Source organism: Anas acuta, chromosome 3 (genome assembly GCF_963932015.1).
Source record: "Anas acuta chromosome 3, bAnaAcu1.1, whole genome shotgun sequence".
NCBI lineage: Eukaryota > Metazoa > Chordata > Aves > Anseriformes > Anatidae > Anas > Anas acuta.
The window spans coordinates 34,356,777-34,467,002 of record NC_088981.1 but is presented as its reverse complement, the minus strand read 5'-3'; the positions used below and the strand labels follow the sequence as shown (position 1 = coordinate 34,467,002).

At 40.1% G+C, this 110,226-nt stretch overlaps 1 protein-coding gene and 1 long non-coding RNA gene across 2 annotated transcripts; both read left to right on the top strand.

Annotated features, from left to right (window-relative positions):
• The first annotated feature begins 8,208 nt into the window (after positions 1-8,208).
• Positions 8,209-46,599, top strand: KCNK5 (potassium two pore domain channel subfamily K member 5). The gene is made up of 5 exons (XM_068676581.1): positions 8,209-8,740; positions 38,079-38,190; positions 39,562-39,728; positions 40,631-40,799; positions 41,534-46,599. Exons 1-5 carry the CDS (start codon positions 8,555-8,557, stop codon positions 42,352-42,354), a joined length of 1,455 nt encoding a protein of 484 aa, XP_068532682.1. The 5' UTR covers positions 8,209-8,554; the 3' UTR covers positions 42,355-46,599.
• A 32,440-nt stretch (positions 46,600-79,039) lies between these two features.
• Positions 79,040-109,846, top strand: LOC137852987 (uncharacterized). Its single transcript, XR_011094131.1, has 3 exons — positions 79,040-79,260; positions 103,239-103,442; positions 106,174-109,846. It is a non-coding gene; the product is annotated as an uncharacterized lncRNA (long non-coding RNA).
• Positions 109,847-110,226: the final 380 nt, after the last annotated feature.

The window sequence follows — 110,226 nt, the reverse complement described above, 5'->3', positions numbered from 1 at the left end:
TCCCACTCTCATATCATGTTGATGGTTTTAAGAAATATAAATGTGCTGGGAACAGGGAAAGTTCTATTATTTTTTTTTCCTTTCCCTCTGAGACTGCATAATGTCTGCCTTTCTGTGGAGTTCAGCTTAAAAACTGGATCAGGTGTGCTGGAATCTCTTATCGTATCCAGTCTGTTTAAAACCAGGCATAAATGGTGTAAAGAGACTGACCAAAAAAGGCAGAGAATTGGACATGCAGCTTTCAAGCTAGTTCAACAGAATATCAGAGTCATTTTTTCCATTGTTATTTGAATGCTCTCATTACTGCATGGTACGGAGTATTCTTTGGAAAAGGAGTGCATATGGGGGAACAGATTGGACAGTGTTATAGTCTAAAGTTATTTGCTATTCACTCCACAAGGTACAACTGAAAACATAATTCAGTGCAGTGACTAACTGAAGGGTGCATATTGCTTCCGCACGCATGGGCAAACTATCAAGCTGCTAGTGTGACCTCTCACCCATGCACAACCCTTCCTGTAGGCTCCATCTTCCTTCACAATGCCCATCCATTCCCTGCTAAAGCATGCTTTCTACTGTGCCTTGCCAATGAAGGACCATACAGGCTTTTCCCACCCTTCCATATTAGTGATGTTAGGTATCAAAATCTGTTCTCTGCCTTACTTGTAAGCCCCAGTAATGTACTTCCCACACTGCTCTGTTAAGGGATGCCAGATTTCCACACATTATCATGATAATGGGTATTCCAATTTTAATCTTTCCACATTGCTCCCCAAGCAGATTTGGATGCCAACATTGCAGCATGCCCTGCAAGCTGTCCAACTATAAAGAAGGGCTAAGGAATTTAATCTCTGTAGATTTCATATAAGGTATCTGAACACTCCACCAGAGAGCTGCAAAATACCTCACTTCCCACTGCTGAGAATAATTGTTTGTTAGTTAATATATTATTGTGTAACTAGGGCCTTTCCCAGCATTAGAAGGAAATTTGAGAGGCAGGTCTTCAGCTGATATATGCAGGTTTAATGATCTTGTCCCAAGTGCTTGTAAAACTAGTGTTGAGACAAGCCCAAAACTAAATGAGGCCTTTTAATAAGCAAGGCTGCTGTATTTGTGCTAGGCAGCCCAGCAGAAGAAAGACATTTCTGACAGTTCTTTTATTCAACTGGCTGAGACATTGCATGTTTGTTATGCTTTAATAGCACTGTGTCAATTATCAGTTCCTTTAGTTAAAATGAGAGTTGCATTGTCATCTGTTTATAATAGACACAAACTGAAATAACATACAACACAGTTAACGTCAGCCATCAGGTTCTGGTGGCTTGTGTTTAGTGAAAGCAATGCAGTTTCTTCAACCCAGCTAAGAAAAATGGTGTTTGTGGTAAGGCAAAGGTGGCAGTCGTGTGGTAACTTCAGCAAGGCAACCCTAGCATGTCCCTGTGCTTGTGACACAATGCCTGTAATGCAAGGCTCTAAGCTCCAGACTGCATTTAGACTTACCTTGGAAGCAGCACATGGGCTGCAGATTCTGCAGGACAAACTTCTGTACTCAAATACGGGCTGCTGTAATCAGATCTCTCATGAAAATTAAGTGCTTCGGGCTGCTTGGTATATTGCCAGTGTAACCTTAACTTGGGCAAAATGTTGCTGCTCCTCCTTCCCTGTGAAAATTTCATCACAAAAGATGATGATGCAAATTGCTTTATAGGATCACAGACACACCTTCTATTAACTGTGATTGTCACTGAATTGCAAAAGATTGGGGGTGAGAGTAGGGAGTGAAGCAAGGGGAAAAGCTGAGGCAGACCAAGAGACAGGCTCCCAGCCTGGGGAATCTATCATTGCAAGTATTCCCTGTCAGTGAGAGTTTTTGAACAAAGGCTGCTAAACTGTGCAAATGTTTACAGATTACATTATTTGCGTAGATTCATTGTTCCAAAGAAATTTTAAATACATGCAAGGAAGGCACTGACTTTTCTCTCATGACTGAAGCACTCACTTCTACAGCGTTCACCCATCTCCTTACTGACTCAGCCTTTTCAAATAACTGAACCACGCTATGTAGTTTTTATTTCCTCCTCCTCCCCTTTTCCCCTTCTCTCTTTGGCAAAATAAATAACTAATATTCAATGGGAGTGAGTTGTGAAACCTCTAACAGCCTGCTAACCATTGGTTTCTATAACCCTTGTTGGCAATGCAATATACACTGGGGACTTCTGGCCAGCTCAGACACTCCTCTTGAGAGAAAGAAGCAGGTACAGATATTCACCTCCATTTGGGTGCCTTACAGAGCACCGCGTCAGTTCATCTTAAAGTTTCCTTGACCTTTTGTCTTCTCTCCCCCTTCCCCACCAATTGCTCCAAAGATTTTCACAATTTTAGCAGATCCTTAGGTGTTGTTAAAGGTTGTCTATTCACATACTCTCTGCTTTTCCTCAACTCTGACTCCTGTCAGGCCTCTCCCACACCTCATTGTTCCCACAGGTTGTTCCGATCTGAGTTACCAGGAATTCCCCAAGAGCTCCTGAAGGGCACACCGCTGTCACATGCAGCAGCGTGGCCAGTTTTAATTTGCTTCCTTTCACACACTGCTTCCCAGTTTCCTCAGATTTTGCTCTGCTCTGAGACCAACAGGGCCACTGGACAGAAAGAACAGAGCAGTACTAAATTGCTACACAAAATGAGGAAAACCTTCAGCAGCTGACTTGCCTCCAGTCATGGATTATCTTGTAATTGACTGTGACCCCACAATGCATCCTGGCAAAGCCACTGAGAGCCAACAGCATGGTGCTCATCTTGAGACAAGGCCCAGTGTAAGTTAGAGCTTGTTGACTGAGGCACTAGAACCAGGTGGAGGTTTTCCTACTGTTCTAATTTTAGGTTGCTTCCCTGAAGTCATATCTACTGGTGACCTGGCTCTTGCTACTTCTACACTGGGTCTTGGCATGTGAAAGGCACCATTGGAGGGCAACAGGCACTGAAATCCAAGTTCCCTCCACAACTTCCTCAGTACTTCCTTCCTAGTAATGGTCCAGAAGTATACTAACTGTAAGTTATGAACCACAAGCAGCCTGCATAGTGACTCTCATGCAGGACAGCTGTGGGTGTTATGGTTCAGCCTTTGCTGTCATTTTTTTGATACCACACACATGGAGGAGGGATCAGAAAGGACAATGTAATGTGACAAGCGAAGAGGTTCACAGGTTGCAGAGGTAGACTATGCCAGGAACTCAGCTTCAAAGGAAGAAGCATGTACTTGGAGACAGCATGGGTCGTGACCATTACAAGATACCACACACAAAAGCAACATATGTCCATATAGAAAAATTCTTAAATATATATTTCTGTAACAGCACATAACCAACTCTCTCACTAGCTCATTCAAACTTTTTTTTTTTTTTCCCAGCTATGACCCAGGCTAACCTAAAAAGCTGTTGATTTGGACAAATAGAATATATGACAGAAATGTGCTCTTTTTCAATGTTTTTGAGGTGTGTAACTGTCCTCACTTGTTGTCTACAAGACTGTATTCGCTCAAGATGGATAAGAAAAGCCATCAACCTCCCTGCCTTTCCTCTGCTAAAATTAATGTGGCAACTTCTGTTTCTATAAAGGGAAGATGTAGGTGGGAACAGCTCCTTGTAGCAGGTGGTAACGTTGACTAACGAAACATGAGGGTTACATGCCGGCCACGGAATGGAGCCCGGTGTGGACGTGGGAACTGCCCAGTCCTGCACAAGGGCCTCCGTTGCACAAACTAGCATACAGACATACCACTGAGCAACCCCACTGGGGGACAGGGGAGGTCACAGCTCCTTGAATTCTGCCCTGTGGTCTGCCCAGCACATTCACCATAACACAGGAGAAGCCTTTTCGTGCTGTGACACAAGATTGATGCAAGCAAATTTAAACTGGTTTGGGAAGCAAGTCTCAGAGGAATGTTACATCTATATTACTGTACACAAATAGAATTTAACTCCTTCCTAATCACTCCAAAATAAGACATGGCAGTGATGTTTTACATAACAAAATCACAGAACATTGCATTATTCTGTTGCCATGGTGCTCAGCCAGCCTCGAGCACACCATCTAGAATACTAACATGCTCCAGGTATCGTATTGGTGAAACCCTGTCCAGGACTGAAACTATCCAAACTATTTTTTTTTTTAATATATATAAGGCTGTACTCTGAACTTTCCAGATCACTGGCATACATGTCCGAGTCAAGGACTATCAGAATCATTTGGTACTACCAGCATTCAGCTACAAGATTCAGGCCACGGGAAAGTCAAAATACAAGGCCAGAGTCTTTGTAACATATTTTGAAGGAAATGAGGTTTCATCATCCAGTTGTGAAGATCCCAAGACAGCTGTGGATGGCTGAGGAGCAAGGCAGTCAAGGAAGTACACACCAAAAAAATGTTGAAATATCTGGACTTCCTGATGAAGACATTTCTCTCAAACACTGTGGGTATCCCAGTGCAAAAGACATGGTCCAAATGTGTATTTTTCCTTGAACACATTACAGCCATTCCACACAGGTATTGTACTCATCACCAGTTATTCATTAAGCACTATGACTAACATCTGTCATGTGGTGTTTGTTCACTCATTATCTGCCCATGGGTGAAGAAGTCTGTTGCACTGGTATGTGCATTGTTTTGGTAAGGTTTTCATTCTTTTTCATACTTAGAATATGTTACTGTGCGTTCATGGCACACATGGGCACAAAATGTGCTATGTATAAATATTTAGTTCAAAAGGTGTGAATGAACGCATGGAAAAATTTTTGAACTTTCTGCAAATGTCTCATATAAAATTCTGCATCATCTGCAGACCAGCCTTACCCTTTCTGTACACACCCAACTGTACTAAAGAAGTAGAACTGCTAGTCACGATAGTACACCCCTCAGCTTACTTAAAACTACAGCTAGATGTGTAACACTTGAAAGCGATGTTGGAGGTGCCCAAATTGCGATGGATAAAGAAAACCAAAAGACGCAGAGTTGACAGGTATCATCTAGAACAGGGGCATCAACGAGCCAAAAATAGACTTCCAAGTGAAAAATAGCACAGGCTTGAAGAGACCTAATCGTTTTTCCTTGTTCGTACTCAGTTCAACACAGTCTTTGACACTACATGACAGGTTCCCTTTGCCCAAACAATGTCTTCTATTTGCTCCATCTAAAACATTTTTTGACATTTATTCATTCATTTCAGGCTGTTCTAGGAAACATCTGTACAGCAAATGTGTCTTAGACATACAGCTTGGATGAAAGAGATTTCCTTTTGGACTGGACAGCCTGAATAATGACCTATGCAAATACTACAAATGATTGATACTTGTGGTATTGCTCACCAGAGTGCTATCTGCTGTTTCTCCCCCGATTTTTAATGAGATTTAAAAGCCTTTGAGTGAATAACCCTAGACTTTTCATTAATTTAGCTAGCATGAAAAGCTGTGGGGCCTATGTGGCAGGTGCTGTGGGTTAACAATAGGGGTACTGTTTAATCCAAGGGAAACAGAGAGTATAAAAGGGCCATGAATAAAAGGATATGGGATCTTTTATGAGGTCAGGAGAGGCATTTTAAATCAGGAGGTGCAAAGAGAGGCCAGCTACAGAAACATTCTTTCTTACCACACTCACTTGGACAGCAGCATGAAAAAATGCCTTGTAATTTGCTCTGCAGAAAAGAAGTAAAACACCTTAATGCAAGAAGTTTGTTGATACTGAGAGGATCGCTACTAACTGCAGTAGTTGGCTACTGTTTATTGGGGAATAAACTATTCTTCTAGACGGTATTATCCTTACCGGGATCATCTCTTTGGAACTTAGAGAAACACAAGGAGACAGTCTAACAAGTGCAATAGCATTTCAACACGCGGAAAAATGGTGTGTGATCTACAGGTTTGTTTGTTTTTAAACACTGACTGACTCAGTTACTGAGAGCACTAATTAAGCAATCAGTGATTGAGAGTTTAGAGTGGAAAGCAGAAATGTTGAATCAAAATTGCAAACAAACTTTCTATAATATGCCTGAAAGTGTTCTCATCCGTGCTTATATAATTGCAGTAGGTTCAGGGTCATTTGTGTCATTCCTCATCCCTTTAAGATAGAGTTTCAATGGTATAAATGGGCCTTTAGAGACTCGGAGACAGATGGAGAAGAGTACAGTTTCAAAATTTAATCAAATACCTTCCAGTTATGAAGCACAGATGTTCAGGGTCAGGAACACACAAGTGAAACACTGCTATAACGTGTCAGACTACTGTTCCTGCTGTTGGAATATCCTAACCACTTGCAGGTGATTCAGAAGAAGGTGCGAGAACACCAGAAGTAGAATTATATCATAGTTCACCCTATGGGAAACTTCTTGCTTAATGCTTTCAGTCACTTGCTTTGAGTTTTTTCATACCTTACCCTTTTTAACTTTAATTTTAAATCCTTAAGTAAGGCAATGATAGATGTTCACATTATTCATTTATATGGCCAATGGCTTTTCAAGTTTTGCAAAGCTCTTGAGCCAAATGATAGCACCTGGGAATAATTTTCCTGCAATAATCATGCATCATGAAACCCTTCTTTTCCTATTAATTAAGAGTTCTGCTTTACAACTTCATGAAACACCCCCCATTTTTGCTTTAAAATAAGTTATTGTAGTTTCCCTATACCATTCATTATTTTTAAAATGTGTATTATGCCACCTTCTACTTGATCTCTCTTCTAGCACGATTACTATTTTTTTTTTTTTTTTTTTTTTTTACTACTACAGTTTGGCAATCCTTTTGTCTTCTTAATGTTGCCTTTACATAACTGGGGAATCCCATGAAAAAAAAAAAATGTGATGCTGATCACGTAACATGCTTGTGGATTTTGTGGTTTCTCCAGTCCTGCTTTTTAAGCTGCCAGGAACCTCTGGCAGATGTATTTTCATCGAGCATTGTACAAGCTAGTAGGAAGGACTGCTTAAGGGCCATGTAAATTTCTGTGGGCAGTCTCACAAGAGCATCCATTTGGCATGAGTCAAAGTTTTACAGATAGGTGTCTCTGGATACCTCCTAACCGAGGCAGTTCTTTTGCCTTCCACATGTTCTCCTTTTTCCTTTCTCATACTCTGTTGCGTATTTTCTCCTTGTTTCCTTCTTCTTTCCAGTTTTCTCCATTCTCCTTCCTCCTGTTTCAATTAGGGTCGCATGAGAATTTCAGTGGACTAACTTCAGCCCTTTGGTGTGTGGACTCCAGCTGACATACCTAAGCACCTTAAAATCTTTTAGACATCTCTGCATTTTTGACCATTTTCTTGCTGTCCAGGGAGAAGAGGGTTAGGGGAATCGGGGAATTAAGTTATGCCACAATAACAGCATTCCTAACACGAACTGCATGCACACCAGGAGCCCTTTGCCACGTCGTGTAACACACAGCTTTATCTTGTCACTGACTTGATCTTTCTCTGACCATTCAACTCCACTTCCAGCAGCCCTGATGTACAACTGTGGAGGAGTGTGGCTTTGAGAGACTCTTGGGAAGGGCTCCATGAGTACGGCAAGCTGGCGAACTTCACCCCAGTGTGTTTGAACATCTCATGAAACTCACAGGCCCACACACATGGGTGCATACAGAAATGTGTGATTTATTGAGTGTACAAAATGCATGATCCAAAGGGAGATGCTGTTCTTGTGATGAAAGGTCCATAACACACAGGGACAACATCCCAGGGCAAGGGCAAAGCCTGCCCGTCACCGCTCTTCTGTCCTCAAGAGCAGCTGCCGCCTCTCCTCCAGCGCTTTGCCGAACGCCTCATTTCACAACCTTCCAGCGTCGACAACGAAAACCTCCGGGGAACGTGGCCGGATGAGTCAAGTTAACAGCGACGATAACAAAAAGTCACCGAGGGAAGCGGGGCCGAGCTCACCTCGGCGGCCCCCACACCCGCTCCCAACGGCGGCGGGGAGGTCGCACACCCTCCTCTCCCCGGTGCGGCCCCTCATGGGCGGGTGAGGGCCGGGATCGGGACCGGGATTGGGATCAGGATAGGGGCCAGGACCGAGACCAGAGCTGGGGCCAGCCGGGGGCAGCACCTCGGGGCGCCCCGCCGGCCTCTCTCCCGGCCGCATGCGCACGCTGGGGCTGGGCGAAGGGGGGAGGAAGCGGGAGGGCACCAAATTCAAAACGCTGCTGAGGAGGGAGGGGAGGGAAAAAAGAAAGAAAAAAAAAAAAAAAAAAAAAAACGAAAAGAAAAAAAAAACAAAAACAAAAACGGGGGAAGGAGGCAAGCCGGGGGGAGAGGAGCGGAGCGGAGGAGGAGAAGCGAGGGAGGAGGAGAGTGGGAGGGGAGTGTGGAAGGCTCTAAGGGAAAGCGGCAGCGGCCGGGAGAGGCGGCGCGGCGCACGGCGGGGCAAGGCAGAGGTGTCAGGGGCGGCCGCGGGCACCCACGGCCGCCACGCGGGGCAACCTCCCCGGTCCGCCCGCCGCGCTCCGCCCGCCCGCCCTCCCTCCCCGGCCCTTTTCTTCCTCTCCTCTTTCTTCTCCTCGCCTCCCCGCCGGCGGCACCATGGTGGACAGGGGCCCCTTGCTGACCTCGGCCATCATCTTCTACCTGTCCATCGGGGCGGCGATCTTCGAGGTGCTGGAGGAGCCGCACTGGCGCTCGGCCACCGACGACTACAAGCGGCAGAAGACGGAGCTGCTCAAGCAGTTTCCTTGCCTGGGCCAGGAGGGGCTAGACAAGATTCTGCAGGTATCGGGCTGGCGGCCGGGCGGCAGCAGGTGCCGCCGGGCGCCCCGGGGCGGGAGCGGGAGCGGGACCGGGAGCGGGTACGGGAGCAGGGCAGGGGCAGTGCCGGGCTCGCCGGGGAGAGCCAGCGGCGGTTCCGTCCCCGCCGGGCTCGGAGCCGCCCCGAGGAAAGCTCCGAGCCCCGGGGGCCCGCGATCGGGGCGAGGAGGGAGCCCCCGGTTCGCTGCCAGCCCAGCACCGAGGTGATCGCTGCGGCTTTTGCCCCACCCGGGGGGGCTCCATCGTGTCTTAGGAGGGAAAGGTGAAGCAGAGCTCCTCGAGCCTCTTCTGTTTGGGCTGGACTCGTATTTATTTCTCTTTTTTTTTTCCCCCCCCCCCTACTGAATGCTCTCATTGTGAGTTGTCCGAGCGCTGAGTGCAGGTCCGAGGGGTCAGTCGGGGCAGCTGAAGGAGAGTTCAGGCCCCCCAGGGGTGAGCGCCTCGCACCCAGGGATGCTTGCAGCCCTCTTCGACTTCAGCCTAAAGACCTCTTTCTAAGCATGCGGGGCGGATTAATCGTCCTCTCCCTCTTATCTGGCAGAACGCCTCTTCAAATCTAATTATTAATCAATAGCATGTATTAAATTGCAGAGTAGTATGAACTTGGCTAGCGTCTTTTTATGGACGTGGTGTCCATTAAAAGATGGTGGCCAGCAACGGTGAACTGTGGAAAATAGGCTGCCCAGATACGCGGGGCCCCAGCAGTGAAAATGAGCCCTTTGGGACTTTATTTCGGAGATGTTTATATTGACTAGACCTCATGTTCTTTGTGTTTCTGATTTTTTAAAAACTTTATTTTTAAATTCATTAAAAAGTCTACTAAAATGCTAAAATACAGAAGATGGGGAAAATGACTCATGACTGTTGGCGTAATCGATACTGTGCAAGCTTAGGAGAGGGTATGGTTCTCCGTTCTAAAAGTTTGTGGTTTAAGTCTTCATCCTTCGGTTGGTGGCTGCTTTCTGTCTGCTTCAGATAGCAGAGCTTTCTGTTGGCAGTGTCCTTGTTGTTACCATCTCAGTACCCCCATTAAATACAATTTTGTGGTATAGAGTGGAATGGTGGATGGAGGCTTGAAATTGTGGAAGGATGTCAGGAGAATGAAAGACGTGCTGTGCTTTCGAGGATGCCTTTGCTGTACTGGAATCTCACTGAAATCTTAGTCTAGGTTGTCCTAAAACTGTCCAAGATCCCTGAGAGAAAAACCTTATTTGGATTGGGGTGTAGCTTAAGCCTAGTGTGCTTGACTTGCTGTAGATATCATTCAGAATCCAGACCCTGGCTCAGTTTGGGATGAAATTGACGTTGGTATGAGGGAATCATTTAGCTAGTGTTTTTCCATGACCTTTATCACAAATGATCCTGAAGTTGCAGAAAGATTTTTTTCTTAAAATATAAAATGATCAGGGAAAAAGTTATAGGTTAGTTCATTAGGATGGACTATAGTGCGTTGTAGAGTGGTGATGGGTGCAGAGTTAGTGAGGAGAAGTAGTATAAGGCAAACTGTGGGCAGATCAAAGTATTTGTTTTGAGTACCTCTGCACACCTCAGTGAGGAGGGCCTTCCCTCTTCAGTGTGTTATGTTAGCTTCTGGTGTATTTCTGTTTTGTCTGTGTACTGCTTCCAATTATACCTTACTTTCCATGTCTGACCTTGCTGGTCTGATGATCACTTTTAGATATTGTTGTCTTCTTAAGCCCAGTTTAGCTAAAATATAAAACATAGCTTGGTCTTCTTTTACTCTTGTTGGTAACTGGAAACTTCACTGGTTGCTTTCATCTAGACTTGTACTTTTGTTGCTGTTCTTGTTTTGTGTGAGAAGTAGTGAGGAGGGAAGTAGCATTTCCTGCAGAGGAGAACAGCAGGGTGAAATCTAGCCCAGCTGATACAAAGAAGGGAGGAAAAAAAAAATCATGTAAGGGCATCAGGTTTTCATCCTGAATAAGCTGTGAAGTATACTGTAAATAGTATTTGTAACAGTCCTTTGTCAAGTACTATATGCTTTTTCTCTTGGGTTCTGCTAATTCTTTTAAACATTATAAATCTCTGTTCTCTTTCGGCAAATCCCGATCACCCTCCTCTCATATTAACCCCCCAAATGTATTCTCTTACAATTCATCCAGAATGTTGTTGATTTTAAAACATGTAGTTTTTTCCTAATCCACACTTCTGTTTTGTTCTTCTTAGCTTCTTCCATGGAATCCCCAAACTAGTTCCCAAGATTTTGCACGACTTAGCCCATTTTCAGCTTTTGCCTCCTGTTTCATGGCCTTCAGCTCATTTCAAAGCCTTTTATCTCTCTTTTTGTAGTGCTCACTAATGTTCTGTGGAGTCACATTCAGCTCTTCTAATTACTTCTTTGATAATCTCTTTAATATCCCAATTTAAAACACAGTAGATTTTTTTTTTTTTTTAGCAAATATCACCAGATATAAGACTTTTAATGGTTGTTGGTAAAATGCAAGGATGCCAAGAAATGTTCAAGTTGAACTAACAATTCAATTTTGTTTACAGAAGCAAGCTGAAAGGTGACAAGGACTGACTTATTCAGAGACAGATCTCTGCTGCCCTTGTTCCCCACCCAGGTTAGCTCATGTGTTCATCTCAGCCTTATGTTAGCTGTAAGTGTAATGGAAAGTGTGTGGAATGGCTGCAAAGTTAGATGTGTAGGGTGATCTTAACCACTTAACCTACTCGTTTTTGGTTTTTGTTTTTATCAGCACAGACTCAATTCATGTACAGACTGGTATGTTTATACCAACAATTCAAGTGATTATTAAGGGGGCTGTATTATGTCAAATACTGTCTAAAGCTTGCATTCTGTAATAGAAGATTTCACAACACCTGATTACACTACAAATACACTGCAATAAACTTTTATTGAAATGTTTAACAAACACTTTCACAAAGCTCACAAGCTGAGTGTTTTAGGGTATACTAGAAAGAAAGTCTTTTTTTCTCCCAATCCTAAAAGTCTGAAAGTAAGCTTAAAAAGATCACCTAGAAGTCATGTGAAGAATCAGTTTGCTTTCAATTATTTTAAGTGCCATATTACTTACCCTAACTATAATGTGTAATGGAAGTCCTCCTTAAACTCTTATTGGAGTAATGCTACTTAAACTTTTATGTTAAAAGTGACTGACTCTGGATTGTGTAGAGGCTGGTTGATATAAGTCTACGGTTTTTCCTTGCCTTGCTGCTGTGGCCCAGAGTCTGTCCTGGGACTCTGGGAGGAGGAAGAGGAAGAAGGCTGTGAGACCCACAGTGATGACACCTTTGCCTACCCTGCTGTAGGAATGAGTTTTGACGACTGAGCAAATGTAAGGCAATGCAGTCGTTTCCCTCTTCTCTAGTTCCTTACTTTTACTCTTTATTGCTCCATCCTGATTGTGAAACATCAGCTTAATGATAAAGGAGCTATTCATCCAAGGAGGAGCCCTCTTGACCTTCACGTCACTATTCATACGAGCAAAGGTTTGCAACACTGAGCTACATCTTGTTTACTGGGAAGTCTCTTTTACTGGCCCACCAGAGTCATCAATAAATTAAATGCTTCCCACTGATAAACCTCAAGGCTGGTGAAAAGAAAGGGAAGAACTTAAACAGAAATGAAAATGATTACTTAAAAAAAAAAAAGTAATAAAAAAAGAGAAACTGTCTTAATTTAGGAGAAGCACACAAACTTACTGAGAATAAGAACAAATTGAGGTCTTTATTTGAAAAATAGACATGACTGTAAACAGGCCTGACAAAGAGCTCTAGGAAACTAAATGTTTAGACTTAGAGCCCAGTGCTGTGAACAAACATTTAGAAGACTTTCAAGGAGAGCTTCTGCTAGGATATACTTGGCACACAGGAGGATTATGCTAAAGGAAATAACCTCAAGTGGCTTAATAGTAGTTTCTCTTCTGATTTTTTTTTTTTAAGCCATGATATCTTCGCCACTTGCAAATACTGACAGGTGCACTTCCAAACTCAAATTAAAAAAAAAAAAAAAAGCTAAGTTTGAAATATTTTTCAGTAGTTCAACATTCAATAAAGGGACTATAGGTTTTCCTCATTGTTTGTAGAGTGATTTGGTCACATGAGTAAAGTTAATGCAGGCATATTTTTAATAATTTTTCCCTTCCCCTCTGTTTTTCAGGAGGTGCACAAATACAATTAGAATGGTTTCAGGCTTCTAGGGTTTGTTTGTTTGGGCTTTTACTTCCTGATTCCTTCTATCTAAGGTATTGAAGGTGAGGGAGACTAATTGTATACTGCATTTCTTGGTTGAAATGCCAGACAATCTGTCCTCCAAAGACTTTTGTATGGGCTGAACAAAGTAAAAATGAGCAGCTACCCAACAAGGGCAAGTGATTGCCAGTTAAAATGTTTAATGGCAAAGCTGTTAACAGCAGTACCTAATACCTCTCACTTGAAAACTCGACAGTATAAGCAAAGGCTTATGCCTGAGAAATAGCTATTGCCAGATGCTTCCAAATGTGTAACTTCAGTTCTGCATCCTTTAAGTTCAGCAGGGATGAATGGAGATTAAAATGCAGGACTGCTGCCCACAGTGTATCTGTGGCATCTCAGCCTGTGAGTTATTGCTACTGCAGCATTAGAAGAGGAAAACTGAGGACAGGCCAGTAATCCTTCATGCCATAGCTTTTCTCTGTGTACCCCCATGCAAAGTTGTATGTAACCAAGCATGCTTGTCTGTTGTGTTTTGTTTGTCCCTCCAGCCTTTTCCCTGTTTAACCATTACATTGTTTAAACTTTCTTGGAACATAGTTAAACAAACCTGATAGTGCATATGCTGCAACTCTCTCTGCTGATGGAGCAATAGCCATCGATCAGAAGTTCTGGTTTTCCTGCTATGGACTTAATCCTTGAGTGCTTCTAGTATGTTGTCCTTCTGTTCTTTTGGGGATGGAATGTTTGTATTACCTGACATGTTTCCTTCTGCTGCTAGGTGTGTTTTCTGGCAAACTCTGCTCTAGAGAGCATGGTGTACAAGTAGATTTGTCAATTATCAACAGCCTGTTGTCCTAAAAGATCATGAAACCCCTGCTTTGCTTCATGCTGTATGTGTTTTTATTGCAAGATGTCTTACGTACCCAGTGAAAATAGTGTAATGATGACTTCATGTAGATTTCCATTTTAAAACAACTTATTGCTTTTGCTATTAATGTTAATTAAACAAAATGAATTGCTGTGCTTTTCTTTGGGTGGTGTTGACCTTCAAAGCAATCACATTTCATGCTGGCACTACACATAGATGTTAATGTAGTGGCGTAAAACCAGAGCCAAGCTGGATTGCAAGTGCCAGTCGATAGTTTGGTTAGCTGGGAAGCCAGAAAGAATGCTATTGCTTGAAATAATATATAAAATTATATACATATATATATATATATATGTATATATATATATATATATATATATATATATATATAATTAAAATGAAACAACTATATCCGGAAAGGGCTTTTGGAAGGTTATAAAATCTATTTAGTTTTTATGCCACTGGGATAATGTTTTTCCTTCTCATTTTGTTCTGTGTTTGATCTTTTGTTAAAAACTATAAACCAAGTACTCTAATGTTTTGTCTATATCAGCAGGTAGTGCAGTTCAATAAGAGCAGACCCAGAGAACAAAATCTCTGGTGCTATGGACGTGATGCTGAGTGTATTTGCAGAGATTTTTACTTTGTGCTGACTCTTGTATGATTCTATGGATTGAATGCTTATGAGCAAGTAGGTCACGTGTATTAGATCTGTTCATGGAGTACATCTTCAGGTCTAGTTTGGTCCAAAATGAGTTCAGCTTATATACTCTGATCCTTTTTCTTAGTGAGAAGCGTGACATTGATAGAAGACAAGTGGGAGCCTTGTGCTCTTTTGTATTCTTCATCTAAATTAAAATACTGAAGTTCTGTATGCTGCCACAGACATCTTTAGGAGAGCTGTACTTGAAGTCAGATTAAACCCCTAAAAGCATGGCATGTGATATGCACTCCTTGTTTCTACTAGATCTGTTTGTTGAGGGGATGGCATAAGTTTGTAGGCATAACTTTGTCTTGCTTTGTTTCCTGTCTTCTGATTCAGGTTCCTCAACAGCAGGACCTAGTACTATTAGATCCTCTCTGTAAAACACTAAGTGCTTTAGCAAGGAACTTCGGACATGCAGTTTGTTTTCTGTTCCCATCTATCTTACTTTATCATGCTTTTATATTAGAGGTCTTAGATATTACAGTATTAATTATGTACTTACCAACGTCTTAATTGTAGGCAGGAGAAATCCCTCCCAGGCATGCCTTATCCTAGCTCCTAGCAGCTACGTTCACAGTCAAATGAGTAAGGAAATGATTATATATATATATATTTTTTTTTTTTTTTATTATTTTTTTATTTTTTTTTGTATGTGTTGTGTGAGTTCCAGTGGATCAAAGGAACTGCTGGGTGCGAAGTAACTTATGAAATGTTTTAAACTCAAGCCTTGTACACTGTTTTCTTAAGAAGAAATATGAGTAATGAAAAGGGAGTAAGAAACTAGTAACAAGTGGTATATCATAGCTTCTGCTGAATCTGAAATCACACTCCATGCTCCTTTTCTGCCAACATGAGCAATGGTACTGTTTCTCATGATTGACCTGCCTTTAATCCTTGCTGTGGAACTAGTTGTTGCTGTACCCATCTGTAGGACTATATTTCTGCCTTAGCAAAAAGGTTGAAGCAGATAGTATTGAGCAAATTGGCAAGTACTAAATTGACTTTGTTCTGTGCCAGCATCTTGCAAATGTTGTGTAAGCAAGTTACAGCTGCTCAGAAACAAAACCCAGCAACAACCTCTTTGAGGTTACAACAGGTGCAAATAAAGAAGTCTCAGCTGGACCTATCGCAGGTCTCTGAACTCTGACCCTTCTTAATAGCAAAGGTATATGTTCTTTAACATTAGTTTGGATTCCAGAAGGCATGAAGTTGTTGGATGATGGTGGCTTACAAGTGGCATAGATAATGAAACCTGAAAGTAATTCTGCAAAGGTCTGTGAAGATCCTAAGGTGGAAATAATAGTCATTTATGACACAGTATTTTTGGTGGTCTGGCTAAAATGTCAAAGTCATCAGTGATCATAGAATTACAGAATAGTTCGTGTTGGAAGGGACCTTACAGACTACTCAGTTCCAACCTCGTGCCATGGGCAAGGACACCTCCCACCCAACAAGGTGGCCCAAAGCCCCATTCAGCCTGGCCTTGAACACTTCCAGGGATGGGGCATTCACAGCTTTGCTGGGCAACCTGTGCCAGTGCCTCACCACCCTCTTGAGTGAAGAACTTCTTCTTAATGTCTAATCTAAACCTCCCTTCTTTTGCAATTAAAGCCAGCCCCCCTTGTCCTATCACTACACTCGCTGACAAAGAGTCTCTCCCCAGCTTTCCTGTAGGCTCCTTTTAGGCAGTGGAAGGCTGCTCTAAGGTCTCCCTGGAGCCTTCTTTTCTCCAGGCTGAACAACCCTAACTCCCTTAGCCTGTCTTCATAGGAGAGGTGCTCCAGCCCTCTGATCTTCCTGGTGGCCCTCTTCTGGACATGTTCAATAAATCCATCTCCTTCTTGTGCTGGAGGCCCCAGAGCTGCACACAGGGCTCCAGGTGGGCTCTCATGAGAGCAGAGTAGAGGGGGAGAATCCCCTCCCTTGCCCTGCTGACTACCCTGCTTCTGATGCAGCCCAGGATATGGTTGGTGTTCTGGTCTGCAAGCACACATTCCCAGCTCATGTTGAGCTCCTCATCAACCAACAACCCCAGGCCCTTCTCCTTAGGGCTACTGTCAATCCAGTCTCCGCCCAGCCTGTATTTATGCTTAGGATTGCCCCACCCCAGCTGCAGGACCTTGTACTTGGTCTTGCTGAACTTTCTGAGGTTCGCACAGGCCCACCTCAAGCATGCTCAGGTACCTCAGGATGGCATCTCTTCCCTCCAGAGACAAGAACGTCATGAGGGACAGCATCAAATGCTTTGCACAAGCCCAAGTGGATGATGTCAGTTGCTCTTCCCCTATTCACTAATGCTGTAATGTGATGAATAATGTGCATAACTTCCAAGTGCTCCTATTCCCAACCTACTCTACGGGAGTAAAAAAAAAATAATAAATCTTTGAAGGAAAGTTGCTCAAGAATCATGTATGGTCCCTTGCCAGAGACACAGTTTTCTCTGGCCTTCAAGGGATGTGAGGCTGATGAGCCTCCTCCAGGAACCCGAGGAACAGGGAGGTCTTAGTGCTGGTACTGACTTCTTCCACAGCTTCTCTTTCATCTGTCTGGCTGCAATACTCTACTACAGATGCAGCTGTTACAGTTACTGCTGAGGAGCTCTGCAGACTGGGATGCTAATGTGCTAAAACCAACTTAAATAGTTGGACTATGATAACTTGCTGGTTAAGTTAGAATTTCAGCCTTCAGGCCTGTGTAAGTGGTGCCTACGTGACTGCAGAGTCATCGAGGGCAATTCTGTAATCAACATTCACCTTGGCACAAGGGTTTTTGAAGGGCATTGGAGTTCATGTTTAGAAAATCATGCTTTCTCCTTGGTAGCAGTGCAGTCTGAAAGCTTTTCACCTCTTTCAAATGATCACTGCCAATTGCCCTTTTAGAATAATACTTCCATGTTTACAACTTATTTTTTGGTGGGTTTTGAGGTGGAAGGAAGGAGAAGGAAAGGAAGAATACGGAACTTTGAATTTGATTCTATCAGAGCAGCACGGCAGTAGGTTAACTATGGTGTCCCTATGTAATTTACTATGGTGGCACCAGATTTTCAAAGTAGTAGCTGGCTGTATCTGCAGCACAAAGGCGGTTTCTCATGGAGTTTCTACATAGTCTTCGCAAGGTCCTAAAGCTGTCAACTTGATGAGTGAAATGAACCTGGATGTCTTTGTTTTACCTCTTAAATCTAAGATAACAGTTCACACTTCGAGCGTGCCTTGGCTTTGTTTGCTCAGCTCTGCTACAGTGTAGACAGTTGGTAATTTGGGCAGATGTCCCCACAGCTGTGTTTTTGTTTCGTACTGAGGATCAAGTAGTTTCACACTGTGTTGACTAGGTGCTTACAGCTGAATTTTGTGCATCTTAAACTGTCTCACTTATTTAAGGTAACTGAAGTTTTCCTGTGGTTTTGATGGCTTTGTGAGCGTTTTGGATGCCAAGCAGCTTTTAAGCTGGAGGTTTTTCTGCTCTGCCTACAGCTTCTGAGGAACTGGTAACAGCTTTCAGTTCTTGGGAAGCTGATTCTCTTCCAGTAATAGAGTATCAAGAAGATAGCAGGGTGGTTTGGCTTTTGTACATCCCCAGGGTGGGGCAGCTGAGAAATAGCAGGGCATAGACTATTTATTACCTCCCTCCCACAGGGCCAAGGCCTTTCCTGCTCCTTAAGCTGCAATGTCTGCTGGCAGCCTGGCAGTGCACCAGGGGCTGGGAGGGGACACAGCCAGGACAGCTGACCCCAACAGACCAAAGGGATGTCCCATACCATGTGGCTCAGCAATAAAACCAGGGGGAAAGGAGAATGAAGAGGGGGAGATGTTCAGAGTGATGGCATTTGTCTTTCCAAGAAACCATGATGCATGCTGAGCCCTGCTGTTCTAGACGTGGCTAAAAATCTGCCTGCTGATGGGAAGTGGCAAATGGATTGCCTGTTTTGTGTTGCTTGTCCATGGAGCTTTTGCTTTACCAAGTAAGCTGTCTTTATCTCAGCCCCTGAGTTCTCTCACCTTTACCTTTCCAGTTCTCTCCCCCATCCCCGCAAGAGTTAGTGAGTGGCAGGGTGGTGCTGAGCAGCCTGCTGGGGCTAAACCACAGAAGATTGACCTGCAATTATATGGAAAATTTTGAATCTGGATGTGTGCAGTTTGGTAGTTTGATAATGGGGGCATGCTGAGTATGAGGTAGGGTTAAAGTTGTACCAAATGAGCAGAATTTTTCTGTGCAGTAATTCTGCTGAAACTGAGTGAATACTGAATACAACTTGTTATATGTAAAACGCAGTAGGTGAAGTAGCCATGTCCTCATTCATTCCAAAGTCACCTATGCCTTGTGTAGATGATGGCTGAAGCTGGGCTTTGTGGGCTCCCCTACCTTCTCAGTTCTGCATCATATAAACTCATTTTCTTCTCTGGTTTTAGTGGGGAAGTTCTCATATTGAGAATTGTTAGAGCATTTCCCATCTTCCTTTTGATTTCAGTAGTAAGATGCAAAACAGCATTCCAATGACGTGGCAAATGTCCTTATCACAGTTAATGAGCTAGCTTGTATGATGCTGCCACTGCAACGTCTAAGCAAAGCTGGTTTGATATTGAGGTGGCTGGAAGTGAAAAATGTAAAAATGGCATGAAAAAAATTTGTACTGCTAAAGTGCAATTTGAAGTCTAATTAATCACCAAGAGCTGCTAGCTTAAAATTACATCAAAAACAATTATAAACTTTCAAGCTAAATTCAAACTGTGAAACAAGTTTGCTTATTTCAGTTGAAAAACTTTGTTTATTCAATACACATTATACAGGATATATGTAGTGGCTTTTTTGCCATCAGTTTTTGCTCAGGAACTAAATGTGATATTACCTCGAAAAAAATTTGATAATCTTTTAGTTCTGTATGTACCCTTTTTTGTTGTTTATTTTGGTTTTGGTCCAAATTACAGATTAGAAGCTCACATGGGAAGATCCTCTTCTGTGTACATAACACTGTAGCATTGAACATAATAAAATAGCAAAAGACTGCTCCAGTGTACATGTGCAAGTGGTTTTAATGTTCTGCTATTCCTGAAAAAACATGTTTTATGTATGCCGATATAGCCGTGTTTAAGAAATATTCTGATGCCTAGGCAGCTCTTACCAACAAAGTGATGTTATTACCAGTCAAATTCACACCCCCATCTCATGGAACAAGATACACTCAGGAATTTACTCTGTTACAGGTCTGAGAGTGTCTAGATCAGGCCCTTCCCCAGCACAGTTATCTTAGTTACTGATCACACTTCTTCATATCCTGCCGTAACTGTGCTGGCAGATCTCTGTATTTATATTTGAAAACATTTGTCCAGAGTAGCCACTTCTCCTTTCCTTCAATGCTAGAATAGCTCAAGACTGATCTTTGAGATGGATGGGGGTGTTTGTAGTACATAACCAAATTCTGTTTTAAGTTATGCCATAGATAAAGCTAAATACATAATGACAGAAGTCTCGAAGCAAATATTGTTTCTGTGGCAGTTTCTTTCCCTTGCTACTCCTCTAACATAAACCCATCACCTTGCTATTCTTACAAAGCATCCTGTCCAAGTTGATGTTGGAAGCCTGCCTTGCCTTGCCTCCTCCTGCTGTCTGATGGAATGATACAGGGAGAGAGATCAGTGTGGTTGAGGTTATGTAAAGTTTTTGGTTGACTTAAAACTACCCTGGAAACCTTTTTGTTTGTTTGGCTTAATGAGGTGAGTTAGAAAAGGTTATGCCCCCAAAGAGTTAATGGCCTACAGCGTTACAGCGTGGCTCTTGCTCCTGTTGTGTAGTTCAAAAGTCTGCTTGATTAAAAAATGACATTTTACTAAGTGCTCTGCTCCACCTAAGTCTGTTCACTTTTAGTTTCGTTTCATTGAGTTGATTCTGTCAGAAGAAAAATAAGATTTTTATTCAAGCATGTGTATGCTCACTGAAGTGTCAGACCAGCATAAGTTGTTTTACTAGAACCTGCATTTTTTCTTTTCCTTCTTTTTCCTTAAGCTAGGCTGTAAAATATAAAATGAGATGTGTGAAGCTACCAGCATTCTCCAGCAGCACCTTTTAGTTTATCTTCAGAGAAGTAAAACTTTTAATGCTGTATTGAAATTCGGGGAATGAAATCTAAAAGCCTGTAACATTTTGATCCTAGAAGCTGTTGGGATTTCCTTAATCTGATGCATGTTCTTATACATGGCTATAAATGGGGGTTGTGGGGGTGGTATAATAAGCTTCTTAATGCAATATTACTTTATGCTGCAATTCATTCAATGAGTTGAAAAACATTTTTAGGCTTCTATAAGCAAGATTATCAAGCTTGGATAACCTGTGTTTGTCTTGTACTAATGAACTATTCTTACACTGAAGGCACTGTGGGAATGAAGCTTCACTCGAACTAAACTCGACTTCCCCTTTTACGTCTTTTGTGAAATATCAAAGTTTTTCTGTAGAAATAGTCCAGTTTATGCCATTTTATAGGTGGGTAGAATCTGCAGAGATTAATCTGTTTGCTGCTCTAGGTCTTGAGGCCTTGCCTGTAGAAAGAAAATAATAAAAATAAAAAGCAGTACTACGAAAATATGGTCCAACCTCTCTCCAGCTAGTAAATTAATATCCATAAACTGTTTTCATTGACACTAAAATTATTGTTTTGATTTAACTTAAATGTACTTAAATTAATTTTAGCTAAACAGAAAAGCATTATTCTGGAAATTCAGACTGTTGTGCGGGTTAGCATCTATTTATGCAAGTGGTAACAGCTCTGTTGCAATAGCCTCATGTAAATGTGGTCTGGTTCTAACACAGGTCACCAACTGGTGTGAGGGCTAGATTAAACTCTTGACTCTTCTGCTTCCACTTTCTTATCTGTAAAATGGGGACAACAGCATTTTCCAAAGCCCTTCTAAAGGGGAGTTGGCTCCATCAGTCACCATGTATGTATTCAGATAGGAAGGAAGCCTAATCTGCTATTAGTGCTTTCCAGCTTCTTGAAGCAGTAAGAGTTGTTAAATACCTTTTTTTTTCCAACCAAGGAAAGGCGTGGTATAACCCTATCTGCACAGGAGCCCTCAAAGTTAAACTGTATTAATGAAAGCTATGAAATCCTCTGATACATTTTATTTCTGAGTGACAGTAATCTTCTGAGGCCAAAGAAAAGTTGTGGCACTCGGCATCTGCAGAACAGCTGCAGCTCTCATGCAGCAGTAACCTTTAGTTAATTTGTCTTCAAAACATGTCTATGTGGAACTTGGGAAAGTGAAGAGGAAACAGTTCTATAATTGTATTAATCACAAAAGCAAGGGAATGCTGGTAAAGCAATGAATGTGCTTTTCATCAAAATAGTTTATTAACTAGTTCATTTAACTGGAATCTAGTCCTGAATTTAATAGCGGGGAAAAATCCATACGAAATGTCAAACTTTGTAGTCATGATCTTTCAAAGAAGCCAGTTGCCTTTTCAAAACTGTCGGTGTTTAAGTCCATTGCACATAAGTGAAAGGGGGAAATAAAGTTAAGGAGCACTTAGTTCATTCAAGCATAGGATCTGCAAGTATCACAATTAGGTAAGCTTTAGCATTCAATTCTGCTATGACAAAATCGTTCCAGTTAACTAATTTGCTGAATTATGAGTTTCACTTATTATTTAACTCTGCAGAAAGCCACAAAAGGAAATAACCTTGTTGATCTCTTTCCATTAATATCCCTCACATTGTTTGTCCTATGAATTATGACTTATAGGAAAATTAACTGTCCATGCTATACATGATACACAACCAGGTCTTAAACAGTGCATGCTGTAAAAATATTGACATGCCTCCAAGAGGTTAATATCCCTACAAATTAGAACTTTTTTTCCAGAGGAAACAGTAACACCTAGTTTTACTGCAGAATGGAAGTACGGCTCTTTTTTTTTTTTTTTTTTTTTAACAGGGTCTTACCACTTAAGTATCAATATGATTTTATTTGTGCTAAAATAGAAAATATTACAGAACTTGGGTTTATTGCAGGGGAATTCATTCTCCTTCTCATTACAGGACTTTGCCCTTAGTCTCATTTTTTCTTGCATCTGGGCTGGGAGGTCACTAATAGAGAGTGCTGCTAGCTAGATCTTAATGCAAAAAGAAGGCTAGCAGCGGGATCTGCTGGCTGACTTCTGCACGTGAAAGTTGTCTTTTGTAGTTCCTTGGGACTGGCAAATGAAGTCATTTGGACCATTTAAAACCTGCAAAAGACACATGAATCTAAGTTTCTACAGTGCTGTATTTGAGAGGCATTGGTAGTGAGGGGAAACTTTAGCTATTCAACAATAACTGCTCAATTTGCCAAAAAAAAAAAAAAATCACCCTGTAACAGCTTAAGACTACCTGATTTCTGACCAAACAGTGGCTTTAAGTTTTTCTATGCTTTTCTTAGAGACGTGATTATATGATGTAATCTACAAATGAAAATTGCCGATGTAGCCATGAGAGGCTTCACTATTACACACTTAAGACACAGAAACAGCACGAGATATTTCAACAGACCTGACTACTCAGTTTTTCTGTAAAATCACATGAGCAGTGCTTGCTTGGCCTCATTCCCCTTGGTAAGGAAGAAAGGGCTTGCGCTTAGGTCCAGCCTTGTTTGGGCTGAACCTCCTTTTGTGGCCTCATTCTTGAATTTGTTGTGTGAAAACTGAAGCCTCAGACGTTGACATTCCTTTCAGTAGAGGTAGTTTGAGAGTACAACTGGGAGTTTCTATGAGGTTGGAGAAAACGGCAAAACACAGAACTTGTTGCAGACCGTGAAATCAATAAGCAGTATCCAAATCTGTGTTGGACCAAGTACAGTAGGTTTCCACAAACACATGTACACAATGTGATATTTATTTTTTTTAAATGTTTATGTGCCTTTTGACTGAAAATTTCTCAAGCTGTCTATTTTTAAATTACTATTTTGTAAAATAGTTGTTTATAAATGAAAGCTGCAAGGGCAAACAAAACTCTTGCTTTTAATGAAACAAAAAGATGCAGACCTACTCTTTTCCACTTTTCTTTGAGTTGTGTAGTGCTTCCACTGCAGTCCTTGATTAGGCTTCTGTTTACATTATCAGCTGGAATATTTTCATGCAAAATTTGCTTAATCTGAAGAGGACAGCTCTTGTGTTCTGTCCGATAGCAGTAGACATAACAGCCAGCTGTAAACCTTCAGTAAAACAGCACTTTGTACAAGTAATGAGTGCGAATTATCACTACAAAATCAGTAATCTTGACTTGTGCTACTCAGAAATGTGAGATCTTGTGATGAGGCTTTACAAAATCAGGAAGTTGTTGTTTCCACCTTGTAGAACATTAGTGTACCCAGTAAAGGAAACAAGTATTTTATGTTGGTTGGGCCTTATTGAGAGACTTGAAGCTTGTTAGAAGTTTTCCACAAAAAAAAAAAATATATCTAAGTCATGCTGGTGCTGCTGATGTTTTATTGTTCTATTTATTGGTATGGTTGTTTCTTCCCATGAAACTTATTTTATTCTTCAGCCTTTATCTCAGTCTACGCCAGTCCTTGAGAATAAACTCCTGTATGCCTTTGAATGGTGCAACAGAAAAGGGTGATGGTTGTTTGCTTTCTTAGAGCCTTTGAAGAATTCCTTTTCTTTGCTACTAAGAGGATGTTACTGTAGGACAATAACACTCTTCCCAATGCATTGTAATTGTAATACAGATTTAAAATCTGAAATATTACCTGCAACACCACATCACAGAAATATTTTCATTAAACTTAACCAACCACTGTTAAGCTGGAGTTTGGTTTAGATGGGGAAGTTCATCTACACTACCACGCTTAATGAGTTGATTAAAAACTATTACTTAGGTTGAGAACTTGTTTTAATTTACAGTTTAATTTTGCTCACGCTCAATTTATTTTCTTCTTTTACTGACACTGTTTTTCATTTAAATGGCTTTTGTTATTTACTGTCTTACATTCCTGTTTCTGATTTAGTACAAAGACAGCACTGCCATCCTTTCTCGGCTCTCAATTCTGCTGTCCAAATTGCTTTGACTGGACGGAGTTAAGCTGAGGCAGGGGAAGTTTAGGCTTGACATCAGGAGGGGGTTCTTCACGGCGAGGGTGGTTGCACACTGGAACAGGCTCCCCAGGGAAGTGGTCACTGCACCGAGCCTGTCTGAATTTAAGAAGAGATTGGACTGTGCACTTAGTCACATGTCTGAACTTGGGTAGACCTGTGCGGTGTCAAGAGTTGGACTTGATGATCCTTAAGGGTCCCTTCCAACTCAGGATATTCTATGATTCTATGATTCTATGATATTAGAGTCCCCTCATTCTTCTATCCCGTCATCTTCTGCTCCTATTTCTTGAAGGTGGATGACTAGAAGTGTGCTAATCATGACAGCTGAGTTTCACCAATGTTTTTCTGAATGACAGTAATACATTAAGGAAAAGGGATTTCAACCATTTAGCATTTTGTTGTTTTGTCTTTATTGATGTGCTTCTGGTTTTGAAATACCTAAAATTTATGATTGGGTGCGGGAGACATAATGAAAAACAGGTATTTCACCTGCGCTTACTGCTGCTGGTGTATGTCAGGGAATGGGAAAGGAAAGGCACAATAAATTGTGGTAGGTGTCTAGAACGCCTTAACTCAGACTTTTAAATTGCCAAGTTTTTTGTTTGTTTGTTTTGAAAAAAGTTCTTCATTAAGATATATTTTCCTTGAAGCCAACAAATTAATATGATTTACTTGTGTACAGTTGGTCAGGACTGTTTGCAGGCCTGTCAAATCAGCCATGCAATAAACATCTGAAAAAGATGTTTGTATATTTAAGACGTGTCAAAGTCTATAATGTCACCAGATTTACAGGGTGCCCAAGTCCACAGGTAACGGCAAGGATGGCATCGTACCTTTCATTTATAAGTACTGAGATGCTGCCAGTAAACTGGAACTGTGGAAGATATGGCCAGTCTGCCTGCTGACTGCTTTGTCACTACTTCTATGTCATTACTTCTGTGCTTACAGCACTGCTGGAGCTTATCGCAGCCCATGTTCTACCTGCATAAGACCTTATCTTCTCTAAATAAAATCAATTACAAAACCTATATTGCTTTCAAGGGCAATAAGGTCCAATTTCAAGATACAGAAGTTGTGGAACACTCTTTAGGTTAATTGAAGGAGAACCTCTGTCCATAGCATAGACTGGAAAAGGAATTTCTACCAACTTGACAGATGTTAAGCTGCATTTTGCCAGCCTGCTGTCTCTTGCGGGAGGATGTAATTCAGCCAAATTAGATGACTTTCCAGTGGTTCTCTTGTATGGGCAAGCGATCATATTGTGTATGTTTCTGTTAAATCAATGCCCTTTCCTGGAACTACTTTCTCTCTTGCTTTGCAGGTTTAGAAGTTGGGAAGTCAGGGGTGTTAAGTGGTACATTTACTCCCTTCTCACTTGTTTGTCCCACAAAGGACAATTCTTTTGTCACGTTAGTGGTGATATTTTCCATTTCTTTTAACTATTAGTCCTTGTTCCACATGCCAAAGGACAAAAGTTAAGAGTGCGCTTGCATCTTGGGAAGCAACCTGTCCTCAGGCGAGCTCTCTCAATTAGATTTATTACTGAGCTGTAACTTTCCATGCAGAGCATAAACTTTGCAAAGCTGATGCCCACCCTGGTGGGAGTGAAGAGGCGGTGGTTCTAGTTACAGGGTGGCAGTGAAAGTTACTGTTTGACCAGGTAAATAAGGCTGGTTGGGAAGGTAGTGTTGCAGTGCATTACAGGAATACTAAGACTCACTTTTTCCACATAGAAGCAACATAAGGGCTAGCTGTAGGTAGGGCAGAATTCAGTGCAGAGATCAGCATTTACATCTATATTAACTACTGGAATGGTCAGCTCACGAACATCTGGCTTTAATTTGGGGATGGGCAGACAGAGGGAGGAGAGTGGAATATTCACAAGACCTAATGCTGGCACTATAGAAATGCCCAAGACATTACTTCTTATTTTTTTTTTCTGTATCCTATGAATTTAATCCCTGCTCATACTCTGTCTAATTTTGATTATCTTTCCAAGCAGGGAGTTGCTGGCACAATTGCTTACTTACTTCTCTATACCCAAGAAATAATGTGGAATTAATTTGACCGTAGACTCACAAATTGTTTCCACTGGACTGTGTCTTGAGGCCTCTGGACTCATAAATACTAGCTACAATTGAATTTTTTATGAGTCTTTCAGGTTCAACCAAGTACAAAGATGGTTCTTTATGTCTCCTCTAAAATCTTGATTTATTGCCTGGCCTTCTGATAACAAGCTGAAGCCAGACTAAATCATATATTTTTTAATTTTACATGTATAAACCTCTTTCCTCTCTCCTCCCTCCTGGTCTCTGACCAATTAGAGCTATTTTTGGTTAATAAATTGAGATTGTTCTTGAAGAGCATGACTTGTTCTGCACAATATGGGTTAATCAACAGATTGCCTTTTCAAAGGATCACTTAATCTGGTTAAATTGTAAGCTAACAAGAAGAAAACAAATGAGCACTTAGAAGAATGAAGTAACAAGTGTCCCTATCTGTGACAAATGTGCATTCTTTACCCTGGTTCTTTTTTCCAGCTAGGTAGGGTGTGGAGTAAGAGAACAGTGGTTTAATATGCTTGTGCCTGCAATGCTGTCTTCACTGAGAATGCCCTTTGCAAGCCGAGAAAATTATTTCCCCTCTTCTCCACACTGTCAGTGCTAGTAGTTTTGGATTAAAAAGCTTGATGATTGGTCTCTGTTACAAATGTTAACTTTTTGATACTGTTCTCACACATACATTGCACTTGCAAGAAAGGAAAACAAAATCCAGTGCCCAGATGTAAGTCTGTGCCCTGTTCCCTTTGAGACTCAATCTACCTGAGAACTTCCTGCCTGGTTTTATATGCATAATTGGTGGTGAGTTAAAACAGCAATGCCACAGGGGGAGGAAAAAGCTGCCATCAGTGCTTGGGAGGAGATGGGGGACAACTCCTTTCATTCTAGCAGAATAGTTAGAGAGAAGGTCCCATCTGCAAGGGCAGGATGGATTTTTAGTCCATTACCCTAATAAAGGTAGAGACCTGTAACAGTATTATCTCCTGTGATTTCTTTATGATTGTGTTGCATAGAAAAACAAGTGCTTTTGAGAAACTCCACTCCCCAAATTCTTGAAAAGTCCTGGAGCCTGTATGCAGGAGTGTACTAGGCTGTAGGAAGGATGCTCTTGTTTAATTTCTCTCTGCACATACAGGTTATTCTGGGGGTGGGCAGTGTAAAATTTGAAAAGAACAGCTAACATGATATAACTTAGGTGCAAGTAGGAATTAATTGGCTTATCTGACAAACTGTCTCTCAGAATCTTAGAATCACAGAATGGTTTGGATTGGAAGGGACCTTAATGATCATCTAGTTACAAACCCCTGCCATGGGCAGAGATATCTCCCACCAGACCAGGTTGCCCAAAGCCTCATCCAACCTGACCTTAAACACCTCCAGGGATGGGGCATCCACAGCTTCTCTGGGCAGCCTGTGCCAGGGCCTCACCACCCTCTCAGTAAAGAATTTCTTTCTAATGTTTAATCTAAGTCTACCCTCTTTCAGTTTAAAACCATTACTACTTCTCCTATCGCTACGTGCCCTGATAAAGAGTCTCTCCCCAGCTTTCCTGTAGGCCCCTTTTAGGCAGTGAAAGGCTGCTCAAAGGTCTTCCTGGAGCCTTCTCTTCTCCAGGCTGAATAACCCCAACTCCCTTAGCCTGTCTTCATAGCAGAGGTGCTCCAGCCCCTTGATCATCCTGGTGGCCCTCCTCTGGACTTGTTCTAATAGGTCCCTATCCTTGTGCTGGAGTTAAGAGCTGAATGCAGGGATCCAGGGTGGGCCTTACAAGAGCAGAACAGAGGGGGACAATCCCCTCCTTCACTCTGCTGTCCGTGCTGCTTCTGGTGCAGCTTAATGTTTGCTGTTCAGCAATTCCTGTTTGCTTTGGGGTATTTCTGTGTTCTTCCTCAGTTCTGAGCACCTAAATAGATGTCACATGTAGCTTCCTGAGAACTACACCAAATAGCAATATTTTCTAGTGTGAAAGTATGTAGGGTTTAGATCAGAGTGCTTTCTAGTCTTCAATCTCAGTGCTTCATGTCCTTTGGAGGACGTACATAGAGTTTCTTTATGGCACAGTAAAGCAGTCCCTTAGATGAGAGTATTTTCCCCCGCTAAAGGCCAATTCTGCTTTGTTTTATTTTGTATGCCTGTGTCCAGCACCATGATCTTCAGGTGTTCTAACTGCATAGCCTGTTCTGCTTTGGGCTGATCAGTAGATGTAAAGGAATCGGCAGCTGTAATCCACGGCTCTCCTCGTAGTGCAGGCTTTTGTTGGAATCTGTCTGGTTTCAAAGTCCAGTGCATGACAACATAACCCACTCTGCTTTCTCCAGCAAATAAAACCAGTACGTCTGCTAAAACAAATAAATTAGTGCTAGGCACACTGAAGTCTAGGAACAGGAATTTCCCCAGTATTTTCAATAAAGGGTTGTGACAAAACAAACTAATTAGTAAATCAAGAGAGCCCTCTGGGTGCGCTGTATTTTATATTAACAGATCCAAACAATGTTTGGTTTGCTGTCCTGTTATGTAACTGAATTATGCAAAGTGAAAACCAGGCATGTATTTACGTGCATTCTTTATATATCGGGCTTAGATGTAGGGACAGCTCTGTATGAAGTGGCATGTGCTGGAGGCTCTATTGGGTAAGAAGAGGTATGCTTAGATGGAAGTCCAAGTTGCTGACAGATCAAAGTTAAGCCTAATGAAGGGAAAGTAATAACAACTGTAAAGTGTCTTGGATCTGCAACTTGTATGTGCGTAAGGAATCACCATTGCATAAATAGCATGAAACACTGAGAAGCTGCTTGGGTGAATAAAGAATCAACAAGATGAGTTAAACTTTTTCTGCAAGTTCAATCTTATTTATTTATTTATTTGTTTTAATAATCCTTTTGATTAAAATGTGGTATCTACAGTGCATTTGACCTATATGTGTACCTTTCTATTTTCTATGCTAAGATACTGGTAGATCATTTAAAGTCACCTTTAGCCAATTTAAATAACTTTTATGATTGTCTTGTTAAAAAAAAACAACTGATATATTGAAGCAAGAAGAAGAGTTAAGGAGAACTTAGTTTTGCTTTCTCTGAAGACATTCTATCTACTGTGTCAGTAGGAGTGTGAAAATACCATCTTGTTCAGGCTTAAATTTTGGCATTGCTGGAAAGAAAACCCCTCCCCTCAAGTATGTAAACGCATATTTTGCCAGGATTTTTTTTTTCTAAGCTGTAACTTTCAAAAGTGTGCCCTTTGATGGGAACAGTATTTTAAGATTAAACTGTTGATTAAAAAATGCAAAATATGTTTTTACTTGCAATAACACTTAATAAACCATTTTTTAAAGCAGCGCATGACAGAAAGGAGAAAAATTGTGTCCCCTGCTGTTTGTAGTTGTTCTATGCAGGAATGTAAACAGTGGGACTAACACTTGCTTTGGAGGGTTTGATTTTATTTTTGTTCTAGCTCAATTCATAGATAAGGGGGAAGGAATCTTGTATGCTAATATCGGTCTCTGGCTTTTCAGGTGCTGTTAATGTATGTTTTTGCTTAGGTTTATTATTTGCAAATATATGAGTTTTTTATTCTTTTAGAAGTAAGCTGACATTATTCCCTCAATGACTACTTCCCATTGGTTGACCAAATTTCAACTTTTGACTTGTGGTAGGTGGCTACTGCCCATAATCACATTATTCTATTAAAAGCTTCCTGTTTCAATGTTGGATCTTACACTCATTAAAACAGACTGTACAAGTGCTAGGATCTGCATGAGTCTGGAGAACCTGGCAACTTTTAGTGGAGGACAGGTTGGAAGAAATGCCAAACACAGCAGCAGAATTAACTGAGGATTCACTTACACGTGCTCAGTTCATCTGGAACCAGACTTGTGCAGTTAAGCAATGTCCTCTTTAACAAATGTGGAATTTTTCTTGTTTTATTCACCCTCATCATCCTTCTCTCATGCAGGTGCTGCTGACTCATATCCTGTACCTTTTGCCCCAACCGCCTTCTAACTCTACTCTCTGCATAGGTCAGTAAAGGACAGTAAAACTTTGACAGGTTAGCAAGACACAAGGGTGTTGCCTGTTAGATCGAGACAATATGGTTCACTTGTCTTATTTTTCTTTCTACAAAAAAGGTCGCAAACCATTCCCCACAGTAGTGAAGTAGGAAATCCAGGACTCAGCTAAAAGTCTTCTTTTCACATCTGGCATCGTTCTTGTCCTGACAAACATCAAATTCATATTGCAAACACAGATAATGCTGAGAGGGAAATGAAAGGTCAACCATCCAAAGTCCTGCTAGTTAGCATAGTCCTGCGTGGACTGTAAAGTGGCTAAGGCAGTCTGAAAGGCTTGTTCTCTTGGCCCTTTGTGTTGGCCCTGGTTGTATGTCAGCGTATTTCAGTCAGCTGGGAACTAGGAGTCCAAGTGAGCTTCAGAACAAGCCTGTCCCTAACTAGAGATGGGAGTGGGGAAAAAAGGATTTCAGAAACCACAGGTCTGTGCTTTTCCTGGTGACTCTTCTGGAGTCATCGACAGTTACAGACACGGTTTCCTGCGAATTCCTGAGCTGAGTGGATTACGTACAGAATTTGCCAGATGCTAAATTGTTGTCAGAAATGCACCAGTCCAACCGGGGTGCTGCTGTTTTGTATTTTGGGCCATGGATTTTTGTTGAAGACTTTCTCATGTCTCCCAGCAGTGATGAGCTTTGATTTCTCTGTACACAGCAGCCCTCCTAAAGGTGACACCGGAAGAGCTGCCATTTGAGCTACCTAGATCATTTAGTCTTATTTACATGTATTCTCCTGTCTTTCTGCAGCTCTGCCACGTTGCGTCTCTGGCTACCAAAGCGAGCATCGTGGCATAGCAAGGTTTTTGTAGCAGTAGTGCAGCTATCTTTGGAAGTGAAGGCTGGCTTGAAATATGTAGTTTCAAGAATATATAGGTTAATGTGAAGGTTTTGGAGAACTCAAACAGAAAAAAATCATAAATCATTACATGTATATACCTCGTATATACAGACATGAAAAGTGGGGAAAAAGTTTCTCTGAGTTGTACTCATTGGTAAAACCATTAGTTGCATAGTTGGCTTCTCTTTCCCTTTCCTTACCCAAACCCCATGCTGCCAAGAGGCTTTAGTGAGGAAAATATTTTCTCTGATGTGCACTAACCTCCATTCAATGAGGACACTTCAGGGAAGGGGAGGAGGAAGGCAGTTGCCTTGAATCTTTTTCCTTTTATTTCCCCCCCCTTCTTTAACAACTACAACTCAAAACAACAGATTATGGCTCTTTTTTTTTTTTTTTTTTTTTAAATTTATGGCATATATTCCTAGTTTGATTGTGAATCCACTACTATTGATCTAGCTCTACAGTACTTAGAAATTCAGGCTGTGCCTGTGAAATTGCTTCTGGTGCTTTTAATATGCAAACAGATGTCCAAGTGCAATATGCCCACAGAGCAGGACATTTCTGGCCATGGAGACTGTGTTGCCTGCCTGCACAAGGAGTCTGATGAAGTTCTTCTGTCAGTGTAGGTCTGACCACACATGGGCATTTTTTTTTCCCCTTGAAAAAGAATACTGATGTAGTGGCCTTCTTTTCTCTATTTGCACATAATCCTAAGACAATAATATCTAGGTCAGCCAAACTGTAATGTAGATCTGGCATGGGAGCATAGAGAAAAAAAAAAGAGACTTAAAAAAAAATATTGCTAAGATAAACATTAACGACTAAATATGTTTTGATTGCGTTTAAAATCTGATTATTGTAAACAGCTGACTGCTACTGTAACTTTATAGCTCTAGCCAGATAAGCCAGGTAAGTACAAAAAACATAGCCAATTTGTTGCCTAAGAAAGGTGTGAAGGTTGCATTATATGGATTTATTTATTTATTCATTTTTAAAGTCATTAAGAAGTCCAAAGCTCACTCTTGATTCTGTAAGCCATGAAAAATATCCATACAGCTTCTTGCACCACTTTATCTATTTGTTTTCAGGTAGCTTTCACTCTTAATCACTCAAATCCCTTGTGTAAATCAAAGACAACAAAGCAGTGCTGTGATTGCCAGTGGATTTGAATCCTGCTATGTTACTCTTTTACTGCTGGATTTGGTTAAAACTAAAAACTGCTTAAAAAGGAACGGCAATATAGAGTTTCATTTGATTATTGTAAATCTAAACCCTACAACCCTGGACAATTTTATTATGCTTGGGTAAATTGTCTGTATTATACATACCTGTGATTAAATGACTACTCCACAGTTTCCAGACTTCTTCAAATTTTGTAAAAGATTTGGATGTCAACGTGAAAAATGAGATTGCCGCTGAAGCTTTATGCCTTGTAGGAAGATCATCTTGGTAGATTTGTAGTTCTCAGTGTTTATCTGTGCTTTAAATGCTCACACCTAGATGAAGGAAGGTGATTTCACAGTCTTTCGGAAGTGGGGATAAAGCCCAGGGGACCTGAAAGGATGCACCAGTTGTTGCTTTAATGCTCTGCTTTGGATGCACCAGACACCTGTGATTGCCCATGTTGTAGGAAATACACGATAATACTCCTGAGTAGAATGAAAGCCAGCGGTTCTCACTTCGGGTTTAATGGTTCAATCACATCTCCTTTCTTATGGAGAAAAGGGGAATTGTTCATACCACCGAGAGAACTTTAAAGCTACCCTTAGGCTTATGTGTCGGATCTCTAGGGAATGCTTTGAATAACACAGGCTTCAGCCTCTTCAAAGGAGACCTGGCACTAAGCAGTATCTGGCTGTTCTTTTTGTATGTAATAGGGTGCCTGTGGGCAGGATCTATTGCTCTAGTATACATAGCCCCTTTATTTTTCTGTGTCTTTAGCTCATTTTGCTGTAAGCACCCCTGGAATTTCTTTTTTTTCTTTTTTCCTATTGCTTATTTTTATCAGATTCAGGCAATCCATACTAAAGTGTCTAGGATATATAAAATATAAAATTATGCCTACCTGATATGCAAAACCTGTATCACAGCTTTACTGTACTCCTTAACTTAGTATAACATCACTAACCACATGTGGGTCCTCTCACACCTCAACCATTCTGTGATTCTTTCACTTGTACGCAATTGCTTGTGTGCCAAAGACTGCAGGAATAACCGTCAGTACTTGCGGAAGTCATTTTTTGCTGTAGCAAAGGTAGCCTTATGGTCCATTTGGCCTTTTAAAGGAAATTTTCTGTAGTTTAATATGGTCCATGACAGAGAAGCCAAATGCATTCAAACTTATATTCAGATAATATTGTTTGAACTACAGCTATAACAACCTGACTATAGCCATTATGAAATATGACTGGGTTTGGATAATGATGAATTAGCTCAAAAATCAGTACTGGTGTTTGACAAGGGTGTATATACACAGACTTCTTTGCAACCTCTTTCTTATTAGAAGTGAACAAAGATACCACTGTAAAGAGATTTCAGATCAGAATTTACTTGCAAGTCATATTTTTCTAATGGAGTTGTAAAACTGACTTTTAACAGCTTGCACATTTTACTTGGGACTTAATACTGGATGGAAGCCACCTTCTAAACGTTTCCTAGAAAGAAGAAAATTTGTGTATTTGTGTATTTCTTCACACGTCAAATGGTGGAAGGTGATAGTCCTGTCCCATTTTCCTTTCTTCTGAAGTTCAAGAAGCTGAAGTAAAATGGCACATTCCACATAGTTACTCCCTCCTAAGCATGCAGACAGACTCCAATTTGCCAATTCCTTTAGTTTTATACCCTTGCATTACTTCTAGAGGGACTGAATGTCATTCTGCTGTGACTGATTTTACCTTGAAGTGCTACTGATCAAATTTCAAACTTGCCATGCCTCCTGCGTATAGAAACAGAGCTAGGAACATATCTATATTTCTGTGGGTCAAGGCTTCTCCTTTCTGTTTTCTCTCTGTTCAAGTTGGTTTTGAGAACTTTCAGTCATATTGTTACTTGTACAGAGGGATGTAAGTGGTATGTTCCCAAAGCATCTGAGATGCTCCTTTCCTTTGCCTGAGATACAGGAGATGTAACATGTAGTTCTTGTGTGCTCTGGTAAATCTTGAGCAAAGTTGATCATCAGAGAGCCTGTAAAAATGTCACCAAACCCAGGAGACACACAAACCTGTAGTGGAGCAGTCCTGGGGTTTATCTGTTGGGGATGTACCTGCAAATGGAGCAAATTGTCTGCTTGATTATATTCAGATGACCTCCTTGTTTCTACTTGTGTTAATGTAATCAGAAGATGCATTACTTTTATTCGCATCTTAAGAATCGCTCTGCAGTTGCAATGTCTGTTTACTCTCAGCAATAGCTCTAGGGACTGGCGCTTACTTATTTTCCTTTTTCACTTGCCAAAGTACAGATTTGGGGTGGTGGGGAATGAGGGAGGAGAGAAGGAGGTTTGACTGATGTGAGGCAACAGTCATTTGACAGTAAATAAGTTTTCTTCACTTTTTCCATACCAAACCATCATGAGGTGGGGTCTAAAGAGACGCGTAAATTCCGAGTTAGCAAACCATTTTCAACTTTTGAAATTGGGTGTACTTGAAAATGTATTTTCTAAATGACATCTCTCAGGGCATTGAGAGTACCTAAACAATCTGCTTTCTTCTTCCTTTCCCTCCCTACCCTCTGTTTTTGTATGTGAAGGCCTTCTAAATAATTTTTCCATAGTTTAAGAACTCCAATGCAGGCAACCCGGGACATCGTGTATCCTAGATTATGATAATCTATGACAGTGCCTAACATTTACCAAAGAGGGGGAAAAAACATATTTGCTGTTCAGTTGTACAGTGTCCACTTGTACATGTATTATTTGTTGAAGCCAAAATATTTAATCATTTCAGTATGGGCAAAAGTTTTCCTGCTTGGAAAGCAGCTACATTTTCCCTCCTGCACCAAAGCTATCAAAGCTTGTTTTGTGACTGTCTCTGTTTCTGCAGCTGGGATAAAAGTAACTTGAAAAGGCTAGACTGAAAATTGCAGACAATCATATGCTAATAGCAGATAGCTGTGCTAACAGGGACAAGAAGGAGGTGGCAGCTTTGGCTGGAGAGTAGCTGTGATTCCCAGTGTTAACACAGCTCAGAGAGCTGCTATCTTGTCCGAAATGCCAGCTGACTGGGTGTGAAGGGCAGCCATGTGCTACCCATCCCAGCAGCTTCTTCCCCTTGGATCTGGGCCCTCTTGCCACCTCCAGACCTTGGCAGACCTTGAAGTAACTGTACATACTTAATGGGAAACTGAGCTCGTGAACTGAAGGTGGAGTAATGCAATGAGATAATGGCCCAGTGACAATGGAAACATGCTTCAGTGCGCTTCATATGAGATCAGTTGCTTTGTGAGAAAAAATAGAAATCCAAGTGAGTTTATAGCACAGAAAAGAACTGGAGAACTTGATATTACCATTTTGTGCAGTTTTGGTGGGCAGTGGAAGAAGTCAAGGCATCTTTTCAGGGATGATAGATCATGGATTGTGTCTATAGGGTGCTTTGGATATCTTTTGGGACTTTCAGGAAATTTATCTACAGAGAGTGACAGAAATGTATGAAGTTACTTTGGTCAGATCACAGAACATAGTGATCTGTTATAGCTGCCTCATATTTTTTGGAAGGGGGTGGCTTACTTGCCTGCTGTCAAACTGCCCGTTTTAGGGCTATTTCTTAAGTGCTATTTTCTTTTGACAAATAACTGCCTTGGTGAGAACTCCCTCTGCATCCTTTTCTGTTGAGAGCCTGGAGGCTATGGAAAGACCGCATGCAGCTCTGCATACACATTCAGATTCCCAGCAGAAAGGTCTAGTTCTGTACCTTCATTCATTTCCAGTGCTCCTCCTTTTATCTTCCATAATAGCTTGTGTGTTGAAAGTGCTTTTTTAATTAAATTGTTTGCATCTCGTATATGCTCAATATATTCACTTTGAGGGCATTTTTATTACAGTAGAAGGGTGGTGATACGTAAGTCTCAAGAATAATTAAAACTTGTGTTAACTTGTGTATGTTTTTAACAGTGATTGAACTTTGTGTTGAGTCTTTGCTAGGTCCAAGATCAGATCTTAAATCAAATAGGAAGGGGCAAATGAAGGAAGGAAGGATTGGTTGTAGGCACCTATATAAGTTTTTACCAGTTTAAGGTAAACCTCACCTGTCATGTTAAAAGAATGCATATATATCTATATATCTATCTATCTATCTATCTATATATATATATATATATATATATATATATATATATATATATATATATAAAAATGCATTATATATATGCATAATATGCATATATATAATAATATATATTATATATATTATAATGCATATATTATATATATATAGATAGATAGATAATGAATATATGAACCCCCATATATATATGAACCCTCTAATTTTAGATATTTATCTCAAGCTAGTTTTTGTATTCAAACTTATCAAGGGAGAGGTATGGAAAGTGAGATATTCTGAATCATTTTTTGGTGGCACCTTCAGCTCTCTGTGTGTGGATGTAGCCTTACAAGGTTAGACCACCTTGGTTTACAGTTGGGAAAAAAGCAGAGCAAGTTGATAAGGCTTTAATAGCAGCATTATATGACGGAGAAAAGATTTATATAACTAGGGACTTTCAGGAGAGAATGTGGTAAACCATACTTCTCTTTTACTTCAGGGAGCTGGAAATACACATCCAAATTAGCAAGATGTACAATGTTGATCTGAAGTTTTGACTTTGTGTGTTAAATCATCAGGTTCTTGTATTGTTGTATTTTATATAGTCTAGTCTTGAAAAGGCAGGGGAGGCTGTGTTCAGAGTCGCTTCCTACAGGGAAGACGGGGAATGAAAAAGGGACCAAATTCAAAATCAATTAGTCTTGTTACATTAAATTTTCGGAAAAGTGTTAATTTGTCTTCACTGAAAATACAATGTTACATTGGCTTGTAGATGATCTGACTTTGCCAGGGATAGCAGGTGAATTAACATGAATCACACACTTTTTGCCAAGGATTCTGTGACGTCTTGTTCATACCTAAGTCAAGCTGGGACGTGTAACAGTGTTTTGAAATGGATAGTAGTTCTGATGATGTCCCAAACGTTAAACCAAGTTCAGGAACTACACTGAAGGTTAAATGCTAGCTCAGCCTGGAGGAGTGTGTTGAGCATCTGGAAGAGATCCATTTGGGTTAAACTGGTAAATCAAGTAAGAGCTTATCTGATTAAAGCCCCTATTTAAATGTCAGAGCATCTGCACTACTTCTTACTAGCTGAAGCAAATTTTTCATATTTCATAAAATTGTTAAATTATTAGGCCGGCCTTTGGAAAAAAAAAATCCTTACGTAGTCATTTTTCAAGTGTGAACAAAGGGAGAAAATCCCAGAGGGACAGACACATTTTTGTTTCAGGCTTTCAGGATTTCCCAAGAATGACTGTAAACTGTTTCCTACAGGTTGTGTCAAATGCTGCTGGTCAGGGGGTTGCCATCACTGGGAACAACACTTTCAACAACTGGAACTGGCCTAATGCTGTGATCTTTGCTGCTACTGTAATCACTACAATCGGTAAGCATTTGCTACATCAACTGTCCTAACTGTAGTTTTCCTTATGATCCACTCTGCTTGTACTCTTCCATTTCTGTGTCAGGCTAGTCACTGAATTAGCTTGCTATGGCTGGAGTTGTGTAGAATACACAGGTTTGTAGAGGAAAAATATTTTAGGACACTTTGCTCATGGGTGTATATAAGAACGTGTCGTTCAAATAAGTAACTGAGTCAAGGTGCTGATGGGGATAATTGGGGTCACTCTAGTTCTCTTCATTCATTCATGCACTTAAATTAACAAATCATAAAGTTCCCTAACTGAAAGCATTACCAGACATTTCATTAAACTAATATTTAAAGCACGTGCATATAAGGTTTTTGTATAACTGTCCTGTTGCTCACATTCATCCTCTTCAGCTACTGAATTAGCAGTGTTCTTGGCTTACAGAACGATCTAGGCTATTTTTAATCTCTTAAAGAATATAAGGAACAAGAAGTGTGGTCTTATAAATCTCGTTACTGATTTGTGCTTATAAAACCCTTTGCATTGACATACAGAAGGTACAGTGGCATCTTTTAGGGAGTAATCTTTGCTACAAGGTATTGGTACACCCTGGCTACAAACACACAGAATATATATGGCAAAATAACCAGAGAAGACTGGAGGTACATGTAAATGGAAGCCTTACTGTTAGGTCATACAGCACTGCATTTTTTATTATTTGAAACTCACAGTACCCATCTTATAATCTAGGTTGTGACACAAAGAAGTCAGGAACCTAAATAAGAAAAATCTGGCACAAGTTCAGAGAGGGTTCTGATTTTGAGTTTGTAATGTCATTTTGGGTTCTGTGACCAGCAAGGAATGAAATTCAATTGAAATATCTTGCAGTGTCACAACTCACCTTCCACTTAACTCTCAAACCCTTACCCTGGGAAGGTAACAGGTCAGAAAGTAAATATGCATTAATGGATCTTTCATGTGAAAGCTAACTTCAGGGTAAATTTTGAGATTTCATTTCATAAAACTGATTCAAACTCGAGCTTTTAACATTACTGCTTAAGGCTGGGGAATCTTATTAGAGGTTTTGAAATGAGTTTTAGTTCATATTTATCTCATCTTGTCAAGGAAAAAGATGCATGCTATCCAGGGAACACTTAAAATGTAGTCCTCCTCTCAGCCTGCAGTAATGGAATACACATTTTCTGAAGTAGCACTGGAAGGCATCCAGATTCAGAAGATCAGCTGGAGTAGGCTAATGTTCTCATAGACAGTGAAATAAGGAGCATCTGATACAGCAGAAGGCCATGCAATGTTGTTCTATGTATAGGTAGAATTGCCTTGAATTCTGTACAACAAAGACAGACTGTGCATATGCTTATCTCTTTTAGGTTACGGAAATGTTTCACCAAAGACGCCCTCTGGGCGTCTCTTTTGCATATTTTATGGGCTCTTTGGAGTTCCTCTCTGTTTGACATGGATCAGTGCTCTGGGGAAGTTCTTTGGAGGACGTGCAAAGAGGCTAGGCCAGTTTCTGACAAAAAGAGGAGTAAGCCTGGTAAGGTCCTCTGCTTGTTTATCGTCCTGCTGTGTATTTTTGATGCATAAAGTATAAGCTTAATTCATTTGCTAATTGTAGTAATAAACAAACACTTGTATAAATATGAATTTCCCAAATGGTTGTTGCATAGAAATAACCGGGAGGTATTTTGGGTATGTTAATTCTTCCAGAAGTTTTAAGAAAATGAGGTCTTGCAGAAGCATTTGGTAATACATACTGTAATTTCTTTGAAGACATATATCTCCATACATGAGAAACCTATAAGATCAATATAGGTGAGGCTCTAATTTCAGAAACATTCCCTACAAGCTCCTCTGGCATGGAAATAAGCTGTCCTGCTTTGTTCCTACCTGCTTGTGTGCTAGCATAAGCACTTTCAGCTGATTCGCTGCATAACAGTAAAATACTGTTTTATTCTCAGTTACTGTTTTTTTGTTTGTTTGTTTGGTGTTGGACAAGTTTTGTCTCAGTTCTAACTGCACAGAGGTGGGATCAAATGCAGGACTGAGTGTATGGAGGAGGGTGGGACTAGTTTGGGCCCTAGTTTCAGAAACAGCACCGACTTCCTTGGTTCAACACCCAAGAAGGTACAGAAAATGATGGTGAAATGTGTGTGTTTGCAGCTTTGTGAAGCAGGGTTTGTGCAGAGGTTAGATGAGTGCCAAAAGAGGTAGGAAGCATAAATAAGAGAAAAGCAACAAACAGTCCTGACCCTCTATGCACAAATGAACCGTTGTAGGAAATAGTTGTGTTCACTTCAGTCAGTGACTATCAGTTACAGCTGATAAACTGTTAGTACAAAACTCCGAAATGACTGATACTCTCAAATGATATTCTATGCCACGGAAGGAAAAGAAAATTAAATTATCTTTTTTTCCCTGTCTTTTTTTTTTTTACAGAGGAAAGCACAAATTACATGTACAGCTATTTTCATCGTTTGGGGTGTCTTAGTCCATCTAGTTATTCCTCCTTTTGTCTTTATGGTGACTGAAGGATGGGATTACATTGAAGGCCTCTATTTCTCATTCATCACTATCACCACCATAGGGTTTGGAGATTTTGTTGCTGGTAAGTAATTATATTTTATGTATTATTTTGCTACATGCACAGTGTGTGGCAATTCTGTTTCTAAATTCTAATTCTAAAAACTATTTTCTAAGCTTTTTAAAAACATTTTTCTGAATATAAGGTTCAATAAAATCTGAGTACTGCTCCAATGGACTGCATCTGGCTCTTCCATCTTAGTTTAGATACCTAAGACCTTTACTGGACTTAGTCTGGAGCTGAATTCTGGAGTTGGTCATCCTTCCAGCTGCCCCAGGTCCCTGTTTCAGGCATGGAGCTTTCCTATCCGCCATGACAGTTTAGCATCTTTAAAGGAGATCACATAACCTAAGCAGAGTGCATCGGCGCTGTGTGATACTCTCTGTGCAGCTGTCTAGAACTTGTCAACAGGAAATGCTGAACATACTAGTGTCTACCTCATAAATCCTGTCTTTCTCTAAAATCTGCTATGTTATTTGGGGCTTGGGAGATGGTCCTTGGTAAGTGGAATTCTGAGGCTGATCCTTTTCTCAAAGAAAGTACCTATATCTATACTTTAAGGGCTGGGAGAATGCTTATATTTTTTTTTTCAAAAAGAAGAAACTACTTTTATAGCTTACAAGGAGCACATGCTGCCATTTTATGTTGTAGCCCAGTGGTCAGACTATACAGAATGGAGTACCTCCCAGGGTAATAACTTAAAATTTCTCATCTGAGAGTCCTCTTTCAGTAATGTTCTTGTTTTTAATTCTTTCTAGGCGTAAATCCAGATGCAAACTATCATGCCCTTTACAGATACTTTGTGGAGTTATGGATCTATCTGGGACTAGCTTGGCTTTCACTCTTTGTCAACTGGAAGGTCAGTATGTTTGTGGAAGTTCACAAAGCAATCAAGAAACGGAGGAAAAAAAGAAAAGAGTCATTTGACAACCATCCTAGGTCTAAAAAACCCCTTCAAATGGGTACCTCAAAGGATGTGAACATTTTCAGCTTCCTTTCAAAGAAGGAGGAGACCTACAATGATCTTATTAAACAAATTGGGAAGAAGGCCCTGAAGACAAACAATGACAAGATAATCAAAGTAGAAAATACCAAACAAAATATGCAGAATGCCAGTAAAGATGCTCAGGTGACTTACACAAAGACAGAGTCATTTGAGTATGATGAGTCTTCCCTGGACATTCAAAATGGTCATGTACTCAGGCACCTCCATGATAAACGTATTGGAGACAGCCCTCTAGAAGGAACCATGTTTGTAAACCAGCTAGACAGGATAAGTGAAGAAGAAGGTGAAGTATGGGATTCCAGAGACTATCGACCCTTAATATTTGAGAATGCCAATATAACGTTTGTAAATGAGGATGAGGATGAAGAGGAAGATATCTCAGATGATGAAGAAACTTCAAAATCCTCCATGGATGATAATCTTGTAGAGGAACCTGAAACTGAAAAAAAACTGGTAAAATTCCCATCCTCTGATGAATCTACCTTTACCAACAACGAGCTAGAACTTTCTGTGCCTTATGAACAACTGATGAATGAATATAATACAGTAAGCAATGTGAAGGCTGCAACGTGAAGCATGCTTGACAGTGGTTTTCTGAAAATGGTCAGTGCATATTGAACAAATTAATAGAGCAAGGAGAAAAGCATGTTTTTGCAACTTCTCCTATCTCTTTGAAAACAAAAGCAAGACCCAAACTAATGACCTCCAGTGTCTTTTTCCTATCCTAAGTTGGTTTCTGAGCCCATCAGCTTTGCTTATCTGAAGAGACTTGTAAAATAACAGTTGAATCAGGAGTCCTGCTCCGTCTTGGGATTTTATGGTTCTTGAACAAAGTAGACAAGAAAAAGACTAGTTAATACACTGGACCTGCTCTGCATTTATGCATTTCATTGAGGAATTAGTTTGGGAGTGTAACTATACTGTTGCAAAGAGACTGGTTTGGGCATCAAATGTGTTCGGTTACTCCACTAGCCCTTCTGAAAACGTGGATTTGAATCCTGCTTTGATCAAAAATGAAAGCAAGGGTTGCTTTTTTGTTTTGTTTTTGTTTTACTACCCATTGTTAAGTTTGTACCACAAAAAATTGTGCAACCACTAGTGGTTCTTAATGAGAAACTTTAGATGGAATACCAGGGACACAGATCTGAGCTGAGGTGCACTGGCAGACTGAGGAGAGGAGGAAGCTTTTAAAACATCTGTCTGGAATATGTCAGTGCTTGTCAAATTATAATTGTAGCTTTGTGAACAAAATATTCAAATTAAAAATTCCAAGGAATGGATTGAGAAGGCAAAAATCCTCTGGGATGAAGCTCACCAATTGGGCTGCTAAACTGCATGTTATCCCCAGAACTGTTGAAGATTAAGGTGACTGAAAAACCTATTGATCAAAGCATGCACGAGCACAAGCAGGATGCAACAAACTTTTTCAATGCTGAAAGTGTCCTTCCACTGTCCATTTCCTAGAGGAAATACTTGAATGAATCTTATACAGTATCTATGTACAGGTGAAGTTTTAGTGACACTGCTCTTCTGAGGGGAAAAAAAATTGCATTTTGAGACACAGATATTCTCTAAATGCCCTAATGCCTGTCAGAAGGGACGTGCAGCACTGCTGCTGACCTGTGCAGTGTGTTAGTCAGTATTGTTGTTTGATGTTCCTCCCTGCCTTGGTACTTCAGACTAGACTTGAATGAGAGATGATTTTTGAAACAGTTGATTATACTTTGCTTGTCTGTTTTGTTTTAAAGCCTGATCTATGTGCATATACAATGGTTATTATATCCCACTTTCAAGAAGGCTGAACAATGTCAAATCTTGTGCAAAGCTGAGATGTGATCAAGTGACTTAAGGCCATAAAGCACTTTCTAAAAGGGACTTTGGCTGTAAGCTCCTGAAAGTATTATATGTGGCTTGGAAATGGGCTTCTCACTGAGAAGGAAATATGTCTTTTTCATAACGTTTAATCCCAAGACATTTTGGCTAGAAAGAAAATTATACCATGATTTTTCTTTTTCCGTATCCTTACATTAACCTGGACAATTCTTTCAAATGAGGCTGTTGATTATGCATCGGCAAAAGGTACTGACTTTGGTTGTATCTAATCTACTTGGAACAGAAAATAGCCAAGACCTTTGAACCTTAACATCTCAAGTTCTGTTATTTTGTATAGTTTCGCTGTATTTAAGTAATTCCAGTATGTCCTCAAGTTTCCAAAGTTCAGTGAACAGTTAAGTTGTTTCATTCTCATTTTCAGTGTAAATCTGGCCGACTCACTAGTTCTGTAAAATGAGCTTATGGAATTTTACAGTGCTAATCTTGAATTACTGCATTTTTGTAATAACTGCAAATATGGGCTGCAGCTTCAATTGCCGGTCTCTTCTTTGGAAACTGGCAGTCTGGTTGGTTGGATGTCCTCTTGACAAGAAGTTTTGAAGTTGCCTACTGTGAAATGCAAGATTGTCTGTATTGATTTCTTTTCAGCATCTTCCACGTATGAGATTTTTCAAATAGAAAGTGAACTACAGCCAAGTCTGTTATACTGACAAAAATGTGGAACCAACATCATTAGAATCAGTAGTTAATATGTATTTGATAATATTGCTATGGGGAGATTCTAATTTCAAATTCAATTGCTTTATGTTATTGCATCTGAAGTAAAAGAGGGAGACGGACTATCAAGAAGATTCTGACTTACTTTTAAATGACTCCCCCACCATGCACACACACACACCTGCATTGTTTTAAAATGACTCCGAGCCCTTCTTCAACTACTTCTTTGTATCTGAAGGGTTGTGGTTGACAGCTGTACCTTGTAGCCCTAAGAAATTTTAGGTAAGTTGGCATACCTGATACACAGGGTGTTTGTATAACAAGTCTAACCTGCATTTTTTTTTAATTTAAAAATGTTTATATTAGCTTGAAAGAAAATGAAAAAGCACTCCATATAGCTTTTGTTGTCCTCCAACTTGTCTTCCATTATTGATGCAAAGATCAAAAGTTTTACCAACAGTTAAGCTACAGGACAGTAAGGAGACAAAATGCTTGCTGAAATAGTATGAAATGGAAAAGCATAGTCAAAGTCTGATCTAAATTGCAAAATAATAAGTAAATAAATTTCTCTTTAAGACAGAAATAATATGACCCAGATACTTGGCTGGGCTCCTTTGATTGGGAGGGTTGTTGCACACTGGAACCCAGATTCTCCATTCTCCGTTGTGAAGTGCACTTGTATGCCAGAGCTGAGAATGGACGGGATCTGTTTCATATTATCATGTTAGATGCAGCTCTTTGGCCTTTCCCAGTGTAGTCAGCATAGACTATGAGTACGTATAATCATCATCAATGGATTTAAAGTAATAGTTTAAACTTATTAAAACAAAGTAAAAAAAAAATCTCACTTTTGGGGGGAAACATGATCACACCTCACAAAACTGTTCTCAAGACATCCCCACCATGTGCCTTAATGCAGTTCTAATACTGGGTGGAAAAATAATCTTTATACAGGGGCCAACATAATTGGTCTAATTAAGCCCTACTTGTTCTCAGTGTTCTGGAGGGATTTGGTTGGCACATGATTTTCATGCTGGCTCTCCAAAAAATTGAACCATTTCCTAAGGGTTTTAATATTATGGTGCCATCTCAGAAGTACCGAAGTGCTAAGCAAGACAGCTTTTTGTCTGCCTGTCTTCCATGTCTTGAGAAAAGTGAGTTAGAGGGGTGTCCAGGCTGAATTTTGAGCTTTTCAGCCTCAAAAGTGCCTCCAATTAATTTGAATGAATTCCCTAGTGCTATTAGGTAAGGTTTTGTAGTCATTTCAATTATCTGGTCAACCTGGAAACATTTTCTTTGAATGCCATGTAAGATCTCTTTTGGCTAACTAGTGATGTTAGGAGCAAAGGGTAGTCTTTTTTATTGTTTTAATCTTTAAAAGCACATGTAAGGAAAAGATGGAGTAGAAGTGAAAACTCTTCTTTCTATCTATTGCCTATAAGTAGCTTGTATTTCCAGTCACATGATGTGAATGCAGACCTATGCTTCACAATAGTAACTTAGTAATTTTGCCAAGATGAGCCAATACTTTAAAAAAATAGAAAAATAAACCTTGAAATGTGACAAAAATCTGTTCCTATAAAGGCCCTTTTAAATGTTATAGACTAGGTGACCCCATCCTTTATGACATGGTTGTGACACTTGCTTTTTTCTTGTGCTATCGAAACCTGTTTTTACCAGAAGGGCATCATTTTCAAATACATATCTCATGGCAGGCAATCTAACACATCTGATACACTGGTACGAAATCACTGAGGAAATACAAGAAGCGATGTGTTAAATTTTTCTGAACCTAATGATTTGTGAATCTGTTGCTGGCGATAGATGTCACAAAACATGCAGAAATAAAACCATAGAGACTGATAACAGATCCGTGGTGACACAGCTGTATATATTGAGATATTTTTCTCCAGTTGAGCTTGGAGAGTACAAGTAGAGACAGACAAGCGTTGCTGATGAGGAGAGCAAAAAGCAATATACAAGTCTGTTGACCTAAACAGAAAACCAAGAGTTCTGTTCTAGACTTGTGATTTTTGTGCCTCGTTGGATTCATTCCACTTGTGACGGATTTACCTTTTAGAAAATTAGCTTGTCTTTCATAATTGCTTTTGAAGTTTGTACAGTTCTGACTCTATCACTCCATAATATGCCTGTCTGTCTATTCTTTGTTGCTGATTGTCACTGGAATCACACTGTATGTAAATATTTGCTAAGTCTTTGTAAAATGTAATTTATTTTAATATTTTGCAATAAAAATTTTACAATTTACCCTCTCAGTCGAGAAATGAAAGTTTTTTACAGCTCCCTATAGTTGTAAGGCATCTCACAGATAAGACTGGTCCTGTTCCAAAGAACTTGAAGGTGTAAGGAGACAATAAAGCAGTTTTATGCAAGCAGATGCCAACACTTGTATGGAGCATTGGTGACCAGTAGCATCTAGTCTGCAGTTAAATACAGCATAGCAAAATATTATGCAGCAAGGATTTGGAACAGCTGTTGAAGGGGGTAGAAAAGTTTATTCTACAACAGCGTCTTTTCAAGGGGCTGTTTATTTTTAAATAAGATGCAGTGAGACAGGAAGTGTTAGAATTGATCAGTACTATGATAAAATAAGAGATGTTTATAGCTGATGTCTGCATCTCATGCCAGAGCTATTGAAATATCTGAGTGGCTGCTAATGAATTTTCACAAGACTTTTAGCAGCAGTGCTCATAGTCTGGAGGTCTAGAAGTATTTACAGTCTTTCAACTACAGAAGTTGCTTTAAAATGTCTTAGAAAATAGATAACCGCCTGCCTTAATGGATAGCAAAATGTGAGTCAGCGATGCCCACGATAGAGGTGGAGACATCTGGAACGGCCTCAACCTGGGGGAGTGGAGACTGAACCTTGGCTTCTGGGCACCTGAGTGAAATCCCTGAGGTGTGAGCTAGAAAAACTGGGTGATGCATGAGGCACAGGAGGGAAAGGTGGAGGCTGACATGCTTTGAGTAAGGCTAGCCAGTCTCCTTCTATCCCCAGAAGAGTTCACAGAAGTGGTGGAGGAGGAAGAGGTGCCTGGCTGGTGGCTGCTGCCTGCAACAGCCAAAGCGAGGGAGGTGGTGTCCCCTCATGGTGGTAGGGCATAACTGAGTCTGGTAAGCACCCGATAACATTTCTATCAGCTCCTAGCAGGCTGGAGTCCCCAGACTATTGTATTGTTCACTGACCGCCCTCGGTATTTTAGTAGAGAGTAATTTCAAGGGGGTAGGGTAGCAAGAAGTAGGAAAACAGGATAAACCTGTATCTGTTATGAGCCTGTTCTTATGGTCCATGCCTGGCTGTGGGTTCCTCTGAACACAATAGCTTAATAGATGTAATTGCAGACCAGCTGACACTTAGAAAAACTGAAATCTGAACACTTATTTATAATTTAGTTTTTAGCATATGTGGTGCAACGTGATACCAGCAATCTGTAGCTGAAGGAAATGCAGATCTTGAACCTTTAGTTCTGGGAGATTAAGACAGTGGCACAGTAGGTAGAGAGCTTCTGTTTGGGGCCATTTTATACAGGAAAGTGCTACTTCAATCTCTTCAGGGCAGCTTCCCGTAGCTAGACTTAAATCCTGAAGACTCTGTAAAATCTCTTTTTCAACACTTATGCAAGGATCTAGTGGGCGGCGGGGGAGGACTGTTGCTCTGCAGCTTGAGCAGGAAGAATTGTCTTTTAAATTCATGACTTATACCTTGTGCCTTTCAGAAAGGGTCTTTTGTGCTTTTGTTTTTAACCTTTTTTAGCTTCAACCTATCCTTGGTAATATAACTAATACTCTATTCCTATATAGCTAGGAATAACAGGTTGGGCTGAGTAAAGTTTTCATTAGATGTTGGCTTCTTTTTGTTCAAAAAATAAAAAATATGGAGCTATGTGCTTCCTTCACATAGCCTGCAGAGCTTTGCAGCCCTATAGCAGGCTGTGGCTTTATTTGTACTCCATGCCTGAGGAACAAGGGGGAGCAGGGAGCAGGTGGGTGGAAGCAATCTCAGCCCTGCTGCAGCACCCAACATTGCATCTATGTGGCCCCGTGCTCCCCACAGCAAACTTTCAGGCAGTCCCATTACCAGTCCTATTACATGTCTCCTTGCAGGGTGAGGGGTAAAAAAGAGCAGGAGTAACAGTGGGAAGGGAGCGGAGATAACTGGAAGAAAAGGGGCACCTACAAGGAGTGGGGCTTAGTGAGCCTGTGGGTGTTGAAGAGTAGGATTTGTTGCTCTTTCCAGCACACCTCCACCTCACCCATGTCCTCATAGTGAGCACTCAGCCTTGCCTTTTCCTGGCAGGCCAATGCCTTGTTTACCTCTCAGCTCAGACGTGTTTGTCACCTATAGTTCTTGCACAGCGTGAAATACAGAGCTTGCTAAAGGATTGCTTTTCACTTTAATGTTGGTAGATACCTTCTGCTGAGATGCAGCTAATGCAATGTCTGCTAGCTCTCACCATGCAGGCAAGGGCTCAGAGGTGTATTGTCAACCTTTATTGCCCTGATTTGTGCCTTGGTTCCCAAAAAAACTAGACTGATAGGGGTGATGCGGGGGGATGATGTTCTGTCGGAACACAGTGATGTGTGCAGGTGCTTTGTGTCCTGGAATGAAACCAAATTCACATAGTGATTTTTTAGGATTATACAGCCATCCTACCATAGAGAACAGTACCAGGACTGAGTGGAGAGCAGAGGTCCAAAACAAAATGCACACAAAGTTTCAGCTCACTGGCCAAGGAAATTTGCCATTTCAAATCACAAGGGTTCTGAAAATCAGGTAACACATCCTAGCAAGAAGGGCTTCCTCTCATCTGCTTGTTTCCAAGCACAGCCTGTAGCCAGAATTCCTTCTTTTTAAGTATATATACGTGTATATATATACATATGAAAAATATTTTTCATATATGATAAATATTCTGATGGAAATACTTAAAAAAAAAAACAAACAACACAAAACAAACAAACAAACAAGCAAACAAACAAACAAAAAAACCCACCACACTTAGAATTTACAAACTGAACTGAAGCAACCATGAACAGAATATTTTCAGATTTTATTTTTAGAATTATTTTTATGGGGTGCCAGGATTTGCCTCCCTATTGTTTCTCCTAGCTGCTTATAAGAGGAGATGCATTGACAACTCACATCTTTTGCAAGTTACCTTTATTTATTTATTTTTTTAATATAAGGATAAAGTTGTGGAAAATATGCTTTGTCCCCTTTTTTTTCCAAGTTAGGGTAAGACTCTGAATGACAGCGACAGAAGATCAAAAAATCTGAGTACACTAATTTTGAAATTGGAGTGAGGGGTTTAAAACACAAGGAATCTGATGTCGGACTTAACTTCTTCTTTTCCCCATAGACATTTTTTGAAATTTCCCATACTAAACTGTAGGAAAAATCTTTTTGATGTTTCCCTAAATATGCTGAACAGAAGCACTTGTGTTTTCCAATTAGATCTATGCAGCAGTTATTCAGGAAAAAGCAAGTCCTTTCACACACTTTTAATCTTTCTGGAATGTAGAAGTGGCACGTGGCACCATGCTACGCCTTTTCAGGTGAATGACCACACAGTATGAATGAACATTGTCCTGCACTGAAAACAAAAATCCTATTGAAGGCTTTGCACTGGTTTATGGATTTACGGCTTTGGGTTCTTGCTGATCACATTCTTGTTTATCATCTAGTTAAGTTTCTGGGTGTATAAGGAAGTATCATAATTAATTCCTAATGTTGTTAAGATCAGAGACGAAAATCCCTTTGTGTGCTTGTTTGTGGGTTGGGCCCTACTTAACACTGATCGAAATAAACTGGGTGCAGGGGAGCACTTGTTCCTAAGTACTCCTGGTTGCTGAGCACAAGTGAAAAATATGTGCATCTCTTAATGTGAAATTCATCCATGTTCAGGTTGAAATAGAAACCACAAACGTCTGAAGCTGGCGGATAAGTGTTTATTCATAAAGCTGGGCTGTCCTTCCCTGGTAGCCTTCATATTTGCTTCTTACCTGTGGTACATTGGCAGTTAGTTAAAAGTAAAGGAACAAATCAAGACTTGAGGCACAGACAACCTCTTTTGATACTTTGTATTCCTCTCAGCCTGGGACTCTTGCCAACCCCATCTCTGGCACAATGGGAAAGGAAGGAAAAATAGCAAGCTAATTGGTCTGCTTTTTAATTGCTGATTAGAATGGGAAATGAACACAAGAGCAGGAGTATGCAGCTTGCTGTGGACATTTGAGGGGGGACAGTGCCCTCTTTGGCTGTTTTTCTTGGCTGTCAGTTTTTAGATAAGCAGTAGAAATCTAGTGGCTTAACTCAAAGCGAGAAAGGCTTACAAGGAGGGCATTTACAAAAGGAAAGCGGGACAGGCTTTAAGATTTTTCTTTCCATGTTGCGTTTTTTTAGAATCTGAAGCTCCCAAGTCTTTAAATTAATGTAAAATATCAGGCTAGTCTCTAAGATAGGTATCAGATGAAGGCAAAATAAAGTGAATACCTGTTTTTAAACTTCAAGCTTAGTTCTCTGTAGTTCTGCAGTGCAAGTTCTTCACCATTTACAGCAGCTTACGTGGAAGAGAGAGCCCGGTATTCAGCATCCACTCTGATAACTCCAGCACATGTTGTTCAAGCAAAATTAAAGAGAGGGTTTTGAATTGGGAACAATTTTTTAGGGCAAAAGACACAATTCATATCAAGTGCAGGATGAATTCAGAGACCCGTAGATCTGCTCTAAAACACTAGGAAGTAAGTTTTCAGGCAGATCGTTTTAAACACTTTTCTGAAGATGTTGTCTAGCTAAGTGATGCTGAATTTTCTGAGGCAGTTTAGTTCTATGATGTTTATCAGTAACTAAGAAATGTAATGTTATGGGGGCATGAATACTTGAAAGCTGAAAAAGCTGCAGGAAAGAACTGGCAGCCTGTTAAAATGTGTAGGCTTGAGACAGACTTTTTCTTTCAGAGAATGCAATAAAAATAAAAAATAAGGTAGAAAGGCATTGAAGCTCTAACTGACTTTCATTTAAAAGTTTCTGACACGATATATTTCTGTGCCTTCGAATGCTATGTGGTTTTGGAAACACTCGGGATAAACTTAGCTTCCTCTGGCACAGACAGGGAGGAAAAGGCTTTGGGGTTATTGCAGTTTATTTACTGCAAAGCGACCATTCTTTAAAACAACAAGATTCAGCGTGAATCTTCTACTCCGACCTACGCAATAATGACCAAATTCATTTTTCATGGAAGGATACAATAACTTCCACCCCTTTTGTCTGCCTCCTCTGGCTCCCACCACTTTCCTCCTTGCTTATATGTCTTAATTTTCCCTTTCCTCTGTTCAGTTGCATCCACCCCATACGATTCCTGTGGCCCCTAGGAACGTCACGGCTGCCTGCAGGCAGGACACGGCAGCCACTTGGCATTCCAGGCTGACAGCCGGGAGATAGATCTTGCTTCCCTGGCTCAAAGAGTGCCAGCCCGAGCTGCTCAAGCTAGAGACAGCTAGCGATTGAACAACCAAGGCACCCAGCTGAGTGATCATGGCTTGCTTCAGTGAAGAAGCTCATGCTTTTGCGCTTTTTCAGCTGTGCTATTTATATCATCTGATGTGGATTTAGCCTTGCAGTGATGTGGTTTGGGAAGAGCAAGGGTAGAGCTCCACCACAGGGCACCAAGTGGGCCACAGAGTGGGCTAGGCAAGCCTATCTAAACACTTGCAGAGACTTGTTAATAAGGCTGCAATTTGAAACAGTTTTCAGGGAGAGGTTGTGCCTCATGTGAGCTGTTGTACTTGCACCCTTTTCAGCTCTGTGTTGCCCCTCTCCTTCTTCCCACCCCGTTTCCCTTCTACCACTACACCTAAACTCCCCCATCCCACTTCATGACCACGAACTGTGAACCTCTCTGCACAGTGAAATCTTGGCCCTCTTTCACTGGAACTCTCCAGGAGGCTCTCAAAACCTTAGAAACACTTCACTTTGTTGCTGTGTGTTCAGATTACTTGACATGACTGCATTTGTCATGCAGATGTGACCTAAAACTATGTTCCAGTAATACCAAGTAAGCAGCAAAGTTATCACCTGTTTAAATAAACCTTTGGCTCCTAACCAACAATTCAACTGAAGAAAAGATATTGAATAGAACAAAATATGTTTGATTATTTACTAAAGGCATAATGGCCTGGAGACTGAAAACAAAGAGTGGGATTCAGCCAGATGGCAACCAATATAACCTAGACAGCCTACGTTTTGAGTCTTTAGGGTACAGAAAACTCCCACGGTGGAATTTTTTTGAACACTAGAGAAATCCATATGTGCTACTTTTCCAATTACAGTTATTCCCAATAAATGCCAAAACTTCAACTTTAGAAATATCATAGATCAATGTCAGGAACAGTTTGTGTATTTCATAACACCTGAATGTAAATGGCCCACAAATGCTAGTGAGAGGGCAAGAGCAAGAATGGGCCCTCATGTCACATCTGCACAGAAGCCCCCATCAATAGATTTACCATCTGTCTTATTAAGGACTTTATGGAAAAGTAGTCATGCATGAAAGCACAAGCACATAGCATGGGTGTGGCTGAAACCTTGTACCATAGCTTAATTCAAGTGCATTTAGAGCCATGAAGTGAAAATGGAACATTTTTAGATAGGGCCAGTCAACTCACTACAGACGTGGAAGAAGAAGTCATGAATATCTGGGACCTTTGGCACCCAGAAGAGTAACCCATGGCATTGACACAGTTTGCATACCTCTTGGCTGGCTAGTCACAAACAGAAGGAGAGGAGTCATATTTAAGTACTAGGGATAGGTAGCACTAGCAAAGACAATTGTATTTGTATACAAAACTGTAACCCTGGGAATGAGAAGAAGGGCTAGATGGTAAAAGTCATTTAGGGCTCTGAGAAGGAGGAGAACAGGGGAATGACCCTCCCTTCTGAGCATCTACACACTCGAGGTTCTCTGCACAAAGGATGTGTCATGCTATGTAAAGACAAATAGGCAAGGGAAGAGGACAGAGCACATCCTGCCATATGCCACCTGGTGGGAAAGGAGTTCGGGGAGCAAAAATTAGTATCTACTCACTAAGAGCAAGCAGTAGGGAGAAATGTTCCCTCTCTTTCACTCAATCAGCACAGTGATCTTCAAGGGTTGAAAGGAGCTAAACCTACACCTTCTGAATGAAGGTCTATGTGAAACTTACTTAAATCAAAACTGACGTGCATATTCTTCATAAGAAGCGTACAATCTTTTTTTTTTTTTTTGAAGATTGTCTTCAGGAGGGCAGCTGAGATTTACTTGAGGAGATGGCCTGTTCCTTGTTATCCAGATGATGAGGTGTCTCATCTCTTGTTGCTTCTCTACTTACCCACCTTCTCACAGGAGAGACAGTGGTATTGGTTCCCTCAGGATGAGACCAGAACCTAGGCAGGGCTCCTTCACAGGAGGATCTTAACAAAACATAGTTTTCCTCACTTATTCGGTGCTATTTATAGCCTTGGAAGGCCAAAGAGCATGGGCAGATCTCTTTCCTCTGTAACTTAGAACTTTTTGCAAACCCATACAACTGTGTGCTGACAACAAGTAGCCAGTTAGCCTTAGCCTTGGAGAGATCTACTGGTGATGCTTCCACTACCTCCACTGACAGGTTTATTTTCCAGTTAGTTTAATTATTATTATATGCAATATGCAACACTCTGAAGTCTAATTTCATGATCTTTTTCTTTTCTCATTAACAAGTAGAAATAATTAGTTCCTGTTCTCATCTTATTTTTAATTTTTTACTGCCCTGGGTGCAGAGGCCTCTGGACAGCAAAATATGAAGAAACTAAAAACAGAATTAATTAGAAAAAAGCAGTATGAGTCAGGATAGAACCCAGATAAGGAGATTTTTAAAATCTAACCCTCCTACCTCAAGAAAGTCATCCCAAACTCTATAAAGATAATTCAATCAAATGAAAGATCTGGCTTGGAATTACTAATACAGGGAATGACCTGGGAGGTATAAGAGATCCAATACCAAACAGGACTTCAAAAAGGATGAGAGTTATCCTGGAATATATAAGCAGAATTGGCATATTTAAAAAATGGGAGGTATTATTCACTCTGTAGGACAGGGAGAATATAATATGGGCTCAGTTATCAGATTCTAAGGGAAATTTAGATAAAATGAGATAAGTCCATATCACAGCAACAAAGAGAATGTTTTTAAAAAATGTGATCTTTGAGAAAACTGTTAGAAAAGGCTGGAAATGTTCATTTGGACTAGGAAACAACAAAAAAAAAAAAAGAGAGAGAAAGAAAAAAACAAAGGACAACTGCTAGGACATATATAAATTTTCTGACAGGTAAAAGGCTGTTGAAGAGTGCTAAGGGGGGACCACATTGTTTCCTGAAGACTCTGGAGAAAGACAAAATAAGAAATCACTCTACACCGCAATAAACAAGACTGAGCTTGGAACTACAATATGTTTTCTAACTGCAAGAGCAATAAAATTTTCTAGATGTAGACTTCAAACTATTGGAGAATTTGAGAGCAGTTTAGGCACCCAGTGGTCAAGGATGGTCTTGCTACATTTGCTGAGCCTGGTATAGAAGGATCGACTCAGTAATCTCGTTCAGTTTTACATTTCTGGGTTTTAGTTCCATTCTAAAAGGTTTGTTATACTTCTATCTTTCTGTAACATTATTCCTATATTCTATAATTAGTGTTAGCCAGTACACTGGATGTCTGCAATATTTCATATGTGTCTTAGAAATAAAGTGTTCTTGTCCACTTACCAAGATTAACTGGCTGCTCTAACATGGTTCAAGTGTACTAAAATAAAAAAGAATAAAACTTGGTAAATAATGAGAAAATGGGGGTAATTCACATCATTACAGTTCTACTTCCCAAGCTTCATTTGTAGTGAAGGCCCCTGGAAAATGATGTTGTATGGGATTTTCTAGTTCATTGCCTGGCTCCCCTTTCCATTGCTGAGTGTTTGGTTATCATAGTGTTAAGGCTAAGTTTGCTGTGCCTAGGCCAGTGTATTCCAGATGTTTCTCTTCTTGAAAAGAAACAAGGATTTTTCTCTTCATGCAGCTTCTCCTTGAACAATTTGTTCTCCTTGCCTAGCTTTTCTTCTCAGTCCTTATTCAGCTTCCATTGCTTTTCAACCACATATATCTATTTTTGTGAGTTGGATGAAATGTTTGTACTGTATGTCAGTTATCATGCCTGTATAAATGTTGTGTCTTGATTACAGTCCTCTGGATTCTGAATTCGGTATCCTTCCACTGCTGTGTGGCAGGTCTCTATTCATTTACCCCACTGTTTAACAGAAGGGAAGGATAAAGAGGTAACAAATCCTGTGAAAGGCTTTGCACTCTGGCATAGCACAGATGCTTTGCACAGCCACAGCTAAAAAGTAGCAACTGGTATCTGAAAAGAACGTCACTCTCTTCGTGGGTGAGAGAACTGGCAAAACTTCTGACTGTTGGGAAGTTTTATAAAAGCAGTTCTCTCAGGAAAAAGAACAAGGAGCTTATTTACAATTCAATTCCAATTTTATCCCTGTTTTATTTTTTTATTTTTGTGTGTGAAAGGTTTTACATCAGTTCCTGAGAGAGACTTCTACAATTTTACAAAACGTTAAGCTATTTCTGTTTCTGAAGCAGAAGAACAAACAGTCCTCTCAGAAACCTAGGATTTGATTGTATATAAGAGTAACATATTATAATGAAGTAACAAATCAATGGACATGAATTTTCAGGGAAAAGAGAAAAAAATTTGTTTTACTTAGGTATGTTAGAGACTATCTGAAACACTTTGTGACTTAAACTATGTTCTATTCAGCTTGAGGAAAGGATTTAAATAAGATCTACATTTCTGAGTCTTAATTTCTTGAGTTCTTTGGATTATGAGACCTTTAAAGTTTGCTGATATTACAGCAAATTGCATTTCCCTGGACTAGAGCCCAAAATAAATAAATAAATAAATAAATAATTTTACTCTTGTATGTAAGCTTTCCTGTTAAAGAAAAGGGAGGGGGGGTAACTGTTCAGCTGCCACAAGCCACCACGTGCTACTGCTGGGAGACCCTTCCTTGTATTCCATTTTAAGCAGGCTGCTCAGGAAAGGCAAAGAGAAAGTTGATGGAGAAGCGAGGGCTGGAGCAGCGTAACAGAGCTGCTCTGTTCTCAGTAGGGCCTGTTCCATCCATGTGTGTGGCATGTTGAGAGATGACAGGGTGCTTGGGGCCTGGGGATGATGGCCCTTGGGGCCTCTGGTGTCCTGTCAGCTTGGGGCTCATTGGCTACCCACCGCCACTCCTGGCCAAGGCTGAAGCCCAGGTTGTGGAGTGCCTCCCTCTGTCACATGGAAACTTGTGGGTGTAAGGCAAATTAAAGGGCTAAGAAAGCAGTCCTGGGACACTTCTTTTTTCTCAAACTCCCACTTATTTTTGCATTTTCTCCTAACTCATGCAGTTTTTCAGCTCTACAGGGCAACTCGTGTTATTTCTCACATCAAGACATCAAGCCTAAAGTCACCTTTGCCCTCTACTGGCATCCTGTAGAAATACAGGAGCACGTCAGACTAAAGCTCCATCACTTCAGCTATTCAAATTCGCCAGGCAGAGAAACAGGGTACCCAGAGACGACATGCAGTCAGTGGTGGGACCATACACTTGGGGTGGGAGCAGCAAACCTTGTGTGAAAGCTGAGCACACAGCTGCCTACAGCTCCTCATGCAATAACCTCTTGGAGAGATGGGGCATGGCAAGCCCTTCCTACCACTCTCCAGATATTTACTGAGTCAAAATCTGTCATGTTTTCAAGTGGTTTTTGATCTTAGGATCTTTATGAACAAGCCAGTCTAGGAATTGGCTCCACCAATTGTTCTTCATCATGTTTCTTTCTCTCATTTCTAGGTATAATTCATTCCAACTGGTTTGCAAGTTGGGGAATGGAAGCGAGTGGTCTAAGAAAATGAGTTGAATGGTTATCATGAAAGCAAGAGTAGGATGATGATAACCTCAAATTGTAAATTCAGTCCTGAAGGATCAAGCAGTGCTTGAGCAGAGCAGAGGCTTGAAGCATTGCAGTTAAACCTACTGAAGAGCTAACTTCAGGGTGGGATGCAGTGACTGCTCATCAGTATGTAAACTTTTCAGACAAAGCAAAGAGTCCTTCATTCACTTGAAAATATGTGGACATTACAGTTTGGCAGCAGATTACTGAATAAATGGAGCCAGCACACCCACACTTCTGAAAATCTATATCACAGTTTTATAATTTAGTCTGACTTATCCCTGTCTTGCAAGGTTTTGAGGTATCTTCCATATTATCCCTAGCTATAAAATCCAATAACCTCATGTTTCTATTAAGATACACTATGAAAACACAGGAGAGCTTGTTAACATAAAATAGCTTGCAATAACCAGGTAGCCAATTCTAAACAAGCAAAAGTCAGTCATTGTAATATTTTTAAATGTTTTAATATTCCACATATCAGATTAAAATATGAAACTGTATATGAGTAATAATTTTCAGAAAATGTATATAGTTGTTCCTTTCCCTTAATTAGCATGTCAGTGATAACTAGTGAGGGACAACACAAGAAATGACACAAATAGTTTGAACAAAGAACATCAATTGTTTTATCTGAGAAGAAATGTTCAAATGTCATCTGTAATTCACAACCTGTGATGCTGTTTGTGCTTCAGCTGTCTATGTTAAAAACAAAGCAATCAGAATAACTAATCATAGCTTAAAGCAGCAAATGGAAAACCTGTCAATGTCAATCCACACAGTACTGTGGATATATGTGCACACCATGTGCCAAGCTCAGACTTTTCGCCTTAAGGAACATGTATAGCAGCTCCTTAAGCCCTGAAGACAGGAAGGGTAGTCCAGACTCTCCATTCTTCAGTTTCTCTCGGGCACCTTCAAGTTTGCTTTTCTGCAACCCATTTTGATCAGCCTTCAGCCTCCACACTCAGGATGGACATCGTCTCCATCTTTTCCTTCTACTTCTGCTTTTTGCAGCCACAAGTTGACCTAAAAAGCTTAAAAACATTTCTCAACCTCAGAGGCAACAAAATCTTGCCTTCAGCTTCAGCTTTTTACAGCCAATTGGGGTGCTATACAATCCTGAGCCAGAGAGAGATCAAAGGTGCCGTTGGATTCTTCTCCAGCACTAAAGCAAAAAGTTTCTCTGCTCAGCCTGGGAGAATGTAATTTTTTTTTCCTGCTTACAACCACAGTGACTTAACTGCAGCACAAGCATTTACCTTGAAACTACCTTGATTTATCTGACTCTGCAGTTACATTGGATTCTCTAACCTTTATCATCTTGTCACCCAAATTTGGGTTTGAGACAGTTGTGATCAGAACTTTGTTGGGTCCTACTAGAAACTATTGGAAACCTGTATTCCCCACTCTCCATGGAAACTCTCTTCAGTCTACAGTGACAGATACTAGTCTTTGGAACACATTTTGGCAGAGCCACACTGTTTAATTTTGCATCCCAGACATCATTCCCAAATGGCTTTGCCCTTGGGCTCTCTAATGCTCTGGTGATTCACAGGAACACCATATACATCAAGAGCTCAGACCTTGGCATAAGCTTCAAAAGCTGCTTATTTTCTGTCATTAATTTTCCATTTGCAGATCATAAAGAGTTTTTGAAACTGAATTACTACCAAAATCACTCCACTACAGTCCTTGTACCCTTTAGATATGATGGTATCTCTCAACTACAAACACAAGTATCTGAGATACTCAAACCAGCTACCCAAAAGGCCATGTCTTACTTACACAGACTTTCAGAAATACCAAGAAAGAGACAAATACATACAGCTGAGAGCCGTGGGTGTAGGTACTCAGCTACTTACATCACTTATTTCACCTTGATACTTATCTTCAGTTTATAATCTTCCACTCTTTTCAATTTTGAGACCTTTTACTCAAGATCCTACTGCACTGAAATGTTTCTTTTATCCTGGCTTCTTTGCAGCATTGAAGTAGTGGAGAAGTTCCCCATTCAGGGATATGAATGTTCACATTAAAATCAAGATTCATCACAGGAAATACCTAAGTCTTTTGGTAGATTTGCATTAATTACCTGAACTTCCATGGGAGAGGCAGTCCACTGGCCAACGAATTAGAGAGTAAGGTAGTCCAATAGGCATAAAAATGAATCACAATCATCTTATTTATCAAGAAACATCTCCTGGATTGCTTCTTTGTTTGCCTATAATATGCTCCAAATGTTCCCTGTTTCCATAGGATCTAAGAAATTATGTCTTAGGTGGCTTAATTTAATTTTAATGGCAGCTGGGAAGCTGGAAGTTTTTATTTCTGTTTTTGTGCAGAGTAACAATTTCTTTCAAACTGACCCTTGAGTCACCAATTTCTTCAATTACAAAGGAAGAGAACTACTTTTTCCTCTGTAATTCACAGACAAGTCTTTTATTCACCAGTAGTGAGAGGTCCTGAGATGAAAGTAAAAGAAGCATCTGGTCGGTCTATTGAAGTCATCAGCAGAACTCCCATTGCCTGCAGCATGGTCAGAATTTCACATTAAGGATTAGGCATATCCTAATCTATCCTGATCTTTTATGCAAAAGACTGGTAAAATGGCATTTAAAGTTTTATCAGATTAGACTGACATGTATTTAACAAATCTAAGGCCTTTTAAAGGTAAGTCTTGTGTCATTAAGAGTGCTGACTCATTATTTCTGAATGTCTGGGGGATTGTTACTTAATTCTGCTGAGACGGATACCTTGTTCAGGCTACTAATCTCACAAGAGTTGATGCCTGGGGAATCATATTGGCAGCAGAAAAATGGAAAAGACGGTTTACCTCAACAGTCTGGTGTAGCAAATGTTTGGCAGGCCTGATTTCTGACTGACTCTTCTGCCATTCAGATTCACCGGCTTCAGTTAAAATTAAGTTGTTTTTCCTCTATCTCCTTGCTGCCCAGGCATACTAGGGAGGATTGTTTATGCTTCTATAAATGTGTATTAATAATTTAACCTTTCCAATGGATAAAAGAATAAAATAAAGTAAAACAATACTATCTTAGAGGAACTCATCGAGGTCATTTTCAAAGCAATAAAGTTTTTCCTTTTTATCCTTCCTCCTGTGGGAGTGCATTCCTGATTTCTCTCCTTTGAAAACAAAATACAACATGGAGAGAAACAAGTGACTTTTTTTTTCACTTGCTGAATTTTTTTTTTTTTTCTCAGTTTGGCTGATAACATCCAGAATGGAAAGGCTGCTGATTCTACATCTGAACTAAAGCTCAAAGCATTGAAAATGCAGAAAAATGGCTTCAGTGCTCTGAGCTTGAGTAAGGCCACATTGAAACTGCCACTGTTGGATATGGAAGACATGCTTACATGCTGCCCTACAACCATGTAGCAAAGACATCCCAGGGCATACATTGAACTGTGCTCTTTCTGAAATATTTTCATGTTGTGTCCAAAAAGAAGGGATGAAAATAAAATGTGAGAGCAGAGGGTATCACCTATGTGATCAGGCATATTCCATGTGCATCACAGGTATCCTTTTTGCAAATATATCTCACTTCTTTTATAACTAGTTAGGAGTTTGCCCCTAGGAGAAAGCTGCTCTAAATTCTCATTCCTCTAGGGTTGGGAAACCTGATGTCCAGCACAACTTTATTCTTGGCTAGTTCTTACCTATTTTTATTGTGATAACATTGTCTGATAGCTGAAGTGTTCTCTTCCTTTCCTCGTGCTATGTTCCAACATATTTACTCATAGTTATTGTATTTCTGCTGCACTAATTTGTCTTTATTTTGCTAGACTAAACAAGCTGATTTCCTTTATTTTCTTCTTAGCTAGCATATTTGCCTTTTTTGTGTTCCTCTCCTGTGTGCATAGGAGTATCTAGATTAAGAGATACTTTTAGAGATTAAACCTTGACTAAGCCTCATCATCTTGAAAATACCCTTTTCACTCCAGGAAATTGAACAAGGGAAACTATACTATGGCAACAAACCCTTGATACTATTGCTATTAATGCTATTGCTATTATATGAACAGTAATAAACTATACAGTATCTCCTGTTCATACTGTAATCAATTAATGCGTTTAGTTCTTTCTTTGCAATGTGTCCTGAAAATGCATCAAGTTTGTAGTATTGTTGTGAGGCCTTAGTTTACTGGCTCTCATTTTTCCATATCCCGGAACTGGAGTCACTTGTTTCTTAATGCTTAACAGTGTATTTAACACACTTCAATGTACGAGAGATGGCATCGTGTTTTAGGTCAACTTTAACCCAAAATCTAGCTGAACTTGCTTGAGCTTCTCTTGGGGGACAAAACCAAACTCAAGGCATGCCAGGGGACAGTCCCGCAAAGAAGAGAGGTTGAAAGCAAGACTTGATCTACTTTGCCAAAATTTTGTTTCATGTCTCAATTGGAAATGCAGGAGGGAAAGCTGGGGTAACTATGGCTGCAAAAATGTTGATGCAGACAGAGTTGTACTAGCAATGAAGTGTCTCTGGTATAGCTTACATTGCATGGGGAATTAACAGAAGCTGTATCAGCAACGAACTGCAGTGTTGTGCCTTCTCTCATGGATGGAAGTCACTAATAAAATCCTATGTCTGGAGAAAAGACCTAAAACAGAGTAACAATACTTGGGATTACAGTGGGAGCTGGGGACAAAAGGCAGGCCCAAAAAAGCTTGGTGCATCTGAAATACCTTTCCTAAGGAGCTCTGAAAATACCTTATAAACAGGAATGCTGTCAGCAGAGAGAGAAACTGCTTTCCCTGTGGTGCTTTGTGCCACTGATAGCAGGACTCCCTGCCAAGATTTGCAGCTCTGGTGACTGGTCCCTCATCCCACACACTGAGTGTGTTTTTCTTGATCTCAAAAAAAGCTCAGAAACAAATCAGCCAGGCTTCTCATGCGAGACCTGTGCATGCTGCTCAATGTCTCTGACCCCAAAATATGGCATTCGTGTTTGGTGCAAAATCTGTTCTAGAAATTAGCCTTCATTTATTTAAAAATTAGTTTCTAATCCCTGTGTTTGCAAGGAAACCTGAACGAAAGCTGACACATTGGTATTTATTATCTAAAAAATGGCACTCTGAGCTACTCTGCTCACCTTAGCAGTATACGGGTGTTAGTGCCTTGTGATGACAACGAAATACTGGTAGATCTCAGGAAGAGGAACCAAGTAGCTTGTTTATCACCCCCATTCAGTGCTGCCTCCCATGCCTTCATAGCAGCTGTCCTTATTCCTGTTCTTTCCCCTCCTGATAATTCTGCAATATAGCTACAAGTTTGCAACCCAGTTTTGCAGTGCACTGAAATTTTGAAAGTGTGGAGGACATGTAAAACAAATGTTATTTATGCAACATTTTACTAGTTTTCTCCATTATATGCTTATGTCAGTATATAAGTACACTTTTAATCAATCAGCAGTTGAATATTCTCTTTCAATTTGATATGTTCCTGCAGCTAGACACCATGCTCTCAAAAATGAGTCTAATTTGCTAAAGAATTGTTGATCTAAGTAAGTATCCAGCATGAGTGCACTGTCAGGATCTCTGTAGCAAAAGCTTTTTGCCTCACTGAGACAAAGACAGGGTTTTGGTGGCAAATAGATTAAATAGTTTTTTAGGATTATTATTATTATTATTTTTAATTTGATCTCAGCCAGTGCATAGACTGTACAGAAATTCATAGGGCTCTAGAGTGAAAAGCCTAAAAAACATCAGAAATTCTCTCCACCAAAATGTTCACTACAACTAATCTTTGTAAACACATAAAAAACATATAAAGATGTGTCTGGCTATGTTATTATTCAACTTTCTCTTAGTTACTCTGCTGTGTAGGCCAGCTGCAAACTCCTTGTATATGTTGCTAATTTCTGATTGCTTCTTATCCCTTTCTTCCCAGGGTGGCAACCACAGAAAAGGCAATGCAGGTACCACAAATCTTGTCAGTGGTTTCAGGTGAAGGTAGAAAGAAATAGAAGGGAGACAGACAGACACAGGGGGCAAAAACATTTCACTACTTTGCATCTGTACTTCAGATGAGATTAGCCTGCAGTGGTTCCTGGCATGTGTTTAATCTGGATGTTACCTGGAGGTTAGTTTTACACTGATGAGAATACTAGAGCCCATTTCACCATAGCTTAGGCTTCCTCACAGCTGCCAGTGTAACTGACAGAGACAGTAAATTTAAAGTCCCTTATTTAGCCTGAACTTGCTGGTTCTTGCTATCTGTAGGAATGTGTCCTGAGTACTATGTGATTTAGGGCAATGCTCAGAATAATCAAAGGAATAGTGAGCACACCAAGGGTTCTATTTTACTGATGAGCACGATAAATTAATTGACCTGTAATTTCCCACAGCATTAGCTAGAGCAAATATTTCCCTTCTTAGATTTTATTTATGTAAATGTAGCAGGTCAGAGTGACTTAATACGCAGCTGAGAAAAGCAAAGACCTTTTTATAGTTAGACCAGCTGGGAAGAAGCTTTCCTCCCATCAGGCTTAAACACAATTCTGTCATTTGTCTCCTGCAACCACAAGAAATCCAGGTAACTGGTGGCTCTCAGTCACACCACACTCATGCAACGATTGTCACAAGTAAATTATCTGCAGTCCCCAAGAGGTGTCTATTCAGAAATGGCTCTGAGAGGATCACTTTGGGTCAGCAATGGTAAAACACTGGCACTGGTACTCAGTTTAGCACAGACAGACATTTGGACCAGCTGTAAAATTCAATGATTTTTTTAAAGGAAGTTGGATATGGGACATCAGAAGAATTTACTGCTATTGATCTAAGCAATGATTTTCTTTTTTTTTTTTTTTGATATAGATAGTACAGAAGTGTGTGTATAAGGAGATTAATGTTTTTATGTGGTTCAGAAACAAAACTGAAAATTCATCTAAGAAAAAAATATATGCTAAAGGCAACTATCAGCTACCAGCTCCTGTCCCCGGGTAGCTAAAATCAATTAACTGTCTGCAGTCTTTCTGACTGCAGCCAACTGCAAGGCATTTTTTGGTACTAAGTGCCACTTTTCCTGATTCATATAAACAAACAAACAAATAAAATAAAATAAAATAAAATAAAATAAAATCACCATTGTCCTTACAAAATTCAGTCTCAAGCATTCAGGCACATTACTCTGTGCCTATGCTCCACTAGCACCCAGACGTGCTGTCAGGTACCTGTCCAGGATAGGTTCTAGGATGCACACAGTAAGAATGATCCTTACCTGAGTAAACTTTAGTACTATTATCTTTACTTAAACAGTTTACTCCAGTGGCAGTATTTTTTTCCATCAGTTTCCTATTTGTCCTGCAAGCAAGGGGTGGGAAAAACATTCCCCACCCTCAGACACAAGCCATTTTTTTGAGTATGAGTTGTACATATTTCGAAACTTCGTATCATGACTAACTCTCCAGAGCCCAGGCACGTTCCTGTCCAACTGACCTATTCCAGCAAATTTCTAATATGCCACACTACATTCCCCTGTGCTCTCCTTCAGATTCTCTTCTCTTCCCTTTCCTGCCTGTCCAGTGTGCTGAGAGAGTTATGGTAGTTATGGGACAGAAATGGGGAGTTAGCAGTTTTTTTCTCTGTCAAAACCTTGGCTCCGAACCTTTCCTTTCCACCCCTTCCTCCCTCCCTCCTCCTTTTGATCTTGGGGCATAAGAAAGTTGTGTCTAGCTGCAAAGTCTTGCTTGACCTTCTCTACCAGAGGATAACCCATGCTCAAACCCTGCCCCCTAGTCCAGCACAGGCAGCATGGTCCGTTGTCCCCCACCCCCCCCACACACACTTTCCCTCAGCTACCAGGTCCACAGTGGGCACACAGCCACTATCAGGGAAGTTACCCTGATATCACCGTATCTTCTTAACATTAAAAAGTAAGAAGACAGCACAGAAGAATGTCCCCATTAGAAAGTGAGGTAATGTACAGGCAACACGTCTGCAAAAGACTGAGAAATGTTTCTATCCCTTTACTAAAGCCAGGGTCTGCCAGATGTTTCTGCAAAGTTCACTACACCACTTATATTGAAATTCCTTCCCTCTCCCTCCATTAAAATAAATAAATAAATAAATAAAAATAAGACACACTAACTGCTGCTGTCATCGTAGTAGTGAAATGACAAAAGCTTACCAGCATGTATGCAATAAGCCTCCTTTTCTCTGTCTCCTCAATATAAATTAGCCTGCTTCAGCTTACTAAATATTATCAAGAAATTTGGGATTGAGAGCACCACTCCCTAAGAAATATATTATCTCCACCCAAACGGAAAGAAAGGGCGATTGTTCCTTGGGGAGGGTGACTCAGAGTTTGGTGGCAATACAATGTGCCTTTTGATCACTAAATTAAACAAACAGAGACTACAACTGAGAATGCCAATAGCTCTTACTGCATGAGGGGATGGTTAACACAGTGTTGCCAAACACTTGCACAATATTTTCAACTGACAGATGCCCAAATGCTGTGTAAGAATGAGGATGAAAGAAATACTCATAATCATTAGCAAATCTCTGCAACATGCCTGTATTATTAGTCCTGTTTCACTCCATGTTAGATAGAGGTATGGAAAATCAAGGAATTGCCGCTGCTGTGGACAGCAACTCAGTTATAGCACCACAAATAAACATCACATAAACACCCAGTCCGCTGATGTACAACTTAGACACCTTAAATAGTGGAAACATTAATCTGTGATATCTCTCTGCTGACTTGTGCTGTGTTGAGCAAACAAAATTGATATGAAATTTGGTGTAGTTAAGATCTTGCTGGGCATATCAGCCTTTCTGCACAGACAGCTATGTATTCTGTTAAGAAGAAAAGTAATTTCAACCTGAAGTAACAAAAATAACTATATTATTAGAGACTCTAATGTGAGATGGGCTTATAAAGAAACTCAAATCTGCAGTTAGATGAGAAATAATATTCCTCATCAATAAACAGAGTCTCCCCAGATTGCGGTCTCAAATTTTAACAAAATGAAGACATTGTAAAAATGTATCCACAGAGTCATATGCTTCCAAACATCTCCTGACAAAGGCACCACACTTAGTGAAGATAGATAAATTGGAATGATCAAGACAGATTATAAGATTTACATAGAAAATGAAGAAAGTTTGAAGAAACAAATTTAGCCTATGTGAAAGAAATTAAGTTGTCTGGTAACAGATTTTGAACACATGAAAAAGATCTTGCAAAGATAAGACTGATAAATTGTCCTCTATGTCCTTATGGGCAGGACATATATGTGTAGAGATCAAGATACATCTGCAGATTTGGCAAGAACTTCATAAGTTCTGGAATAAACTATGTAGCAGGTTTTGGAGACTTCTCTCTCTCTGTATCTCTCTTAAACCAGCTGAGATATGTACCAGGGTACAGTTGTTCTCATCCAGATCAAACAAGATGTTGGCAGTATCTTGTAGTCCTTGTTGGTTGACAAGAAGCTCAACACGAGCCAGCAATGCGAGCTTGCAGCCCAGAAAGCCATCCATGTCCTGGGCTTCATCAAAAGCAGCGTGGCCAGCAGGGCGAGGGAGGGGATTTTCTCCCTCTGCTCTGCTCTTGTGAGGCCCCTGCTGGAGCCCTGTGATTAGCTCTGGGGCCCCCAGCACAAGAAGGACAAGAACCTGTTAGAGTGAGTCCAGAGGAGGGCCATGAGGTAGATCAAGGGGCTGGAGAACCTCTCTTACAAAGATAGGCTAGGGAGTTGCAGTTGTTCAGCCTGGAGAAGAGAAGGCTTCAGAGATACCTTCAGAGATGCCTTCCTGTACCTAAAGGGGGCCTACAAGAAAGCTGGGGAGGGATTCTTTTCAGGGGGTATAGTGACAGGAGAAGGGGGAAGGTCTTTAATATAAAAGAAGGGAGGTTTAGATTAGATATTAGGAAGAAGTTCTTTATTCTGAGGGTGGTGAAGTGCTGGAACAGGTTGCCCAGAAAAGCTGTGGATGCCCCATCCCTGGAGGTGTTCAAGGCCAGGCTGGATGGGGCTTTGGGCAACCTGTTCTGGTGGGAGGTGTACCTGCCCATGGCAGGAGAGTTGTAATTAAGTGATCTTTACAGTTGCTTCAACCCCAAACCATTCTATGATTCTATGACTTAAACCTCTGTGATTCCCAGATGCTCTTCTCAAGTTTCAGTTTCAATATTTGCAATTTTCTGACTTTTTTTCACTAACAATCAAATATATATTTTTAAAAGCCATATAAAATGGCCTCCTATTGTCTTCATGTTTTTTTGGCATGAGGGAAGCATAGAAAATATTGCTGTGAGGTTTCTCCGTAAGCAGGAAGTGAGTCTAGTTTGATTGTGGTTGCTGCTCCCCAGGCGGAAGGCTACAGAAGCCTCCAGCAAGTGCAGCTGGATGGCTGCTCAGCAGCAGTAGTCACTCCAGCTGCTCTTTTTTCCTGCGCTCCACTCATAGCTCCTGTTAGTGTACAACCTAATATTTAGTCTAGCCATCACAGATGGAGGAAATATGTCCAAAATGTGCTCCAAGTAAATGACTTGAAACCAAGCAGGTTGTAAAACCCTTGAAGAGCATTGTTGCAATAAATTCTTTCTTAGTCTTCATACCTGAGGCAGTTGTCTGAATGACTTTAAAACCTCAAGGATTAGAGTATGTGTGATACTATTAAATTTACTGAAAATGATGTAGCTGTCTGGCAATATGTGAAAGCTGAAGCAATCCGAAAGGAGGGAACTATCTTTAATTGCCTTGCTTGTTAAATTAGTTCCAATCATACCAAAAAGAAGAGGCTTCTCTTCTCAAAATGCCCGGAAAGCTGTTGTCCATTTCTCCCTGTCGTCAGTGACACCTAGGACTGTACAGCTTGATAGCTATCTCAAGCACACACAGATCTTCTCAAAAATGCTTGTTTGTAGAGGAGTCTCAGTGACCCAGCTGACAGCTCTGAAGAAATGGGATTAAATGGTGCATTGGCCTGATTCAAGAAGCTCACCGCTGGGGAAATCTTGTAATGAAAAATGCACAAAGGCATGATTCAATCTTTCAATAAAAATCAGAGATCTAGGAATGATTTATATCTACTGTTCTCAACCTCTGTGGCATCCAAGTCACCACCTTTTGCTCAGTGCCCATGGTGAGCTGCATGCACTCTGCACCATTTACTCCCAGCATGTGAGAATGCACCATGAAGCTGGTGGGTATGGAGGAAGGAGTAAAACTCACCAGTCAGCATGGTGGTCCAGGAAGGGGTTAATCATCAGGGACTTGACTCAGGAGAAGTAATACTTGATCAGGGGTTGGTTGGGTAAGGATGTCCAAGTCAAAGTCTGTGTGAGGAAGGGTGCATCATATCCTGAGGTCTCTCTCATGGAGACACTACAGCTGGTGTCCATACAAACCCTGGGATAGACGTGTCACTTCATTCGTGATAGCTCACAGAGCTGTTGACACAGCTCAAATGTGCCACTAGATTTTGACATTAGGAGAACATGTAGAGATTTGTCCAGGATACTCTGAGTACTCTTCTAGCATCTGTGCCTGATAATGCCTCTAGTTTTCCACTTCTGGCAGACCTTAAAGAGAGACCAGGGCCAAACTCTTAGCACCACAGTTCCCATCAGTGAGTGACGTTTGGTACAAAAATGACCAAAGATTTGGCTTTCAGATCTGTGTATGGTGGCAGGGTCTGAGCTCTTTCATTGCTGTCTTTTCCCTGTGTTGCTGTACATGCATCAATGAGTGAGACCACAAAGAAGTTGGAAAAGAAGCTAAGAATTATTTACTGCTGAGTCATGGTATTGAAACAGCAAGGACGTAAGCAAAAACCAAAGCATGCAATAATGTGGTCATATAATATGTTCATGATGAATGTAATAGTTAAATAATATTCATTAATTACATTAATATAGTTATGATTGGCCACCATAATGTGGTAGTCTTTAAGCTATTTTACTTCAAGTTCAGGCAGTTTTACTGTGCACAAAAGATGCAGCCCAAGGAAAGAGCAATGATGTTGTTTCTGGGCTACCTACAGCCGTGGCTCCCCATGGACCCACTCACCCACTCACTCCTGTGTACATTATGGGAACTCTGGGTGGATTGTTTTAATTTCCATATGGCTTTAAGCTCAAATTGATGGTCATAAAAAATGCAGTGCGTGCTTTGGGCCCGCCTCCATCACTGGGTTAAGGGAGCAAATACTGAGTGGGAAGCACGGCAGCTGTTCTGCGCCTGGGAGGAGGTAATTCTCTGTATCCACTGTAGCCTTTGTAGTCTGAATCACCAGAGGTGGACTTAGTTGGACAGAAAGGACCCTGAACTGGTGCCTTAACTGACCGCGCACATGATTGCAAATGTGGTAATATAATGAAAAACCAGGTCACTTCAATTATGCTCATTCATGTTTCGCAAGTGCAGAATTAGATGAACTGCCCAAAGGAGAAACCCTTACTGCAGTTTGAAAAAAGTAAAGAAAATGGCATAGCACAGATATTTTTCATAATTTCAGATGTCTTCTCCTGACTTCCATGTCAGAACTGTCTGAAATGTATTTTCATGCTTCCCAAGGAAGTTTAGATGAGATTCATCTTCTTTCTATGATGCTTCACTGTTTTCAATGTACACTGCATACAATCTGCAAGCTTTTTATTTTTTATTTTTCCCCACAGAGACATTAATGTTCTTGGTCTCAGTGTTGTGTTTTCTTTTTCATTTATTTTTGTCCATTATATTATATTTGTTTCCATAATTTTTCCATGTTTCCATAATTTTCTAGTTCCTCTCTTAGTAGGAATATAAAGCGATTCTTCCAATCCACCAAGGAGCTGTGACTTTCTGCATAGTAATAAAAAAGGATAATTGTGATGTCCTTGCAGAAGAGAGAGTATGTGTCATTCATTGGCTTATAGCAGCAGGTTATTTATTCAAAGCCCATGGTTGGTGATTTCTCCTCAAATCGTAAGTAGTTAATATTTAAGAAAACTGCATGAAATCTTTCTTTGTTGCACGTAATAACAACATTATACAGGAAAGAGGAAAACAAAAACAAAAACAAACAAGCCATTGAGACAGACTGAGGGGTTTTATGACTAAAACGAGGTCCTTGTGTTGACTTTTGCCTCAGCTCTTGACTAGACCAGACAAAAGGAACATTTCTTCCATTTGGTGTTTACCTGTTCTTGTCATGCATGGTTCAGTGCAATTTGCAGGACCTGAGCATTTAAAGCCCCCAGTCCAGTGACTTTCGTGCCTTATTCTCTTCTTATTGTAGACAGTGTTTGCAGCAGCTGCTTTTGCTTGCAGAGAGGTTTATCTGATCTCATTAACCTCCCAAAACAAGTTACATGACAGTCATACAAGTCTTTTCTTAATGTACAAGATTTCGGTAAGAGCAGCACCCCTCAGGATGAGATGGCCTAGAATCCAGCAGCAGGTCCACACCAGGCAATTCAACAACCTGAATATTATTTCCTGATACTGTGCACATCCCCATATTTCTGCAAGTGCTTCATCCTCTGTTGAAACACCAACTGCTTCATTTCAGAAACCAACCAACAAAAGGAAAAAAAAAAAAAAGCAACAACAACAAAAAATCTCTGTTCCTTTCTTTTGCTTTGTAGAAAAACAAGATGTGAAATACAGCGTGTTTTGGAAACCAGGCACTAACTGCAAGTCCCACACACAGCAAGCATGAAACTGCTGGTATGCCCAGTCCCCCTTGTTCATGGAACAACTCTAGCTTTAATGAGGATTATGTTAAAACTTTTATCATAATGTCTTTGAACAGAGGAAGCTAGCATTGGTTTACATTTCCTAAGTAGTCTGATGCTATAAACCACTTAATATTAGTTCTTCTATCATCCAAGTTCTCTATAAATGGATCCAAGCTTCAGGGGTAAGAGAGCTTTATGGTTTTCATAGCTGACTCTTAAGTGAGTCATGGGGTGACAAGAAATGGCATTTGGTGGCAGCCTTGTGGCAGGGAAACTGCATGTCTCAGATTGCTCAAATAGTTGTCATCCACTATTAAGTTAACACGGATCTTGCTTTTTCCTTTAGAGGTTGCTTTCTGGGTCATTTGTCAGTGCTGAGTCAAGAAGAAGAAGAAGAATCTCTAAAGCTACAGCAGCATCAGTGCACCATTGTATTATAAAAAAAGAGTACTGTCACTTTCATAACACAAAACCTCAAATGGTTTTGCTGAGCAATTATGTGCTACGGATTTGACCTTTATCCTTTCCCAATTCAGTTCTTTGCTTCTTCTCCAAAGAGAATTTTTGTGCGTGTACGTGGTTTATGGGGAAGCTTTTCTCCCCAGTGCAGCAGCACTATTAGGAATATTGGTAATGAGCCAGGTCAGCTTACAAATTTGGAAATGGCACCATCCAACCACATGACAGTAAACAATAATAATAAAAAAAAAAAGTCAAAATTATGTTTTTTTGTAAATGTGTGGGTATGGTAGAAGTAAGAGAAGGGAGAGACAGGGAGAAAGCCTCTTCTTGAATCCCTGTGGACCAATTCCTTTTTTTAAACTGGGGCACAGGTAGTTGTCACCAAAGGACTGGGGACGTTTTCTTGTATTGAACTAAAAAAATGAAGCTAGCAGAATGTTTGAAACTTAATGGGTTAAAAAAAATAAAATTAAAAAGATAAACTGAGAAAAGTATCACTTTTTTTTTAATGTCATTTAACATGCTTGGAAGCAGAGAATTCTTACAAAACCTAAAAACAAACAAACAAACAAAAACAAAACAAAACAAAACAAAACAAAAAAAAAAAAACACAAGCAAACAAACAAACAAACAAAAGGCTTATTCATTTTATTCATTCCTTTCTGTACTATCATTCCTACAAAAATGCAAACACATTTCAATGCTCCATGCTTTCAGCTCCTAAGGAACCTCCACCAAAACAGACAGCCCCGTGCCTCCTGATTCTGCACAGGCTTTCTGTGTCCAAGGTGACCAATCCAGAATCTCTGAACAACATATTTTCTTAAAAGTTGTTATGAAGAGGAGCACTAATTAAAAATAAAAATAAAAATGTGTCTGCCAGGTTTTTCCTTGATGAGTACGTGTGAGATTTTGGGGAATGTTCTAGGGTAAGTCACAATCTCTTGTGGAATGGGCAGAGGAAATAGCTAGACTGGAAGCTTACGAGTCATTTATGGAGAGAGTTTAAACACGCCTAGCATATATAAGTTTAGTGCCAGAGGACAGAGATGGGAGTAGCTGTCAGAAGTAAAGACAGTGCAAAGAATATTGGACCCTAGAAAGTGTATCAGTAGGTATATTGGCATCCTAAATATTTTCATTGTCTTTATATTCCTTTATACAAACTCAATAGTTTCTTCTTCTTGCCCCATTTTCTTCTAGTTGCTTCAGAATTTTGTCTTCTTTAGTTTTCACCCAATCCATGCCCATCTGTCCATGTGTGTACTTCAACAGGAAACCTTTCCCAGCAGGCTAACTCTTCTTAACACCTCCCGTCTCAGACAGCAGCACAGAGAAAAGCTCCTTAAGCACAACGCTTTCATTGAAAATGTTTTCTAAAGTCTTTGGTGGTAACGGTGAATCACAGCATGCCAAGCTACACACACAGTAAAATTATTTTTAAATTCAAGTGTCGGTAACAGAGAAATACTGCAAAGGATTTTTGTCTCAGATGGGCTACTTAGCAAGGGATGGGATCTGAGGGCTTTGCCATGGGACCAAAGGCTTTGCCATGAGCCTCTCGCTGTTGTACATAATTTTTTCCTTTTTGCACAGAACATGAATACACAAAGGGACCTGCAATAAAAGACTGTAAGGAGCTTTTCCCTCTCAAGTTTTCTTTTTACCTGGTAAAGCTATACCATCTCAAGTGGCACATGGTTTATCGAGTCTCCTTCACAGCTAACACATAGGAGGGAAGTTTGCTAGCTGAAAGGCACATGTATTCAGTAGATACAATTAAAGGAACTGTAGAGACATCTGAGTTATTTTAAATTCATGCCTTGAACATATAAGCCTCAAATCTTGGCAGAGTCTAAGAAGCCTTTCAGGTGGCTTTTCTTGTTGTTGCTTTTTTAAACTATTTTTCATTTTATTTTTTATATTTATTTTTGATGGACTCATAAAATAAGAAAATCAGAGGAGTCAAAGAGAAAAACATGAATAGAGAGTACAAAAATCACTTCATCTGTTTATGAGTGAGCTTTTTTAATGTTTACTGATAAATTCAAGGAAAAACATGGTGCATTTCTCTAGAGATGATGAAAATACCTAACATTATCAGATATTTCCTGTAGTTAGGGTAAAAGAAAGTCATGTACCACTTTGCTTTCTGATCAAAAAGGATAATATTGGTGAGGTTTTCCTTCACCTGAAGATTTACTTTACTGATGATATCATGCACTGGCACTATGTGTAAGGCTGTCAAGTTTGAGAAGACAAGGAGGTTTGAAAGAAAAGTATGCAAATATGATGGAGGGAACAAATGATAAAAACGAACTCAGAGATATTGCTGGCAATAGTTTAGTAAGATGATACGAACATATGACAGACCTCAGCCCCTAGGAGCAGACAGTTCATGAGTGAAATATTTGAACAGAGTTTCTCAGATAAGATGTGCATTAGCTCACATGCACCCTGCGAGTTTGCTGGACTTAGAACAGGATAAGCCATGCATCTGTCCAGGTAAGATAGGCTGGAAGTAGAGAGAGCATCTTTTGGGACGCATAAAACTGTAGAGTGGCTATATTTTAGTTCATCAAAATCTGACTTTGGAAGGAAATGGACAACTAGGTTTATGAATATATGAGAATGAAAACTGGTCAATGGGAAGGAAAACTTGCAGACTAAATTTGTTTTGTGGTGTTGGGACATTCACAACAAGATTGCCTGGATGCATTGCAAAATCAGACCTTCCCATTCTTTTAGGGCGACCCAGATCAAACATGGAAGATAAAGTATTTTCCCAGCCCTAGAGCAGCTCCGGCTTCAGCTGGTTAAAATGCTTCATCCCAACTTCAGGCTGTCTATAAAATTTTGTAGTTTAAATAAACAAGTTCTTCCTTGTCTGCCTCTCATACGGGAGATAAAGACCATTTGGCTGCTTGTTTAAAATGTAAGTAGAGTTGTGTTTCCCCTGGTACAGTCAGAAGCACTTTCTATATTCTTTAGTCCATGGCAAAACTCATTCACTTGTACTTTCTCAGCAATATTCACCCCAGGATGGGCACAGAGGTTCACCTCACTGCACAGTGGTCCAGAGGAGGTCAAATTCATCTTTGCTGAGAGTTACACAATGTCTGTGCCCACACAAATAGCCTGACTGGGTACAGATACAATTGCTGCTATTCTTCTCTAGTGAGCAATGCTAACCTCTCCTGGCCTGCCCCTTGTAGCTGTGCTGTCGTTGCTAGTTTGGTCATTCCCAGGAGGGATTGAACAAGGGATGCCGGGCTTGCAGGGACTTTTACTGCCTGGCTTAAGGCCAGGTATCAGGCTGGCCACGCTTAACTGTGCTGTGTGCTTTGATTCCTGCTAATTGGGCTTCTACTTACCTACTCTTGCTTACAGCCAGGTTTCAAACTGGCATTTTGCCAATGGACCACATAAATAACCCATTTCTTCTACAGGTTGTCATACTTTCTACTCAATGGTGAGAAACCTGTTTCTTCCTCAGTCCAACCAAATTCTTATTTCTGGATGCACAGAGGTAGGTCTGTTTTGTTTGTTTGTTTGTTTGTTTTTCAATACTTAATTTTGTTGATGGTGAGCTGTAGGAGCTGCAATGGTTTGTCAGAGAGACCAAGAGAGAGCAGGCAAGTTTCAGCTCCATCGCATTGTATTGCACTGACTTGGAAGACTCCTGAGACCAACAAAGCTGTGTTGTAAGTGGTTATTTGCTCTTGCCTTTTGCCCCAGATGTTCTAGAGTGCAGGAAAAAGCTGGTGCTCTCCTTACAGAAATGTGAGATGTGGGAGTGCCTACAAACATGGCAGGAAATATTTCCTTGAACGTATTGGTCATCTCTGTAATCCACACTTTTCTACAGGTGCTATGCAGGCAGGGTTTAATCCTTTCTGGTCAAGTCTGTTTTCCAAAACTAGCTCTCCTCTCATATGAAAATGGAGCAGAGGAACAAGCTCTTCAGGACCTGTTTTTCTGGGCAGGTTGGGACAGGAAGGGTTACACAAAGGCAGCTTCAGCCCAGCCTGATCTCAGCCTGGAGCCCTTCTGCTACCAGGGGTGCTCCACGGGCACGGCAGTGCTGGTGCCCCCACTGCTCCAGTGATGAGAGGGGAGCAATAGGCTCACTTCTTTTGAGGACTGTGGAAAAAACAGGCCTTGCCATGACTTTAGGAGTGTCTGGTGAAAATGCACTGGGGCTGACAGTGAAGCACCTACTGAGGGGCTTCTTACTTTTTCATTATTATTTTTTTTTTAATTTATGTTTCTGGTTTGTTTAATTTCAGATTGTTGAACTGGTCACTGGGTTATGAGGTTCATCTGCTCCTGTTCTTAAACCCAGGCTTGTGTAACCAAAAAGTATGTGGGAGTCTGTATGGGAAGAAACCATGCTGCAGCAGTTTGAGGTGTGGGAGACTTAAGAGAGAAAAGCAGCTTGGGGCCAGGATTGTGCCTTATATGGATCCTCAGTTTCTGTAGTGCGTCTCTTGGCATACGGCTTATGGTAAAAACCTTCAGGTGCCGTGTTCTTGCATGGCTGTATATCAAGTGCTGTTTGCTGAGGCTGCACTGAACTGTGCTGAGCCTGGGCCAAAAGGAGGTAGGTAGCTGGGAGTCACAGCTGTTAAACAGCCAGCCCTCAGATGTGCAAAAGTGCTGCCAAAATCCCTCCTGCATCAGCAAGTGTCTGAGGTGGCCAGTATTGGCCAAGCAAGCATCCTCCTTTGGCCAGCTGTAGGTCCTGTGCAGGTGGCCAGTCTCTGCTCTTCCCCTGCTGCTCGTGGGAGCAAACAGAACAAGGCACTCGCAGGATGTGGTCCCTAAAAGAGATTACACATTGCCAAGGCCATACCACACTTTATATCAAGCCCCGATTTGTTTTTGTTGCTTTGGCTGAGAACATCTAACGGGAGCACTCCTGTTTGCTGGGAGGAAACTTATCTGTATCTGGACGACGGTGTAACACTGAGTGCCAGTCTTTCATGTTGCTGTTGCTGGTGCACAACTTGTTTTGAACAGCACCTATTTTTGTTTTCAGGGCTTGTTTTTAACCTTTCCAGAATATGCTGCTGCTGGCAGCCATCCACCAGCTCTGCTTCTTTGGGGGCTCAGCTAAAGTGAATCACGCTCAGAGAATGGCCGTGTGCTTAGCTGCTGAAACATTGCTTTTTTGCAATATGGGATTTTTGAAATGCAAATATTTGCAGCTCCTCCAAAACCACAAAAATAATGTTTGTCAGTGCTCTAGAGATCAATGCTTAAACCAAACAATTTAGTGCAATCAGGAGGATGTTTTGACTTAACAGTAATATATTTTAAAAGAAAAAAAAGTGCTTTATAAATACATATACATGTGCATACACATTTATAGATATACATACATATGGGAGACAGTTAGAGATGTAGATATGTTAGGCAACTCTGATATGCCAAAGTATTGTCTTAAAATATACATTTACAACTGTGATAGTATGAGGTTTTCATGGAAGATTACTATAAACTGACTTTTTTATAAATAATGTTTGAGGCCTCAAATAAAACTTATTTGTTTCCTGTCTCAAGCATCTGCCAAAATACTTCTGATTCTTGGGAGACTGAAAAAGTGGAAGACTTCCTCTTGCCCTTCAGTTACTCTGCTACCAGCTTGTGCAGTTGGATTTGTTGCTTTATGTTTCTCACTCTTATCTGAAATGCAAGCTTCTCTTTCCCATTTGTTCTTGAGCTTTGCCAGTGCTATGAATACTGGGCAATCGTACAGCCTTGTCACCACAGTAAGTTTTACAGCTTAAGCCAACCCTTGAAAGTATTAAAGCTGTCTCACCATCGGTTTTGAAACAATTAATTTTTATTGTATGGTAGAGTCTGAATTGCTTTTATTTTATTTGGAGTCCCCAGGATCTTATGATGCAAATAGAGAAATTTCTAGTCTTTCAATGCTTGTTAAAATTTAAGGATCTGTGTGTTACAGGAGCATCTTAAGGAAGAAAAAGAGGTCGTTGCATGATACATCCAGAAATGAATCCATCTAGGGATATGTAATGAGCATCCAGACTTATGTAGCTATGACCGGCTACTTGGACTTTGAACTTGTGGTAACAAAGCAATGAAAACATGTTCAATTTAGTTGTTAAATTGTTAAGCTAAAATGAGAATAATTAAAACATAATAAAACACAGTTCTTGAAAATGAAATGGAGAAGGCACAGTCTTCTTGTTTTTACAGCAAATGTACTATTGTGAGTTTGTGATGAAGAGTTCAGACCACAGCAAATTCCCAGAGGGAAGAATCTTTAAACATAACAACAAGAAGAAGGGATTTTCTAGTCTGCTTTTTAAAGTAGCCTCCAGAAGTTAATGGTCACATTTAAATCAGATGTTAGTGAAAACATCTAAATTTATTTATATGCATGAGTTTGGATGAATATATAGGCTTGTCTGGAAAATGTTCAAGTAAAACAGGTGCTCTGTGGTTAGATTAATGCAAGAGAAATACTTCATTGTATCTACTCTTTTTTTCATTTTTATTTTATTTTTTACTTTTACTGGAATATAATGATGAGGTACATGTGCTCTTCTAAAACAACTTGGTGATGTTCGCTAGCTGTAGGTGGGCTGGGCTGCCATGACAAGTAGGCAGCATCTACAATTAAGTTGTGATCTAAGATCTTTCTCCTGTATTAGTCTTGTTGCTATCTCCTGTTCTGCAGAATGAAAGCAATTTTATGTAATTTCTCAGTTTTGAAGTTGTTCTGGAGGAGGCTCAGACTCAGGTAAATCACAGTGTAGGACTTGCACTTTGTTAACAGCAATTTTAAAAGTACTTTGCCCGCTCTGAAAAATGATGCATCTCTGCGGAGACAGAGTAGAAACAGTTGTATAAAGCCATCCCAACAATCCTGACTTTCTTTTCTGTGTAATAACACTTGTGATGTTTGTGATAATGAAATGTAGGTTGTGTATAAATTCATGTATAAAAGGATAAGTGAAATTTCCATCTACCACAAAACTAAGCATAGTTTAACCTGTAGCTGTAGTTGCACTGCAGGTGCAACTTACTAGGCTCTGTGCAGAACTTTTTTTTTTCTTTGTCATGTGTGTTTTTTTCTTCTGGGAGAGAGGTTTCAGGGGTAGGGGCAGGGGGTGGAGGGTTCCCCTTCCATAACAGATCTATCCCTTTAGTAAAATCACACTGTTATTCAATTACACAAGACCTGCATTTACTGAATGCACTGTGTTCTTGTCCATGACAGCTCTTGTTATTGTTTTAAATGACTTGGCACAACCCCAAACTGCATCAGACAAAATATAAATAAATGTAGGATACGTAGCAGTCTTGCAATTTTCCCAGTGAGAAGAACTAGATAGAATTGAGGTATTTTGTGATGCCGGATAAAGAAGGTGTGTGTATATGTCTACTGCATCCCATAAGGGGTACAAAGAAATAGAAAAGAGGGTGAAGGCGGCTGCTTCAGAAGGAGGCTGTACATACATTTTTGAAAAGAAATAATTTGGACTTCATTCTGCCAGAAAAATCTGTTGCTGGAATTATTTTAGTCTCTTGCACTGAACATTTTATCTGTATTTTGAATCTCACCACTGTTGCCTTGAACGTGGCATATATTTCATGTTTCTTGTCCCTGTTTGCTCTTTATGCAGGTCCAACCAGCCTATACCTCAGGCTACGTCTCTAACAGCAGCTTTCGAAAGGGATGATGAGAAACAACCTGATGCAGGCTGGAGGTAGTAAAAACTATTTAATGCACTGATAATTATAGAGTGTTCTGGGAGCTCTGGCTAATGGATGATATGGAAACACCTAGGATTTACAGACTAATATTCTTAGCAGATTTTTGGAATATGAATATTCTTTTTAAAATAAACTTTCAGCTAAGCACATGCACCTATTATAACAAAACAGAGCAAGATAACCTTACACTGAGTCTCCATGTCACCCTGCTCTTATGCTGTAAATTCTTTTGTTATGATCAGTTACTTCTTGCAATCATCATGAGGATTGATTTGTTAATGACAGTCACTAATAAGTATTATTTATGCTTGATTCCCTCAGAATAAGTAATCTCAACCTTTCTGAATCTCTCCACTTGCTTCTCATGTGAGATGAACAATTACAAATGACATTCAAAGTTTACAGAACAGTTCTTGGCTTTACAGGAACAAAATGTCATGGAAACCCCACCTCTCAGCTCCCTCACCAGTAGCAATAGTAAATATTTGATCAGTGTGTACTTTCCATTCAGCTCAGCATCCTCGGGCTGGTTTGGCACATCTGTTTTTTTTGGAGAAGTCTTACATCTGTGATAACATGGTCACAAAATGGTAAAGTGGAGCTTCCCAAAGTACTTTAGTAAGCTGTCATAGGAAGTCAAACGGGAAAGAAATTGAATGACTTTAATGAGATGTATGAAAACCTGAGGCCATTGATCCTCTTGATTCCATAGATCTTTAACGTGGATAAGGAATTGGGACAAGTCATCCCTGCTTTCTGCAATTTTTCCTCTGGATTTGTACTGGACTTAATTAAAATTAGATAAATCCCATGTCCTGATTCTTACTGTTTTTTTATGCTTCAAAATCATTATGTCCTGGGAACAGTCAAACCCATAGCTCTTAGGCAATGTTGTTCCCACACTGGCATCTGACTAGCAAAGGTACACCAGCGGGCAATTGTGAGTTTTGCAGGTTCTCAGCTGTAAGATATGGCACAGCAGGACCCACTGAGCTTGACAATGCTTATTTGCTGTTTAACACAGCTGCCTGTTGATCCCATTGAGAAATGTCTCTGAACCACAAGAAGCCCCATCACAGTCTGCCTGCGATCTACTCTGAGATCCCCTCTGCCAGCTACTGGAGATACAGGGCATGGGGTATAGAGGCTCTCCACCAAAATCTGTTTGGCCTGTAACTTCTCACCATTGCAGCACCTCAAGGGACTGCAATATTGCACGCTTGTGCCCTAGGGCAGGGTGCACAGGAGAAGAGGAAAGGAACATAACACTGAAGCACCACAGTGGCAATTCAGTGCTGCTGACACAGGCTTTCTGTGGGTGTTCTGCAGGGTCTTCTTGCCAGAGAGCTGAAGGAAACCATAGCATAGCTGAGAATCAAGCCAGTTGCCTTTCACCCCAAATATGGGAAAAAAACATCCAGGAGCAGCTACATAATGTGCTATTGCCTCGAAGGAATAGAAAAAGACTTGTTCTTTTTAAATCTGTGCAGAGAAACTAAATTCCAGGGAAAAAGCACTGATAACAATTTGCTATAAAACCAGGATTAGAGTCCAGACAAAGTAGATTTGTTCTTGTTCTCTAAGCAAATTTATTAGTCCATACAAGCCATTCAAAAGAGCCTCTGAACAGGTAATTAGAGTCCAAAATTCGGCTCTCAAGGTTTTGTCATATATTTCTCCCTGTTTGTTTTTTATTGCGCAAGCTCAGGCACTCCAGTGATAAACTGTTTGCTCTGTGGCCTTGCTGTGGTACATGGAAAACTTTCCATGACTGTATTGCTGAAGAACAGAAATAGCTAGGCATGTCCCAAGCAGCTTTTGAAACCCAGTTTGGATCCTGATGAAAAGAGAGATTGTTTGGGGGCTCATCGATATCCCATACAACTTGTTTGTTTCTCCTTAAATGTCTTATACAAAACAGCGTGAATTGATGGGAGGAGATTTTATTTCATATCCTCTTGATAGCTTTTAGAGAGGTAAATGTCATGCAGTTCTTGAAGAAATTTTCTTTCAGAACTATGCAGAGAGAGAGCTTCATATTTTTCTCTTTTTTATTCTATTATTGTTATTATTAATTCAGGGTTGTACTGTATTGAAGGATAAAGTCATCTTCCTCATTTTTCAAGAAGTAAAATTATCTTTTGATATTAATTTTACCCTAACGTATTGGGAAATGGAGTGTTTAACTATTTTTCCCTCTGGAGTTTTCTATAGGCAGAATTCTCTGCCAGTACATAGTGGTGGGTCCTGGTGCCAGGATTTCAGATACAGAATGCCAAGAGGAAAGAGATCACTGTTTTCTGTCTCAGTCTGTCTGTTGAGATCAGAACTGACTTCATTCCTTCTTTCTGCCCAAAAGGTGATTCCTAGTGACTCACCTGACTGCTTCATGTTCCTTTTCCTTCTTTGCAGGACACTTTCAATTCTCACTATCTCCCGCTTCTTTTTGTTTCCCTGGGACATAGCCTGTAGGTCTGAAAAATAACAAGTGGCCACAGTATATGGATATCTGACTGTATCAGATTTACTTGAGATTGTATCAAGTTACTCCTTGTTCTCCTTGCAGCAACAGCTGGCACTAAAATAATTCTTGTGGCTTTTAAGAAATAATTATTTTTATCTTATATGCAAGGGCAAGAATACTCATTGCTTAACATTTCTTCCTCCAGATCACACTGAAATTTCACAGGTAGTTTTTGTGTTTGAACAGTGTTTAACAATCTTTCTGGTTAGTCAGATTAATCCTAGCTGTCCCATTAATCCATGTAAGAAATACTCTGCTGTGCATCTCTGTCATCTTTCCATAACTTCTTTTGTGTGAAACCCATGTTTACTTTTTATCCCCTCAATAGATGCATGTGTAGAGTTTCAAGATAATGTTAATCTCAGAAGTGAACTGTAGTTATCTGAAGGGATTGAGGGAAACCTGACCATTCTGTGATTGGCAAGAGACACAGGATTTTGTACCTTTGAGGTGTGGGATTAAAACTGCTGCTGGATTTGGGCTTCCACATCAGCTAGATCATAGTTCTATTAACAGAAGCATTGTCCCCATTAGCAGTCTCAGTACAGAAGAGAATATTTAGACAACTCATGCTAGACAGACTAAACTTCCTTCCCTGCAGATGACCTCATCCAGAAGCACTCACAGGAAATGGTATTTCTGAAGTGCATGCACCATTGTTTGAGTTTACCTATTTTCTGGAAAACCTGAAGGCTTGAATCCCTAGGTCTATCCAAATTACTTCAGCATAATTCTTCTACCACCCTCCTTGTTTGTAACCTCATAAACATGCAAGATGTTGAAATCCATTGGTAAAACAGGAGAAAGCTGAATGTAAGATGTTTCTGTATAAGAACATAACGTATATGTTTATGTATGTTTCTATATTCTTCCAAGCACTTGTCTGCATGGCCTCATTCTCTGCCTCAATGAACATCAAATCCTATTCACAATGAACCAGGGAAAGCAGAACCCTAAGTTAAATACCCTTAGGAGGAAAAATACTTTAGCACTCCAGAGCTTTTGAATTGGAAACTTGGAGATCTTGTTATGATGGATTCAAGGTTTCCAGCTGTGACACTGTGACCCACTGTTTCATTTCAGTGATGTCACTTCATAGGATATAAGCAACTTTAAAAGTTTCCCAGGACATCATAATGCTGTTTAATAAACAAATAAACTATGCCTTAAGATTGTGACTCTGAACTCAGAACAGTTAAATGTTTCTGAATGCGTACATCTCCAGATAAGTTTAGGTCCTGTGAGCCCCTCAGTCAAATATGGCAAAACGGGATGCAGGTCAAGTACCTTCCTCCTAATCCATACTAGGGGACTAGTATGAGTCAGAGGATACAAGACCTTTGCAAGGATCAGGGAAAACTTCACTGAACCATCTCCAACAGGTCTTTCTGCCTCCCTTGTGAGTTTCTGGAGGTGCTTTGCAGGCACTGGGAACAGCACAGGTAAAAGACAATGACAACCAAGGTCATTTATGTACCTTATACCGTTAGGACAGTATTCAGGCTGGGGATGTGACATTGTTTTTGAGCTAATCTCTTCTATCTTCACGTGCAATCAGGAAGATTGAGGCTGCTTGTAACGTTTCATGGTCAAGCAGAGGAGCTGTGCTGGATGAGAGAGAGAAACAGGGCTGGAAAAATAGTGGTGTCAGGATGCGACAGAAAAGGAAAGGACAAGCTGAAATGACACTTTTTTGGTTTACTTTCTTAAGGGTAGGTTGCACTTCTGGAGTTGCTGAAGGCTGTTTGGGGGAGAGAAGGGCAAGCATGGGGAGAAGGGGGCTATTAGGTGAGGGCCTCTATTTAATGGCATTTCCCCTCTCCCTTCCCCCAAGAAAACAGTCTCAAATTTCTCATGTCTTTCTCTTGCCTTTCTTACCACACTGCAAAACTGAGCCACCTCTATAGCCCTCACTTGTTTAAATATGCCCTACAAAATATTTTCCTTTTGCCCCCGACATGTAACTAGAAGCAAAAAGCAGAGATTTTAAGAAGAATTCAGATGAACATGGAAGATTATCAACAAAAAAGCAATACTAGTGAGGAGGAGGGGTAGGGGGAGGTGGGGCTATTTTAATAACTTTGTAACTTTTTTTATTGGGAAAAAAAATGAACAAATAAGTAGGACAAATTCAGAAGTGAGGACCTGCAACTTTCTCTGTAGATGCCAGAGTTTTAAGCATGGTGCTTTATGAAGAAGTATGTTTGTGCTGTTAGAAAATCCCGAGCCATGTATCTAAGACACCTGAGAAACATCAGAGAGTATGTGTATTGCATAGCAAGTGGAAAATCACCGGCATGTTCCAGAGCAACACTGCACCTCCAGAGCAAGTCCAGGGTTTGGGGCGGGGGGGTTAGGGGCTGCAAGTTAACCTTGGCTGAAATTATAACTGGATGTTCTGGAGACTCTCTGCAACAGCAGCTGATTGTATCTTGTGCATAGATAAAAGTGGATGGACAGAAACATTTCTCTTCTGGTGAAGTTTTGCCTGGAGCTGTAATTTACTGCAAATCAGGGGAGTAACTTTTTTCCTCCAAAGATTAGACCGTTACAAGAAATATAGAGAGGCTTTTATAGCAGGATGACTTTTCAGGGCTGTAACCATGGAGTCGCACACTCCTATGCCATTATGATTAACCTCTTCAGTGCTGTTATAAAGCACGTGCACTCTGACAACAAATTTCTCATGACAATATTCCCCCTTTTAGACATTACCACTTTGGTCCTCTATCTCATTCATAGGCTGAAAAACAGCTGGCGCATCCTACAACAAAATGCTCTGTACAAGGTGCTTTTTAAAGTCTGCTGTGGCCACTGGAATGTTTGCATACTTTACTTCTTTACAGCCCACAATGGAAAGGAAAAAAGGTACCAGAGGAGGCATAAGAAATAATACAAACAGCAGTTGGGGGAGGGTAGTAGACATTATACTCAGGATTTACCACAATTGCTGGCAGCTAGAGATTGGATTAAGACTAAGTGTATGAGACAGCAAAAGTGACATTCTCTCACACTTCCCTACTGACAGTTTCATTAAATTTTTGTTAATTTATTTGTTAATCTATTCAATGAAGTGCTAAAGTAGGAGGATTTTCTTTTCAAACACTTCAAAACACCTTTTCATTCTCTCTACTGGATTCAGACGCCCAGATGATGCTTTAAAGATTAGCTGTGTTTTTAAATTCAGTGAAATTATAAACATGACCTGGATATGGACCTGTCTAAATGTGAACAAAACCTGTCCCATAAACTGCAATATCTGCTGCACTTGTTTTCAGATGCCTGTTCGCTGAGGTACTGTGTATGCGTGGTGATAGATCTACCAGCAAGCAAATGTGCCCTTTTCAGGTTGTCTCTCAATGAATGACATTGCATTCTTGCTTACCAAGCTCTCTTGCCAGCATTGCTGTGAAAGGGTCACTGAACTAAAAAAAAAAAAAAAAAAAAAAAAAAAAAGAATTACCCAGACTTTTATTTACTGATTGTCGGCTGATACAATACAGTTCATTCAATCCCAGGCTATTAAAGCCCTGAAGAAACATTGCTATGAACAAGTTCTGACCTAAGTGTTTTCTCATTTTGTTCAAGCTTTTATAAAATCCTGTTCAAAGGACATTCTAATGGAAATAAAGCATTAAGACTTAATCCCTAGTGGAAGTTACCCAAACAAAACATTTAGTAGAAGCAGACATTTCAAACTGCTTTCACTGATGGGCCAAGATCAGAGGAACTCTTCAGGATTTCAGTTTCACTTCACCCTGGGAATGACATTTTCTGCTATTTAAAACAAACTGAACTATAATAAAAATACAAAAACAAGAAATACTCCAAGGAGAGGAAATCCTTTTTCCTCTCTAATACTACTTCTGAGCAGATTCACCTGTTTTCCTTCCTTTCTTTCGTGCAGACTGAGAGGGCTTCTTCCTATCATCGTATTTTGCAGTGCCTAGCTGTGCAGCAATAATTGTTATGCTGGCAGAGGCATATGAAGTGGAAGAGAATCCCTTTCAACACTCCTTGGCCATTTTGTAAAACATGGTTGGTAAATCTGATTAAATATGGCCCTAGAATTGTAGAAGCATCCTGTTATTGCAATGTTCTTAACATCTCCCAATTGGTGATCAAGTTTTCTGCTTATAAGTGCATTTTACCACGGAGATACGTTCAGGCAAACAGCCGGGTTTACATTTCCGTGTAACATTTTTGCATTTTTTGAAGGCTATGGGACTTTTTTCTAGATTTGTGGGCCTAGAAGAGCTTGGCTTCCTCTCCTGGGCTGCCAAGCATTTACTCCATAGCCTCATTCATTGCTTACACCTCAGTTTGGGTGGAGAAGAGTTACATATGAAGTTAACTTGAAAGCTTAGACTTTGCTGACACTGATGTGCTTGTCCCTTCAGGGAAAAAAAAAAAAAAAAGACAGGTCTGACTAGCAAAACCTCAACTTATCTTTAGGTTTGCATTATATTGGAGATTGCTTCTTTGCCATATCTTTCTGATCTAACTGGAGATTGTAGAAAGTTTTGAACTGGAACAACCTCAGCTTAAAGGAGGAAGTCTTGGAAGCCCTCAGTTTGTGTATACAGCTTGATCCACAACAGTCCTGATCTGCTGTCATTCAACTTGTGCTGATAAAGTTTTCTGTCTGATTTTGTTTGTTTGTTTGTGTTTGTGTTTTTGTTTATCCCTCTTCTTTCTATCCTGCCTGGTGTTTAGAGATAACACAGGCAAGAAATAGGAGACTCTGAGATAGCTTAATGTTAATTTAAGGTTTTATCTGTAAATCTTTAGGGTTTCTTGAATTTTTTTTTTTTTTTTTTTTTTTTTACAATACTACTCTAAAAACTGGAATCCACAGAACAGCCTGAAGAGACATTTTTTATTCAAACGTGCACATAAAATTAGTTTATATATAAAAATAAATCTCTTTCTATTGCCAAAGGTTAATCCCAATGCTGTGTGCCCACCAGTCATTCCATTCCAAAAACAAATCGTGCCTTTCCTTTGAACTCAAGTTATGGGTGACTGTTTTTTCCTGGCCCTTGAAGCTGACCTCAGAGCGCTACATGCCATCATCTTGCAATGTATCATGCTGAAGAGAACTTGGGATGGAGTTAAATGTTATGTTGGTCAGTGAATAAACCAAGCTTTTCCCAACAATTATTTTTTTTCCTCTGATAATCACCAGTGACTTTAAAAAAACAATCTGTGTTTGGATTCAAAAGACCAGCTCTCAGAGGACTTAATGTAATGGCCATGCTGCAGACAGCCAAGTGTTCTTTCCTAGTTTAGTCCTTGCTTAACTGCTTTCTTCAAAGCTGAATACGTTTGGATGTATTCTTTGGTATTTGAATGTTAGGAAATGGAAAATTAAAAATAATAATGTAGGAAATTCCCATGTGGTAAATCTGTTGTGTATTCAAAGCACCTTAAGTTGCAACCTTTCACACTGTGGCCTTGAAACATATTGTACCTAAAGATCAAGCCTGGATTTGAGGTTTCCCAAGGTTTTTATTGACGGGGTGGAGGGCCTGGAAGGGGAATTAATTCAGACCTGCCTAACTCCATTGCTCTTAGTAGTTCTGGCATCTGGTCTCCGTGCAGATCATCCTTTTTCAAAGAAAAGGAACACAGAGCTTGCCTTGGCTCTAAATTCAAACCCAAGTTTGGGTTTGTCACTTTTGATTCCTTTGCAGAAAATAATCACAGTAGCAAGCAAAGGTGAAAAACGGGTAGTCCTTCCTAGCCTTGTCTTTTAATTGGCCATCAGAAATGGTCTGTAACTTGGGGAAAGGTATAAATAAAGTCAGTGGAAATATCAGTGGTGAGAGATTTAAATGATGAGCATCACTGTCCAAAGTGTAGGTCTCAGACAGCTCAGTGATGATGTGAGTTGCGTGGACAGCTTATGAGAAGCTGAATAAAACCAAAGCCAATGCTGGCCTTCCTAGAAAAGAAGAGGTCTGGGCGAGCAGCAGCCAAGGCAAGCCTGCAGAAGCATCACACAGACTTATTTGAAGCATGAAGACAGGAGGAGAAAGAGTTCTCAGGATTCAGCTGCAAGCTGGAAGAAAGCTTGTCATTAAGAGCAAAGTGCTTCCTCTAGTGCTCAGTAACGCTCCGCCTAAGTATTCTGTCAATAAATGCAAAGGCAGAAAGATGGGAAGCTAGTAGTAGTATAAGGTCTGCACAAACAAATGGTAAAATAAACCCCTTTTTTCTAGCTAATTGACAGGGAAGTAGTAGGGTGCATTTTTAGTGCATTCCTCCAATGAGCAAGGTGTCCAGGAAGGCATTCTGCTTTCCTAGGCTCCTAGATGCTTAGTGCTACAGCCTGTATTGTGAGCAAACCAATTTCTGGCAAAAGTTACAGCAAATCACTTCTCATAGCCAATTGTCTGCAGGTCATCAAGAGCTAGGTGTCTAAACCCATTTGAAAGCAATGGTTTTATCTATCGTTTTTCCCCTGTGATTCCACACAATCTAGAAGCAGAAAGTATTTCAGATTTAAGAAGAACCTAAAACCTTACCTCTGTCTCTTCTCAACATTTACTTCATTTTCTTTAATAATTTTTTTGGTATGTTCTTGACCTCCCTGAAGGGTAAAAAGTTGTACTTTTCCCTGAGACCATTCTGAGCATGTGAATTGAAAGTAAATGAAACAGTTTTGCAGGAAATGTGTCACTTCAACTTTACATATTTGAATACTTAGCAAATAAAAAAATAAAAAAAAAAAAAAAAAAGAAAGAAATCTAAAAATAAATTGTGCAATTAATCTTGTTCTTACTACTGCACTGTTAGTCATGGCTGAGAGCTTTCTGGTGGCATTCAGCAGCCATGAAATATGTGGGCAGTGCAGCTGGCAGGCCGATTTTCAATACAGTGAGTGTTTTTCTGCCCTTTTTTTTTTTTTTTTAACTTTCACTCATTTTGTATTTGGCAGTTTTAAATGTCTTTTCGAAAGATGTCATTAGACATTGACCTTCACATTCCTGTAGATTACTATGACTTTCAATTTTTCTGCTTCTCCTGCTCTTCGTGTCTTCTCTGTTATCAGGCACTTGTTCCATCTGTTGCTTCACATCCCTGTGGGTCTCATTAAAGATTATAAGATCTCTGGGATCAGACGCTTTGCATTTTACCTCCCTCACCACTGTTGGTAATGGGCTTGAGCTTTCTCCTTGAGCCTTTCAAGCCATGAACCATAATCCTGTATTAGAAGGAACTGATACAACTTTACCAAAATAAATGCTTCATCTGACGTGAAGTGGTGCTAATCTAATTTCACCCATTCCTGAAATCGTCTTGCAGAATTCCTCTTAGGGATCTTAGGCTTCTCGGAGGGGGCTGTTGGTTTTTGCTGTTTGTTGTTTTTTTTTCCAGTTGCACAGTTCCAGTGACGCTATTACCTCCAGCCCTGATCACACCACCGGCCTGCCAAACCTCAGGTGGAGATAGCCAATGCCAAATACCACTGCACAAAGCTGTTTTTTTCTGTTGTTTTATTTTATATTGTTTCTGGGGGGGGAGGGGGGTCTTTTTTGGGATGGAGCAAATATGTTCCCTCAATAGCAGTAAAAACATGCCCTTGTTCTTGAGGCCTGTCACCTTTCGAACACTTTGTAATAAATACAGTGACCATTCTTGAGGCTGGCCTAAAAGAGGCATTGCTCTGTTTCTTTGGCTTTCTTCTGCTACCTGAGGTAGAGCTTTGGATGAACTTTCTACCTGTGCCATGATTTCAAGGCTGCTGACTGTCAAAGCATTCAGCAGTATCTTGATAGTGTTCTGTTTGTTTGCTTGTTTTTTTTTTTGTTTTTTTTTTTTTTTAACTATTTATATTATTTATTTATTTGTTTACCTAGTTAAATCTATAAGCAAGTGTACACTTTCTCGTGTAATTCAATAAATTTCTTACGTGGAAGCAAAAGTTCTTTTTGGCGGTTCTTCGCTGCTTTCCCTCTCAATTTACACACAACCACAAGTTTCTGCTGTTGGAGAAACATTGAGAAATTTAAATCTCTTACTGCAGGGCAGTATTGTGCTTCTGCAATACCTAAATCTTGTGAAATAAGCTATTCACCAAGCATGCTAACCTCATCACTTGATTTAGGAAAGTGGCGCAGAATAAAAGATGTACCTCAGGCCCTGTGGCCTTACAGGCGCAGCATAGCCACCATTTTCTGCATTGAACTGCCTTGCTTATTCTTGCTGCTGGGTCTTTGAAACAAACAAGAATGTAGGAGAAAAGAGAGAGAACACAATGCTTAATAAAAATTTTAGATGCCTTTGAGTAATTCTGCCAATTCTGCCCAAAACTGCCAATTGAAGTAGCAGTGAGAGGCCTAATGTGCTTATACAACACACTAAGCAGGGTATTTGTAGTCGAGATAGGGACATATCCAAGCCATTGTTTGTGACAACACTAAAGTTTCAAATATACAGTTGAGATCACCTAGCTTGACAAAAGCTTAATGTGAATTCAGACAGGTGTAGATGAGGATTAGCAGGCTACTTAGAAGAAAGGAGTAGACTAAGCATTTTCCTGTTACTCCTTACAAGGAGATAAAAAGGCCTTGATGTGCTTAGCCTAGCAGGCAGAAACTTAAAAGAGGATAAGGCAAGTATTTGTAAATGGATTGGAGGGAAAAGTCCTGTATAAGAGGATAATATGAGCCCTAGATCAAGTGTTCATTATCTGGTCATGAATACATTTAGGCTAGAAACTGGAAGGTTCCTAAAGACTTCCAGAGAGGTGTTCCAAGCAGGACCAGAGGAAGAAGGAGCTCAAATTTCTGGAAGATCGAGCATGATATGCCTATGGAAGGGATTGTGTAACTGATTTTGAGAATTCCTAGAGATAAGAATCCATGTGTCTCTGCTAGGTTCAAAAGGAAACCAGATCACTGCTTGCACTGTATTTATTTTTGGTAATCCCATGCTAGGACTGCTGCCCCTTTCTTGTAGGGATCAGCAGAGATTTGTTCCCCTCAAACGGTTTCTTAAACTCTGTTTAAGGGATTTCTTGCATATTGCAGGGATCTAGCACATCAGTAGTGCCTTCAGTCTTTCTTTGTCTGTCTCTGGTCTACAGCTGAGCTGGTGTTCGAGGCTTTGGTTACAAATATCAGGCAGGTAGTGTGTGGAAGTCAGTAACTGGATGTCTGTTGAGTGCTGTCCTGGGATTGCAGGAAGTCTCACTACAGTACATGTGGCCCAGTTCTCCACTCCTGCTAAGAGGGAGAAATGCTGGTTTCTTTTTCCCTCAAAAGGTGCTAGTCACCCAGTAGTGCTCCCCCACCCTGTGTTTATACAGACAGCTTGTGTCTTTAAAGGCTATTTATTTTGTTGTTTTGAACATTTCACAAGACACATCACTGTTTACTCAAGCAAAGGCCTGGGGTACAACTTAGTCCTTGTCGTGCTGTACTGATTGAATCCAAATTTATTTTGCCTCAGTTATTCCTCCTTTCCGGTGGAAAAAATAAAAAATAAATTGTATCATGGGAGAGGAGCACTCTCTGGATTCCTTACATGCTCATTGTGTCCCAGTTCTGGCAGAGCTGCCTGAGGACAGCAGGAGGAACCCCCTTCCTCAGGATATGCAAGGAACAAAGCTGATTACTTTTCTTCTCTTGTAGCTTTTGTACTTAGACTTTTGCCCAGGTGAAATAGCTACGAAACTTCAAAGAGTATCTGTCATACCTTTATCTACCAGTTTACATTGCTCAATAATGCATAGTTAATTCTTTTTTTTTTTTTTTCTGTAGAGATTGTTGTTTAAAATCATTTGTTACGCAGCCAGCTGCTGTGCATGCTTTAAGCTGAGGAACAAAAACCCACTGCCAACTACGAGGTCTTGCTGCTGTACTTTTCCTTGCAATGTTTCATACAATCAAACTGTTGTTATTGTGCAGAGAACCCAGCAAGGCTATAATCACCATTAGAGAGGGTGGTTTGTCTATGTTTAGTTTGGGTTTAACTATTTTAGGGCAGACAGGAAAATATTTATGTCAATTTTTTTAGGACACGAATCATCTTTTCTGTTTACATTCGTGGAGAGAACACAGCCAGGTCCTTGCAGTGCCTGGGGCTCCTGTATTGCAATACACAACTGTTTGCCATTTCACTTTTTTCACTTTCACCAAGTGTAATACAGAGTAATATATCTATTCCTAGCCAGATATATAACCTTAACTTTGAAGATGTGCTGCTTCATGCATTCTACAAATAGATAGCTGGAGGGGGACAAGGAGGAAGGAGAGGGATGTTCGTGCCTGCCATCTCATGGCAGATAATAATGTCCTAGCATGTCTGGGTGCTGTTGACCTTGTTTCGCATGCAAATGTTAATGATATATATATATATATATATATATAATATATATACTTTTTTTTTTTTTTTTTTTTTTTAAGAAGCTTGGAAACCTAGTATCCAAAGGGTTTCAAAACGTTATTGTATGAGCCAAATATTTCCAGCTGTTGTTGCCTTCCACTTATTTCCCACAGCATCTTGGCCTGGGTCTGCTAGTGATCTTTCCTTGTTGATGGCATGAGATATTAGCTGAGCCAATGTTTATGCTGCACAGAAGGATATTCTTCAAGCCTTACTTCATTAATGATTTTAAAGCTTGTTAACCTGTTTATCTTCAAAGGATGGAAGCTTTTAACACTAAATACTTTGGACAGAATTTATATAGATTTTGATAATGAGTACAATTGGATATCAGTCTCCAGGCTGTGTTGTAAACTGGGAGACACCATGCATAGTTCAGTTGCTTCTCACTGAGATGAGTGAGATTACATGCATATACATGGGTGTTTTAAGCAGCATCACATCTGCTAACTCCAACCCACTGAGTGTTTCTAATGTACAGCATTTTCAAAAGAAAACAATTGCTAAGATATTTGATAGTGAGAAACTCGGCGATTGTTTAATACTATTTCTGTGATCATCTGTGCATTGCCTTGTGGCACAGCATAACCTAGTGAGTGGTTTAATTTTAATTTTAACTATTTTAATTTTCTTGTGTATCAGCCTACAGCGTTTACTTCAAGAGATGATGTCAAGTTACTCAAAACCACAGTCTGTTTGGTTGACTGTTTTTTGTTGTTCTGGCTTTCAAATAAGTCTTTAGGGATCATTAGAAGGAAAGGGAGTTTTGCTTTAATTTTATTTTCCACCATTCACATTGGTGTTGCTAGCATTTTAAATTTCCTTTTGTTTTGTTGATGAAAACATCCTACTTGGTTCTTAATTGTTGTAAACATTTACTTAGCACTTTGCAGTTACTAATGAATTAATCTCCCTAATGCTCAGGGAGTGTTATGTGTATTTTAGAGCTCAGGAGTGTTGATGAGACATACCTAAGGCCATGAAGTGTGTCAGTAGTGTAGATGAGGATTTAATTTGAGAATCTTCTATGAGTCACTGTAGTTAATGTGCTAGTGTCAGTCTGTGGGCTTTGTGTATGAGCCAGGATTTGCAATATTATAGAGATTACATCTTTCTTATTGTTCTAAAACAGCTCTTTCAGGTTGTGTTCATTTTTCCTTTGAGAATTGGATATTTTTAAAAGGTTGCTTCTAGATCACTGAAATGGTAACTTTGCTTGAAAGGAAACCTGATTTACAGGTAAAGCAAAATATTAACTATTTCAGTGTCAGCACTAGAAGTTAGATTCCATAAGGTGAAAATCCCCTCTCCATCTCCCACTCAGAGCAGAGAGACAACCTGTTCTCATTTCCACTTCCCTGTCTGCAGGGAATAACTGAAGCAACTTGTGCTGCTGAATCCCAGGGATGCTCACCAGCTCTGCAAGGCAGGGCTAAGGGCAGCACAGCTAGGACGCATCTGACATCGTGTTCGGTGTGTGTTAATGCAGCCTCAGAGTCTTGGAATTGTTATTTTAATGAGCTCTCGTGTGAGCAGTTGGGGCTGAGCAGCCTCTTGGAGTTGCTCCAACAGGCAGACACTGCCCAAAGGGCCTGCTGGCACTCCAACCCCCAAAGGTAGCACCCCATTCTTTCCGGGAAGATGAGGAAAAAGTCTCTCCTTTAATTCTAAAAATGACAGACAAACCACCCCATCCCCCAAAAGTGTCACTTGCTGTATCATCAGCAGTTCATAGCTGGTAGTCAGAGTATAAAGCATTGCCTTAAAGTTTGTGTTAGAAGTAGCAGCTCACTGTGATATAAGGTACTTTTATTTCATATTTGCAGTTAACAGTTGTTTCTGTTATTTAAGCCTGACATCCTGAGAATACCACTGGCTCAGCATTCACTGCATGGATATATGCTTAAGTGCATGTGGCTATGGCTATGGTTTTTGTTGTTGTTGTTTATTTTATTATTATTATTATTTTCAGAATTCTAGGCAGAACTAAAAAATTGATGGAGAACTATGGGATGGAGAGAGGGAAATAATTTTCTGATCATTTATTACTTTTTTCTCAATGTATCCCTCACCAGCTTTCCCAGATGTTACTGAATGAAACCTACAGCTCAAGAAAACAGAGCTCTATTTTTGAAGCTGAACGTGTTCAAAAGCTATTTATTTGAGTGAAGTAACACTGCCAACTAGTGGTCAAATTCTTCATAGAGATGAGATTTGGTATTCTGACCAAAAAAAAAGAAAATCATTTTAATAAAAATACATGTAAATCACAGCAGCTATTACAACAATCTCAATAGTCAGCTTTCATACAGGAAAAATATTATATTTTGATTGAATGAAATAAGGTATTTCAATTAGTGGTATGATAAGGATATCATTAGATTAATGACATGTTGTGGTTTGACCATGCATTAGTATGCTTTACTTTATGCACTTTTTACATTATGGTTTTCCTTTTTTCCCAGCTAATTCATCCTACTCATAATCTGATCATCTGTACTTATAGTTTCAAAATCAAAGAAAGGAGTACATATTATCTCCATCTTGTTTCACAGTAGTGTTCTTGGTTTTATTTCCTAAACCATCAATGTGCAGTGGGGCTTGAACAGTCTGCTTTGGCTCCTGTTTAAAAATGGAGAGTTATTCTATACCAACAAGGTATATTCTTCTAACAGCACTGAAAGCTTTTTTTTTTTTTTCCTTATTGCTCAGTCTTAGTTTTAAATGTATGTCACCTATCAGAGTTGATGAGGTGCTGAGCCATGAGTTTCCTTTTTTTTTTCTTTTTTTCCTGGTGTTGCCTAACAACCCTTCCTTACCCTTCCTGTATACAACTTAGGTTTTGGGATGCATAGGCAAATATTAGTGCCTGTAATCCGAATACCAGAACCTAAACTTAAATATTATTTTATGTTGTTGTTTGTGTCTTTTTTAAATTATTATTTCTGTCAAAATAGTATCCTTCCTATAGAGAGTGTTCATCAAATAGTTATTTCATAAATGTCATGTGGTGATTAACAAGGGGATTTCACTAGGTGATATAAGAAAAAAACGTAGACCAGGAAGACAGCTCTCTCAGTTCTACAAGCTGGTTAAAATTAGAGTATCTTTTTTTTAACTCTGTGTCACCTGGACATTTTCAGAGCCTGCAGTCTGTAGGCTGAAGCAATGTATTTCTAGCAGCAGTCTGATGTCGGGGTATCTTATTCTTTTAGTGATAAACTATGGGAGATATTCCCTGGAGTTTTCCTAGGGACTGGCCTGACTACCTGCCTGCCTAACTTTTGAAAAGTGAGCTCTCCATGTGTTATCAGTGTTTATAATTATTAATTTTGCATTCCTAAGCATTTTAGCATATCTATATTATTGACTATGTTTTATGACTTCTGTAAATAATAGTGACCTTATATGATCCACAAAGTCAGTTTGTTTGCGTATGCCTCTTATTCCTTATAAATACAGTACAGTCACCTGTTTTTTATAGTATCCAAAGACCAGGCCATTTCACTTCCCTGATGCTTACTGAACTTTGATCAGCTCCTTGATCTCCAGTGTTTAGCTGTGATACGAAGATCAAGACGTCTAATTCACTTTGGGCCATAGAAAAATGTGGATCGAGCTTAAGGGAAATATTCGGGGGCCTAGTTTTGATTTGCAGTAAAGCTTCAAATCTGCAAACTCTGTCCTCTTCTACCATGAATTAGCCCAGACAGAAAGCTGTCATCTCCTTCCTTCAGCATCATGAATTGGAGCCTGGTCTCTGTGGCTATGGAGCTGTACGGTGACTACTTATGGCACTGCCACACGTTGGCTTTTTGCTAGCATCGTTATCCAGCCTGCTTTCACCTCCCTGACAGATAAATACTCAGCTTTGGCTTTCAGAGTACCCACATGCTCTGAGGCTACACATGCTCCGTGGCTACCCTTGTGTTTTGGAGGACAGCAGGGATACAACACTTCACCCGGATCTTCTGTGCTTCCAGAACAGAAAAGTTCCATGGGTTTCTGGTTTCTCTGTCATCCTCCTTTTTCTTTCCTTGGGGGACTTGATTTTTGTCCTCCTGCCTTGCTTGCTCAGCGCTGGCATAGCTAGAATAGTAACCACAGCTCATTCTTTTTTTTATCTTTTTTTTTTTTTTCCCCCATCTGTGACTACTTTGAAGGTTATTCACCAACAGCCTTCACAGCAACAACTTTCTAGTATGACTGCTGAATATGAAAGTCCTCTGTGTTGCATGTTTCTCACCTGTCTTCAGACCTGTTTTTTGCTTCCCTCCCCTGTCCTCCTCTTAAATCCAAGCTCTGTGGTTTGCATATTGCTTTTATTATCCATTTCTCTTTATTTTTAAATTTTTATTTTTAGCTCAGGGACATCAAACACTGACTGAATTTCTGGCTGTATGTATTCCCAGCTTTCCTGCCCTTTGTAGCCTGAAGGCAGCTTAAGTTCATAATTAAGCTATGGGCAAGATAGGAAAAGAAAACTGTTTGCTCCATGAACTTAGCAGCACTTATCATTAACTATGACAATGCTTGTTTATTTTTAATGAAAGAAGAAAAGGAGAAATAGATAACATCTGTTTCTCACCTGTATTGATATATGGGTTTTATGGAGATGGGAAGCTAGAGGAGGGAAAGACACAGCCATTGCTTTCTGTGATCTTTTCCATCTCTAGTCCTGCACAGATGAGTCCAGAATAGATTTCCTCCTACCTAAGTTTTTCATCCTTCTCCTTCTCCCCTCTCCCCTGGCCTTACATGAGCAGCCAGTTTAAAGAGAAGGAAAGAGCAGAAGGAGAGTTCTCAATCTATCGTTCTTCTCCCCATTGTAGCCTTTCCTCTTTGCTTCCTGGCAGAAGAATGTTGCTTTGGGGGTTTCTCAGTTGCTAGGAATTCAAAATATTTGTGGCTTTTTCAAAAATAATTTTGGAAATTGCATCAGTGCTGAGGCCCTGGGGCTGGAAATGCCAAGTGTTACCTAAGTGGAATACTTGGCAGCCGAGCATGGCATCGTGTGATGGGAGACAAACCTGGGGCAAGAGGAGCCAAGTGCCAAGGGTAGAAGGGCCCCCCAGCATTTTCTGAGTCAGACTCAGGCCTTCATGAGAAGCAGCCCACACACAGATTTCAGTGACAGAAGGAAACCAGAGACTACATGGATAGGTGAGCAGATGAGGAGGAACATTTGCCTCAAAGGAAGAAAGAAGGATTCTTAAAGGAGAATAAAAACTGTGGGAGACCAAGTAGCCGCCCCCATCATGCCTCCTCCTTTCAAGGCTGTTGTTTGCCACAAGACTCCGTGCAGAAGAAATTACTTAGGTTTCTGTACAACACCACCCCACCTAGCAGATTTGAAAGTGAATGGTGAGCACAGCTGGGAAACAAGGAGATCATTGGAGCCTGTGGACAAATAGCTCCTGTCTGGGAAATAGTGGAAAAAACCAGAGTACTCGTCCCTCCCTCACACGGGCACAACATGCACTCTGGAGTGACACATAAACTAAGGGAATCCTGCCATCTCTAGGGAAGGCTTAAGATGTTAAAATTCCTGTTTCCTTTGGCATGGAAAAGAATTTTTTTGTTGTTGTTTTAAAACTGATATTTCAGTAATACCAGCAGAGGAATTTGTAAATCACATGTGTAATAATGAGAGTAGTGTCTGCGCGTGTGACATGTATGAGAAAGAATCTGAAGTGACTGAGCATGTCCTAGCTGTGAATACTGTAAATACGTAAGTTTTTAAGAGATTTTGATTTCTGATACTTTTGCTCACAGTAACTCTACACAGTTCACAGTTCCATTTGGGCATGGTGTGTAGCAGGTTTGCAACCCAAGAAACGCGTACATTATGTGAGATTGTTTCTACTTAAGAAATGTTGTGCTTACAAAAGGCCCTGTTGAACATTTTGCTTTTTCTCTGTCTGAAGGAGCTATGTGACTGCACCAACCTGCCGGTCCCAACTCCCTGATACCTTCCAAAATGGTAGTATTTTGGACAATGGTATGTACACGTTACATACACAGTAGTTTGTATGCACACATTATGTGCACTGCAAACAGTATGTTTAAGAAAGATGAATTACAGTGCTGATAATGGTTATCTTTATTGCTGCTGTTTTCATTGCAAACTCTGATAGATAGAGCTTTATGAGACAGGTTAGCAATCCCTGGATTTGAGTAGGGACTTGAAATTTTCCAGAGGGCTACTATATTCAGATATTGACATTTTGCTTTGCATCCTGTGTTTGCTTTCTTCAGCAGAACAGGGAAGCAAGGAACCAGGAGGAAGATTCAGGTATTCAGCAATAATGGAGAAAAATGATCAGTTTACACAAAATAAATAAATAAATAAAAAAATTCAGCAGCGCTCCAGTGCCCAAGTAAGCAATGTCTGCAGCATCTAAGTAGACGTATGTGTTAAAGTAGTGCTCTTTACAATATTTTGATAAGGGAGTTGTTTTGTTCTTCCTCCACAATTTGGATGGCTGTTGTCAGCAAAACCAACACTTCTTCAGCCATCCTGAATAGCTTCTGTATTCTCTAAGGGAAGAATTTTACATTGTCAAGAAATTCTGTTCAAGCAGCAAAGAGACTGGGTTTTAGACTCTCATGCCAACTGTCCTTGGTAACAGCCACCCAGTAATTCATGCAGTGGTCCCTCTGCTTTGCTCTTCTGCACTGCTTGGTATTCTGACAAAGTCTGGCTAAAACTGCGCAGGATTAGTCACTGTCAGCGATGGAAAAATGTTCAAGGATATATTCGTGCTCAGTGCCATTTTGCAACAATATATGTGAAAGAATTTTCCTGTTACTATCTATCATAATATCCTAATGTCCTGCAAATAACACAGTGCTGCTGCAGTACAGTTGTTCATACATAGCTCTGGGGAAAATTTTATTGCCTGTTTTGCAATCTTCTCAAAATCCAAACCAGGAATTTTTCCCTGTTGGTTCAGTTAGGTCTCTGATGGCTTGCTTCATTCTGTTCCCAAGAACTTGGGGGTCTAGGGCCCCATTTCTTTCTATTTGGAGATGGAGCTCAAATGTGCCACTTGTGGGACAGCTTGGGCTGTGCTTCTCCGGATGTGAAGGAGACCACAGGTGTAATGCAGATCTGAGGAGAAAGGTAAATTCTGCTCTGGTGCCCTTCAGTTGTTCCAGGGACTGCCTTATGAGACCTCTGACCTCTGAAGATTTCTGCCCTTCTTCTTCCTCTAGGTGAATTCCCTTATCCACCCTCCAGTCCCATAACGAATTAGGGCAGAGACCTGTGCTGAAAATACATTTCTTGATCAATATGACCACCCCTACATCCTCTTCCTCACCCTAGTGTTTTCTTCTGAATACTGTTTTGTTTTCATTGATGTCTGATAAGTGCAGGCTGAGATTCTGAAATCATGGCTAAAGGAGGAGATCTGATCCCTTCCTTTTCTCCTGCAAGGTCAGCCAAGAAAGGGAGAGGCTTTTGCTGACCACCCAGCTACTGGGGAAGAGCATGGCAGAGATGGGGATATCACCAAAGCTGAGCAGGAAGAATGAAAAAGCTGCAGTGGGTTTTATGTTGTGAGAGGCAGGGCCATAAGTGGAAGAGGAATTGCAGATAAGGGCAAATGTGTGTATGGGGTGGGGTTATCTGGAAGAGAATCTGGGAGCAGGACAGAGGACTCTGAAGTTTGTGGGGGAGAGCACGAAGATGGTGGTAAAAGGTTCTAGGGTGGGTTTTGAGGTCACGGCTAAGAATTTGAAACAGAAGGATTTAATGGGGACCTTTGGCTTAGGACAGACTGTGATTACCAATGGGCAATTCTTGTCCCTCCTCATCCACTCTTCGCACTTAGGCACAAGCAGAACTCAGGAATGACCCAGGGACAAGAGACATGTAAACCCACATCTTTGCATCTCATCTCTGCCCCCTTCCACTTCCTCAGACCATCAGGAGTCACCTGAAAAACCCTCTCACCATCCTCTGCTTCGCTCATGCTGTGGAGGTGGCACACCAAGCAACACAGCAGAAACTCAAACTCACCGAGTCCAAAGTTCTCAGTGCTTCCCGTTCCCTATAAGGGAATGTTTGATCTTTGGTTGACTGCTTCTTTTAGGTAAACTTGGGCTTTGAACACGTGTTCAAACATGCAGAGCACAGTTCAGAATTATAACAATGGCCCTGATAATGATTTGTGTGTATGTGTGTTTCTAAATATAAACCATGGTAGCAGGAGATAAGAACAACTTCATCCAGGTTTCTGTACACTCCCATATCGTTTGTCATTACTGCAGGTGCAAAAAGCACTACACTTTCACTAACAGATTAAATACTTCTTATTAGTAAAGTCTGAGTGTGCTTTAGTGAGTCTTTAAAATGAATTTTGCAGAAGTTACTAAACTCCGTATGAAATGCAATAATTGCAAAAATGTGGAAAAACGTGGCCTGCTAACTTGCTATCAGGTCATGTGAGAGAGTATCACCATGGCCTTGAAAAAAATATTAATATGTTTTTTAACTTCCTTTTTTTTTTTTTTTTAAATGTGCATGATACAACAAGATACTGTGCATTGTTTAAAATTAATCTGTATTCTTTTGCAGTAGGGTGGTTTGTTAGAAGCGTTTACTAAAATCTGGATAGGAAGAAATGCCTGTGTAATGCACGCTCCAGCAAGGATAAGCTCTTCTCGAAAACAATGTATTTCTCTTGTCAGGGCACTGGGCAGTTCCCACGTAGGCTGCACCTACAGACATTGCAGTGACTGTAGGAGGAGGCCTTCTTTATCATTAGCCTGTTCTTTATATCTCTGTTTCAGCTATGTTCTGCATTTCAATGCTGGCAATTTAAAACAGACCATTTGTAAAAGTAGAGCAAGAAAGTGAACAAAACAGGAAATCTTTTATCTGAGAAGGTTAGCCTGTGTATGTACCTTGTCCAGTTTGGGAGCTGTTGGTGTTGTATAAAGGATACTGTACAGACTCCTGGGCAGAATGTTGATGAAAAATTACTGAGATTCATGTATGTGACCTCAGCAAAGCACATCTGCAGGTAAACTAATTCAAAAAATATTGCAAACTTTTCATTTTTCCATGGCCCAGAGCACAAAAATAAAGGTTTGCCTTCAGATGGTATGTGATTACTGGATATGGAGTAAGAAACTCTCCAATGGGACTCAATTAATCCAGCAGCCTGAGGTCTATCTTGTTGATCTTACAACATTTTAACCGACTGTTAAGGCTCTCATATCCTCTTGGCCTTAATTATTTGCCCTAACCACTGTTCTGTTAAATAAAATGGCATCCAGTATTGAAAAAAATTGCAGGTGGTATTGTATCTATGATGTATTTAATTTCCTAAGCAATTCAGGGAAGACGCCTACTGTTTTGTTTTGTTTTGAATTAGAGTAAAAAGCAAAACAATGAAGGTTATGTTGTTTAAAATGGAAAACTTATCTACTTGATGCAGTGGTAATTAAAAATAAGAAAATCAAACAATTTCCCCTGAAGATGAATTTCAAGACCTGTTTGTCCCTCTTCAGTGAATACCTTTCTGTCTCCCGTGTACATCTTGTTCTATCCAGCAGGCTATTTTTTTTAAGGCACAGTTTAGGATGCCAATATATATGTTTGCATGGTGAACAACCATCTCATCCTGTACTTTTTTGTTTATGACTAGGCAATAGAATTTATTACTATTTTTATGTGCTCAAAGCTGCTAACAGCTCTCTCATTTAAAGACTAACCTTTGCAGCAGCAGCTAAGGTTGCTTTAAGAGATGAAGTAGCTGACCTTGTTCAATGGGCAAATTTTCTAGAACAGAACACCAGCAGGCTTAGAATACTGTAGATACCACATTTTTTTGTGAGTAGAGGAAGGAAAGTTTGGACTGAATGGCAGCTCCAAACATTTACTTGTCTAAAGCTACATTCAAGACCTTGGCTTGCACTATATCTATTCCTTGCATTAAACCCAGAAGCAGTAGGATAACATAGTACTAATTAATCACCTGTTGTCTTTTTATAGGATCTTTCAATTCAAGATCTTGCAGTCCTTCGTGTTAGAATAGCAATCTTCTACATTTCCAGTGTTTCAAGTGTCTCACAGTAAGCTGTTGCTGGAATACAGAACAAGGGACTAAAGCTCTCAATTCAACTCTGTTCTATACTAAAATTACTGTATGTTTATATGCAAATATCTACCCAAACACATATTGTTCCCTTTAGCTTCCAACTATTTTCAAGGCAACCAAGCTCAGGTTTTCAGATAACTGAATGCTCAGAGCCCAGGAAAATGCTCACTGACTTGATGCATCCTGCTCCTGTCAGAAATACCTAGCTGGAGCTTTCAGGATAGTGAATACAAGAGAATATGCACATCCATACAGTAATAAACATCACTGATATGGTTAGGAATGTGACTTGGGCAAAATCTTCACGTCTTTTTATATTTCTATTTTTAAGTTTCCGCAAAGTAAAACATGGGAAAACTGACGTTTTTTTTGCCAAATTCTGTCCTGATATGCACAAACATGACTTTGATTGACCTTTGGAGGGAGGGCTATGCACTTCACTTAGCACAGCAAAGAATAGCAGTGGGAAAGTTAAATAACTAATAGGGACTTCAAGATATTTATTACCAAGTCAGAAGTATTTGACGAGCAAAAAATGGTCAGTTATCTAAATGTTGGGGTGAGGGATAGATAAAGATACAGTAAAGAATATAAATCAGCAGGATCAAGGCAACATCACAAAGCCAAAAAAAAAAGTGGGAAAATGATGGAAAAAAGGTCACAAAAAACAGAAATATCAGGAAGGCAACAAAGATGCGACAAACAAGTGTTAAAGTCTGTCTGTGAAGACAAAGCAGGTTTTTTGTAAGTATGTCAGGAACAAAAGGTCTGTGAGGGACTGTGTAAGCCAAGGGGAAGTTGTTCATGACAGTGCTAGACAGTTCTGGGAAACAGAGCAGTTTCTTTGCCTCACTGTTCACCAGGAAGAAAAGGGAGAAACCTGCCAGAACCAAAATTACTTTTTTTTTTTTTTTTTTTTTTTTTTTTTTTTTTTTTTTAGAGCAAAATATGGAAAATGACTGAAAACTGAGTATGCCTACTGAAGCTGACAGAACAACATAATGGCTCAGCAGAGTGGTCCCAGAGAGCTGGCATCCTCTGTTACACCCCAAAATAGGTAGAAATTGCAAGCAGAAACAGGAGGACTGTCAAGAGCAAGCTGCAGTGTCTGCATCGCCCCAGCACAGTACATGTTGCATTCATGGTGCGTATGGGTTTTGGTTTTGTTTTTAATTCTTTCTGTGTGCAAAACCTTTGGATTAAACTTAAATTAAGTCCTCCTTCCTTTCGTTATTATCTCCCTTCTGTTTAGGATGTTTGCTTGCTCTTACTCGGGCAGCACACTGTGCTCAAAAAATGTTGGATTTTACACTCAGGACCATCATGCCTATTTGTCTAAACTTTGTGCTCACCCCAAAGCCCTGGGAATCCAACGAACAAGGTTATGTTACATTTGTGAATAAAAATTTGTCCATCCGATGGGAAAAAATGGACAGCTGGGGTTGCCAAACTCACAGTCGTAGACTGAGCAAGGTTAATGCAATTATACTGAGCAAGAGAGTTTATTGCTACTGCTGCTCCTGGACCATCATCCATGAAGAACAGGAATCTCTAGCCATGGAATAGGTATGATAAGGGCATGCAGAAAGGGAACCTTTTCTTCTGCTTGTATGCAAACCCTGATTTGGAGAAAATACTGACTGTCACCAGCATGGCAGCGAACAGTTTGGAAGTTAGAACCAACTGTTTCAAGCCCCTTCTTGCTGACTAGAGTGAAAAAGCAGGTATTGAAGCTTCTGCTAGCATAGCTGGTGCAGTGCATGCTTCTGGCCACTGGACTCTGGCCCCTCTCCCTGACCATATATCCCATAGCTTTTTTTCCTGGAAGGATAGATGTTATTTTAATTCTCTATCAAGTTGTAAAAGTTAGAAAAGGTTCTGCTACACCTGTAAGCTCCTTCATTGCATGAGCTACTGACAATGTCCACTTCAGTTCATAACTGAGCCGGTATCTTCTTTTAGTTTCTGACTGTTAACTCTTTGGTTAGCAAGATCAGTCTCAAAAGAAAGGGGACAAATTCATTCCTTCTATGTTTTGCAAACATCTTTTCCCTGGAAAATAGATCAAGATCCTTCAGCTCTTGTAATCTAAATTGCTGCTCTTTGACACTTGTTTGGCAACTGAGAAGGGCAGGATTCAAAACAGCATCTTAGAGGTGAAAGGCTACATATCCTGTTAGTGGGAAAACTTTCATGTACAAAAAGCAATGGTATTTGTCAAGAGACTAGGGAAGATCTGACACCAGGAAAAGCCTTTGTGAAGTCCACTACAGTTACAGAAATGCATTCACCTTGATTTAAAGCAGTTTTTTATGGTGAAATCTAAAAATGGAACAAGTCTGGGCAATAACTTAAATGCAGGAACTATGACAAATAACAATTTATATGAGGAAATGGAAGTGCCACAGGGATTGGGTCCTGAGGTACACTTGTCATATGAAAAGGATATGAAGCTAAGTAATGGGCAAAGAAACCAGGGATTTTTTTTATTGCCTGTTAAAAAATAATAATAAAAAATAAAAAGATAAATAGCAGAAGTCCAAGACTGCCTGACATTGAAGAAAGTCTTTTTTTATGATTAATATATTGAAAAAATTGCTGAACAATTTATCCTTGTGAAAGTACTACCTCTAGGATGTTGCTAACATCAGGAAAAATATGTACCTTGCCTGTGAACCAAATCTGCAGTAATGCCAGAATGAAGATCTAATATAGTTGGTCCTGTCTGACTTAAGACATTTTCCAAATTTTTGCTTTTGAAACAATTCACTTTAAATTCACTTTAATAAAGAGTTACTGTCTTTTTTTTTTTTCTTTTTTTCCTTTTTTTTTGGGTGTATGTGTGTGTTTTTATTTCCTTGCTCTGCTTTTCTGTTATGGAACAATAAGAACTCAACTAAGTTGCAGTCTGGGGAGGATTAAACAAGGAGGGACTGGAAAACAAAAAACAAAACAAAACAAACAAACAAACAAAAAAAACAGCAAATTGCATCCTTCCCAGTGCCTCTTGGTTGGTACCAAATGAGTGCACGGTCATGCTGCCACCCTTTCTGCTGGACTCCAGCAGGAGCTGGGATGTTGTACGTGCACAAGAGGAGGTCAGGCAGTTTGCTGAGCTTTGCCTTTTTTCCTCTGAAATCATGACCTTCCTGCTCCATTGAACAGAGATGGTCAGGAGTTCCTGAAGCAATTTTCCAAATAAAAGACACTTTTTTGGAATCCAAATTTCTTGCAAGAATGTTTCAACAGAAGAAGTTTCCAGTAGCCTGGTAATTTAGATCAGTAAACTGAGGGGGACCTGCAAATAAGCATATTCTGGGTAGAGAGACTGCTTTTTTATGTGCCATGATGTGACCCAGTAGCACTGATGTAGACGGCAGTGTCTCTGGTAAAGCTGCCCATTGAAATCAACACCTGCCCTGAATCAAGTAGGACTGTGATCTGAGTGGGAGACCTTTCTTGTTTTGTTTTGTTTTATTTATTGTATTATAATGTTCTATATTTTATTTCCCATGCAAATGTCTTACTTAGTTTGAGGCAATTCTTTTTCTCTGTTTGTTTCCCCCTCACAAGAACACCATGCACCACAACACATACCTTCCATTTCAAAAATACTGAGTTTATCCCCATATGGAAAACTGCTATGGAATGAGAAGTTTTAATTTTTTTTTTCTTTACTAAGCTCTAGTGCTAGCAGTAGTACATATGTGGAACAGAAGGAGGCCATTATTTGGATCTTTAAGCTTTTGCCTGCACTTTTATCCTACCAGATAGTTCAGTTAGTTTATTAATTATTCAGTTTTAAAATGAAGTAATGATGCCATCAGAACACCATAAATTGCTTTTACTTTACTTTCCTCTTCGGCCTTTTCTAGGGCTTTCCCTAGGTATGGCCTTACCATATGTAGAGGACCCTGGAGAAACAAGCTGAGCATGGAAACCTCCACGCATTTGACAATTGGTGTGTTGGACAGTACTGCTGGAGGAACACGGCGCCAGAGAATATCTCTGCAAGTTCTGGTGATGCTTTCAATGAGAAAGTCCCCAAGCATGCCCTTTTCCCTGTCATGTAATTCTGAAAAAGCAAAACCTTTGCTAAAACTCGCCTTCCTGAAGTTTGAGAGGCATTTAGTCTTAGCAAGTGCCTAGTCCAGGACCACAAGTGAAGTTCCTCGGGGCAGCTCCTCCCTCCTAGCCACCAGCAGCAGGAGCTTGACTGCACGTCTGCTTTGCAGATAGCCGGGTGTGCTGATGGAAAAGGGACAGGGAGCGTTCACCTGGCTACAGAGAGGCGCACGGGAAATCCTTCCTCTCCCAATAGCGCCTTTTTGCTACCATCTAGTGGTCATCGACAGCTGTGATAGCGATAGCACAGAGACTTGTAGAGAGGTGGATGTTAGCAACAAAGAACATGGAGAGCTGTCTACAGAAATTTCCCCAGAATTTCTTGGATTTGCCTTTTGTTGTTCCCGGGCCCTGATCCTGCTGCTCTTACTGTTGGTCCACAGTGCAGCACACGGAGGCCAAGGCACGGCCATGGCATGCCCTCACCTGGGAGCCAACCTACCATGATACTGCAGCTGTAGAGACTTCTGCGCATCAGCTGATGCCCACTGAGAACCTAGTTGGTTCTCTCCAGTTGATTCCCATCGGTTTTCCTGTTTTAACCACTGGTGTTGCATGTTAACAAATCTGGGCAACAACGCCACAAAGTAAAAGCAACACTGGGATAATTATGTTTGCTCTATTAGAATCATGGAACCATTTATGCTGGAAGAGGTGTCTAAAATCATCTAGTCCAACCTTTAATTTAGAACTGCCACGTCCACTAATAAAGAATGTCACTACTCTGTTTAAAGTATATGATCAGTACTTAAAACCACGTTTGTTGAAGGTTTCATTCAGAGTACTGATTCAGAGTACCGATACCCAGTGTTTTAAAACCAAAACAAGTAGGATAGTTTGTTTTAATGCAGACAGGACAATCTCCCCTTGAAGTTCAATTTAAATGTTGATACTGAACATAAAAAAAAAAAAAAAAAAAAAAAAAAAAAGAGGTCAATACCAGATGTCCTCTAAAAAGGGAAAGCAATAGTTGGAAAACATGAAATTGAACTCTGAAATCCATTTAATGAAAGAGACATTAAATATGCAGGAAGACTCGATCTGTTTTTGGCTCAATGCACTGCACAAAGTTCCGAAAGAAAAGGACTTTCTTGGTAATGGTCCAGAGCTCCCTTTTGATCCCACGGTCTACAGACACAGATGCTTTGTGCAGATCTCAGTAACATAAACCCAATATATTTCCCTATTTCCCTCTGTTCACACATGTGAATGAATTAAAGGAATTGAGATCTATCAGATCAGTTCTGCAGAAAAAAAAAAAAAAAAAAAAAAAAGTACATCTCCATAAAGGCATAAAGGAAGAGTCTCTATATATGTGATTTTATTCTCAATTTATTTACCCTAGAACCACAAGTATCTGTCAACCCCAGAAAGGAAACCAGAATGAGAAAGACAAACACAGCGAGTATTCATGTAATGTAAATTGTATTTCAGTCCCTAATCCTGGAGTTAAATCCCTTCAGGCTTCTATAGTCAACCCCCAAAAAATATGTATTTGGAAGATCAGACTCAGAATTAGATTTGACTGCAACAGGGAAAAGAGAGAGGTAATCTAAACTCATATTTTACAGCTTACCGATGTTAGATATATGAAATAAAGAAGTGAAGATTAAAGTTGTCTAGCTCTTCAGGTTGTCAATCAGAGGTTGGGTTTTAAAAAATGCAGGTTGAAATTCAGTGTGTATGTGAGAAAAAACATACTTATTGAAGGAATTGGTATATTTTGAAAGGTGAATCTTATCTCACATAAGCAGATGGCATGGATTTAAAATTCCTGTTCTATTTAGATCCCAAATGATAGACTAATCTGGATTGTGAAATATTGCACATTTACAAAACAATAAAAGAGAAATAAATCACAAGGCAGCCACAGTTTTTCTAACATGAATGAAAATATTGAACCAAATATTCTGTCTGCTTTTCTAAAGACAAAACTGCTTAGCACAGATATCTTCAAAGTAATCACATAAAATGACAGCAGAGGGTGCTATTTTTCTTCTTTGTTTTATGGTGTCATCATCGAGTCCATGGATCTCTTACCCCTTGTGTAGTTACTCTCAAGCACCTTGAATAATGGAGTTAGAGACCACCGATGGAGAATGAAAATACACACTAGTATGTATTTAAGGCCATAACACAATTTACAAATGTGAAGGCTCTGCAACAGGCACTTTGATTTTACAGAAATAAAATGTAGAGAATTTTGCTTGTGTCTAGTTAATATAATTTAATTTAGTTAATTATCTTTGCCATGTCGTTTATCTTATTAAAACCGCGCATGCATAAGGCACAAGATTTGTGGGGAATACTTATAGTACAGTAAGTAAATTGGCTGCATCCATCGTGTTAAAACAAACAAACAAAAAATATTAATGTCTTATATTTATTTATCTATCTATTTATCTATTTATTTAAGGGAAATAAAATTAGAGTGAAGCAAGTTTGTGGGATGCCTGCAGGTCTCATCAAGCAGAAGGTGAGGTATGAGTTCAGTCTGTCAGGAGATTTAATCTCAACCCTAGTGTAGCCCTGGCAAAGTTCCCATTGACTTCAGTGGGGTCAGGATTACATATCACAGGGCCTCATCAATTCAGGAAATCTGAGGGTCTCATTTGGTGTCTCCATTTCTCTCAGACCCACTGGAGTGTCTCTGTTCTTGCCTCTGCAGTTCCCATACACATTCCCTTGTTCTTCCCCTTCTACCTTGTCCACCTTACTTGGCTTTATGCCTGAGATTTTGAGTCCTGATCACTAACCAGTGGCAATCTCTACGGCATCTCTGCTTGATGTGGTACTTGTTATGGTCCTGGGGACAACTGTATTGTTTCCAGCGCAAGGCATGGAAGAGAAAGTGGTAACTGGTGGCATGCTAAGGATTTTTGCATTTCTGAAGATGTTGAAGGTAGGCTCCAGGATTACACACTAGATTCTGGAATATGGCTTTTTTAATTTTTTTTTGTGTGTGTGTATGGTGATTATTATTATTTTTTCAATACAGGGTTGGCAATGTATTTAATTCAAACAGTTATTAATCTGTATCAATAAGTAAAATTGCCTTTTACTAGCTTTCAGCATTTAGTAAAGGCTCCCCTTGTCTTTCATGGAATTAAGACTTATTTAGTTCTTGCTTTTCTTTTTCCAATTTGTCTCACATAGGTCTCCTTCTAAATCTTCATTCTGTTTGTTAGAACAAATACTGATATGAAAAATACTGTAAATAACAGACTATTCTCTAGCATATTTTGGAATAAAATATATATCATGCATTTAAATAGCAACTTGGAAACGTGTTTTCTTAGGTTATACTGTTCTCTTGGTGGATTTGCTAGTTTATTCCTATTTTTGAAAAGAATGGGGAAGGCTTTACCGCTAACCTTTTGTCATCTACTAGCTGTCATCTGACAGAGGAGTTTCACTTCTGATGGTAATCATCGTAAATATTCCAAAATCCAGTGCAAGTGTTGGGGCTAAGATGAGTTGACAATAAGTAGAAATTGGCAAGAAGAGTAAAGTGATAGTATTTCCCAACAATCTGATAGTTTGTCAGATGTGATAGTTTGGATTTATGTCCTGTAGGTTGTGTGAGATGTACACATACAACTACTTTGGTTTAAGATAATTTCTTTCATTTAGAGCCAAGGAAGAATAGGATTGCCATGATGTCTTCCTCCTTCATCTTGTGTTGTGCTGAATAATTTGTGGGAATTAAGAAACAGCATTAAGCCCTAATGCTTGGTATACCTATCTCAAGGTTGCAGGTGCAGCCTCACCCACATTTGGATTGCTTATAGGTAAATCTATCA

Coding starts and splice junctions, on each gene's coding strand:
- KCNK5 (XM_068676581.1), top strand. CDS start 8,555: ATGGTGGACAGGGGCCCCTTGCTGACCTCGGCCATCATCTTCTACCTG. Junction 39,729..40,630: donor CAAAAAGAGGAGTAAGCCTG/GTAAGGTCCTCT, acceptor TTTTTTTTACAG/AGGAAAGCACAAATTACATG. Junction 40,800..41,533: donor GTTTGGAGATTTTGTTGCTG/GTAAGTAATTAT, acceptor AATTCTTTCTAG/GCGTAAATCCAGATGCAAAC.